Raw genomic sequence first — 144,179 nt, forward strand, 5'->3', positions numbered from 1 at the left:
GGGAATCCAGCGAACCACAGTGAGAGCCATTATCCACAAATGGCGAAGACATGGAACAGTGGTGAACCTTCCCAGGAGTGGCCGGCCGCCCAAAATTACCCCAAGAGCGCAGCGACGACTCATCCAAGAGGTCACAAAAGACCCCACAACAACGTCCAAGGAACTGCAGGCCTCACTTGCCTCAGTTAAGGTCAGCGTTCATGCCTCCACCATCAGGAAAAGACTGGGCAAAAATGGCCTGCATGGCAGAGTTCCAAGGAGAAAACCACTGCTGAGCAAAAAGAACATCAAAGCTCGTCTCACTTTCTCCACAACACATCTTGATGATCCCCAAGACTTTTGGGACAACATTCTGTGGACCGATGAGACAAAAGTGGAACTCTTTGGAAGGTGTGTGTCCAAGTATATCTGGCGTAGAAGGAACACTGCATTTCAGAAAAAGAACATTATACCAACAGTAAAATATGGTGGTGGTAGTGTGATGGTCTGGGGCTGTTTTGCTGCTTCAGGACCTGGAAGACTTGCCGTGATAAAAGGAACTATGAATTCTGCTGTCTACCAAGAGATCCTGAAGGAGAATGTCCGACCATCTGTTCGTGTACTCAAGCTGAAACGAACTTGGGTTCTGCAGCAGGACAATGATCCTAAACACACCAGCAAGTCCACCACTGAATGGCTGAAGAAAAACAAAATGAAGACTTTGGAGTGGCCTAGCCAAAGTCCTGACCTGAATCCTATTGAGATGTTGTGGTATGACCTTAAAAAGGCCGTTCATGCTCGAAAACCCTCTAATGTAACTGAATTAGGACAATTCTGCAAAGATGAGTGGGCCAAAATTCCTCCAGGACGCTGTAAAAGCCTCATTGCACGTTATCGCAAACGCTTGGTTGCAGTTGTTGCTGCTAAGGGTGGCCCAACCAGTTATTAGGTTTAGGGGGCAATCACTTTTTCACACAGGGCCATGATGGTTTGGATTTTTTTTCACCTTTAATAATAAACACCTTCATTTACAAATTGCATTTTGTGTTTACTTGTGTTGTCCTTGACTATTGTTTAAATTGGTTTGATGTTCCGAAACACTTAAGTGTGACAAACATGCAAAGGAACAGGAAATGAGGAAGGGGGCAAACACTTTTTCACACCACTGTATAGGGCTATAGACATATTACCAAGCAACAAATCCCCATGTCCTGATGGGCTGACTGGAGAATATTATAAGATTTTTAAGGCTGTTCTGGGTCCCCATCTCCTTAAGGTCTATGAGAATGCTGCTGCCTCTGCCCTCTTTCCGCCGGAAATGTTGGAAGCAATTATTGTGACTCTGCCTAAGCCGGGCAAAGCCCCGGAGGTTCCTCAAAATTTTAGGCCTATATCCTTGTTGAACAATGACCTAAAGATATACGCTAAAATGCTGGCACTACGCCTGATGCTGATGCTACCTACTATCATAAATGTTGACCAATCGGGATTCACTAAGGGGCGACAGACCTCGGACGCCACGAGGCGTGTTATAAATATAATTGGTTTGGCACGGGCTCGGCGAATGCCTTCTCTGCTCCTTGCTTTGGATGCGGAGAAGGCGTTCGACCGGGTCCATTGGGGGTATCTATCTGGGGTGTTGGGTTCATTTGGTTTTACCGGCCATATCCTATCAGCCATATTGGCTCTCTATACCTCTCCTTCGGCTAGGGTATACTCCTCTGCAATGTTGTCGAAACCCTTCCAAATCACGAATGGCACCCGACAGGGGTGTCCATTATCCCCTTTGATCTTTAATATGCTTATTGAGCCATTGGCTGCGTGCATCAGACAAGACCCTAATGTCTATGGGTTCGAATTCAATAGTCGCAAACACGTAGTCAGCCTTTTCGCGGACGACGTGATTCTAATGCTTACCAGACCAACGACTTCTCTGATGCATGTCGCCAAGATTCTCAAATACTTTAGCAAAGTCTCCTATTATAAAGTGAACTCATCCAAGTCCTATGTTCTTGATCTGGGAATTCCCCTACATGAAAGGAAACTCCTGCAGAACACTTACCCTTTTCTATGGCAAGACTTGGGGATTTTTTATTTAGGGATTACACTAACCCCCCACTCTAACCAACTCTTTAAAGCTAACTATATTCCCCTGGTGGACAAATTAAGATCCGGTCTCCAAATCCTCAGAAAACATATTCTTTCATGGTCAGGACGCCTTGCGGCGTTCAAAATGCAACTATTGCCCCAGTTGCTCTATATCTTTCGCACGGTCCCTGTTCCGGTTACAAACCAATTTTTCAGTAAATTGCAGACTATGCTATCAGGATTTCTCTGGGAAGGTAGGAGAGCTAGAAGCGCGTTTAAAAAATTGAGTAAATCTAGACAAGCTGGGGGTCTAGGCTTGCCTGTGCTGGCGGATTACTACAGAGCAGCTATCTTAGCTCAGCTGAGAGACTGGTTTGCTAATGAACCATCTTCGCTATGGGGGGAAATAGAGCAGCACAGTGTCCCGGGCAATAATTTGAGAAATTTCGCCCTGGCATTCCCTCACCTGGCGCGGACACCGGCAGGTCTTCCGCTCCCGGTGTTGGCATCCCTACGCTCCTGGAAACTATTAGTTTCTACACAACCCCAGAGTGGCCTATCCTCCACAATACAACTACCTATATCAATCTTAACGTTACTAATCCCGGAGCTTTCCCTGCAAAATTGGTACAACTCGGGAATTCATTGGGTTCACGACCTGTTTAGTGAATCTCAGCTTAAACCCTTTGCAAAAGTGCAAGAGGAGTACGGCCTAGCGCACTCGGAATACTTTAATTACTATCGAGTTCAGTCTTATATTACCGGTAAACATATTACACCTTATAAAGTTAATTGGCGAGTTAAACAGTATCTTGGTATAGGGAGCGAGAAGAAGGGTGGAATCTCCTTATTTTATAACACTCTCAATGACAAATCATTATTAGAAAAGACTGGGCCCATGCTGGCTTGGGAGAGAGATCTTGGTTTCCCTATCTCCGAAGAGCAATGGAGCATAGCTATCCACCGCACATATTCTGCCACCAAATGCACCTCCCTTTGGGAATTAGCACACAAAACTACGCAAAGATGGTATCTAACTCCATATCGTTTAGCCAAGTTCAACTCTTCCATCTCTCCACTGTGTTGGCGGAATTGCTCTCAAGTGGGAACTATTTTTCATGTACTGTGGTCATGCAGCAATGAGAATTTTCGCAATATTCCGACAGGTCACAGGCATCATGATGCCCCCTTCCCCTGCCTTGGCTTTGTTTAACGTAGGGATAGAAGATATACCACCTCCACTTAGACAGTTTGTGACTCATTTATTTTTGGCAGCTAGATTAGTACTTCTTAGGATCTGGAAATCCCCTCATCCTCCGGAGGTCCCAGAGGTCATTCGGACTCTTGCTATTCACTATAACTATGAGCTAATCTTGGCATCGGCATCAGGCAAACGTACTGCTTTTCAAAATAACTGGCAACCGTGGTGCGACTGGTACAAGGCTAATGCACCATAGTTAATTGATGGAATTATACCTTTCTTTTCTAAAACTTTTTGGCGAATGACAGTATCCTGCCCTGGAACCTAGTCATGGGTTCCTCCCCGTCCTCCCCCCCCCTTCCCTTTACCTGGTTATGATTTTAGTTATATTTCTTTTCCATTTTCTGACTTTCTTACAGATGTGTAGTAGATATCATGGGGAGTCAGCACTGTTACATTTTGAGTAACTGCTATACCTTCTGAGTAATGGAAGTGCATATTGCTTGATTTTTGCATAACACATGATTGAACAAAGGATCTGTCCGGGCTCTCCCTTGGGGGTGCAGTTAGATCCCGCAAGGGGCACCTGCGGTGGGAGGGTACTACGGTCCTAGTTAATGGCGATAATGTCTGAATAGAAATGTGTTGTGGTAATATATCGCATTCTCTTGTTAATTTTTGTACTTACATTGTCAATGGGACCTGTCTATATTGTCTCCTTCTGAAGCGGATTGTAAAACCTTTATGCACGAAAGTCAGTTTGTATATTTTCTGCCCTGTAAAACTGAAAATTTGAATAAAAATGTATTGTTTAAAAAGAATGCCTACCCGATTCCATTAATTACTGAGTTATTTGACCGCCTCAAGGGAGCAACTGTTTTCACGAAGCTTGACCTGAGAGGGGCATACAATCTCGTGCGCATTAAGGAGGGCGACGAGTGGAAAACTGCGTTTAATACCAGAACAGGCCATTATGAGTACCCGGTAATGCCTTTTGGCCTTTGAAACGCCCCGGAAGTTTTTCAGGAATTTATTAACGATGTCTTCCGAGATTTGTTGCAGTTGTGTGTGGTGGTCTATCTCGTTGATATACTCATATTTTCCAAGTCCCTGGAGAGCCACCACACAGATGTCTGTCGTGTACTTCAGAAACTAAGAGAGAACAATCTCTATTGTAAACTGGAGAAGTGCAAGTTCCATCGTGAACAGGTTACATTCCTGGGCTATGTCATTTCCACTGCTGGTTTTTCAATGGACCCAGAGAAACTTTCGGCAGTCCTACAGTGGCCTCGACCCGTGGGTTTACATCCTCTGCAGCGTTTCCTGGGCTTTGCCAATTACTATCAGAAGTTTATTCGTAACTTCTCGTCTCTGGTCAAGCCTCTGACTGATATGACCAGAAAGAACGGTAACCCACAGAGTTGGTCTCCAGAGTCCATTAAGGCCTTTGAGACTCTCAAGGCTGCCTTTGTTTCTGCTCCTGTGCTGGCACATCCTGATCCTACGTTGCCTTTTATCCTAGAAGTTGATGCTTCTGAGACTGGAGTTGGCGCCCTTCTGTCTCAACGTCCTAATTCTGAGAGCGCTATGCATCTGTGTGCAATTATGAGATTGGTGACAGAGAGCTGTTGGCGATCATTTTGGCCCTGAAAGAATGGAGACATCTCCTTGAAGGTACCACTGTGCTTATTCTTACTGACCATAAGAATCTTACATTCTTGTCTGAGGCTAAGCGACTCTCTCCCAGAAGGGCGCGATGGGCTCTTTTCTTGTCGAGTTTTAATTACATTGTCTCATTCTTACCCGGTACTAAGAATGTAAGGGCGGATGCCTTGTCACGACAATTTTCCTCCACTTCCAAGTCAGTTCCGGCAACACTGTTATCCTTATGGTGGTGGACCGGTTCTCAAAGATGTGTCACTGTATTCCACTTAAGAAGTTGCCCACCTCTAAGGAACTGGCTTCCATTTTTGCTCGGGAGATCTTTCGCTTACAAGGGCTACCCAAGGTGATTGTCTCGGATAGGGGCAGTCAGTTTGTCTCCCGGTTCTGGCGAGCCTTTTGTGCACAGTTGGGAATCCAGCTTGCTTTCTCTTCTGCGTATCACCCGCAGCCTAATGGGGCCGCAGAACGAGCCAATCAGTCCTTGGAGCAATTCCTACGTTGCTATATTTCTGACCATCATAACAACTGGTCTGACCTATTACCTTGGGCAGAGTTTTCTCACAACAGTGCCTTGAATTCTGCCTCCCGATAGTCACCATTTATGGGGAATTATGGTTTCCAGCCTTCCATGTTGCCTGACTCGTTTGTTCCGCAGAGTATTCCTGCGTTAGAAGAGCATCTCTGTGGTCTTCGTTCCACTTGGGTACAAGTTCAGGAGGCTTTGCGTCATGCTAGTGATAGGTACAGACTCCATGCTGACCGCAGACGCCTGCCAGCGCCTTCCTACCAGGTTGGGGACAGGGTCTGGCTTTCATCTCGCAACCTCTGGCTTCGTGTTCCCTCACTGAAGTTTGCACCTCGGTTTATTGGGCCTTTCCGTATCCTTCGCAGGATTAACCCAGTAGCTTACGCGTTGGAAATTCCTCCTAGTATGCGCATCTCTAATGTGTTTCATGTCTTCTTATTGAAACCGTTGGTCTGTAACCGATTTACCACCTCGGTGCCACGTCCTCACCCTATTCAGGTTGAGAACCATGAGGAGTATGAGGTACAATCCATTGTTGACTCCCGTAGGTTCCGTGGGCGCATACAGTACCTGGTGCATTGGAAGGGGTACGGTCCGGAGGAACGCTCCTGGGTTTCATCCTCTGACGTACATGCCCCTGTCCTCCTCCGCAAGTTCCATAGATGGTTTCCCCTCAAGCCCGGTGGCCCTCTGAGGGAGAGGGGTCATTGAGGGGAGGGTACTGTCAGGGCTGGCTTAGCCCTTCCTCCTCTGGGCTGGCCGCTCAGCTGTCGGCTAATTGCCAGCTGTCTTCTCTCTCTTCAGTTACCAGCTGTTCCCGATGATGCTCATCTGGCCTGCCTATATACAAGTCTCCAGCTCATTTCTCCTTTGCCTTCACGTTTGGTCACATCACTAGGAATCATCTCCTGCTGTTGTTTCAAGACTGGCTTGCTAGCATCCATCCGGGCTTCCATCCTGCTTGCACTTGCTCTCCGTGGATCCATGAACTCTGGACTGGCTGATTACCCGATCTGGCTACTGGACCCTGGCTTGCTTGACTACGCTTTTTCCTATTTATCTTTTTATTTTTATTAATAAACAGGTGTGATTAGATTGTACTTCTGTCTCTGTCTGTTTCATGGTTGCTGACAGATTTTCAGTGCTTATTGTCTGCTCATTTCTGGTTTTCAGTTCGTTCTTTCAGGCCTTGCTGTTTATCGGTGCTTTCTGTTGTCCGTTCTGACCAGCCGACTGTTTTCAAGCCATGCTTCATGTATGTACTCGTCGTAGAGTTTGTGCTGTGCAGGGGCTTGGTGTTGGGCTTTTAGCGTTGACACAAGCCCGGTCCATGAACAGGGCGAGGAGGAGTTTGTGGACCAAGAATTGGTTGCGCCAGCGTGACCAGTTCTCGCACATGCCTTTGCTTCGTGAGATCCGGGAGAATAATCCTGATGATTTCAGAAATTATCTCCGGATGACGGACCCTGTTTTTCACCGTCTGCTGGCTTTGCTGTCCCCTTATATCAGCAGGCAGGATACCTGCATGCGGCAAGCCATCACTCCAGAGCAGAGGCTCATCGCCACGTTGCACTACTTGGCGACAGGGAGAAGCCTTCAGGACCTCAAGTTCTCGACAGGCATCTCCCCCAAGCTATGGGAATCATTATTCCGGAGAACTGTTCTGCCATCATTCAGGTCCTGCAGAAGGACTATATGAAGGTAAGTTTTCTCCTTTAACATCACATTCTATGTATTTAATGTTTGCTAATGTGTTGTATTTCTTTCCTCATTCCCTAATTACCATAATTGCAATATGCTCTAATTGATATGCTGTGCCCCTTTGTCCTCATGCATGCTGGAAGCTTTTCAAGTTCCTTTTTTTTCCTTCATGCATATTTGCCTTCACTAACTTCCCCAGCATGCTCTTCTGGGGCCATAAACCTATAGCCTAGTCACTTAGCAATGTATTTTGTCAGCTCCATAGTATTGCTTTCCCCTAAACACCCCCTAAAATGTGTACAAATGTTATGTGTGTGCTTAAATTCATGCAGAGTGCCAGAATTGTTTTTTTGGTTGGGCCAAACTCATTAGGAACCCCCCTCCCCCCAAATGCTAGTTCAGCTGATAGCAATCCTCTATCTGCTGACTTTGCCAAACCCAATACACAATATACCTACCTTTTTCTGGTCAGATTTATGGATGAATTCACCAAAGCATGTAGTGCAAGGGCCTGCCTCAATACTTTCAAATGCTACAGTTTAAAGTTTTTTTTGCTCCTATTATTATCTTGATAGGTAATAGCAGAATGTCAAAATGTGCTTCCATTTGTTCCTTTTTTTTTGTATTATGACACTTCTTACCTGTCCGGCGGGCTGCCAATAGTGTAAGTAAGGAGGGGCTGGCCAAAGTATCACACATTATTTATGCATTCAGCTCTCAATGAAGTGGAGAGGGTTACCTGTCCAAAACATTCCCCCCCCCTCATTTTTGCAATGGGCCATCAGATGGGGGTGGGGGGAGGGTGAGGAATCTGATAAGGGGACCTTATACTTTAGGCTTTAAATACTAATTTCAAAAAATGTTATACTGATATTGTCCAAAAAATGTTTGTGTCTAATCTGCTTGCAATGTTGATGTGCAAAATTACAATTTTTTTTTCTTGTTTCACTCCAGTTTCCTTCAACGCCACAGGAATGACAGACTGTGGCCTCCCACTTTGCCAGCCGTTTGGACTTTCCCAATTGTGGAGGTGCAATTGATGGGAAACACGTCCGTATCATCCCACCCCCCAACTCAGGGTCCTACTATTAAAATTACAAGGGGTATAATAGTATTGTGATGTTGGCGTGGTGTCAGCGACATATGACTTCCTGTATGTGGACGTGGGGAAAAATGGCCGTATGTCGGATAGTGGAGTGTTCGCACGGACGGAATTCTACTGGCGTCTCCAGAGTGGCAGTTTGGGCTTGCCACCTCCAGAGGAGAATGTAGAAGGACTCCCGTTCATTTTCGCGGATGAGGCGTTTGCTCTGGCAAACCATCTGATGCGGCCTTTTCCGATGAGGACCCTCATCCCGGATCAGAGGATGTTTAATGTGCGGCTGGCCAGAGCCAGAAGAGTTGTGGAGAAGACTTTCGGGATAATGGCAAGCCGGTTACGCCTATTTTTGACGCCAATACACATGGCGGAATATAAACTAAATCACATTGTGCTTGCCTGCTGCGTTCTACACAATTTTTTGAAAAAACGTTCAGCAAACTATGTGGCCTCAGTTGACCCTGATGCAGACTTGCCGGAAAATGTCAACCTCAGGGCCCTTGAAGCTGCTTGTCCTGGCGCCAGCGAGGTCAGAAACCAATACATGGAGTACTTTGTGGGTAAGGGGGCGTTGATATGCCAGACAATGTCTGAGAGGCATTTTTTTAATAAATTTTTCTTTGAAACTGCAATAATCTTTATTTTCATTTACTGCTTGGCTTTGTTTTAGGTGTCTCCTAGGTTTTTTTGGTGTTTTTTTTTGTTGGCCCTTTTTCTACAACAGTGCAAACCCAAGTTCTGAGCAAGATGAGGCGATAGTCTCTTCTTCAGATTATCTTATTATGTTGTGGGTCTGCTACACACACACCTTGTTTTTGTTGATAATGTATGTAGTGCATTACTGACAAAAATATTTCTCATTTTCAGCACCATGGCAGAAATATGTGGGGTCATGAAAATGGCGTGATTGGGGAAATTTAAACATCACTGTGGGTGTTATTTACTAAAGGCAAATCCACTATGCACTACAAGTGCACTGCAAAAGTACACCTGAAACTGCACTTGGAGTGCAAAGTGGATTTGCCTTTAGTAAATAACACCCATTGCCACAAAAAACAACAACTTTACTACAAATACTGCTTTTGCACATTGAAAAAGGAAGCCACACATTGTTGATAATTTCACTTTTTACTCAAAGCACATTCACATGTGTGTTTAGAAAAGGGTTTTATAACAAACCAACATATTTGGTGTATATAACATTATTTTGGGTAACATTTTTATAACTTGGCGTTTTTGTGTAAACAGGCATGTATCAAAGCATAACATACAGAACACAGGAACTTAGAAAGTTCAACTTTGAAAAGTGAAGACAGTATCAGACATGAGTATATACAAACAGTGCTGATATTGCCTTCATCAGATGGGGTAACACCCCTGGAAAAGCCAAATTTGGAAGATGCACACAAATTGAGAATCATAAAGTGGCCGGTTTCCTCCTGATCCAATGCCTAATGTCAACATGTGCTATCTCCCATCATGGGGTATCAATGTACATGTTTTGGGGGTGCAACCCCTTCATCTCAGCCACTTTAGTAGCAAGGAACGGGTTGCACCCACAAAACACGTACATTGATCCCTCGTGATGGGAGATAGCACATGTTGACACACTGTGTGCATCTTGCAAATTTGGCTTTTCTAAAAATATAAAAGTGTTTTTGAACATTTAAAAACAGTGCTAGCTAGTTTGGGGTGTTTCAGATTCTCCCCAAAACATAATGATGTTCTTCATTTTTTGTTGAACATCATTGATGTTTTTCTGGATATTTTCTAAATCGCAATTGCACCCCATTATCTCCCCAATGAGGATCTGGGCACTTTCACTGGTAAAATGCGATTCTTCTTCCACATCACCTAAAAAAAAAAAAAGGAAGATAAAAAAAACCCTTTTATTATAAATATGCAGACATACATTGATTAGCTTACCAGAAGCTGTGGTCTCCGACACTCACCTGTTGTGGTGACAATTTTGCCAATTTCAACAATCTCTCCTTCCTCCTCCTGCTCCTCCTCTGCTTCTGGTGTTGGTATTCCCCCTTCTTTGGAAGGTGTGGGGTCCCCGGTGTCCTCAGATGTCCTGAGTCTTCTTTCCCCTATGAGAATGTAAAAAAGGAATACTTAGCATACAGAGGGCCGAAATAGGAATATGAAACATTGCTTGGAAGTGTCGTACAATTGTGTTTTTTGGCAGAGTTCAAAGGTGAAAACATTATTTTTGACACTTTCTAAAACTGGAATACTTACCTGTAGTGTGAACAAATGTAGTCAAGTGCAAGTTGGCAAAACATTGTTTTTGGAGTGGGCTAACGAACGATGTTTATTACGAACGATTGAACCCATGAACATGAAAGTGGCCATTTTAAACTGTACAACATTAAATTAAAGCACATGGAGCAGTATGCAAGCAATATTAATAATGTGAACACACGACAACTACTTGCTTTTTTGAAGAACTCGCTTAATCCTTCTGTACTGATCATGCTCCCTCAGTTTCAGGTCTGACTCAGTTACCCCAGAATTCTTCTGAAGACTCTTCACAACTTTAGTCATGATCTTGGCCTTTCTGATATTTGGGTTTGGGTAAGGTCCATACTTCCCATCATAGTCGTTCCTCTTCAATATGTCCACCATCTCCAACATCTCTCCAAAAGACATATGTGAGGCCTTAAATCTTCTCCTCTGGGATCGGGACGTTTTAGGCTCCGGGCTTTCCTCGTCCTCCTCCTCGTTAGTGTAATTATTATTGCGCACCTGCTGTGTCTCCACCATGTGCTCTCCCCACTGCGCCCAAAAGAGAAGGGGCGGGGAATAGTCTAGAAAGAACGTCAGGGGCGGGCGCAGATTCACGCATGCGCACTGTACATAAAACGCAACACGCGTGTGTCGTACGTAAGATCTGTGAGCAGAGCGAGGAGCTGACGCGCCGATCGATCGTGCAAACGAAGGTACAATTTTTAACTTGGTACATCACTAGCCTATACTGCTACTACATAGGCCTATGTTGGGAAAAGATTAGGAGAGTTTAGCATGGCATTATTATTAGGGTTTGTCTTGTGTTGTGTCTTGGAGACAAGATGGATCCCTTCCAGAAATCGCATTTTATGGGGCAATTCATTGATCTGCTCAGGGAGCTGCCATGCCTGTGGCAGATGAACAACCCCTTTTATAATGACCTAAGAAAGAGGAAGGCAGCGCTGGAGAAACTTCTTGGTTTTGTAAAGACCATGGTCCCCACGGCAGACATGACCTATGTGAAGGCCAAAGTTGGTGCCCTGAGGAGTACATATCTCAGGGAGTGCAAGAAGTACCAGAATTCCTGGAGATCAGGAGATCCAGATGCCATTTATATCCCCAGGATGGTGTACTATGAGAGGCTGCATTTTCTGGCAGACCAGGGGGAACCCAGGCCAGCCACCACTCTACAGTCTTGCTTCAAGGCTTCCTTCTCCCCCAGCTGAGGCTTCCAATGTCCAACCTGGGCCTTCCAGGCAGCAACATGTGGAGGGGTCCAGCTTGAGACATGTATAGCATTGTTGAACATATTTCTTGTCGTACATTTAATGATGTTAACTAGATGTTATTATTGATCAGTAAGTTGTGATTTAACAAAGTGGTTTACATATCAATAGACAGTAGTGACCAAAAATGATTGGGACAAGAATGAAAAATGCTGGGCTCAGAATGATAGTCTGTTCTATTTGGTAACATTCAATTTGCAACAGTCATGAGCACCAAATTGTGTGATTGATGACCAAAAAACTAAAACTATGTCCCATTTTCATACACAGGAAGACCTCAGCCGGGAGGAGGCAGTGGCAAGTGGCAGCCGGGAGGTTGACCATCGCCCTCCTCCTCCTCTTGCCACAACTACAGGAGCCGAGCCACAGCCTGGAAGGAAGTCTGGAGGGAAGTGCCTAAGGAAGACCAGAGAGTGATGGCCAGGGTTCAGTCTGGTCTGCCAGAAGATGCAGCCTATTGTAGGACCACAGCCTGGGGACATAGATGGCATCTGCTCTTCCTGATCTCTTGGACTTCTGGACCAGACTGTTCTCCCTGAGATATGTACTCCTCAGGCCACCAATTTAGAATTTTCAAAATAGTTCATGTCTGCCCTGGGGGCCAAAGGCTTCGCCAAATCGACCAGTTTCTCCAACGCTGCCTTTCTGTTTATTTGTTTGACACCTAAATAAAGTTTTTTTTGGTTGAAGAAATACTTGCCTATGTGTTTTACTTCAAAAAGGACAGTTTTTGTGAGTAGGCAGGTACATTTCAAAAATACAAAGTCAAATTAACCACTTCAGCCCCGGACCAATTGTCAGCCTAAGGACCAGAGGTCTTTTTACAATTTCGCACTGCACTGCTTTAACTGGTAACTGCGCGGTCATGCAATGTTGTATCCAAACTAAATTTGCGTCCTTTGTTTCCCACAAATAGAGATTTCTTTTGATGGTATTTGATTGCCTCTGCGATTTTTACTTTTTGCGATATAAATGGAAACAGACCGAAAATTTCGAGAAAAAAATATATGTTCTACTTTTTGTTATAAGAAAAATCGAAAACTCAATTTTAGTCATACATTTAGGGCAAAAATTATTCAGCCACATGTCTTTAGTAAAAAAAAATGTCAATAAGCGTATATTTATTGGTTTGCGCAAAAGTTATAGCATCTACAAACTAGAGTACATTTTCTGGAATTTACACAGCTTTTAATTTATCACTGCCTATCTAATTTCTTGAGGTGCTAAAATGGCAGGGCAGTACAAACCCCCCCCCCCCCAAATGACCCCATTTTGGAAAGTAGACACCCCATGGAAATTGCTGAGGGGCATGTTGAGCCCATTGAATTTTTTTTTTTGTCCCAAGTGATTGAATAATGACACAAAAAAAAAAGTTTACAAAAAGTTGTCACTAAATGATATATTGCTCACACATGCCAGTGTTATATGTGGAATTGCACCCCAAAATATATTCTGCTGCTTCTCCTGAGTACAGGGATACCACATATGTGGGACTTTTTGGGAGTCTAGCCGAGTACGGCACCCCGAAAACCAATCACTGCCTTCAGGATTTCTAAGGGTGCAAATTTTTGATTTCACTCCTCACTACCTATCACAGTTTCGAAGGCCATAAAATGCCAAAATAGCACAAAACCCCCCCCCCCCCCAAATGACCCCATTTTGGAAAGTAGACACCCCAAGCTATTTACTGAGAGGCATGTTGAGTCCATGAAATATTTTATATTTTGCCACAAGTTGCAGGAATATTAAAATTATTTTTTTTTTTTGCACAAAGTTGTCACTAAATGATATATTGCTCACACATGCTATGGGCATAAGTGAAATTACACCCCAAAATACATTCTGCTGCTTCTCCCGAGTACGGGGATACCACATGTGGGGGACTTTTTGGAAGCCTAGCCACGTACGGGACCCCAAAATCCAAGCACTGCCTTCCGGACTTAAATATAAAACGCTACAAAAAAAACTGTTAGCGATCGCAGGGATCAGGCCTGACTCTGCGAACGCTGCAGTTATTTGTTTAGTGTTTTGTAAGTGACAGTGATCGATCGATACTGCACTTACTACTGCGGGCTGGGCAGAGGCTGGGCTGGGCAGAGGGGCAAAACGCAGGTGCCAGCAGGTATCTGGGCTGATCCCGCTAACAATGCGTTTTTTTGGAACCCTAAACTGCTGGGGACGCTAGTATAGATCTGATCAGATCAGATATCGGGAGGTGTATGCTTTGCACGTGGGTGTTAGCGGTACTGGCACTAACCTAGCGCTGCCTGGGGCGATGCAGACCCTGACCCTAAAACCTAATTGATATCACCCGCCGGGTGATCAGGGGGTTAAACCTTTATTGGGTAATAAATGGTGGGTGCCCTGATGCTATAAAAAGCAAACTAACTAACCAGAGTCACCCGTAACACTTATACGGTGATCACCGGTGAAAGGGTTAACTAGGGGCAATCAGGGGGTTAAAATCTTTATTAGGTAGTATATGGGGGTCCCTGGCGCTATATAAAAACCTGGCGGGGAACCTAAATAACTAACTGGCTAACCAGCATCACCAGTGGCACTTATACGGTGATCGCTGGTGAAAGGGTTAACTAGGGGCAATCGGGGAGTTAAAAACCATTATTGGGTAGTATATGGGGGTACCTAGCACTATAAAAACCTGGCTGTGAACCTAAAAAAATAACTAGCTACCTAGCGACACTAGTGCCACTAATGCAGCGATCAGAAAAATGATCGCTTAGTGACACTGGCAAAAGGGGGTGAAAGGGTTAACTAGGGGCAATCAGGGGGTTAAAACCATTATTGGGTAGTATATCGGGGTACCTAGCGCTATAAAAACCTGGCGGTGAACCTAAAAAAATAACTAGCTACCTAGCGACAGTAGCGACACTAATGCAGCAATCAGAAAAATGATCACTTAGTGACACTGGCAAAAGGGGGTGAAAGGGTTAACTAGGGGCAATCAGGGGGTTAAAACCATTATTGGGTAGTATATCGGGGTACCTAGCGCTATAAAAACCTGGCGGTGAACCTAAAAAAATAACTAGCTACTTAGCGGCACCAGTGACACTAATGCAGCGATCAGAAAAACGATCGCTTAGTGACACTGGCAAAAGGGGATGAAAGGGTTAACTAGGGGCAATCAGGGGGTTAAAACCCTTATTGGGTAGTATATCGGGGTACCTAGCGCTATAAAAACCTGGCGGTGAACCTAAAAAAATAACTAGCTACCTAGCGACAGTAGCGACACTAATGCAGCGATCAGAAAAATGATCGCTTAGTGACACTGGCAAAAGGGGGTGAAAGGGTTAACTAGGGGCAATCAGGGGGTTAAAACCATTATTGGGTAGTATATCGGGGTACCTAGCGCTATAAAAACCTGGCGGTGAACCTAAAAAAATAACTAGCTACTTAGCGGCACCAGTGACACTAATGCAGCGATCAGAAAAACGATCGCTTAGTGACACTGGCAAAAGGGGGTGAAAGGGTTAACTAGGGGCAATCAGGGGGTTAAAACCATTATTGGGTAGTATATCGGGGTACCTAGCGCTATAAAAACCTGGCGGTGAACCTAAAAAAATAACTAGCTACCTAGCGACAGTAGCGACACTAATGCAGCAATCAGAAAAATGATCACTTAGTGACACTGGCAAAAGGGGGTGAAAGGGTTAACTAGGGGCAATCAGGGGGTTAAAACCATTATTGGGTAGTATATCGGGGTACCTAGCGCTATAAAAACCTGGCGGTGAACCTAAAAAAATAACTAGCTACTTAGCGGCACCAGTGACACTAATGCAGCGATCAGAAAAACGATCGCTTAGTGACACTGGCAAAAGGGGATGAAAGGGTTAACTAGGGGCAATCAGGGGGTTAAAACCCTTATTGGGTAGTATATCGGGGTACCTAGCGCTATAAAAACCTGGCGGTGAACCTAAAAAAATAACTAGCTACCTAGCGACAGTAGCGACACTAATGCAGCGATCAGAAAAATGATCGCTTAGTGACACTGGCAAAAGGGGGTGAAAGGGTTAACTAGGGGCAATCAGGGGGTTAAAACCATTATTGGGTAGTATATCGGGGTACCTAGCGCTATAAAAACCTGGCGGTGAACCTAAAAAAATAACTAGCTACCTAGCGACAGTAGCGACACTAATGCAGCGATCAGAAAAATGATCGCTTAGTGACACTGGCAAAAGGGGGTGAAAGGGTTAACTAGGGGCAATCAGGGGGTTAAAACCATTATTGTGTAGTATATCGGCGTACCTAGCGCTATAAAAACCTGGCGGTGAACCTAAAAAAATAACTAGCTACCTAGCGACAGTAGCGACACTAATGCAGCGATCAGAAAAATTATCGCTTAGTGACACTGGCAAAAGGGGGTGAAAGGGTTAACTAGGGGCAATCAGGGGGTTAAAACCATTATTGGGTAGTATATCGGGGTACCTAGCGCTATAAAAACCAGGCTGTGAACCTAAAAAAACAACTAGCTACCTAGCGACACTAATGCAGCGATCAGAAAAATGATCGCTTAGTGACACTGGCAAAAGGGGGTAAAAGGGTTAACTAGGGGCAATCAGGGGGTTAAAACCATTATTGGGTAGTATATTGGGGTACCTAGCGCTATAAAAACCTGGCGGTGAACCTAAAAAAATAAACTAGCTACCTAGCGACACTAATGCAGCGATCAGAAAAATTATCGCTTAGTGACACTGGCAAAAGGGGGTGAAAGGGTTAACTAGGGGCAATCAGGGGGTTAAAACCATTATTGGGTAGTATATCGGGGTACCTAGCCCTATAAAAACCTGGAGGTGAATCTAAAAAAATAACTAGCTACCTAGCGACACTAATGCAGCGATCAGAAAAATGATCGCTTGGTGACACTGGTAAAAGGGGGTGAAAGGGTTAACTCTAGGGGCAATCAGGGGGTTAAACCTTTATTGGGGGGTGGTAGGGGGCTACCCTGGACCTAACACTAACTGCCCTGACAGTTTTTACTTTTACAACTGATACTGAATGCAGTGATCAGTAAATAAATGATCACTGCAATCAGTGACACTGTGACTGGGGGGGGGGGGGGGGGCGGGGGGATCGGGGGGGCTTGTGTACCTATGTGTACCTATGTGTTAGTGTAGTGTTTGGTGCACTTACTTTTAGTCTTCTCCTCGTAGTCCGGTCTAAAAGACCACCCGAGGAGAATGACATCACTTCCTCCCTGCCTGTGTATACAATACACAGTGGGAGGAAGCTTCTCATTGGCCAGGAGCGATCGAGAGGGGATGGCCAGAAGCCAACGGCCATCCCCCTCATCCCGTATCCAGTGGGAGGGGGTCCGATCGGACCCCCCACCCGCTGGAAGGCAGGCACGTACATGTACGTGCTTGTGCCTGCCGGTGCCATTGTAATGACGTACATTGGCAATACGGCGGTCCTTAAGTGGTTAAAGGCACCAGGTGACCCTGCTCTCTCCCCATGCACTTTGCGTCCTGAAATGATGCCGCACCCCCTACCCTGAATTGCCGCCCTTCCTGTGCAGTGCACAGGATGTGGCTGAGAGCTCTTCTCGGCCACCAGAATAATGGCGATTCACCCATACAAAATTGCCTACAGTAGGTGTCTAACATTTAGCGCCCCCCCAACTCAAATCTCCCTTCCCCTGCTTTTATCTCAGCAGTCTGTCCATGACCAGAGCAACCGGAGAAAGGCCGGGGAGTATCCAACCAGAGTGCCCAGAGTTTCTCAAACTTTTCTGGTCGCCCCTCTATGTTGAAAGATATACTTTTCCATCCTAATGGTGTCCCCCATTTGGGCAATCCACTCCCCCAGTGCCGGAGGCTCGGTCGCTTTCCAATGCCTAAAAATCATCTTTTGTGCTTGGAACAGGGCCCTGACCACGGCCTGTCTACTATTGTCCCCCATGGAAACGTCGTCTAGGATCCCGAGTAGACACGGTTTTGGGTCTGTGGGTAGGGTAGTCTGAAACACTCTATTAATAGTGTCCAGTACCCCTGTCCAGAATAAGTGCAGTTTGGGGCATCTCCACAACAGGTGGATCAAATCCCCGTGATCTCTCGCCCACCTGGGCCAGCCTGAGTCCTGTCGCACCCCCATCCTAAACAGTCTGTCAGGTGTGTAGTGTACTCTGAGCACAATATATAATTGAGATAGCTGCTGGGCCACATTTACTGAACAATATTGTACTGCCTGTAGTGCCTCCTCCCATTGCTCATCCTCAAATGTACCGAAATCCCTCTTCCATTTATTTAATGCCGCCTGCGGAAAGCCTCCGAGGCAGGCATTAAGGACCATAGAGTAAGTTCTAGAAATAAAGCCCTGGAACTGTGATACGTTAGCCATAGATCGGGGTCGGTGAAAGAGTCCACGGGGTCCCCCCAGCCTGCGCCTTCACTGCATGTTGCAGTTGAAGGTAGAAGAGCATGGACTGTGGGAGATGAAATCTCTCCCTCAAATCTGGGAAGGGGGTCAGCCTCCCTGCTGTAAAAATTTGTCCCAAATGCGTAACCCCATATCTCTTCCACCGAGCGCCACAATCCAGCAATAACAGCTCCTCATAGTGCCTATTCTCCCATATTGGGCTGTACTCGGTAAAGTCCTCCACCCCCTGCAGTAAGTTTATTCCAGATTTTCAGCATAAGAACATAAGTGGGCAATCATTTGTTTGATTTTGCGTAAGCTAAGGCCTCCATACCCGAGGGTACATCGCCATGGCCGGAAGCAAAGCACATCAGGGCCCTAATTGGTTCCAAACGTATGGTCCCCTCCTCTCCCCCGTCCCTTCTGGCATAGCCCTGACTATATGCTGTGCCTGCGCTGCCAGGTAATAGGCCCAGGGATTGGGGAGGGCAACGCCCCCTGCCTCCTTGGACTTTTGTAGTTGTTCTAGTTTTATCCTTGGGGGTTTATCTAACCAAATGAAACCTCTAAAAATTGAGTTGATAATGCGAAAAAACTTCAGGGGAACAAGGGGTATTGTGCAGTATATATAGAAGTTGGGGCATAAAGATCATCTTTATCAGGTTGACTCTTCCGACCAGAGACCTCTTAAGACGGGACCAAATTTTGGTTTTGTCTCAAATTCTATTTAATAGTGGGGTCAGGTTAAGGGAAATATAGTCAAGTGGTTCTGACGTGACCTGTATACCCAAGTACTTCATACCCCTGGACACCGGCACGTCATGTATTATCCAACCTCCACTGTCCGGATTGGCATCCAGCAGCAGCAGGGAGGATTTGGTCCAATTTATGGTCAGTCCTGAATAAACTCCAAACTTTCCTATTGTTTCCATAGCCTCCCGCAGGGAATCAGATGTGTCTCCCAGGAGTAGCATGGTATCGTCTGCGTATAACATGATTTTTTTCCTGGAACCTCCCACCCTCTGATTTTCTCTAATCAAGACTGCCATGGGTTCGATGGCAACGGCAAAAAGGAGGGGGCGACAGTGGGCACCCTCTCCAAGTGCCCCTATGCAGGGTAAATGGGGCAGAAATGTGTCCCGCCTCTCTGATGGTCGCCCGAGGTGAGCAGTATAGTAGCTTCACCCATGACAGGAACCCTTCACCGAAGCCAAACTTATCCATGACAGCCCATAAGTATTCCCACTCCACACTGTCAAACGCCTTGTGGGCATCCAGAGAGAGCAAGGCCCTGTCGCCCATTCTCCCCCTGTGTTTGAAGGTTTAGGTAAAGTCTACGGAGATTAATGGCTGTGGACTTTTGGGGCATGAAGCCTGCCTGGTCCGAGTGTATAATGGAGGAGATAACCCCATTAAGTCTCAAGGCCAAAACCTTGGCCAGGATTTTGATATCACTCTGTAAGAGTGATATCGGTCTCTATGAGCCCGGGTCTAAGGGGTCTTTACCTGGTTTTAGAAGAACTATATTAGCCCTGGTCATGGAGTCAGGCAGGCTCTGGCACTCCCTTGCATAGTTAAGAACCCTCAACAGGCGAGGCAGAATTGCCTCCCCATATTGTTTGAAGGCTTCCATTGGGAGGCCGTCATCCCCTGGGGCCTTTGAGTTCGGAAAGAGGCTAAGAGCCCCTTGCAGTTCCTCCAGACTAATTGGAGAGTCCAGGAGTGCTCGGTGAGAATTAGACAGTTTAGGCAGCTCAATTCCCTGCAGGTAGTCCCTTAAGTCAGTGGACGAATAAGTCGCCCTGGATTTGTACAAATCAGAGTAAAACCTCACCAGTTCTGCCATAACCTGAGTTTGAGTGTTTACTAGCCTCCCCCCCTCAGTGCGTAATGCTCCAATAGACAGAGACGTCTGGGAGACCTTAACTATTTTGGCCAAAAGGCGGCCCGTTTGCTCTCCCTCCTCATAGAAGGCCTGCTTGTTGAAAAACCTTTTCCTGTCAGCTGCCTCCCTTGTGATCCGGGTAACCGCCTCCTGTGCTGCAAGCCACGCCTCCCTAGCCGTATCAGAGGGGTCGGCAATATAATCTGCCTCTAGTCGGCTTACCACCCGTTCCATCTGCTCCCTGAAAACATGTGATTTAGATTTCATTTCCATAACCTCATTGATCATGAGTCCCCTGAGAAACGCTTTAAATGTCTCCTATGCCAGCCTTAAATCAGGGTGATCCTCATGTCGTCTCCAAAACTCAGAGATCTCCGTAGCCGGCTTGGCAATCAAGGAAACCAATAGGGGCGAATGATCTGATACACCCCTCACCAGATATTTAATGTCCTCCAATAAATGGGCCCAGGGATTGGGGAGGGCAACAGCACAGATCAATTTTTTGACAGGGAGAGGTGGGTTTTCGAAAAAACAAGAAAATTGTTTCTGCAGTGGGTTGCAATTGCGCCACGGATCAGCCCATCCAACCTCCTCCGTAAACTTCCACAGTGCCGTTCGGTAAACTTCCGCAGTCGCCGGAGGTGGATGCTTATCCATAACTGGATCCATGTAGCAACTGAGGTCACCCACAATAATAAAGGGTACATCCGAATGGCCCAATTGATACGTCAGCAGAACCCTCAGTACCTCTGTCGTGAAAGGAGGTGGCACATATATAGCAGCGATTATACAATGCAATTGGTGAATTTTACACAGTAGTATCACATAACATCTCTCATCATCTATCAGTTTGTCCAACATTTGGAAATCTATGGCCCGATGCACCAGCACACTCACCCCCCTGGAGTAAGAGGTGTGAGTGGAATGGAATGCACTTCCCACCCAGGAAAATCCCAGGCAGGAGATTGTCTCCAGTACCAGGTGAGTCTCCTGCAGTGCATAGATGTCGGGGGAGTATTTCTTAAGAATGGTGGTTACCATGGGAGTGTTTTAGAGGATTCTGAATGCCCCTAATGTTCCAGGACAGCAAAGATATAGTACACATTGTAGGGTAAGGCATCGTGTGTACCCTAGGCGCTTTAGGGTGTGCATAAGTGTGTAACAAAATCATAGTACCCGAGTTCCAAATAAGGGAGTCCGCTTTGGCATGGAGGGTGAAGTCGCACATGACACAGTTCCTCCTGTTTGCCTGCCGGTTCCTGCTTGAGTTGAAGCTGTGGCAATAACATAACAAAAAAATGAGAATCATAGCTGCAAAATAAAAAATCTCCTTGTCCCCGTGGGTGTGTGAAGAGTAACATTCCCCAAGTGTTGACAGGAGAAGAGGTATGTTCCATTCGGTTGAGTGGAGAAAAACCGGGAGAAAGTGTATGCAAAAAAACGTGGGTCGATCATAACCAACCAACCCAAAACTCCAAATGCCTCTTTGGTTAAACTAATAAGTATTCCAGTCCAAAATACTACTTAACTGTATTCAAATTAACTTCACTTGCTCTCATCGCTTGTGGAACGACAGTAGGTAACGGCTTCCCAGCCCAATAGTGTAATGTTTTCCGCTATGCGAACATGTTTATATGGAGGTCTGGTCAATCTCCTTCTGCTGCATTTCTTCCCGCTTGTCTGATAATGTGTTCATTGGCATCCAGCCAAGCGGACGCCTCGGCAGCCGCCTCAAAGAAGTGGGACTGGCCCCCTGCCGTAATCCGCAGTTTCGCCGGGAATAACATGGCGTACGTGGCCCTGAGCCTTTGCAATCGTTTTTTTTTACATCAGTGAATCTGGCTCTGCGCTTCTGTATCTCCGCTGAGTAGTCAGGATAGAATGAGATGCGGGCCCCGTTATATTGGACATTACGTCGCTCTCTTGCCTGGCACAGCACTATTTCTTTATAGTTAAGTAACCTGGCTATCATAGTGCGGGGCGGATGCCCTGGTGGAAGGGGCCTGGGCGGTACCCTGTGCGCACGTTCTACCGAGTACAAATCGGGTGAACACATCTTTCCCAAATACCTCCAATAGCCATGGTTCAACAAAGTCCGTGGGAGCCCTACCCTCCGTCTTCTCAGGGAGCCCCACAATACGGATATTGTTCGGTCTCAGACGGTTTTCAATTTCGTCAGATTTAAGTTCATTTGCCCTGGCAATCCTGGCTGTGATTTGCGTATCTCTTAACAGGGGTGTTAGCTTGTCCTCTCACTGATGCGGCCTTCAGCCGCGGTAGCGCGCTCCCTCGTTTTCTGAAGATCATGCCTAATGAACCCCAGTTCTTCCTTCAGGCCACCAAATTGATCCTGCAGAGTGTGAACTGAAGCTGTGCATTTCTGTATTGCCCTTAGTATGTCTGCTAGGGCGGGCTGAACTGCTTCCTCTCCCTCATCCTCCATGTCAGGAAGGCTCTGATTGGGGGAACGCTGCAGGGCCCTGTGCGCGACTCCCCTCCTCTTGCTGAGTGTGGAACACAGCAGCGGTGGCAAGCATGTCCTCCCCACTCCCTTGGGCCGCCTGGGTCACTATTTTCATGTCCCTTGGGGGTCTTTCACTGTACTTTTAGGGGCCTTACCGGCTTCTTTATTCTTCTCGTGCACGCTGTGAGAGAGGTGCCGCGGCGCCATGTTGGAAATCCGGCGTCCTGGCCTCCGCATGTTTTCGGGTCAGCATGATCTCCGCAAACCTTAGCAGTGACTCCAGGCACATCAGCGGGACTCCTGTGCAGGGTTCAACCGGATTTCGGGTGTTGTAGCTGGCTGGGAAGAGGATCGTTGAAGGATCGGTGCGGGAGCGCCGTGATGCCCGTCCTCTCACATGCCGCTCTCGGCCACGCCCAGTAAATTGCTGTTAACAGATGCTCTCCATCCAATTCGACAGGGCTTGAGCTATTTTGCAAAGAAGAATGGGCAAAAATGTAACCCTCTAGATGTGCAAAGCTGGAAGAGACATTCCCATAAAGAGTTGCAGCTGTAATTGCAGCAAAAGGTGGTACTACAAAGTATTGACTCAGGTGTGCTGAATACAAATGCACATCACACTTTTCCCATATTTGTAAAAAAATGTGAAAACCATTTATCATCACTTTCCTTCTACAACAACTATGTGACACTTTGTTGTTGGTCTCGCACATACAATCCCAATAAAATACATTTACATTTTTGGTTGTAACATGACCAAATGTGGAAAATTTCCACGAGGTATGAATACTTTTTCAAGGCACTGTATATATGGCAACCTGTACAAGCGTCGGCTAACTGCCAACTTTAACCACTTCAATACCGGCAACTTAAACACCTTCCTGCCCAGACTAATTTTCAGCTTTCAGCGCTGTCGCACTTTAAATGAAAATTGCTACATGCTACACTGTACCCAAACTAAATTTTTATCATTTTGTTCCCACAAATAGAGCTTTCTTTTGGTGGTACTTGATCACCTCTACGGTTTTTAATTTTTTGCTAAATTAAAAACATTGTAAATAAGTAAGTTTTCTCCTTCACTGATGGGCACTGATAAGGCGGCACTGATGGGCACCAATGAGGTGACATTGATGGGCACTGATAGGTGGCACAAATTGGCACTGATAGGTGGCATGGATAGGCGGCACAGATGGGCACTGATAGGCGGCATCGTATTGTACTAATGGATGTCAATCAGTGCCAAACAATGCATACCAATCAGTCATGCCCATTGTGGGCACTGACTGGCATCCCTGGTGGTCTAGGGTGGCATACCTGGTGCTGGGAATCCCTGGTGGAGTCCCTGGTGGTCCAGTGTGGGCATCCTTGGGGGGGGGCTGCGCTGATAATCAGCACAGACCCCCCGTCAGAGGAGCAGCCGATCAGCTCTCCTCTACTCCCGTCTGACAGACGCAAGTGAGGAAAAGCCGATCAACGGCTCCTCCTACTTACACTGTGATCAGCCGTGATTGGACATGGCTGATCACGTGGTAAAGAGTCTCCGTCTGAGACTCTTTACCGAGATCGTAGTTGCGGGGTTGTAGACTGACACCCCGCAACAACGATCGCCGCTTAATATTCTGAGGACGTCATATGAAGCCCGGTCAGAATTTTGAAACCACTTTGCCGCCATCATTCTGCTATATGGCGGGTGGCAAGTGGATAAAAATATTGAAAAAGATTCAGGTTTTTGAACTTTCAGTCAATTCTAGATGAAGGAAGCAGCAGCATCAGTTTGACGAAAGGTCAGAACTCAAGCTCACACTCCCACCTTTCACATCTATATACAAGACAACATCACTTCCCTGCCATTCATCTCTATAAAATATATTTATTACAGACTCACCATTCACCTCTGTGTACCTCACACTCCTTTCACCTCTATATAAATGACATATAGCCTGCACTGAAACTACAGAGGGTCAAAGGATCACGGGACATATAGTATCAGGACTGGAAAAGGAAGGAACAGGAAGTCAGAGAACTTAGAAATTCAGCCAGTAGGAGTAGTGACACCACAGACACAGAAACCTGCTGTATACAGCTAGGGGAGAGAAGTTACACAGACTGACAGTGTGGCTGGGATTCACTCCCATACACAATGCATCTGTTTTGGGGAGAAAAAACTGGAGTTCTTCTTTAAGTTGCTGAAACCTGGATTAATTATCCAACTTCTAAAAACAACATGCTATTTAACAAATATATGCAATGTATATAATTAACACCAATAGATCAAACTAGTTATTAAAGAACATTTCATAGAAAATGTTTAATTTTCTCAGGTGCAGTTTATCTACCATATGTAGATACAATTACTTGCCTCTCAAAAGCTGGCAAAAAACATTAGCACATCATGATTTCAATGAAAAATTTGAATACTGAGTATTAATGTAACAATCAATGGAGTACTCATTGCTTATGTGATTTTTTTTCCTGTAATTTTAACAAAATTTTGAGGAATATAAATTAAAAAGAAAAATGTCCTTTTCTCGCTGTAAAGGAAACTGACCACTTTTGAATGTTTCCCATCATGCTAGGAAATTACAGCAATAAATGCTATTGAATAAACCTTTCCAAACAGTTTTTCTTGATCATTAGATAATCCCTACATCACCCGATTATCACTAGCAATACTCTCATCTGTTACATCATTAGTAATGGATGGGCGGGCAATGAATGGTTGGCTTTATGGACATCTTAACAACTGAACAAGTTTTCTTTGCAGAAGATATACAGTATCTGACCTAAATTTTAATTAGGTTTGACCATTTATTTTTGTGACATTGGGATTTATGAGAGCTGGAGCAAGAGTACTGCCACCCCGATTGGCCACACTGTGCAATGCAGTAGATTTATTGTTGCTCGAGTTCTAATAAAAGCCACCTCAAAGTATATAAAGCCAAAACTTTGTTTTATTTTTGGACAGAGTAATAAAGTAATAAATTCTATTTACTTTTGCCATCTTTGTCCCATTGGATGGATCCCCCTTTACTGTGTTTCAGTATAATGACAGGAAGTGAGAGGAGTGGATGGATCCCCTTTCATTGGGTTTTGGAATAAGATAGGAAGAGAAAGGAATCCGCTCCTGCAACAAGTATTCCCTTATGAAAGGCCTTCCCTCGACAACTCTAAAATTTTTCCCATCAGTCAATAAGGAAAAATTGGGTCATCCCCACCCAGCAGAAACACAAACAGCAGTAAAACCTGACAGGGTTGCTAAATCTTCCATACACTATACAAAACTTAAAACAGCCATGGCTTTAGATACGTTTTAATGTTTCTCAGCTCCAGTCCACAGATAACACTGGTAGGTCATGTTTTGAGGTTTTCTTCATTCAAACCACTGGCTTAATTGTGGTTATAAATAACTACATTTACTCATATATTAAGGAAACTGTCAAAACTTGACCTGTTTTTCATACCCGAGGAGAAGAGTTGTGAAATTCTGCTACAGAACAATTTTATATCCCATTTAACTGGCACACAGTGTCAGTAGAAATTCCCCTCTTTTCCTTTCCAGTGCTTGTACAAAATTCTGTGTCCTTTCTTCTCTCTCTGTTCTGCACTGTTGCAGCAGTCTCTGATAAGCCTTTGTCTTCTCCTCTTCATCGCTATGCTCTACACCCCACAGTTTCTTATGTACCCAGTCCAGGTCATTTTCCTTCTGAAGCCTTGCTAGCTCCTTGTTGTACAGGTCTCTGGCTTTCTGCAAAAAAAGATAATATAATCAAAAATTAGACACTGTGATCCAAACGAACAAACAGTGCAGCAACAGGTATAAAAGAAGGCATGCTATATATTTTTCACATTGGTAATAAGATTCAATGTGTTCACCTGGATGGAATTGTGATTGTACTGATATCTTAAGATAGCCTCGCAAAGGTTCCAAAAAGTGTACTCAGGCCACAGGATTGACTGGAACACCAAACAGGCATGTGATGTCTGTAGAAGGTAGAAGACGTTGAAGACAGATAAAGATATAAAACATACAGCCATGAATAAAACAACGCGTGCAATAGTTATATTAAACATAATGTGCCCCTTCCAAAATAATTTAAATTCTACATTGTTATAAAACATATCTCTCTGTATCAAGCTATAGATCTATCATAATATATATATATATATATATATATATATATATATATATATATATATATATATATACACACATACATACACACACACACACACAGTGGGGACGGAAAGTATTCAGACCCCTTTTTCACTCTTTGTTATATTGCAGCCATTTGCTAAAATCATTTAAGTTCATTTTTTTTCCTCATTAATCTACACACAGCACCCCATATTGACAGAAAAACACAGAATTGTTGAAATAGCACATGGTCCTAAGTATTCAGACCCTTTGCTCATTATTTAGTAGAAGCACCCTTTTGATCTAATACAGCCATGAGTCTTTTTGGGAAAGAAGTTTTTCACACCTGGATTTGGGGATCCTCTGCCATTCCTCCTTGCAGATACTCTCCAATTCTGTCAGGTTGGATGGTAAACATTGGTGGACAGCCATTTTTAGGTCTCTCCAGAGATGCTCAATTGGGTCCAAGTCAGGGCTCTGGCTGGACCATTCAAGAACAGTCACGGAGTTGTTGTGAAGCCACTCCTTCATTAATTTTAGCTGTGTGCTTAGGGTCATTGTCTTGTTGGAAGGTAAACCTTCGGCCCAGTCTGAGGTCCTGAGCACTCTGGAGAAGGTTTTAGTCCAGGATATCCTTGTACTTGGTCGCATTCATCTTTCCCTTAATTGCAACCAGCCGTCCAGTCCCTGCAGCTGAAAACAACCCCACAGCATGATGCTGCCACCACCATGCTTCACTGGGACTGTATTGGACAGGTGATGAGCAGTGCCTGGTTTTCTCCACACATACCGCTTAGAATTAAGGCCAAAAAGTTCTATCTTGGTGTCATGAGACCAGAGAATCTTATTTCTCACCATCTTGGAGTGCTTCAGGTGTTTTTTTTTTTTTAGCAAACTCCATGTGGGCTTTCATGTGTCTTGCACTGAGGAGAGGCTTTTGTCGGGCCACTCTGCCATAAAGCCCCGACTGGTGGAGGGCTGCAGTGATGGTTGACTTTCTACAACTTTATCCCATCTCCCGACTACATCTTTGTAGCTCAGCCACAGTGATCTTTGGGTTCTTTTTTACCTATCTCACCAAAGATCTTTTACCCACGATAGCTCAGTTTGGCCGGACGGCCAGCTCAAGGAAGGGTTCTGGTCGTCCCAAATGTCTTCCATTTAAGGATTATGGAGGTCACTGTGTTCTTAGGAACCTTAAGTGCAGCAGAATTTTTTTGTAACCTTGGCCAGATCTGTGCCTTGCCACAATTCTGTCTCTGAGCTCTTCAGATAGTTCCTTTGACCTCATGATTCTCATTTGCTCTGACATGCACTGTGAGCTGTAAGGTCTTATATTGACAGGCGAGTGTGGCTTTCCTAATCAAGACCAATCAGTATAATCAAACACAGCTGGACTCAAATGAAGGTGTAGAACCATCTCAAGGATAATGGACAGCACCTGAGTTAAATATATAAGTGTCACAGTAAAGGGTCTGAATACTTAGGACCATGTGATATTTCAGTTTTTCTTTTTTAATAAATTAGCAAAAATGTCAACAATTCTATATTTTTCTCTCAATATGGGGTGCTGTTTGTACATTAATGAGGGGGAAAAAATTAGCTTAAATAATTTTAGCAAATGGCTGCAATATAACAAAGAGTGAAAAATTTAGGGGGTCTGAATGCTTTCCATCCCCACTGTGTGTGTGCGCGTATATATATATATATATATATATATATATATATATATATATATATATATACGCGCACACACACAGTGGGGATGGAAAGCATTCAGACCCCCTATATATATATTATTATTATTAATATATATTACACACACATAAATAAAATATCCAGTAAAAAAAAAAAAATCCTAATAAGTGTATATTTACTGGTATGTGTGAAAGTTATAGCATGTACAAACTATGGTATCTATACACCAGAATTTACATAGACTTTCTGACTGCCCATCACATTTTTTGAGGTGCTAAAATGGCAGGACAGTACAAACTCTCCCAAATTACCCCTTTTTGGAAAGTAGACACCTTAAGGTATTTGCTGAGAGGTATGTTAAGTCCGTGGAAGATTTTATTTTTATTTTTTTACACAATCTTGTCACTTTAATGAGATATTTCGCACACTTGCCATATACATGGAATTACACCCCAAAACACATTCTGCTATTTCTCCTGAGTATAGGGATACCACATGAGGGACTTTTTGGCAGTCTAGCCATGTTCAGAGGCCCAAAATCCAATAATCACCTTCACGCTTTTAAGGAGCATTTCAAATGAGATACAAAATTGTCACTTTAATGAGATGTTTTTCACTCGTGCCATGTGGAATTACACCAAAACCTATTCTGCTACTTCTCCCCAGTATTGGGATACCACATGTGAGAGATTTTTTTAGGGCGCCAACCACATACAAGGGCCCAAAATCCAATGACCTTGTTCAGGCTTTCAAGGGGCATTAAAGTGGTTGTAAAGGCTCAAGGTTTTTTACCTTCTTGCATTCCATACATGAAGGTAGAAAACCGTCTTTGTGCAGAAGCCCCCCCAATACTTACCTAAGACCCACTGCGATGTGGGGACTCATTGGTTGAGTCAGCAGCGGGAGCCATTGGCTTCCACTGCTGTCAATCACAGCTAGTGAGCAAATAAAAAGAGAAGGTGGCGGACCATGTCGAGCCGCAGCCCTCTGTGTGAATGGACACGCAGAGCAGCAGCTCAAATGCGAGCCTGCTTGAATAACCCCATTGCAAGCTGCTTGCTCTGAAGGCACTCGGCAGGAGTGTGTGACCAGTAGCACAGGTGGGGGACCTGAGAAGAGGAGGATCGGGCAGCACTGTGCAAAACCGCTGCACAGAGCAGATAAGTATAACAGGTTTGTTATTTTTTTTTAGAAATAAAATTATTGAAACTACTCCTATGCCACATCCGTAAAATATTCATTAAAATTAGGAAGTAGGAAAAAATCTAGGGGTCAGACTTTAGAGGCAATTTGGACTACATTGTTTGATTAAAATCTCTATTTTAATTATAAACAAAAAATATATAAAAATTGCACATAGAAACATGCCATTTAAAAAGATGTATACACGTACAGTGTATACAGAATACAGCCAACAAGGGCCCAATATTTCGGATATGTTACATGATATCAAGCAAGTGAGCCTCTGTGCATCAAAGCATTTCGCTGATCCGCTTTTCTTTTATTTATTTATTTTTAAATTGGCTTTAATATCACTTTAATTATGCATTGGAATTCCTGACTACCTACCACATTTTAGAGGCCCTAAAATACCAGGATAGTAGAAAAAAAAAAAACACAACCCTACCCCCCCACCCCCCTGCCAAAATGAGCCCTATTTGGAAAGCAGACACACCAAGGTATTTTAAAAGAGACACAGTGAGTATTTTGCAGATCTAATTTTTTTGTCACAAGTTTTTGAAAAATAAATTTTAGTTTTCTTTCTGAAAAAAGTATATGCTGAGCATAGGATCTACCGGCCCGCTGACCATCCCATGCGCCTATAGCTGGGCATACATGTTCTGCCCCTGCAGTGCTGCAGGCTCTGGCATACTGTATGTATTCTGTGAGCAGCACCCTGCTGCTGTTGGAATACACAAATCAGTGCTGCATGTGATATGCATTCCTGCAAAGTAAACAACAGTTAACAATACCCTTATTTTTTTCTACAATTTTTTTTGTAACTTACATTTTCAGAACCATAACTATTCCTATTCCAGCCTTTGATTTTAGGGTCTCTCAAAATGTGATAGACAGTTTCCTATCTAACATCTTTAGAGACCCTTCTTGTGCCATGCTGTTCCCTAGACTAAGTGTGTGGTAGCGACAGAAGCAGTCCAGAGGCCAGGACAGGAAGGACAAAACCCCATTTCACATTTACTACAGACGCTACTTCTTTTTTGGGTCGACCTTTGTGTTGGGGTACCTTGGAGGACATTTAGAAAAAGGTTCTCATGCAGCCAGCTAACTGCATCTGGATTTGGACCACAGTGCCTTCTGGATACAAAAGGGCTGTGATGATCACTTCCTGATATTTTAGGAAGGATCCATTTCTTCCAGTAGCTTTGTAAATAACAAAAGCATTGTATATAGCCAATTGAAATATTTGGATTCTTTTTTTTTTTTTTTTTGGTACCAGTGTAACTCTGCGAGAAACAAAATACTGCAAAATACTGCTTCATTGTTTGGTTATTAAAGTCTACGCCTCCCATATTTGGACGCAGAAAGGCTTTTCAACAACACTAGGTGCTGTGTTAACCACTAGCCGACCAGCCGCCGCAGAATTTCTGTTATGTTATGTCTGTAACATAAATGGCCACTAGGGGGTGCTTGCGCGTCCCCTGCTTGCTCCCCGAGCCGATGCGAGTGGCCGGCGGCCTTGATCACCACCAGGCTCCCGCGATCACTCGGGGCACACGGAGAACCGGGAGCTGTGTATGTAAACATACAGTTTCTGATTCTCTGAGCAGTGAACTGACAGATCGTCTATTCATACAGAGTATGAACAGCGATCTGTTAGTTTCCCTGCACAGTCCCATCCCCCCTTCAGTTAGAGCACTCACTAGGACACATACGAATCCCTTCACTGCCCCCTAGTGTTAACCCCTTCACTGCCAGTGACATTTTTACAGTAATCAATGCAATTTTAATAACACTGATCGCTGTATTAATGCCAATGGTCCCAACAATGTGTCAAAATTGTCCGCCATAATGTCGCAGTTACGATAAAAAACGCTGACCGCCGCCATTACCAATAAAAAAAAAACATTATTAATAAAAATGCCATAAAACTATCCTCTATATTGTAGACGCTATAATTTTTGCGCAAACCAATATACTCTCATTGCGATTTTTTTTTACCAAAAATATGTAGAAGAATACAGATCGGCCTAAACTTATATATTTTTGGGGGATATTTATTATAGCAAAAAGTTAAAAATAATGCATTTTTTCCAAAATTGTCGCTCTTTTTTTGTTTATAGCACAAAAAATAAAAACCACAAATACCACCAAAAGAAAGCTCTATTTGTGGGGAAAAAAGGACGTCAATTTTGTTTGGGAGCTGCGTCGCACGACCGGGAAATTGTCAGTTAAAGCGACGCAGTGCCGAATCGCAAAAAGTGGTCTGGTCTTTAGCCAGCCAAATGGTCTGGGGCTTAAGCGGTTAATTTGGACTGTCAGGTTTGGGTTAATAATAAAGTGACACTCTATTAATGCATCTAAAAACAAAAGTCCATAGATACAAAAAAACAAGTAGAGTTGTCAAGGAAAAGATCCGCTTGTGCAGTGTGCCTTCAATCGAGAAAACAAGTGATGATGTGATTCCTTCACCAATAAGCAAGATGGACTCTCACCTCAAAATATGGACCCCTGATTTAACAGACAGGTCAGAAAACGCATGTTCTCATCATGGGTTAATCACAGCATTCAGTAGATGTAGCGGTAGTGCCCAAAGATTGAATCCTTTTCAGTATCCTCAAGTTAATATGATTCCATATAAAAACATAAAGAACAAAATCTAGTGCGCTCCGTTTAAACGAATTTATTTTAAAACAGAAATGAAAGAGATACACTCACATTCTGGTGCACTGATCTCCAGTGCTGAGTGCTGGGCATGAAAACAAATATAGCACAGCGTCCATGCATGGATCAGTATAGCAGCTTGCGGATGACGTCACGGCTTAGGTCACGTGGTCCGTACGCGTTGCGTCCCCGAAAGTAGGCGGGACTTCATCAGCGGCCGCTGATGAAGTCCCGCCTACTTTCGGGGACGCAACGCGTACGGACCACGTGACCTAAGCCGTGACGTCATCCGCAAGCTGCTATACTGATCCATGCATGGACGCTGTGCTATATTTGTTTTCATGCCCAGCACTCAGCACTGGAGATCAGTGCACCAGAATGTGAGTGTATCTCTTTCATTTCTGTTTTAAAATAAATTCGTTTAAACGGAGAGCACTAGATTTTGTTCTTTATGTTTTTATATGGAATCATATTAACTTGAGGATACTGAAAAGGATTCAATCTTTGAGCACTACCGCTACATCTACTGAATGCTGTGATTAACCCATGATGGGAACATGCGTTTTCTGACCTGTCTGTTAAATCAGGGGTCCATATTTTGAGGTGAGAGTCCATCTTGCTTATTGGTGAAGGAATCACATCATCACTTGTTTTCTCGATTGAAGGCACACTGCACAAGCGGATCTTTTCCTTGACAACTCTACTTGTTTTTTTGTATCTATGGACTTTTGTTTTTAGATGCATTAATAGAGTGTCACTTTATTATTCACTTATATTATTTATCTATGCGCTGTACTGTTACTTTTTTACTTTGTATTGTGGGATTTGGTATTTTGACCTATAGTATTCTAGCTGCATGTTGTTTATTATTTCATTTATTTGTTGTGTTCAGCGCTGATTGATTTTTCGTTTTATAGGTTTGGGTTAATGGAAGACAGGGTGAATTGATTTGTCTTTTAATTTAACGGCTAGTAGTTCTCGTTGCTCAAGCAGGCTCTCTTCCCCCTTTCTAAGTGGGGTGTTAACAAGCCATTGAAGGAAGCCCCTGCAGTTGTTGCACGGTGCCACAACAAGCAATTTCTTCCCACCCGGCCACTGCACATAAACGAACAGGGGGGAGCTTCGCTGTTCTGAGTGGACATAGCGTATGTCCCTTCAGAACATGTGCCATGCAGCGGTGTGATCCTGTGATGGCTTATGCCTCAGACATAGCACATCACAGATCGGGACATGGGCGCTGTGATTGGCCCTTCCAATCACACAATGTAAACAGAGACACGGGTCTCTGTGATGGCTCTCATCGTTGAGCTCAGTGAGAGCTCAGGTCAGGGGGTATGGGAGCAAGGGATGCTGCAGCAGTGACAGTTCTCTGTGTAACTGATGATTTTATGGTTCAGATCACACAGACTGCAGCCATCCCCACACCGTACACCATGGATAGGCAACCCCCAGCATGGGTGCCGCAAGAGGCATGCAAAGCCTCTTTTGACGGCACTCGATTCCCTATTTCAGAATTCCCCACGCCGCACCTGCACTGAGGGGGAGGCACCGTGTTCCTACACATTGTAAAAGATGGGAAATATTGTTTGGTTCTCTGACTTTTCTGTAGCTGCGATCGCCAGCTTTTGTGATGGGGAAGAGTTTGGGTGCAGTTATGCTGGGGGGCGGTCCCCGTTTCATGCAGGAGGAAGACTGTCATTGGCCACTGCTAAAGCCAATCACAGTCCTTCTAGCCCTGTCCATCATCTGGAGGAAGATGACTCGCTTGGTTGACACTACCAATCTGAGAAAGAAGGGATTTCACTGTGATTGAGAAAACCACAAATCAGGTGACAGTTGGGGGAACTTTGTGGAAATGATTCCTGAACCTTTGCATCACTTACTACTGAACTCCTGCACTCTGTGTTCCTTTAAGCCACAGCCAGTATTCATGTAATGAAAATCACACCCAACTTTTGCTACATCGCACTTTTTCTCAGCTACAGGGTCCCAACTTATGATCTTGCACACAGGCCCACTGCTTTCAGAAAATACCCCTGACCTGAACTCATCAAGTCCAACCTGTGTGTGTGGTTTTATGGCAGTATTACATTGTATATCCCTGTATGTTGTGGTCGTTCGGGTGCTTATCTAACAGTTTTTTTAAATTATCGATGCTCCCCGCAGAAACCACTGCCCGTGGAAGAGAATTCCACACCCTAACCGCTCTTACAGTAAAGAGTCCTCTACACAGTTTAAGGTTAAAATGCTTTTCCTCTAATTTATTAAATAGCTGCATGTCTTATTAAAGTGCCTTTCGCGGAAAAGCTTTATCCCTATTGTGGGGTCACCAGTACAGTATTTGTACGTTGAAATCATATCCCTGGTCAAGTGTCTCTTCTTCAGAGAGAACAGGTTCAGTGCTCTTAACCTTTCCTCATAACTAAGGTTCTCGAGTCATTTATTAGTTGTGTTGCCCTTCTCTGGACTCTCTCCAGTTCCAGTACATTCTTCCTGAGAACTGGTGACCAGACCAGAGTCTTGTAGAGTGGGAGAATTATTGTTTTATCTCTGGAGTTAATCCCCTTTTTAATGCATGCCAATATTCGGTTTGCTTTGCTTGCAGCATCTACTAGAACCCCCAGGTCTTTTTCCATTCTAGATTCCCCCAGAGGATCTCCCCCTAGTGAGTAGATTGCGTTCATATTTTTTTCCACCCAAATGCATTGTTTTATATTTTTGTACATGAAACCTTATTTGCCATGTAATTGCCCATCCCATTAATTTGTGCAGGGGGTGATACAGTGGTGGGGCAGACGTGCAGGGGGGGGTTACAGTGGTGGGGCAGACGTGCAGGGGGGGGGTTACAATGGTGGGGCAGACGTGCAGGGGGGGGTTACAATGGTGGGGCAGACGTGCAGGGGGGGGTTACAATGGTGGGGCAGACGTGCAGGGGGGGGGTTACAGTGGTGGGGCAGACGTGCAGGGGGGGGTTACAGTGGTGGGGCAGACGTGCAGGGGGGGTTACAGTGGTGGGGCAGACGTGCAGGGGGGGTTACAGTGGTGGGGCAGACGTGCAGGGGGGGTTACAGTGGTGGGGCAGATGTGCAGGGGGGGTTACAGTGGTGGGGCAGACGTGCAGGGGGGGTTACAGTGGTGGGGCAGACGTGCAGGGGGTGTTACAGTGGTGGAGCAGATGTGCAGGGGGTGTTACAATGGTGGGCAAAATGTGCAGGGGGTAATACAGTGGTGGGGCAGATGTGCAGGGGGTTATAGTGGTGAACTGGGACTGATCTGAGGCGTGAGAGTGCAGGATGGTAATTTCTCATTACTACTCAAATAGATTACAGCATTTACGTTATAAAAAAAAAAATCCTTTTTGTGATTGTGTGAAGTTGAAATTTATTTTGTTATAAAATTGGCATACTCAATTTCTATGAAAACATTTTTTGCCACACTGTGCTCAAAAGGTTGCTTACCCCTGCCATACACCAAGCACCGCTGTCCCTGTCCAAGGGCACCTATTAACCACTTAAGGACCCCCTCACGCGGATGTACTTCGGCAGAATGGCACGGCTGGGCACAAGCACGTACCCAGCCGGCGGCGCGCTCCCAACCCGGTCCTGTGCCCCGTGACCACGGGACCAGCGGACCCGATCGCCGCTGGTGTCCCGCGATCATGTCACAGAGTGGAGGGACGAGGGGAGGTCTGTGTAAACAAACCTCTCCACGTGTTTCCCTATCTGGCTGTCACCGATCGTCTCTTCCCTTTTATAGGGAAGAACGATCAGTGATGTCACATTGCAGGCCATGCCACCTACAATAAAAAAAAAAAAAAAAAAAACACATAACGTCATACATAACACTACACTGCCCCCTAGTGGTTAACTCCTTCACTGCCAGTGTCATTTACACAGGAATCAGTGCATTTAAATAGCAGCTGATTGCTGTATAAATGACAATGGTTCCAAAAATGTGTCAAAAATGTCCGATGTGTCCGCTATCACAATAAAAAAATCGCTGATTGCCGCCATTACTAGTAAAAAAAAAAATATATGAATAAAAATGCTATAAAACTATCCCCTATTTTGTAAGTGCTATAACTTTTGCGCAAACCAATCAATAAATCGCTAATTGTGATTTTTTTTACCAAAAATATGTAGAAGAATATGTATCGGCCTAAACTGAGGAAAAAAAATGTTTTTTTTATATATTTTTGGGGGATATTTATTATAGCAAAAAGTAAAAAATATTGCATTTCTTTCAAAATTGACGCTCTATTTTTGTTTATAGCGCAAAAAATAAAAACCGCAGAGGTGATCAAATACCACCCAAAAGATAGCTCAATTTTGTTTGGGAGCCACGTCGCACGACCGCGCAATTGTCAGTTAAAGCGACGCAGTGCCAAATCGCAAAAAGGGGCTTGGTCCTTTGGCTGCAAATTGGTCTGGGGCTTAAGTGGTTAACATCTATCACAGTGAACCAGTGCACAAAAACATCTGCAATAGCGTCTGTAAACCTAGTGAATCGTCAACATCTGCCTGTGTACACATGCACAAAAACATCTGTTACAGTGTACCAGTGTCCCACCAATAAAATAAAGTTAAAGCACCCCCTGTTCTCGCATGCTAATGCGAATGCACATGTTGGTCCCATACACATAAGTAAACAGCGATCGCACCACACACGAGTTATCGCTGCGAACATTAGAGCAAGAGCAATAATTCTAGCACCAGACCTCCTCTGCAACGCTAAACTGGTAACCTGTAAGAGCTTATAAAGCATCGCCTATATAGATTTTTAAATACCAAAGTTTGACGCCATTTCACACGTGTGCGAAATTTTAAAGCGTGGCATGTTTGGTATCTATTTACTTGGCGCACCGCTATATTTTACCAAAAAGTTGGGTGTAATATTGTGTTTTTGTGCATTAAAATTCATTAAAGTGTATTTTTGCGTTAGTGTGTACATTTGTATGAAAAACTTCTGCGAAAATACCGTGCGTCATAAAAATTAGCAAAACCCACCATTTTATTCTCTAGTGCCTCTGCTAAAAAAAATATGTTTGGGCGGTCTGAGAATTTAACCACTTCAGCCCCGGACCATTTTGCTGGTCAAAGATCAGACCACTTTTTGCGATTTGGCACTGCGTCGCTTTAACTGACAATTTGCGCGGTCATGCGACGTGGCTCCCAAACAAAATTGACGTCCTTTATTTACCCACAAATAGAGCTTTCTTTTGGTGGTATTTGATCACCCCTGCGTTTTTTTTTTTTGCGCTATAAACAAAAATAGAGCGACAATTTTGAAAAAAAAAAAAAAAAAAACATTTTTTACTTTTTATTATAATAAATATCCCCCAAAAATATGTATATATAAAAAAAACATTTTCCCTCAGTTTAGGCCGATACATATTCTTCTACATATTTTTGGTAAAAAAAAAAAAAAAAAAAAATCGCAATAAGCGATTATTGATTGGTTTGCGCAAAAGTTATAGCGCTTACAAATAGGGGATAGTTTTATGGCATTTTTATTAATAATTTTTTATTTATTTTTGCTAGTAATGGCGGCGATCAGCGATTTTTATCGTGACTGCGACATTATGGCGGACACATCGGACATTTTTGACACATTTTTGGGACCATTGTCATTTATACAGCAATCACTGCTATATAAATGCAGCGATTCCTGTGTAAATGACACTGGCAGTGAAGGGGTTAACCAGTGGGTGGCAGTGTAGGGGTTAAGTGTTCCTAGGGGTGTGTTACTAACTGTGGGGGGCTGGGCTTTAAATTAGTGAATGCTGATCTCTGCTCCAATCGCATGGAGCAGAGATCAGCGTCACTAGTTGCTAGGCAGAACGGGGAGATGCTGTTTACACGGCATTTCCTGGTTCAGCTGCCCCGTGAGACGATCGCGGGTATGCCCGTGGCGATAGAGTCCGCGGAACCCACGACCGGACTCATGGGGGTCCCGACCAGCACGCGAGTGCGCCGCCGGTGGCGCGCTCTCGATGGCAGGGCGGCAAATTTAAAGGGACGTACAGGTACGCCCATTTGCCTGCCTGTGCCATTCTGCCGACGTACATCGGTGCGCGCTGGTGGGTAACCGGTTAATAGCAAAAATACTTATTTTTTTACTTAACAAAAAGTGTCTGAAAAAGGCCTATTCTCAAAGTGGATAATGCTTGAAGGTGCTACTTGGATGTTGGTTCTCACTATGTGGGTAGGCTGTGAAAAAGTATTAGACATGTGGTATCACCATACTCGGAGGAGTAGCAGAATGTGTTTTGGGGTATAGTTGCCTATGACATGTGTGAGAAATAACTTAATATGACATTTTTGTGAAAAATAAACTTTTTAGTTAATGTCTTCATTTTCCGAAGAATTGTGGGAAACTTAAAAAAAACTCTTCATGCCTCTTACTAAATACCTAGGAATGTCTACTTTCCAAAAAGGGGGCATTTGTACTGTCTTGGCATGTTAGGATCTCAAGAAATGCGATAGACCGTCGTGATCAGTTTTCTAAGATTGGTACCATAGCTTGCAGACGCTATAACTTTCACACAGATCAAAAAAATATGCAGCGATTTGGGTTATTTTTAGCAAAGAAATGTAGCAGTATAAATGTTGGTCAAAATTTATGAAAAAAAATTACTTATTTGCAAAACTGTATAGCAGAAACAAAGAAAAATGTTTATTTATTTATTTATTTTTTATATTTGGTCTTTTTTCGTTTATAGCGCAGAAAATTAAAACAAAAAATAAATAAATAAATAAATAAACCGGTGATCAAATACCACCAAGCTCCATTTGTCTTAAAAAAAAAAAAAAAAAAAAATGATAAAAATTTCATATGGGTACAGTGTTGCACGACTGAATAATTATAAAAGTGAGACAGCACTGAAAGCTGAAAATTGGCCTGGGCCGGAAGAGGTTGAAAGTGCCCAGTATTGAGGTGCTTAAAGTGGAGTACCGCCTTGGAGGAATTTTTTTTTTAAAGTCAGCAGCTATAAATACTGTAGCTGCTGACATTTATTATATGGCCACTTACCTGTCCAGGGAGGCCACGATGTCGGCACCCCAGCTGATCTTCGGCTCGACTGTCAGGTTTAGCCGCCGCCATTCCAGGTAAAGGAACCCGGCCGCAAAGCTTGGCTTCATGGCCGGTCCCCTACTAAGCATATGTGAAGCGCGCTGCGCTTTCTGATTGGCCTGGTGGAGGAGGGAGAAGGGGGCTGAACCTCCGGGAGATCGGGCTGCGGCTGGAATTGGGGAAGAGGACCTGTCAGTCAAAAGCAGCCCTCCCCCTGAAAGGTGCCAAAATATGACACCGGAGTGGGGGGGGAGCAATTAAGTGGAAGTTCCACTTTTCAGTGGAACTCCTCTTTAAGGAACAAATGTTTAAAGTAACACGCTTGCACAAAAGTTGTCCATGTATAAATGGTAACCCTTATGGAACAAGGGTGACCAGTCCCACACTATTTTTCCGCTGCTCCCCATGTAGTGTGTGCATCCGGTGGACTGCACTTGACTGTCTTTTCCCTCATCATTTCTAAAGCGGTACGTATAGCCTGTGGCTCTTTCTACCCCATATGTGGCATGCTTGCTGGGGAGATATTGCTTAAAGTGTAAGTTCACCTTTACAGAAAAATCTGTAAAGGTGAACTTACACAGGTCCTCCTTCAGTCCCGCTGACCTGGCCCACAGCAATCTCCAGGCTCTAAGCCCCAGTATATCCGCGCCAGGAGCCCGGGGCTTAGAAATCCTCCCTGCAGCCATGTGTCGTCTCCATAGCTGACAGAATGGACTATGTGACTGCTGATTGGTCGGCACCGCCCATATGATGGCACTGACCAATTAGAATGTTCCAAAATGTTCCTGCTGACTAGGGACGTTTTGGACATTCAGCTCAGAGGATTTTTAAGCCCCAGACTCCTGCCGCGGATATACCAGGGCTTAGAACCGGAGATTGCTGTGGTCCAGGTCAGCAGGACGGAGGGGAGTGAGGAGGGGGACCTGTGTGTGTGTTCGCCTTACACAGTTTTAAGGTGAACTTACCCTTTAATTACAAGCCTGCTAGTAAAATGTACAAGGGACTCATCAATGCAGATGTTTCGTTAGGGCACATACACATCAGCGAATTTCTGACAGGTAGTTTATGAGGGGCCGAATTCTGTGGAACTGATTATAGATAGGAACAACAGAGGGCATTATCACTGAAATGCATATTTATTTTCTACCTTTTTTGGGACATTTTGAGCACTAAATTTACAGGTACCTAGTGGCGACTAATATGCCGCCGCTTCCATGTACCCAGCCTCTCCACCGCCTGCTGCGCCCTTCTTTCACCTAAAAAACGACTCAACCCCAATCTCCTTTCCTATCCCCTTCACCCCCCCCCAGCACCGACCTCCTCCCCCAACATCCGATCCCCTGCAGCTACCATCATAAGCTGGTATCCCTCCTCTTCCACTCCCACTGGCTTCAAGGTGCTACATGGGGCTTAGGGGGACATAGATGTGTTTCCCCCGCCAGTCAGATCATCCCCTCATACCGGCCCCCGCACCCCTAATCCATCCCTGCTCTAGCGGCATCCCTCCTGCAGCTGTTGCCTGCACTCTGGCAAGCTGTCAGGCTGGGGAGCAGTGCGGGTGAAGGTGAAGTTGGGGCTTGGTAAACGTGTTCACCAGCCCCCTCCCTGTAGTACTGTGGACAAAGGAAACAATCATTACAGATTGCTCCTATATGTCCACTGACAGCTGATCACAGTAAACTGCGAGTGTTACTGTCATTTTATTAATGAATTAGGAATCTCTATACATATTCCTTACTCATTCATGTAATGCAGAGAAAGGGACTATCGTCCCTTTCTCTGTATCAAAAAAAGAGATATGTTTAGACCTCTGATAGCTCACCAAAGATATATGAAAAAAAAAATGTTTTCCTCAGTTTAGGCCGATATGTATTCTTCTACATATTTTTAGTTAAAAAAAATAAAAATAAAAATCGCAATAAGCGATTATTGATTGGTTTGCGCAAAAGTTATAGCGTTTACAAAATAGAAGATAGTTTTATGGCATTATATATATATATATATATATATATATATATATATATATATATATATATATATATATATATAATTATTATTATTTTTTTTAAATGGCGGCGATCAGCGATTTTTATCATGACTTGGACATTATGGCGGACACATCGGACATTTTTGACACATTTTTGGGACCATTGTCATTTATACAGCAATCAGTGCTATACAAATGCACTGATTTCTGTGTAAATGACACAGGCAGTGAAGGGGTTAACCAGGAGTTGCAGTGTAGGGGTTAAGTGTGTCCTAGGGGCGTGCTGCTAACCATGGGGGGCGTGGCTGTGTCGTGCACATCACTGATCTCTGCTACAATCAGAGATCAGTGTCACTTGTTGCTCGGCAAAACGGGGAGATGCTGTTTACATCGGCATCTCCCCTGTTCTACCTCTCCGTGAGGCGATCGCGGGTATACCCGCGGCGTTCGAGTCCGCAGGGCCCGCGACCAGACTCACAGAGCTTCCCGCGGACGCGCGCCCCCGCCACCTCTTAAAGGGCAACGCATAGGTACGCGATTTTGCCTGTACATGCCTTTCTGCCGACGTATAATGGCGTGAGGCGGTCGGGAAGCGGTTAATTGTACTTGTATTTTCTGACAAGATTATATGCTTGAGATGTGAGCTGTAAAATGTATTTATATGCTTTGTTATCTAATAAACATCTTTGATAATAAAAAAAAATTACAAATATTTGTTATTTATTAATGCAATACAGGTTAAGATTTTAGATTCAGTAGGAATTTTGTAAAATGTGCTGTTAATAAAGATTTTAGTGTATTTTTAACGAAAATATTGCTTTGATAAACATTTGCGCAAATATCATTGTGCACCAAAAATCAGCAGCACATTATTTGTATTCTACTGGTCATGTGCTTTCAGAAAATATATTGTTTGGGGGATCTTTAACAACCTGAAAGCTGTAAAAGGGAAAATTAAAGCAATGAAAAAATTGCAAATAATCTGGCCTGGCCACCCGAGTTTAAAAATGGAGCACAGGGCCTGGCAGCGAAAGGGTTACATGGAGTGCAATCAAAGGGTTGAATGTGCCTAACAGGTGTATGCAAGTGTAAATGTTCTGTTTCTACTCACACAAGGCTGTGACTGGCTACAGCTGATCAGCAGGTTCATGGGCAAAATCATTGGCCGAAACCTGCTGACAAACTCGTGCTGTAAGCCAATCACAGAACGGGTCAACAGGATGTGCACACAAGCTCCCCCAAACCAGGCAGAAGTCTGCGATGTATGGGTAAAACGCGGTGCCTGGCTGTGCCGGCCGCTTGCAGTACATCCTATGAATGGGTCAGCAAGAGATTAAAGAATTAACAGGATTAACAGAGATTATCTTGAAGGAACTCTAGAAAAAAATATATTAAGAATGGTTGAAGGAAACAGACCTGCCATAATAGGAAATCACTGAGACGAACTTCACCAGATGTGCGTATAAGGAGATCAGGATCTGGAGAATGTGAGGTATACAGACAATGGTCCAGAAGATTTTCAGTAACATCACTGAAAAGCATTAAAAAGAATGTCATTTTTATTTTTTTTGCATGTTTTTGTCTGTCCTAGAGTATGTTAGATTTGTTACCATAGCAAGCTCAAATTTGCTAAATTTGCTAAAGTGTTCTAAATTTGCTCACATAGGGCAAAGCAGCAGGTTTACATGAAAGTCAGCCCCTGCAGCATGTTTTTTCCTTTGCTCCCAAATTTAGAGAGCAACATCCCAGTACTTCTTAGTATAGCGATTATGTGATTGTGTGCTACTTGATGACTTGTTTAGAGCTGTCACATGGGAGTGAAAAAGACTCTTCAGCTTTGTGTTAGCACCGACTAGTATAGACTTGGAACTTACACAGAGCACCTTCTCTATGTTCCCGATTGTGGGGAAGCAAATGGAAGATTATCAGTGGATTTGGAGGCTGGCTTTAACCTATTCTCAGCCAGGTCCATGTGGCATATGGACCTACACCACCGCTTTCACCTGGCCAGGTCTGTATGCCTCCTTCTAAGATGAGCTAATGGTCACTTCAGTGTCTCCCAACTCTCAATCTCCTGCTGCTGTTGTTGACAGATAACATTACATCTCCCCCTTATGTATCCTTTCCCTGCCACTTCACCCCCCCCCCCCCAGCAACTTCAATCCCCTGTGGCTACCGTGCAGCTAAGGGGGGTTCTTCTACAAACTCTGAAAGCCGTAAGGGAAAAATAAAGCAATGGTAAAATTGCAGAAATTGTCTGGCCATATGAGTTGAAGTGGAGTAGTGCGGGGCCTGGCAGTGAAAGGATTAAAGTGAACATTCTGATATGCCCTGCATATTTACCCCTTCCTTTTACTCACAATATAGAAATTCCCTGAAAAAGCAAAGATAAGAACCAATACTTCACTAGTAACATTTACAGATTAGATACAATGAAACATTACTCGTAAATACTATATTTCAGGAATATCTAAAGATAAACAGATATATGTGATTGAAAATCTTCTCCTTGACAGATACCTGGGGTCTAGTAGTCCCTCTTGGACCCCCCAGGCTGCCTCTCGGACTGCATTGCTGATCTCATGCCGGGATGTGTAAGCGAAGCAAACATTCAAAAAACACCTAAAAGACCAATAAATAAACAAATACAATTTTCTTAGGGGAAAGACAAATACAAAAATTATGTTAGCCCAGTTTAAGCATAAAATACATATAACATAACTTTAGCTGAACAAATATGAATTTTGTATGCAGCGATAGCATATAAATATATTTTACAAGACTGGTGAATAAAAAAAAAATGCATTCTCCTCAGGATTGCTATTATTGAAGCCATTTTAACCACTTCGCATCCAGGCCAATTCTGACATTTCTTTCCTACATGTAAATTTCATAATCTTTTTGCTAGAAAATTACATAGAACCCCCAAACATTATATATGTTTTTTTTTCGCAAAAACCCTAGAGAATACAATGGCGGTTGTTGCAACTTTTTATCTCGCAAGGTATTTGCGCAGAAATTTTTCGAACGCGTTTTCTTTCCAGAGAAAAAACAGTTTCATGCTTAAAAAAAAAAAAAAAAAAACAGTAAAGTTAGCCTATTTTTTTTTGCATAATGTGATAGATGAAGATACGCGAGTAAATAGATACCCAACATGTCACGCTTCAAAATTGCACGCGCTCGTGGAATGGCGCCAAACTTTGGTATTTAAAAATCCCCATAGACGACGCTTTACAATTTTTTACTGGTTACATGTTTTGCGTTACAGAGGAAATCTAGTTCTAGAATTATTGCTCTTGCTCTAACGTTCGCGGCAATACCTCACATGTGTGGTTTGCACACCGTTTTCATATGTGGGCGGGACTTACGTTTGCTTTCGCTTCTGTGTACGAGCTCACGGGGACAGGGGCACTTTAATTTTTTTTTTTATTATTGTTAATTTTACTTTTATTTTTTTAGTTTGACACTCAAAAAAATAAATAAAAATGATTACTTTTATTCCTATTACAAGGAATGTAAACATCCCTTGTAATAGGAATATGGCACGATCGGACCTATTTACAGTGAGATATGGGGTCAATAAGACCCCACATCTCACTTCTAGGCTGGGAAGCCTAAAATAAAAAAACAAACAAACAAAAAAAAACGATCACGGCTTCCCAGCCAAGGTGGCGCCTTTATTTTGAATGCCGGAAATCTCTATGGTATCATCCAGGGGGCCGGCGGATCCTGTGACCGACTCACCGATGGAAGCGGTGAGTCGGTAGAAGCACCGGAGGGCGGCGCGGGGTCCCCTCCTGCCGCCCTTAAGAACGATCAAGCGGCGGAACAGCCGATACGATCATTCTTATGGTGCAGGGAATCGCCGGCTGAAAATGACGATATCTGAATGATGTCTGTGGCCTCAGGCATCATTCAGATATAACCACCGAAAGTCGAGCCCGTCCCAGGACGTCCACCCGGCGCGAAGTGGTTAAAGCGGTAGTAAACCCGCACATTTTTTTTTTTTTAAACCTGCAAAGCAAAAGGCATAATGAGCTAGTATGCACCGCATACTAGCTCATTATGAAATACTTACCTTAGAACGAGGCCCCGTCATCTGGCCCGATCCACGCCGAGGGAGCTGACATGCTCCCTCTGCGTTTCTTCCAGGTATCGCGGCTCCGGCGCTGTGAGTGGCCGGAGCCGCGATATCGTCACTCCCGTGCATGCGCGAGGGAGATTTCATTCCGGCCGCCGGCCACTGCCGGATTTTCAGGCCGAGAATCCCCTTGTGCGCATGCGCCGCTGCAGTCAGCGGCGCATACCAAGGGGGATATCTCCTAAACCGTACAGGTTTAGGAGATATTTTTTTTACCTACAGGTAAGCCTTATTATAGGCTTTCCTGTAGGTAAAAGTTTAAAAATCGAGTATACAACCACTTTAATAAAGGATAATCTGGGTTTTACAGCAATGAAGGAGGACTATGATTTTGTATGTAACTGAACATTTAGTAAACCAAGTCTTGGAATGATTTGTAAACCAATCCAAATTAAAGTGCGGTAAGAATTCAGTACTGTAAATCTGACTGATACTTTAAAAAGAGAAGTATAGCTCTTTTGGCCATACTTTTCTTGTGGTTCACAGGGGTGCACTTACTTGTGTTCTCCTGTGACCCAGAATCAGCCGACAGCAGGCTAGACCCCACTTTTCAGCTGACATCATAGAGCCACTCTAGGCTCTGGAAGGATACCCTCCTCATATTATTACTACAGGAACGTATATAGCAGACAAATTATGCCACACTTTACATATATACTGTACACTCACATCAGTCCCCGTCCTCAAGGAGCTTACAATCTAAGGACCCTAACACATTCATACTTAGAGATCCAGCCAGATGCCTGATCGGCAGATGGATCATCCTCTGAGCATGCGGCGGAGACGTTTACTCCCATCCTTCCCAGCCTGGTGCTCCAGCGAGTGCTAAAGGGGCAGAATGGAGAGCAGAGTGCAGTGACTGCTCAGAGCTGCCCTAGGACAGAGTGATCAGCGGTTATGCGATAGCTCAGTTCTTGGGCTTAGAGCCAGCAGGGGACAGCTGCAGCATTGGTGAAGTGGAGGCGAGCATGTTTTTTTTTTTTTTTAACAACCGCAAACTTCTCCTTTAAAAATGTGTTGTTTGTTAATCACTGAACAATTTGGACTATATGTAGCCAATCTATAGATAAGCAATTCAAAATGACCTTACACGCTGCACCCACCCTTCAGAAGCAGTGTATGTCAATACCCATTACCCCAATGTTCTTAGAACACAGGATATCCTACTGCCCTTAGTGCTCACTAGCATTAGCATAGTGTTATTCTCTATTCAACCTTGCCACCTATCCTGGTACAGATCAGTTGCCAATCTGACTCACCCCCAATGCAGTATTTGTTTCCCATAATTTTTGGAATTGAAATTGTGCCTCAAGACTTGTTGGGTGCTGCTGCACTGGTGCCCGATTTGTAAAAGGTAAACATACCTCTGTCCGTTACTGCAGTTTACTCTGCTGGGGAGTTGTGTAAACTTCTGTCCATCAGTTTCAATCTTATTTGCCACATTGTTGGCCAAAAAACAAACAGCTAACTTAGACCCCATGCCTCACTATATAACTTTTGTTGTCTAATTTCCTTTAGATTTACCAAAACCATGTAGTGCAAGGGCCTGCCTGAAGGCATACAAATTTAAACTCTGATGCCGCGTACACAAAAGCGGAATGTCCGACGGAAGCTTTCATCGTATATTCCGATCGTGTGTATGCAGACTTTTTTTTTTCCAAAAATTCTGATGGACCTTGAAATAGAACATGTTCTAAATATTTCCGACGGAACCAATGCCTATCGGGAAAACCGCTCCGTCTGTATGCTGTTCGGACGGACCATGAACGACGCATGCTCTGAAGTACGAGACAGAAGCTATTGGCTACTGGCTATTGAACTTTTAGTACCTTTTAGACATTTTAGACATTTTTCTAGTCCCGTCATACGTGCTGTACATCACCACATTCTTGAAGATCGGACTTTGGTGTGATCGTGTGTACGCAAGACAGTTTCAGCGGGAAACCGGTCGTGTGTACAGGGAATTAAGGTTTGACCTTATAAAATTTTAACCATATTATATGGTTTTGGTAAATCTAAAGGAAAAATCTACAGAAATTGTATAGTGTGTAGCCAGCTTTAGGGTGGCATGCATTGTTGGAATGCTGGCATGCATTGTTGGAATTTTGGCAGATTCCTATGAATCAGCTGCAATTCTAACCATAGGTGGCCCTTCTGGCACTGAAGAGTTCAGCAAATTTCAGTAAAATAAATAAATAAAAAATAAATTTGAAGTAGCAGAGTGGAAAATTGTCAGTGGAACAGTGACTGCAGCCAATTAGCTGCAGTCACGTTTTGGTATTCTGACAGCTAGAGTACTGGCTGTCAGAATACAATAGCCAACAGAGATTTGTACATACACGTGGATGGGGGAATAGAGTAATTTCTTCATTCATACCGCAGGGCTGAACAAGAGAACTCTAAGGGCTCGTTCACACAGGTGGCCAAGAGGTGGTAAAAGTAGTCAGTTAGGTTAAATGTGGGACATTTGCTATTTTGCCGTTTTATTTTGTTTTGTTTTTTTTTTTCTTTGTGTTTACTTGGGCTTTTTTTTCTTTCCTTGTCTTGTGTATAATTTTATCCGCAGATGTGCATTGTGCTATAGTGATATTGCAAGGTGGGTGGCGGGTTTAGGGAGCTGTTCCCTGCGCTACCTGCCTGGTTCATTCCCCCCCGTAGGCTGGCGCGTTTTGCTAGAGGGTAGGATGTGCCCTCGACGCATTGTGTGCACATAACTGATTTAGTTTTTACTGGAGACGCAGGGCGTTAGGCCCGGTTTCCGAACACAGTTACCCTTCTTCGCTTTCTTGTCTTTTCTTTCTTTCCTGTCTGTTCCTTCCTTTTCCCCCTCTTCCCCTCGGTCTTTTCCCTGCCCTCACCCTACCTCCCCTCCGTCTCCCTTGCGCCCCCTCCTGCTCCCCTTCCCTAGTTATGGCCCTGTCTCGCCTCCGCCTTTTATCGCTTAACGCGAAAGGCCTCAATACACCCGAAAAGCGACGTATCCTGCTGGCGGACCTGAAGAGGCTGCACACGGACATAGCCTTTATACAAGAAACACATTTTAAGTCCTGTGCGTTACCATACCTCCGTAATAGACACTACCCTTTTTCATACCACTCTATCAATCCGTCGGCCAAGTCCAAAGGGGTCTCCATCCTTCTGTCTCACAAAGTCCCGTGGAAATGCCAGGATTCTCTGATAGACGCTGCCGGCCGTTATGTTTTCCTGAAGGGTCTCGTTGGCACGGTTCAAGTGACCCTGGCATCCATTTATGCACCTAATGAACTTCAGGCCACATTTGTGGAGGGAATTATGGAGAAACTGCAGGGCTTTAGAGCCGGTCAGTTACTGTTGGGTGGGGACTTTAATGTACCCTTATTGCCATCTGTAGACACTTCGGCTGGTCGTACCTCCTTGCCGGTGAGTCAGCTTAAACGGGTTGCGAAGGCGCTACACAATTCCCAACTGATTGATGTCTGGAGACTACAGCACTCTAGCGAGCGGGACTACACTTTTTACTCCTCTGTACATAAGGTTTACACCCGCATTGACTACTTTATGATCCCTCACTCCCAACTACATGCGGTGGAGCACTCCTCCATCGGAACCAGGACTTGGTCGGATCATGCACCGATCTTTTTGACGTATCTTTTATCTGACACCCCGCCTCTGACGACCAGATTTTGGCGCCTCAATGAAAGCTTGCTGCAGACCCCAGAGGTTCTAGAAGATGTGACCGCGACCCTGCGCCACTACCTCCGGGAGAATGATCTTCCGGATTGTGATCCGGGGGTGTTTTGGGAAGCCCATAAGGCTGTGGTTAGAGGGGTTCTTATCAAACATGGGGCACGGCTTAAACGGGAACGCACTGAACTTCTCGACCAACTCTTAGAAAAACTACATATCGCGGAAGCCCGACATAAACATGCCCCTACACACTCCTCTGACAACGATGTGCAATTTCTCCGGAAACAAGTAACAGACATTTTATATTACAGGGCTAAGGCAGCCATGCAATCCTGTCGTAAAATGGCCTACGAATCGGGTGATAAGTGCGGGAAACTGCTGGCGCGACTGATAAGAGACCGTAAACTTTTGACGTATGTTCCCCACGTTGTTGCGCCCGGGGGACGGAGAGCTACTTTGCCTCGAGATATCGCCCGGGAGTTCCGTGGTTTTTATTCCGATCTTTATGGTATCCAGGCCGACTCGCAATCGCGGGCGGCTATGGAGGATTATATTGTGGCATCCCATATGCCCTCTATTTCCTCGGAGGCCAGAGCGGAGCTGGAGTCCCCGATAACCTTGATGGAGATTCATAAGGCTGTGGGGTCCATGAAGCCTGGGAAGGCCCCGGGACCGGACGGCTTTACCCTACAGTACTATAGAACGTTGTTAGATCTGCTGGGTCCGTCTATGCTCACGTTATTTAATGCCATAGGCTCGGGCGGGTGCTTTCCTAGAGACTTCTTGAGTGCCCATATTTCGGTGATACCCAAGGAAGGGAAGGATCCTGCATCCTGTGGTAGTTACCGGCCGATATCCCTTTTAAATATTGATTTAAAAATATATACTAAAATCCTGGCCACTAGGATAGCTGCCCATCTCCAACATTTGATCCACCTGGATCAGGTTGGCTTTATCCCCTCTAGAGAAGCCCGGGATAGCACCACGAAAGTGTTAAACCTGCTTCACGTAGCGACAACCACGAAAACCCCTTGTGTTCTATTGAATACTGACGCCGAGAAAGCCTTTGACCGTGTGAGCTGGTCATTCATGTTTGCAGTGCTCCGACATGTGGGGTTGGGGGAGAGAATGCTCAACTGCATAGCTGGTGTGTACTCCACGCCTACAGCCCAGGTTAAAGTTAATGGGACGCTTTCGACCCCCTTTGCAATAACTAATGGGACGCGGCAGGGATGCCCCTTATCCCCTCTTTTGTTTGCGTTATCCCTGGAACCCTTTCTGGCTACGGTCAGACTTAACCCTGATATCCAAGGGGTACAAGTGGGACGGTCACAGCATAAGATTTCAGCTTATGCTGACGATATGCTTTTTACACTGACCAATCCAGGGATATCGTTACCAAATTTGCTAAGGGAATTTGAGAGATATGGGAAGCTTTCCAATATGAAAATCAATTTCACCAAGTCAGAAGCTATGGGTCTCCTGTTGCCGCCCCGATTGCTGTCTGCTCTACAATCCTCCTTCCAATTTAAGTGGACATCTACCGCCCTGACTTACCTCGGGACTAAAATCCCCTCGGACCTGTCGGACCTCTTTGAAAAGAATTTCCCCCCCCTCCTTGCTGAGGTGAGGCTGCTTCTGGACTCATGGCGGAAGGGGCTCCATTCATGGTTTGGTAGGTGCAATCTATTGAAAATGTGCATTTTGCCCAAATTTTTGTACCTTTTTCAGGCGCTACCGATTAAGATTCCGCCCATGTACTTTAGACAGGTCCAGACCTTGTTTACTCGTTTCGTCTGGGCACAGAAGCGGCCTCGGGTACCTCGAGCCCAACTCTCTCTACCGAAATCCTATGGGGGTTGGCACTTCCTGACGTTAAACAATACTACTCTGCAGTACACTTGGGTAGGATTCTGGATTGGGGTCGTAATCTTGATACTAAACTATGGGCACAAATTGAACAACAACAGTGCCCCTTTCCGCTGAAGACGGCTCTCTGGTGCCTGGAGGCACTACCACGAGCGGTGCGGTCTCACCCCCTCATAGGTACCACGGTCTCTCAAGGCGCAAAGGCGGCGTTGCAATATTCTCTGACGACCACGGTGTCCCCGCTAACTCCGATCTTAGGTAACCCATGTTTTACACCTGGACTATCACGGGCATGTTTTCGACCGCTATGGGATTCCGGTCTTTTACTGGCCTCTCACTTTGTCAGGGGGGATGGCTGGACTTCCATCCTGGATCTTGTGGACCCTTCGGGCCCGTATGGTCTGCATTTTTTGGAGCGCCTGCCGCCTGCATCATTTTCTCCATTCTCTCCCGAACCCTCTAGACTATACCAGACCGCTCACTACTTTTGAAGAATACTGTTCTGACACTGGACCGATCTCCCGAATCCTTTCTAAAATGTATGTGCTACTCAATACACCTACACAACCACCACACATCGCGAGTCTTGCTAAGTGGGAGGCAGACCTGGGCCGCACTTTTACGCAATCACAGGTTAATAACATACTGCGCTTTGCTTTGCGATCCTCGCTCTGTACCAAAATACAAGAGACGAATTATAAAATTCTAGTACGGTGGTACCTGACGCCTAGTCGCCTCCACCTTATTTACCCAGACGCATCAGAGTACTGCTGGCGCTGTCGTGAGGGGCGGGGTACGATTTTTCACGTTTTTTGGTCCTGCCCTAAGCTTTCGGAGTTCTGGGCCGCAGTCCGGACCATATCCCAGAAATTTACCGAATGGCGAATCCCTAATGACCCGGCCTTTTTCTTACTACATGTTTCGGACATACCTCCTAAGGCATACGCACGATCGATTCTACGTCACTTAACGAATGCGGCCAAGTCCTGTATCCCCTTGCTATGGAAACAAGAGACGCCGCCTTCAGCGGCAATGTGGGTAAGGAGGGTGGAGGATATAAACAAAATGGAGGACCTGGTGCTTACAGCTCAGGATCGGCAGGAGACGTATCGTAAGACTTGGTCCCTCTGGAATGTATTTGTGTATTCGGATGAGGGCAAAGCCTTTTTTGGCCGCTAATTTACCGCCCACTGGGGTCTGAAGTACCGCGCAGGCGAGGGCAATCCCGCCCTACCCCCCCCCCTCCCCTCCCCCTTTTTACCTTATTCCTTCCTTCCCCCCCCTCCCTTCCTTTTCTCCCTTTTCTTTGTTATTTTCGCACTTTCCTTTCCATCTTCACTCTCTTTCTTGGCCGCAACTCCAAACATGCTTCCAATGATCTCGTGCCGAAGTGTTAATTCAGACTTCGGCGTAATTGCTTCTTAGGCAGTAGCGGGGACATGTTGGCCGACCCTGGCCAGGGGGGTTTAGTCTCCGAGGCCAGCAGATAAATCATGGTTTCCTGATAGTCTATGGGTTCCCTTGCCATTATTTATACCGCATGTTGATGAGGCTGCAACCTCTTTTGTCTCTTCTGCTATGTTTGCTGTTATTTGTCTTGGGGTTCTCCCATTATATGTCTTTATTGTTCAAAATTCTAATAAACATTATATTTGTAAAAAAAAAAAAAGTAGTCAGTTAAACGCAGTTTTACGCCTACCTAAGCACAGAAATGCAGCTTCACAGAGCTCTACCCATGCCACAGCCAACAGCCTTTGCTTCACCTAATATTAAAAGGGCCTGTTGCATTCGGCAACCAATACCAGCGTTAAAAGTCACCCATTCAAGTGAATATTGAGAGTTGATCAGCAACTTCTGCACCTCCGATTACCACATTCCCTGAACCTAGAGGTTCTCCAAACCACTTCCCCAGCTTAACAGGCTGGCTTTTGTCATCAAGACCTTCCATGTCATTGGAAGGAAGGATTTCCTTGCATTCAGCACCTGCATGGATATCCACCACTCCAGAGATGCTCTAGTCTTGTCAGTTAGATGTACTGGCTGATCCGAGGACTTCCAACACTTGTCTGATATCACTAGGATACTGAGCTGCAGAGCTCTGGAGTGGAATTGTGCATACGAGACCCCCTTGAAGGCGACTACTATCTTCCCCAGCATTCTCATGCTTATTTGGAATGAGGGACCTTTCAACAATCTTTAGAGACTCAATCTGGGCTCAACGAGGCAGGCACTTCTCCTGCAGAAGCAGTATCTTTGCCTGAGACGTACCCAGGATTAAGCCCAGGTATTCCAGATGCTGTGTCTGAACCAAGGCAAAACTTCTGAAGGTTTTGGATGTAGGCGCCCAAGGATGGTCCAAGTAAACATCCACCCTCAAAGGACAGCCTCTTAAAGGAGAAGTACAGCCAAAGCTAATTTCGCTGTACTTCTCCTGTGAGCTACAGGAGTAAAGTTCGTTCTGCACTCCTGTGACCCATTTTGAGCCGACAGTGGGCTGAAGACCGCTGTCGGTTGATATCACAGAGCCGGTTCAGTCTGGGGAAAGATTGCGGCAACATGCTCGGGATCCACTTAAAAGCCTAGATTGGCACCTGGCTCAGCCTCTCAGCAAGCCGATGAGAGCCTGAGTCAGCAGCTCCCATCCCCACCACAGGCCAGCGCTCCAGGGGGGCGTGGGGAAGGGTGGAGAAGCAGACAGCAGTGACTGACAGTCACCAGCTCTCTGCTCGTGGAACACTGAGAACTGAGTGATCAGCTGTGTTTGATCGCTCGGTTCTCAGTTTTAGAGCAGGCTGGGAACTGATGCCATATCCACCTAGTAAGTATGATTTAAAAAAAAAAAAACAACTTCTCTTTTAATGTGCTTCTTATAGAGATGTTTCACCAACCAAAAGGATCCTCCTCATATCTAGATCTTCTGTATAGCCAGACAAAATCTTGATCTATACTATAAAAAAATGGGGCATAATCAATGAATCTGCCAGTCACTTTTCTATGTTTCTTGTGTGGACAGGCATAGTACTCACTTGCGAAAACAGCTTTATAGAATCCTCCAAGACATCTATCGACAGCTCAGGTTGTTGTAGATTTTTTTTTTCAAATTGAGTACTGGTGAGCAAACACCTTCTTTGGGTGAGCCCAATCGGTATACATCACTTCCTGCAAGTGAGGGTGCACTGAAAAGGACTTTCAGGGGAAAGAAGATACAGGTAACAGCAACTTAAAGTGGAAGTAAACCCATCGATTTAAACAGTTAAAAAAAAAAAAAGCATGCCGGGAATGCTAACTGCACATTGGCTGTGCTCTCAGCCAAACTATTAAACCATCCAATGGCTGGTGTCATAACGAATCACATGTGCAGCACCATAGCAGTTGAAGATTAAACAGAGGCAAAGATGGCAGCTTCCTTGGCTGAAAACGATAGGGGAGTTTACTTCCACTTTAAGGTTAGTGCAACCATTTGCCAGGAAGCCTACTATGGCCATCTGTGTCTGAGACAACCCTGGACCTTGTGATTCCTCCTGACAGGACTCATCTACAGAGGATTCCTGAACGGCTTACACTTCATCCAGAAATGGCTGCAGAGATTTTATCCATTGACACAAAAGAAGAGGAGGTGCCCCTGAAACAGTGGAGTTATCAGATAAGGACAGGAATTCTAGCTAATCTGACCTATAGGAGAACCATTGTAGGGTGAAATTTGGATGAAGTTGATGAAGGAATCTGGAAGCCCCATTGTCCTTCTCACCATCTCTCTGCCTGTGAGGAGCCAAAGCTGGCTGAGAAATAATCTGCTGGTAATCCAGCAGGAAGCAGCCACTCAGCAGAGAGGAGTTTAAGCCTATGTCAAACCAGTAAATTGACAGCACCCCTCAAAAACAGACATGTCCCTGTACTTGCTGTGTCCTGATTGACAGAAGACAGCTTGTTGGTTATGGAAGCCAAGATGGCCAAGATATCAGGAGGATGCTGTTGAGAGAAGTGGGCAAGGAATCCTATGGAAGTAAAAAAAGACACAAAATGGCTGATCAGCCCACCCCCTTTTAAACAATGCCACAGTCTATATATCACACCACAATGAGAAAAATACATGTCCTAATGCCAACACTCCACAAACACAGAGGCACTTACCAGTCCATGCAATTGGGCCCAAACTTTGCCCATCATGTTGGGCATGCCCCACAGGACCTTCAAAGACTCGACTCCCCTCCAGGAGGAACACTGCCCTGGACCTGAAGAGCACCCTGCCAGAAAGATCACTAAGTACACTGTACGTCAGAGGTCATTGCCTGCAGGATCCAGTGGCAAACAGCAAACATTACAGGCCACCCCCCACTCTTGTATGCGGGGTCTGGGTAGAGCTGCTCTTGGCCTGCAGATGAGCACCACTTCTGCCTGGATAAGAGTGTTAGGAACAAGTCCAAAGAAAAAGCAACAAATCCAAAAAAAAGTATATCTTTTAGTAATGACTATTAACTGTCCTGTGATGTATTGTTAGGAAAATAAAAGTAAAGAAATAAAATATTGGCACAAACAGGAAGCACAACTGACATACAGCATCTCACAGGCTGTCCCCCCCACCCCTTCAACCTCTGCAACAATGCTGCCAGCACTCATATCTATTTCCATAGACAACTTCTGGATATGAAGCTGAGCATGTGCACTCAATTTCTTTAGTCAACCATGGTGAGGCCTGTTCTGAGTGGAACCTGTCCTGTTAAAACTCTGTATATGGTCTTGGCCACTGTGCTGCAGCTCAGTTTCAGGGTTTTGGCAATCTTCTTAAAGCCTAGGCCATCTTTATAATAATAATAATAATACATTTTATTTATAATGCACTTTCCATCAAAAGACCTCAAAGTGCTACATAATTACAATAAAAACAAACAAACCGCTTAATTTACAAAACATTTGCTAAAAAGAAAAGTCTTCAACCCCTTTTTAAAATTTTCAGTAGACTGAGAAACCCTCAGACTATCAGGCAAAGCATTCCACAGACGTGGGGCAGCAGCACAAAAAGCCCTATCTCCCATGGTTTTCAACCTAGTTTTTGGAACCTCTAAACAATTCAAATTAGTTGAGCGAAGGGAACGCGGTAGATTTTGCAATCTAAGAAGTTCCTTAAGATAAGGTGGAGCTTGTCCATGTATGCATTGATGCACAAGAAGAGAGAACTTATACTCAATCCTTGTAGAGACCGGCAGCCAATGAAGAGATTTTAAAATTGGAGTGATATGCTCATGCTTCCGCACTCTCATTAGGATCCTCGCTGCAGAGTTTTGAACGTATTGCAACCTCTGCATGCTCTTTCTCGGAATCCCAATGAGAAGTGCGTTGCAATAATCCAGCCTGGAGGAGACAAAGGCATGAATCAATCTTTCAGCATCGGAAAAAGAAAGGATAGGACTAAGTTTAGAGATATTACGAAGGTGGTAGAAAGAAGTCTTGCATACTTGATTTATATGAGCTTCAAAAGTGAGTTGGGAATCCATTTTTACACCAAGATTAGTGACAACAGACGAAACTGGAATTTTAGAGCCTGAAAAGGCAATACTTGTTATCAGCGATGATTTAATCTGGTGAGATGTTCCAATCATAATAAACTCAGTTTTGGAGCTATTTAGTTGCAAGAAATGTTGTTCCATCCACTCCTTTATCTCCTCCAGACAGGCGGTAAGGACTGATAGGGGTGACTGCACTGAAGGAGTTTCAGCTGCAGCTTTTACATAAAGCTGTGTATCATCAGCATAACAATGGAAAGAAATATTATAACGATTTATAATATGGCCCAAGGGAGTAAGATATAGAATAAATAAAATCGGGCCAAGCACTGACCCTTGGGGAACTCCGCAGGTAACCATATGCGGTTTAGATTTAAAATGACCCAATGTAGTTTGTTCAATCCTATCTGTAAGATATGACTCGAACCAACTGAAGGCTAAATTTTTTAGTCCAACATTATCACGAAGACTATCTAAAAGAATGCCATGATCGACAGTGTCGAACGCAGCTGACAAATCCAACATAATAAGTAAAGACGGAGAACCGGCATCAGATGACATAAGAATATCATTTGTAACCCGAACAAGAGCGGTCTCCGTACTATGAGCAAAACGAAAGCCTGATTGAAATTTTTCAAAAAGGCTGTTATGCTTGAGATGATCCTGAAGATGACTTGCAACTGCTTTCTCAAGTACCTTAGATAAAAAGGGAAGATTAGAAATAGGCCTATAATTAGAAAGGACTTCCGGATCAAAAGTGGATTTATCTTTATGTAGAACAACAATTTATTTTTTCAGATCCTCAGAGAGTTCTTTGCCATGAGGTGCCATGTTGAACTTCCAGTGACCAGTATGAGAGAGTGAGAGTGATAACACCAAATTTAACCCACCTACCCTCCATTCACACCTGAGACCCTGTAACCCTAACGAGTTACATGACACCGGGGAGGGAAAATAGCTAATTGGGCCCAATTTGGACATTTTCATTTAGGGGTGTACTTACTTTTGCTGCCAGCGGTTTAGACATTAACCACTTAAGGACCGCCGCATGGTATTGTACGTCGGTGCAATGGCACCGACAGGCACAAGCACGTACATGTACGTGCTCGCCTTCCAGTGGGTGGGGGGGTCTGATCGGACCCCCTCCCGCTGGATGCGGCGGTCCGTTTTGCTGCAGGAGCGATCCGGGATGAAGGGATGGCCGTTGGTTTCTGGCCATCCCCTCTCGATCGCTCCTGGCAAATGAGAAGCTTCCCCCGCCTGTGTAGTGTGAACACAGGCAGGGAGGAAGTGATGTCATTCTCCTCGGGGCGGTCTTTTTGACCATACTGCGAGGAGAACAGAAAAAGTAAGTGTGCACCAACACTACACTGACATGTAGGTACACATAGGCACACAAATCCCCCCCCCCCCCCTCCCAGTCACAGTGTCAGTGATTGCAGTGATCATTTATTTACGGATCACTGCATTCAGTGTCAGTTGTGACAGTAAAAACTGTCAGGGTAGTTAGTGTTAGGTCCAGGGTAGCCCCCTACCCCCCCAAATAAAGGTTTAACCCCCTGATTGCCCCTAGAGTTAACCCTTTCACTCCCTTTTGCCAGTGTCACTAAGTAATCGTTTTTCTGATCGCTGCATTAGTGTCACTGGTGCCGCTAAGTAGCTAGTTATTTTTTTAGGTTCACCGCCAGGTTTTTATAGCGCTAGGTACCCAGATATACTACCCAATAATGGTTTTAACCCCCTGATTGCCCCTAGTTAACCCTTTCACCAGCGATCACCGTATAAGTGCCACTGGTGACGCTGGTTAGCCAGTAAGTTATTTAGGTTCCCCCGTCAGGTTTTTATATAGCGCCAGGGACCCCCATATACTACCTAATAAAGATTTTAACCCCCTGATTGCCCCTAGTTAACCCTTTCACCAGTGATCACCGTATAAGTGTTACGGGTAACTCTGGTTAGTTAGTTTGCTTTTATAGCATCAGGGCACCCACCATTTATTACCCAATAAAGGTTTAACCCCCTGATCACCCGGCGGGTGATATCAATTAGGTTTTAGGGTCAGGGTCTGCGTTGCCCCAGGCAGCGCTAGGTTAGTGCCAGTACCGCTAACACCCACGCGCAAAGCATAAACCTCCCGTAGTGGTATAGAATCTGAACAGATCAATATCTGATCAGATCTATACTAGCGTCCCCCGCAGTTTAGGGTTCCAAAAAAACGCATTGTTGGCGGGATCAGCCCAGATACCTGCTGGCACCTGCGTTTTGCCCCTCCGCCCAGCCCACCCAAGTGCAGTATCGATCGATCAGTGTCACTTACAAAACACTAAACACATAACCGCAGCGTTCGCAGAGTCAGGCCTGATCCCTGCGATCGCTAACAGTTTTTTTTGGTAGCGTTTTATATTTAAATCCTGAAGGCAGTGCTTGGTTTTCGGGGTCACGTATGTGGCTAGGCTCCCAAAAAGTCCCCCACATGTGCTATCCCCATACTTGGGAGAAGCAGCAGAATTTATTTTGGGGTGTAATTTCACTTATGCCCATAGCATGTGTGAGCAATATATCATTTAGTGACAACTTTGTGCAAAAAAAATAAAAATTTGTAATATTCCTGCAACTTGTGGCAAAATATAAAATATTTCATGGACTCAACATGCCTCTCAGTAAATAGCTTGGGGTGTCTACTTTCCAAAATGGGGTCATTTGGGGGGTGGTTTTGTGCTATTTTGGCATTTTATGGCCTTCGAAACTGTGATAGGTAGTGAGGAGTGAAATCAAAAATTTGCACCCTTAGAAATCCTGAAGGCAGTGATTGGTTTTCGGGGTGCCGTACTCGGCTAGACTCCCAAAAAGTCCCACATATGTGGTATCCCCGTACTCAGGAGAAGCAGCAGAATATATTTTGGGGTGCAATTCCACATATAACTATGGCATGTGTGAGCAATATATCATTTAGTGACAACTTTTTGTAAACTTTTTTTTTTTTGTGTCATTATTCAATCACTTGGAACAAAAAAAAAAATATTCAATGGGCTCAACATGCCTCTCAGCAATTTTCTTGGGGTGTCTACTTTCCAAAATGGGGTCATTTGGGGGGGGGGGGGTTGTACTGCCCTGCCATTTTTGCACCTCAAGAAATGAGATAGGCAGTCATAAATTAAAAGCTGTATAAATTCCAGAAAATGTACTCTAGTTTGTAGACGCTATAACTTTTGCGCAAACCAATATACGCTTATTGACATTTTTTTTACTAAAGACATGTGGCTGAATACATTTTGCCCTAAATGTATGACTAAAATTGAGTTTATTCGATTTTTCTTATAACAAAAAGTAGAAAATATATTTTTTTCTCGAAATTTTCAGTCTTTTTCCATTTATATCGCAAAAAATAAAAATCGCAGAGGCAATCAAATACCATCAAAAGAAAGCTCTATTTGTGGGAAGAAAAGGACGCAAATTTCGTTTGTGTACAACATTGCATGACCGCCCAATTACCAGTTAAAGCAGTGCAGTGCGAAATTGTAAAAAGACCTCTGGTCCTTAGGCTGACAATTGGTCCGGGGCTGAAGTGGTTAATGGCTGTGTGTTGAGTTATTTTGAGGGAAGGCGAATTTACACTGTTATACAAGCTGTACACACTACTTTACATTGTAGCAAAGTGTAATTTCTTCAGTGTTGTCACATGAAAAAATATAGTAAAATATTGGTAAATTAGTCAAATATTTACAAAAATGTTAAGGGTGTACTCACTTTTGTGAGATACTGTATGTGCAAATTGGGTCTTACCTAGATAGTTAGACAAGTGTGGTACGGGACTCCATGTTATCAATTAAATATTGATCATATTTACAACTCCAAAATGATACTCACTTAGAATAGTTCTTGGTTTCCAGGACAGCTTGAGCAATAAGTTTCTGGATGTCAAGTGGAAGCAAAGTCATGTCTCCTAGTACTCGAATGCAAACTTCATGCTTCTGAAGTTTATCTCTGTGCAAAGAAAGCCAGAATATAAATCAGCACACAAAAAAAAAAATTAGAAAAATACTTTGCATTTCCCATTGCAGTAGTGATGCGCAGTACATTTGAAGATTTCTATTTCCTGTGTAAGCTGGCTATATACTAGTAAAAATTCATTCTAAATGTTTTGTTTTAAAGCGGAGGTCCACCCTAAAGTGGACCTTCCGCTCATTGGAATCCTCCCCCCCTCCAGCGCCACAATTGGCACCTTTCAGCGGGGAGGGGGTGCAGATACCTGTACAGTACAGGTATCTGCACCCACTTCCGGCATAACTATCTGCGGAAAGGGGCGTAGATTCTGCAGAATCTACGCCCCTTTCTGAAAGTCCCCCGCTGCCTGCTGGGAAACACACAGATCCCAGAGGCAGCGAGTCCATCCTTATTGCGCAGTAGGGAACCAGGAAATGAAGCCTGATTCCCATACCCAAGATGGCGGCCGCAGCACCCGAGAGACGATCGAGAGATCGGCTTCGGGTGCTGACATCGCGGGCGCGCTGGGCGGGTAAGTGTCCTTATTTTAAAAGTCAGCAGCTGCAGTATTTGTAGCTGCTGGCTTTTAAAAAAAAAAATAAACGGCGGAACTCCCGGCGGACTCCCGCTTTAAGAATGTTTGTTTGCATTTCTAATCATTAGTGGAGTCAAATGGATGTTTGATTTTGAACATACTGCAATGAGAAGAAAATTCAAAGCAGTATAAAAGATTTTTCTCGAATGAAGAAATTTACAAAAGTGTGTGGTTTTTGCTCGGCATTTATTCCAAAAATCGAATGTTAAAGGAAACAACATTTTGGAGCACTTTTGAACATTCATCAAGCCACTGAATGTACTGAGAATTTACTACTAGTTGCCAATAAGCCATGTGTTCTTTACCTAGGCTTTAGATCACGAGGATGTTGTGAGAAGAGGGTACTAAATAACGTGATTTAGTAGCCACTTATTTATTTTATATATATATATATTATATATATATATATAAATATAAATTGGTGTTTTGAATTGACTGCAATTTAGCAACACAATTTATTTCACTTTTTTTGAGGCACCAAACACAGTGGCTGCTTTTAGCATGGGGTAGACAGTCCCTTTCACTCCCTGCTGGAGTGAAACTCCTTCCTATCCTGACTTCAACAGGTGCCTATCATCTTTCCCTGTGGAAAGCCTTGAAATTCCAGCACTACCTAGCTTCCCTACCAAAACCCGCTGCAGAGCCTTCCCCCTACCTGGAATCAAATCTGTGACTCTAAACTGTTCAGTCCCTTTCTTATACATATTCTCTGCTTCCCCAACCTTGGGAAGACTTTAAGCCACCTTACATTACCAACTGAAAAGTAATCTTGCAACAGGACCTTACTGCTCCCCAAATTTATAAAAAGAATACTCTTCTTCCTGAAGTCCTTCATAGCCACTAGATTCCAAGAGAACAACTTCAAACTTTTATCATTCTTCCGGGTATCGCTGCTCCGGCCACTCACGGCGCCGGAGCAGCGATGATGTCACTCCTGCTCATGCGCACGGGAGCCACCATTAACGGCATATCGCCATGACTAGGCCTGATGGGAATTGTAGTTCCTGAACAACTGGAGGGCCATAGTTTGAAGACCCATGCCCTAGGGCAGTGATGGCAAACCTTGGCACCCCAGATGTTTTGTAACTACATTTCCCATGATGCTCAACTACACTTTAGAGTGCATGAGCATCATGGGATATGTAGTCCCAAAACATCTGGGGTGCCAAAGTTCGCCATCACTGCCCTAGGGTAACACATTTAACCCCTTGATCGCCCCCTAGTGTTAACTTCTTCCCTGCCAGTGACATTTATACAGTAATCAGTGCTTATTTATAGCACTGATCGCTGTATAACTGTCAGTGGTCCCAAAATAGTGTCAAAAGTGTCCGATCTATCCGCCGCAATGTCACAGTCAAAATTGCAGATTGCCGCCATTACTAGTAAAAAATAAATAAATAATAATAATAATAATAATAATAATAATAATAATACAAATGCCATAAATCTATCCCCTATTTTGCTATAACTTTTGAGCAAACCAATCAATATATGATTTTTTAACAAAAATATGTAGAAGAATACATATAGGCCTAAACTGAGGAAACAAATAATTTTTTTTTAACCACATGCCGACCGGACCATAGCCGAAAGATGGCTACAGCGCGGTCGCCTTATTCTGGGAGGGAGTCCATGGACGTCCTCCCAGAATCTTGCTCCCGTTCGCCCCCTGGGGCACGCACCCAGGAAAATCCGTGACCACCGGGTCCAGAGGACCCAGCACATCATGGTAAACGGCCGCTGATCATGGCCGTTTACCAGGTGACCTCTCCGTCAAATGACGGAGCGATCAATTGTAAACAAACCGGCATCACGTCATGATGCCGGTTCCTCCCTCCCCTTTCTTTACCGATCTCCCAGGGGAAAGGGGGAAAGATTGCAGCAGCGCTGTGGGCTGGATGTGAAGTGCCCATACTCTGCAACACTGCGCAATACCCTGCCATAAATTTTAAAAGAAACAAAAGAGTTTTTGTTTTTTTTTACTGAATTTTCAGTCTTTTTTGATTAATAGCGCAAAAAATAAAAAACCCAAACGGTGATTAAATACCAAGCTCTATTTGTGTGAAAAAAAAAGGACAAAAATTGTATTTGGGTCCAGTGCTGCATGACTGAGTAATTGTCATTCAAAGTGTGAGAGCATTGAAAGCTGAAAATTGGTCTGGTTAGGAAGGGGGTTTAAGTGCCCAGTAAGCAAGTGGTTAAATTGGGATATTATAGCAAAAAGTTAAAAATAATGTTTTTTTCAAACTTGTTGCTCTTCTTCTGTTTAATAGCACAAAAATAAAAAAACCACAGAGGTATTCAAATACCACCAAAAGAAAGCTCTATTTGTGGTGGTGGTGGGGGTGGGGGGGAAATGATAAAAATTTTCATTTGGGTACAGTGTTGCATGACCGCACAATTATCATATAAAATGTTACAGCGGTGAAAACTGAAAAATTGGCCTGGGAAGGAAGGGGGTTAAAATGCCCTGTATTGACGTGGTTAAAGGATAAGTTCACTTTAAAAAAAAAAAATTCTATAAATGCACATCTTTTTGCAGGTAAAAAAAAATTGCATTTATATTTTTACTAGGAGCCGCGATCAGCAGATCACATATGCCATGTAGGACTCCTGCAGACTTGTCTGTGTGTCTCTCCTCATACCTCATACAGACAGGCAGATACAAACTGACCGGAAGGTACAATGAACTACCAGAGCGCTCAACAGTGCCTCGATAGTTCATTGAGAACTACAAGCCAATAAGAATGGGCTTGGGCGTGCTCGGATCGCACCTGCTAGGAAGCCGTCACTGCACACTGCCAATCATAGGCAGCATGTGTATGTGCACCTGCCGGTCGGCAAATGCCTCCCTGCCTATGATTGGCGATGTGCAGGGACGGCTTCCTGGCGGGTTCGATCCGAACATCCCCAAGCCTATCACTACCAGCCAAAAGCCATAAAGACTGTCGGTACTGTCAATGAATGATGCAGCCGGATGGGCAGAGCCCCAAACGACTGCTTTTTATTTATTTTTTGAGACAGCAAGCAGAGGAATCCCCCGCTTGTTGTCACTAGATGCAGCAGATCAGGAAGGGCACCCTAAAAACGGATGGAACATGGTCCCAAAGGTGAACTTATCTGCTAATGTGTTAATCAAGTCCATGTAAATTTGCTTGTGCATTTAACATTATCCTTTCCCTAGATTGACAATGCTGCTGTTCAAAAGGCTGATTCTACTACATGCAAAATGGAAAACACCACAAGGGACCTTTCACACAGGCTTCCCCATCACGCCTGCCTGTCAATTTTTCAGGTTGACCCAATTGGAAGCTCCATGCAGCTCTATGGCCATATTGCTGTGTACCTGTTTACACCCCCTACCTCTGAGTCCATCCTTGTCCAGAAAATAAATAAAAAACTAAAAACTGCGTCCTTTTTCATTTTTTGGATCCAAACGCGGCAGATTGGAGGTAGTTGGATGTAAATGGATACAAGGCTGTTTACATGTGGCCATCCACAGAGCTATCACGGGTACGCACATGTCCGCCAGACACAATCTAAACAGACATGGATGTAAAAATAAATCTGATATCTGTCCCGTTTAGCTCAGATTCCGCAGAGGATCCCCTATTGAATGGAGCAGAGCGCCTCTGTCTGAAAGACAGGAAATGCGTTACTGGCCAGATCATCAGGTCAAAGTTGAAAAAAAATAAATAAATAAAAATAAAAAATAAAGACAAATGCAGCCACCCCAGCTGCAATAGTAAATTTTCTTATCCAATCCTCCGTCCTGCTAGACTGGTCTCCTGTAGCTTCTTCTCACTTATGCTCTGGTGGTTTATGGTCATGACATCATCAAGACCAATGCAGGATCCGTAGCCCTGCACTGGGTGTGAGGATGCAGATGGACAGTCTATCACTGGAGCATCGTATTGGGCAAGTAAAATAGCTTTTACCAATCCTCTAGACTAAATGAGCATTTAACCCTTGCAGTGTGACCAAAGTAAGATAAGTCTGTAATGGGGGTAATTAATCCGCTGCAGGAAGACCACTAGCATTGAAAATTACTACTCTTTTGTCCTCTGCTTGCTTTTTTTTTTTTTTTTTTTTTTTAGGCACAGCATCAACACTTCAAGAACTTTTTGAAGCTGAAAGCTTTAAAACAATACAATGTAGAGAATGAGGCAGAAATAGAAAAATACGTGCAGTTAATTTGTTTCAATTACCTCCCCCAGGATTTTTGAATATAATATTTTGTACCCAAATAGCAATTCAGTGTTGCTTAAATCTATACCCAAAACTATTTCCCATCTTTAGCTATCTTCTGTACCACATATAGATACAAAAAGTACTAATCTGTGGTGTTATAAACTTACACTGTTCTGCAACCCTCAAACTTACCTTTCTTCCAAAAGACGGGTAAACTTTTGACGAGCTAGTTCCATCAAGCCTTCGACTTCCTCTTTTGAACGCTTAAAATTCTCGATGCTGAAAGCATAAACTGTCACTTCACAAATGCCGAGGTTTAAACACCAACGTAGTGTCTATGGATAGGGAGATTAATAGAAGATTTGTAACAATCGTTTTTTAAAACTAGATGATTCAAGTGCTCTAGAATACAATACAAATCTGAGTTGTAATCAGATAGCTCCTCTGCAACTAAAGAATATGTGTTATATAAAATTATATGTATACTTTAATGAAGCAGGATTTCTATGACAATAAAAGACATTCTGAGGATCAAATAGGTCATGAATTAGATACAAGTACAGAGTATACAAGAAACTACTATAAAAACGTGAAGAGAAACGATCATTAAAAAAAACAAAAAACTTATTTTTGCGTCTTTAGGATTTCAAAGCCAACCATAGACAGAGCAATTTATTTTCCTGCAAACATGGTAAAGAGAATCTCTTGATTCCCCCATTAACACAGTCAGTGTTGATGGGGGAATGCCTCCTATGGAGCCATTGTGTTCTCCAGGGGGGGGGTTTGAGGGAAGCCATCCCTGCCAGGAGAACACAGTGATTACTGCTAGTGGCCATAACAGCCGCTATCAGTAATCACATTTAAAATTCAACAGAATGGTTGTACTCAAGTTGATCAATCAGTCACTGATGAACCAGCTGAGATTCAAACACTATGGCCAGCTTAATGGACGGAACACATGATCAAAATATCGTATGAAAAATACCGCTTTTTGGGGTCCAGAGGCACAGAATTCTCAGTGGACACACATAAAAACGCTGGAGACACATAGGAGCTCAGCATAGCTGTAGCAACATGATGCTCAAATGGATCGCCTAGCCCTTTAGGGCGGCACCTTTTTACTAGACTTCTCACTGCACTCTGAGTGAAAGCTGAAGTGCTGCTGGTAATGCGCCAGAGATAAGACCCAGTGAGGATCAGAGAGCATGTGCACTGCCTGCACTGCTTACTCGTCATACTATATCTAGGGAGGAGCGGTGTTGTCTCCCTAGGACAGAAAGTGTGTTAGGACTACAGAGCAGAGGGGGTATTTTTTGTGGGCAGGGTTGATACCACTACCTGCAATAACACTGCAGAATGCACAGGAACTTGTACTGGATTTCTGGCAGGATCAACAAGTATCTTCTTGCACTTACTGACCATATAGAATTAATTGCTTTCGATGGTATATTTTTTGATTCAGAATTCATTTTTAGTGTGTTTTGCAATAAGATACAAACAATACAAGAGCAAAAAATAAAAAAATAAAAAATAAAACGATATAAAACAGTTACCTCTTAAAATTACTATTTGTGCCCCACTCCATTGCCTGTTACATTAACCTCTCATGTAATGTAGGCATCAAAACATCCCCAGGAGCAGCAGTTCAAAAAACAAGCATTAAATTGCACCAGGGACAAACACAGTACCCCAGCAGCAGGGGATGTTCTAAGTGGGACCCCAGATAGGTAGAAGTTTACCATCATTATCTCATGTAATTAGAACAAACAACCTCAGTTTGACCAAGAGCATTTATTTAACTTAGAGAAATTGAGCAGTTAAATGCTCATGGCTAAATCTCAGCTCAGTGTTGCCGGGTCCAAGGTTTCAAATCAAGGAGACCAGATCTTCTCAGAATTTGGTTAACCATCACCTGCTGTTGTAGGCAGCCTTGATGCCCATAGGACTGGCTCCAAGATTTGCTGCAGATGGGAAAGATTAGGATTGTTCCACAAGAGAGTACAAGTTGACCATTGATGAGAGGAAGGATTGGAGTTCTAGTCCATGCTCTAATGTTTGTTCTCATGGTGTGGGGAAAGTAGTATGGAGTGCAGAAGCCCCTCATAGGAGCCCAGAGCTGCAGCAACAGCCCCAGGAAGCACTGAGTTAATCAACAGTTTCCTTTTATTCAAAGTAGGGGGAGGGGGCTTGAGCCTTCCACTGCAGCACTATCACCTTCCTGCCATAGAACAAAGACCAAAGAGTGTCCCAAGTGTTATTTTTAAACAGCCAGAGGGTCTAGCAATTCTAGGATAATAACCCAATAACCAGCAATCACCCCACAGGTTCAGAAAATATGAATGAAATCTGCAGATGTGGAAGAAAGTCTCCAGCACACATTGGGACATCAAGGCAATATCTTTCCCAGTCGTGCAGGTGTGAACTAACAGCAGTGGACAATTTTAAATTGGATCAGTCTATCTTTACTCAAAAATTGGTGCTTGGAATGGATAACCCCAAGCATCATCTCAATCATCAGAGTCCAGAATCGTGACATCTTGTGACCATGTCTCTACATTTCTGTATATCAGGATGTGTAGGATGTTGTAACGCCTTATAAATGTTCGAGTGAGGCTTAGACGAGTCAGATAGTAAAAGGTACTCAATTCTAGTAGTGGATAGACCAGATTTAATCAGGTCAAATTGGAAACTACAGGCCTGGTGAAATTGAATGTAGCAAAATAAATACCAGCTCAGGAGACAATGATGCTATTTATGCACAGATAACAGGAGAAGTTTATTAAGGGCAAATACATTTGCCAAAACTTTTATACCCTCTTGATGCCCATAGGACCGGCTCCAGGATCTGCAGCATATGGGAAAGATTAGGATTGTTCCACAAGAGTATGAGGGGACCAGTAATTAGAAAATAAAATGATGGACTTGAGCCCTAGTTCACGCTCTAATCTTTGTTCCCATGGTGTGGGTAAGGTCGTATGGAGCGCAGCAGCCTCTATATAAAAGCAACCAGAACACCTCATAGGAGGCCAGACCTGCAGCCTCCGCCCCGACTGAAGAGTTATCCTGACTACTAATAAGCCAATTATGGGTGTTGAAAAGCTTATCTGCTAAAAAGTATTGGAAAAAAAATAGGTAGGGCTAATCCTCCAAAAGGAAGGGGCTTGTTTGGGATGGTTAAACCGAGCTTAATGGGCTTGTAGTTCCACAGAAAGGAGAAGATTTGTGAATCAAGCTGTTTTGAGAGGGATGGTGGAATCCAAACAGGAGCATTTCTAAGGATATAAAGGGAGAGGGGAAGCAGTTTAACCAGTCCCCGACCAGCACATGCCAATGTACGTCGGCAGAATGGCACGGGCAGGCATATTGGCGTACAGGCATCTTTAATGCCACCGTCGGCGCGCTCGCGTGCTGGTTGGGACCCCCGTGAGTCCGGTCATGGGTCCCGCGGACTCGATCGCCGCGGGCATACCCGCGATCGTCTTACGGGGCGGCTGCACGGCTCCCCGTTCTGCCTAGCAACTAGTGACGCTAATCTTTGCTCCATGTGATTGGAGCAGAGATCAGTGTTCACTAAATGAAAGCCCAGCCCCCAACAGTTAGTAACACACCCGTAGGAACACTTAACCCCTACACTGCCACCCACTGGTTAACCCCTTCACTGACAGTGTCATTTACACAGGAATCACTGCATTTATATAGCAGCAATTGCTGTATAAATGACAATGGTCCCAAAAATGTGTCAAAAATGTCCGATGTGTCCGCCATAATGTCGCAGCCACATAAATAAAAAATAATAATAAATAAATAGCTGATCGCCGCCATTACTAAACTGAGGGAAAAAATGTTTTTTTTTTTTTTTATATATTTTTGGGGGATATTTTTTATAACAAAAAATTCTTCTTTTTCAATTTTCAAAATTGTCGCTCTATTTTTGTTTATAGCGCAAAAAATAAAAACCGCAGGGGTGATCAAATAACACCAAAAGAAAGCTCTATTTGTGGGGGAAAAAAAGGACGTCAATTTTGTTTGGGAACCACGTCGCATGACCGCGCAATTGTCAGTTAAAGCGACACAGTGCCGAAACGCAAAAAGTGGTCTGGTCTTTGGCCAGCAAAATGGTCCGGGGCTGAAGTGGTTAATCTTAATTAAAATGATCATGCCTATGGATGACAAACGGTAAGAACTTCCAGATTACAAATTTGACTTTAGTGAGTTTCAGAAGGAACATAATATTCACCATTGCCAGATACATGTATTGGTTTTCCATAAGCCCTTTCACTTGGGGACCTGATTATATGCTGGGATGGATGCCAAGACCTCATTTTCAATGGTATATTTAACCACTTCAATACAGGGCACTTTCGCCCCCTTCCTTCCCAGCCCAATTTTCAGCTTTCAGCGCTCTAGCGCTTTCAGTGACAATTGCGCGGTCATGCTACACTGTACCCAAATGAAATTTTTATCATTTTGTTCGCACAAATAGAGCTTTATTTTGGTGGTATTTATTCACGACTCCGTTTTTTATTTTTTGCGATATAAGCGCAAAAAAGCGGAAATTTGGAAAAAAAAAAACAATATTTTCTTTTTTCTACTTCAATAAAAATCCAATAAAATCAAATTTTGTCATAAATTTAAGCCAAAATGTATTCTGCTACATGTTTTTGGTAAAAAAAAATCCGTTAAGTGTATAATAATTGGTTTGTGTGATCACGGACATATGTACGCAAATGATCATGTACATATGTGTGCAGGTGATCACGCACATATGTGTGCAGATAATCATTGGGACATGTGATTTTAGTGGGACATATGTGGGGGACATGTTTTTATTATTAGGGACATGTGTTTTTATTATTTGGGGACATGTATGTTTTGGGGACATGTGTGGGGACATTGTGTTTATACTGTGTGATGTGTTTACTGTGTGGTGTGTTTACTGTGTACACTAGACTGGTGATCAGTGAGTAAAAAGCTGTAAAAAGCAGCTCATACTCACTGATCAGCAGCCGGCTGCAGCGATCTGCTCTCCTCTCCACAGCGATGACTTCTGTGTGAGGAGAGGAGGAGCCGATTGCCTAGCAACCGGCTGTTTGTTTACATCACATGACGGCCGTGATTGGACACGGCCGTCATGTGATCAGGAGGGCCAATCACAGAGCCCTCCTGCCGATCTGAGATGCGCCGTGTCCGGGTGACACGGGCGCATCGGGATCGTGCCGCTGCGCGGGCGCGATCCCGCTACTCCTGAATGACGTTCCTGAACGTCATATCAGGAGTAGGCGGCTCCCACCCGGCCGTATATGTGCATTGGCCGGGTGGGAAGTGGTTAAAGTGGTTATTAAGCCACTCTAACCTGTATCAGCACTGCCTCCTAGGAAGATAGCAGGCTTCTAATGACAGAGGCACGTAAACTGACTACGGTGTCAGGGTTCAACAGCCATGATACACCATGGTGAGTTTACAGATGGGTTGGGAGAAACTGGCAGAATCAGCCAGGTTTTTTTTTTTTTTTTTTTTTTTTTTTTTTTAGGTGTTACAGGGGGCCAAATGACACAGGACAAGCACTGTGTCATAACATGCTTTAAAGAAGCAGGATCCATTTTTTTTTTGAGGGGGGGGGGGGGGGGGGAAGAGTTAAACGCTTTAACAGACCAAAAAAAAGCAAATAATGGTTAATTGCTAAGGTTTAAATACGTTTAAAAAAAAAAAAAAATATCTGAAAGACTGCAAAATCCAGAGCATAGGATAGTTTCACATTAGCAACACGTAGATGTTATCCATCCTGCATGTGCTGGGGTTTTCCAGACCATAGATCTAAAATGACAGATTTCCCCTGCAACACTGGCAGCAAATTCTGCCAGTAGGGAGCAACCTAAAACACAATTATTCCCTGTGGGAACCATTTTCTGTTTTTGTTGCTGGACTTCAGTCCGCCAAGCATTTTAAAAATCAGAGTGATACTGTTGGCAATGGATATTGTGAGGCAGAGGCTCTTTGATGTTCCGGCCTTGAGAGACCCCTGTTAAAATAGCAGACTTCCATTTTAGCATTTAATTATTAACATGACATTGGATGTCCTCTCTGACCACACACCTCTAAAATATCAACAAAAATGAAAGGGTATTAGGAACTGTGTGACTTGCCAATAATTAATCGCCAAATACATATCTAACCTCTGCAAGCTTTTCAAACCCCTGAGAATGCCCCTCTTGTCTCTCCACATGGCATTTTTGTGCATATCTGCGATTTCCATCCATTATAAATGCAACATGTTTAGGCATCGGACCAGCCTATTGGAAAAAAAGAGAGAACAATACAAAGTTATATATATATTCTTATTATCCTTTACAAATTAACAATGAAATTATACATTAACAAATGTAATACATAAGCCAATCAACACTGGTAGGATTTATGTGTAACTGCTGTATTAAAGCAACACCAAATGACTAGTTGGTTTATGTATGCTTTATTTTTTATAGTATTCAAGTATGGATATATAAATGTTTTAGGCAACAATACGTATGCATTTCATATGTAGGTGGTAATGTGAGAAGCAAATTTTTCCACTTAGTAACCCAATAGATGAAAACTATAAACAGTATCTGTGCCACGTATCAGCAGGTCAATACATTACACAGCAAAGATATACACTATATTACCAAAAGTATTGGGACACCTGCCTTTACAAGTACATGAACGTTAATGGCATCCCGGTCTTGGTCCGTAAGGGTTCAATATTGAGTTGGTCCACCCTTTGCAGGTATACCAGCTTCAATTCTGCTGGGAAGGCTGTCCACAAGGTTTTGGAGTGTGTCTATGGGAATGTTTGACCATTCTTCCAGAAGCACATTTGGGAGGTCAGGCACTGATGTTGGACGAGAAAGCCTGGCTCGCAGTCTCTGCTTTAATTCATCCCAAAGGTGTTCTATTGGTATAGAGGTCAGGGCTTTCTACAGTCAAGTTTCTCTACCCCAAACTCGCTCATCCATGTCTTTATGGACCTTGCTTTGTGCGCAGTCATGTTGGAACAGGAAAGGACCACCCCCAACCTGTTCCCACAAATTTGGAAGCATAAACTTTTTCAAAATGGCTTGGTATGCTGGGGCCTTAATTGTTTCCTTCACTGGAACTAAGGGGCCCCTGAAAAACAACCCACACCATAATCCCCCCTCCACCAAATGATTTGGACCAGTGCACAAAGCAAGGTCCACAAAGACATGGATGAGCGAGTTTAAGGTGGAGGAACTTGACTAGCCTGCACTGTGTCCCGATCTCAACCTGATGGAACAACTTTGGGATGAATTAGAGCGGAGACTGTGAGCCAGGCCTTCCAACATCAGCTCCTGACCTCACAAATGCGCTTCTGGAAGTATGGTCAAACACTCCCATATACACACTGCTAAACCTTATGAACAGCCTTCCCAGAAGAGTTTAAGCTGTTATAGCTGCAAAGGGTGAGCCAACTCAATATTGAACCCTACAGACTAAGACTGGGATTCCATTAAAGCTCATGTGCACGTAAAGGCAGGCACCCCAATCCTTTTGGTAATATAGTGTATATGCCAATCACCTCAGCTTTTCTACTTGTGTGATACTTTTGCATACATAGTTGTTTATAGTTATTTGTAGAGTGTAACTTTAGATATGCTTTCCTACCTTTAAAATATTTGCACATAGCCTTTCAATCAATGACAGCTCCTTGTCACGAATCCAAGACATGATGTTGCAAACCTTGAAGATAAAATGTGGTAGTTAGTACACCTATAAAGCCTTATATCACAGCTGAAATTGTACTTGTGCTCCAGGAATTTATTTATCTACCTTTTTACCAAAAAGATTCTCCCAGCTTTACTCAATAGTTTTAAGAGATTCAATTAGAAAACTAGCTGAGTGAATCTTGGATGAAACATTGGTAAACTGACCCCACTGATTAAAAAAAAAAAAAAAAAAAAAAAAAAACAGGGCCATAAATTTATCTCAGAATAATATGGCAAGTAACCAGGTAGCAGCATTATACTGCTTAATACTGCTCAAGTATATATGTTCCTATATTTAGCTAATTTCACAGCAGATACAAGCACATGGCTCTGAATTCACTAATCGTTACAGGTGTCCGTTAATGAAATTGTGAACAGCAGTGAATCCATGGATTGCTTCTGATCTCAGCTCATAAACAGTTTATGAAACAGATGATCGGGTGAGAACATGTTCTCTGCTGATTATCTCCGCACACTGAGAATCCGTTGTTGTCTGACACAGAAATTACCAGTTTACGAAGCTGCGATCTCAGCACTTCACCGGCGATCTGTGTCAGAATTCACCCTTCCAGATTCACCAGCTCAGAGGTGGTGAATCGATGGAGTGAAGAGAGAATCTCGGGGGAAGGAGGAAGATTATTAACTTCCTTCTACCTCAATCAGACCCCCCCCCCCCCCACCAGACAGTAAACATGTCCCACTGTCATATTAATATGTAAGGTGATAGCTCGGTTCACGAATGCTTCTGTTCACCAACAATTCGGTTCGCAAAACAGAAGAGTTCACAAAAAAGTGCTACGTCAACTCCGCTTTGGTTCACGAACACAAGCCACGGCCATCTTCCCTTCGCTGAGTAGGACTTCGTAAAGGTTAAGTTCCCCCCCCCCCCAACACGACGCCTCGTCTGCAGCCCATGGGCCAGCAAGTGATCTGCAACTTCAAAAAGCTGTATAAAAAGGCGTTATTCATTAGGTGTTTTAATCTCACTGAAGAAACATCCTCGAGTCTGAAAGAATTCTAGGAGAAACATTTTAACCACTTGCCGACCAGCCGACGCAGTTTTACTGCGGCAGAATGGCACGGCTGGGCAAAAAAACTTTATGTTACGTTGTTATGTCCTGTGGCCACTAGGGGTGCGCGCGCCGCTGCTCTCCCCCGGAGCCAATGCAAGTGTGGTCACGATTACTGCCGGGCTCCCGCGATCACGGCTGACAAACCAAGAACCGGGATCTGTGTGTGTAAACACAGTTTCCGATTTTCTCAGGGGTGAAGAGACAGATCGTCTGTTCATACAGAGTATGAACAGTGATCTGTCATCTCCCCTACACAGTCCCCTCCCCCCTTCAGTTAGAACACACACTAGGGAACACAATTAACCCCACGATCACCACCTAGTGTCAACCACTTCCCTGCCAGTGACATTTTTACAGTAAAAAGTGCATTTTTATAGCATGATCGCTGTATAAATGCCAATGGCCCCAAAAATGTGTCAAAAAAAAGTTTTTTTTTATATTTTTACGGGATATTTATTATAGCAAAAAAGTATAAAAAATTGTGTTTTTGCGCTCATTTTTTGTTTATAACGCAAAAAATAAAAACCGCAGAGGTGATCAAATACCACCAAAACAAAGCTCCATTTGTGGGGGAAATAAATAAGGAGCTCAATTTTGTTTGGGTATAACATCACACGACCGCGTAATTGTCAGTTAAAATGACGCAGTGCCGAATCGCAAAAAGTGCTCTGGTCAGCAAGGGGGTGAAATCTTCCGGGGCTGAAGCGGTTAATGTTCTCCACTGCATTAACCAAGCCTGGGAAGTTGTCACTTACCAAACCTTAAACTCAGCCTGGGGGAAACTGTGGCCAAAATGTTCACCGTGTGACTTTGAAGGATCTGATGCCGAGGTAGTGGAGGAGATTGTGTCCATGGGCAACATTATGGGTCTGGACATCCACAGTGCAGACACAGAGGTGCTTTTTGAGGAACAAAAGGAGGAGTTGACCACGGAAGAACTTTCTGAACTCCACAGTGGGCGCTTATTGAGGAGCATTCCACTGAGGAAAAGAAAGACAGTGAGGAGGTTAGCAGTGATGCCATAAAACCCATTATTGAGAAATGGAATGAGTGCCATGATTTTTTTTTGAGAAGCACCACCCCAAAAAAACTGTAACAAACAGAGTGTTAAACCTGATGAACAATAACATGATCTTTTTTTTCCGGAGGGTTATGCAGCGTAGGAAAAGACAAGTGACAATGGACAGATTTTCCACCAAAACTGAGCCTGCGGCCAAGAGATAAAGAAGAGAGAAAACCCCTGAAGGAGATCTCTCTAATGTCCTTATGGAGGGGGACTTTCCCTCCGAACAATAACCGCCTCCCACACCAGAAGTCGTCTCAGGAAAGGTTAGCGCGCGCGCTCTCTCTCTCTCTTTTTTTTTTTTTGAACCACAAAAATGAGAAAGTTCAGAACAGATTAACCTGATTTACATTGAACCCTATGAGAAAATTTGACTCGGTTTGCGACCAGAGTCGTTTCACGAATTAAGTTTGTGAACAACCGAAGGTATCACTGCTTAATAAATAGACACCTCTGTGTTTTCAGTGAATTTCTGGTACTATAATCTTGTTAAGCGATTATTGATTGGTTGGCGCAAAAGTTCTAGCGTTTACAAAATAGGGGATAGTTTTATGGAATTTTTTTTTTTTACTAGTAATGGCGGCGATCAGCGATTTTTATTATGACTATTGCGACATTATGGTGGACACATCAGACATTTTTGGGACCATTGTCATTTATACAGCAATCAGTGCTATACAAATGCTCTGATTCCTGTGTAAATGATACTGGCAGTGAAGGGGTTAACCAGGAGGTGGCAGTGTAGGGGTAAAGTGTGTCCTAGGGGCGTGTTTCTAACTGTGGGGAGGAGTGGCTGTGTTTTACAGATCCCTCATCTCTGCTCCAATCACAGGGAGCAGAGATCAGTGTCACTTGTTGCTAGGCACAACAGGGAGATGCTGTTTACGTCGGCATTGCCCCATTCTTCCTCCCCGTGAGACGATCGCAGGTATCCCCACGACGATAGAGTCCACGGGACCTGCAGTCGGACTCACCGGGATCCCGACCGGCATGCGCGTGATGGCACAGCGGCAAATTCAAACAGACATACCTGTACGCCCATTTGCCTGTCCGTGCCATTCTGCCAACGTACATCGTGTGCCAGTCGGGAATCGGTTAACAAGTAAAAGCAGCCTCAGCTCACTCTATCTATTCCACCCCTAATGTGTTTCGCTCCATCCCTCTGGACCCTGATGATTATTGACCCCTGGAGGCAGGGCGAAATGCACTGGGCGCGTGGCCTTCTCTGCAACGTCAAGTCTTAAATTGTGCATGCCTGTGGAGTTGGAAAAAAAACGATGGTACCCAAAATTCTCCATAAGTGTTGCTTTAAAAGCCTTAAAGTTAAGTGTAAACCTGATTCATGAAATTTGACACAGGCACATATATCTGTAGTGTTTACTTCTCTCTCTCCAACGCCCCGTGTCTCAAGCGTTTCTGCTGTTTTGTTTCTCTGTTATCAGCATGAAAACTTCTGACAAGTTCTCTAAGATGGGAGATAAAAGCAGCTGGAAATGTGTGTGTCGTGGGAGGGTGCCATAAATAGATTAGCAGAGAGTTTGCCTTGTCACAGCACAGCTCTGAAAGTATCTTCATTCTTCTACCCATGTGGAGTGGGGGTGTGGGCCTTTTCTCCAATCAGCTGTCTCCCAGTGTAAGCCAAGACTACACTCTTAGTGCTGAATGAGGAAGTGAAAATTCTAACACAAAGTAAGAATTCTAAAGAATATAGAAAGGGAAAGACAGCAGATAAGCATACAAAACTTAAGTAGGGAGATTTGTTTCATCCCGGTGTATGATCTGAGGCTGTTCACTTTATTGAGTATATGTGAGGGTTTACATCCACTTTAACAGATCTTCAGTTTAAAGTTAATCCTGAACTATGGCCCTAGAATTACTGCTGTCACTCCAATGATCGCAACAATGTCTCACATGTGTAGTGCAACTGATGTTTACATACATGTGCTCACCCAATGCTTTTTATATGACGTATGTACAGAGGTGATGGGTGCTTAAAAAGAAAAAAAAGAAACAGTTTAAATAATTTTTATTTTATGTAATTTTTTTTTTACTGCCATCATAAGGGGGCTAACAATCCCTCTATGTGATAGCATAGGCAGGTGAAAAGACTGTCTCCACTGCCCTTTCCATGCAGTTATTCAAAAACAGATCACGCTTATAACAGCTGTGACCCTGAAAGTGATATAATACAAGTTGCTTCCAGGGTTCATTAGACACAGGAAGGATCTGGGAATGGATGTTCTGAGTTTCTCCTGCTTTTACCAGGAAAGCCATTTCCTGCAGTCCCAGGCTCCCCAGAGGAATGAGAGAGCAGGGGTACCACTGGCAGGGGGCACCCCTTTGAGAGCCCCAAGAAAGTAATTGGGCATTTTTAAAACTGTCCGATCACTTTTATCGGAAATCCCTTCATTGACTCTTAAAGAGGAAGTAAAGCCTCTTAGGAAAAAATAAACAAAAAGACACCCTGCAAGGCAAAGGCATAATGAGCTAGTATGTATAGCATACTAGCTCGTTATGAATTACTTACCTGAGATCAAAGCCCCTGCAGCGGTCCTCGGTCACCACCTCCGTTGCTGCCATGATACCCGGAGTGACTTCTGGGTAACACGGCTCCGGCACTGTGACTGGCCGAGGCCGGGATGACGTCATTCCCGCGCATGCACGCTGGGGCCGCCACTAACGGCATGATCGCCGTTAGAAACGGCACGCTCAGTGCGCCTGCGCCCGATGTCTACGGCGCATGCGCCATAGACATCAGTACCACTATTCTTGAAAATATCTCCTAAACCTTTTAGGTTTGGGAAATATTTCTTGCACCTACAGGTAAGCCTTAATCTAGGCTTACCTGTAGGTTAAAGTGGTTGTAAGGGGTTTACAATCACTTTAAATCTGGTACCAGCAGCTATAATCTTGATTCAACCACTTGTCTGACATATCGTTTCTAAACATACCTTGGTAGTAGGGTTGCCACCTCATCCCTTTAACCCTGAACACATGACACAGGTTCTGTGGCTAATTAAGGTGGAAGCTAAACTCACTTAGGCCGGGTTCACACTATACTACACTACACAACAGTAGTACGACTTTCATCCTACTTTGCTCTGCAACATCGGTCCTACATCCATCCGACTTTCATGAACAGGATACTACTTTGATCCGACTTTTCAGATAGTACAACTTGTCCTTTGACCAATCAAAACTAACACACAATAGGAGTGGCTACAGCAGGGGTCAGGAAATAACTAGGGATGCACCGAAATTTCGGCTGCCGAAACATATCGGCCGAAAATGCCCTTTTCGGCAATTTGCCGAAAGGAAAAAACAGCCGATAATTGAGCCGAAAATAGAAAATGGGGCGGGGCCTGGGGCGGAACTCCGCCCCCGCCCCTGGTGCCGCCCATGATGGGGGTGAATAGCGCAGGACTGATGCAGCCAGCGATGCCCCTCTGCAGTGAAGAGAGCCGTCTGGTTGAATAGAGCGCCGGGAACATCACATCTTTAATTTCAATAGCTGTGTGTTCCCCGTCACACACAGTACAGCACTAGACTACTATAACCCATTCTTTGATAGCTCATGTGACTGACAAGTGACCCCCATCCATTAAAACAAAATGGTCTTCACTTGCTTCAAGAGTCCCAAAGCAAGATAAGCGGAAGACACAACACTATGATTTATAAATGTGCAAGAGTGTTGTTTTTTTTTGTTGTTTTTAAAGCAGTGGTAAGGCCAAACCATTGCTTTATATATGGGTGGCTAAGTGGATCATACTACTCTTGCATGTAACAAAAGGCGACAGTCATAGTTTTGCGGCAGTTAAGTTGGCCCCTTTTGCATCAATGACCCAGAACTAGTAATGCAGGCGAGCACTTCTGATTTACCTCTTACATTTCTCATTTGCTTATCTGTTCCCGATCAACTACTACAGAAAACAATAAAGTGATCCAATCATAAGAGAAGTAGGGGGCTGCCATTACTGGCCTCCTAAAAATGCTTGTTGCCTGGCTGTGTCTCTTTTTTTACATCAGTGACCAGGAACAAGCAAGCTGAAAATGAATACGAGAATCACATCAGAATATTGTTGGACGTGTCCCGAGTAGAGTTGCCACCTCATCCCTTTAATCCCGAACACACGAATTACACAGGTTCTGAGGCTAATTTAATGCAGATAAGGCACCAATTGAGTTTAATTACCACCTTAATCAGCCACAGAACCTGTGTAATTAATATTTGTTTGGGTTTTAAAAGGGACGCGGTGGCAACTTTAGTCCTGAGTAGGGTTGCCACCTGTCTGGGATTCACCCGGACAGTCTGGGTTTTAAAGCATTAAGGATGAGCTAAGATGTGTTCGCACAGCCCACGTGCAGAGCCAGCCAGGAAGTCGGCACTGCACTGATCACAGGCAGTGAGACATTTCCCGATCTCTGCAGCCGAGCATCGGGACAACGTCTCACTGCCTGTGATTAGCGCAGCGCCGACTTCCTGGTGGGCTCTGAACGTGGGCTGTGCGAACATGCCGGAACTCATCCTTATAAAGCATGTGTTATTCAGACTGGGCTTTGGCTCCCCAAGTAACCAAGATAGTCACACACAAATCTTTTTCCATCTGGGTGCTGTAGGCGTCTGTCTTGCAGCAGGTTCAGTATCACTGGGGGGCGGCAGGGTGATGATGTCAACAAAAGCAATTTGACCACACCCACTGTTCACTGAAGCACGCTATGCGCACCACATTACGACTCTCCTTGGGGGCACCCAAAGGTGTCTCAGGCCGCTAAACTGTTCAGGTTTGGCTTGAAGAAAAAGTGGCAACCCGAGTCAGTGGAAGACATCAAGCAGGGCAGCCAAGCAATTAGCATTTTGGAAGGAATGGCCAGCCGTGACAGCATTCACAATTATCCTGTGACAGGTTTTCCTAATAACCACGGGCTCATCATAACAGCCAGGCAACTAGCATTGCCAGAAATGGCATCCTACTTGAAATCTCTTCTCCCTATGTTTGACCATCAGTAAGAGGCTGAGGCACTATGAACTTCGGAACCTACTGACAAGGCTGGATCTTGGAGAACTGCGATTATGTATTATGTCTACGTTCTATGGGACTGTTTCTGCCTTAGTCCTCTCTTTCTTCTTGCTCGTCTATGACAGTTGGGAGATGGAGATATATATATATTCTAGATTGTAAGCTCTAACAAGCAGGGCCCTCTGATCCCTCCTGTATTGGTTTGTATTGTAAGTGTACTGTCTGCCCTCATACATAATATATATATATATATATATATATATATATATATATATATATATATATATATATATATATATAAATAAATCTCCCAACTGTCATAGATGAGCAAGAAGAAAGATCCCCTACGTGTGTCTGTGCGCTAATGGTGCAGGGTGGCATTGGGACAGAAGGTAGCAGAGGTTTGACTTGATAGTTACTAGGAAAGAGGTGTGTGTATGTATAATATATTTATACAGGTGTGTGTGTATATATATATATATACACATAGAGAGAGAGAGAGAGATCTATCTGTATATATTATACACAGACACACACCTCTTTCCTAGTAATTATCAAGTCAAACCTCTGTCCCAATGCAACCCTGTAACATTAGCGCACAGACACATATAGGGGTCTTTAGTTGACTAAATGGTATCCCTTACCCGACCAGCATCACCTTTAGGTCCTGCAACACTTCCGCATTCGCCGGCAGGATGCGGCGCACCACTCTGACGTCGGTTGTTGATGACGTTGAAGACAAAATGCGAGCTGCTCGTGCTCTAGAATGAATGGGACCCGCTAAGCGGGAGAGCTTTCTAGAGCTGCCTCTAGGGGGAGCGTGTTTCTAGTGATACAGCTCATCATAAGGCTGTAACATGATCCATTGTAATTTTACAACACCGTTTATTCTGAAGGACGATAGAATTGTAACCTCCGACTGTGTTGATGGGGAGGTGTGAACAGGAATAGGGAGAGCTGGGTAAAACGTGGGCGGGCGGTTTATGTATCGAAGTGATGGAGGACTGTGATATATAGAATAACTATATATATATATATATATATATAGATATATATATATATATATATATATAGATATATATATATATATATAGATATATATATATATATATATTTATATATATCCCAATAGAAGGCCATGAGGTGCAATATTCTTATTCCGACTGACCCTCATTTGGAGGGACTGGCCCTCTTTGAGAAGTAAATCCTGCTTGTTTCTCTCTTTTTAGTTGAGATCACCAATTGAGATCACATGATCAGATCACCATGTATTTGAAATGTAACAGTGCCACCTGCAGGCAGTACACGGCAACACTTCTTCCCCTTGCCTACACAGTAACAAACCACCTAGGCCCCATTCGCACATGGCGATTTGGAATCGCAGCGAATCCTAATTGTGTGGTAATCCTTGTGTGCCATTCATTCTAAAGTGGGGTATGCACTATGGAAAAATTCTGTACAAGGCACGATGGTTCAATTTACGTATAGAGTATACACAACATTTGGCATCCTATTCAGACCCTCCAAACAAAAGTTTTTCTTGTACGTGAACAGAACTAACAACGTTTGTTTAACAACTTGACGACCACCCGCCGCAGTTGTACTGTAGCAGGGTACTGCGTGAACCGCTGTTAATTTACGTCATTGTCGGCCCCTGTTCTGGCAAAAACTGTCCCCCCATCGGATAGTGTCCGCCCCGTACTGCGCAACACTTGCGCAGTACGGAGGACAAGGAGACTACAAAAGTCTCCGAAGATGAACGGCGCCTGCGCCGTAAGTCCAGGTTCAAGACCCACCATCCAAGTGGACATACAGTACCACTTAGTAACAGGGCCCCTCGCAGGCTCGCTTCGCTCGCCACGCTTTGGGCACGGCCTCGCTTCGCTCGGCAATTTTTTATTCTAACTCTATGTCTACTTGGATGGTGGGGCTTGAACCTAATCTTTGGAGACTTTCAGCATCTCCTTGTCTTCTGTACTGCGCAACACTGGAGCCGATGCACGTGGCTGGCGGCCTCGATGTCCGCTGGCCACCCGCGATCACTCCACAGAGAGCCAGAATGGGGATCTGTCAATGTAAACAGACAGATCCCCGTTCTGACAGGCGAGGAGAGACAGATCTACCGTTCCTAGTGATTAGGAACAGTGATCTCTCTCCTCCTCCTGTCAGTCCTATCCCCCCACAGTTAGAAACACCTCCCAGGGAACACATTTAACCCCATGATCGCCCCTTCCCTGCCAGTGACATTTATACAGTAATCAGTTCATTTTTATAGCACCGATCGCTGTGTAAATATCAATGTTCCCAAAAAAGTGTCCAATCTGTCCGCCGCAATGTCGCAGTCCTGCTAAAATCACTTTTAAACTATTAGTACCATCCTTGTTTTCAACCTGCTGTGAAACACTGAGGAAAACAAGAAAAACGTTTGTCTGATTTAGGCTGCATTCATACCTGGGCATTTTGAATCATGGGCAGAATCACCTATTACAAATTGCACAATTCAAATTTCAGATGCCATTCATTTTAAAGGCGCCTACAATTAATGGCACCTAAAAATGCAGTGTGGCTCTGCCGTGATTGTCACGCGATAAATGGCACTGCATGGCAAACTGCATCGCGTGAAGCTTGTCAGCCAAAAAAGCTTTAGGAGCTTCTTTCAAGTGACAAACTTCACATGATGTGGTTTGCTGCTATTGCGGCACAATTTATCGCATGACAATTGTGGCAGAACCGCACTGCGTTCTTAGGTGCCAATAAAATTAAGGGCATCTGAAATTTGCAGAGCGTTTTGAAATCGGGGGCAGAATTTAATTCAATAATTCAAAACGCCCAGGTGTGAATGCAGCCTAAATGGAACACGAAATGCAGTGACATTTTGCCATGATTGTCGCACAACAGAATCACGTTGCAATCATGGCAAAACATGTCTTAAAAATAAAAATTGTGTGAAGCTGGTTGCCCAGGAAGAGCAGGAGCTTTTTTGGTTCGGCAAATTAACATAGGGCACCCTATCGACACGCAGAATGGAGTAAAAATCACCCACACAAAATTGCCATTGTGGGAATTTGAGGTATGAATGAAGCCTAAACTCCAAAACTTTTAAGGTTTTCCAATGGAAGTTTATTTCTTCATAAGGGATAAAGACCACACAGATTCTAATGTGTTTCAGCCAAATCCTAGCCTTAGTTATAACTCTGACAAAGGCCAGGATTGCAAGGAATGAATTAGCATCCGTTTGGTTTTTAGGCCTCATTCAAGCTAAGCTAAGATGACCAGATTTTTAAAATGAAATCCGGGGACATATTTATTTTTTTACTAGTAATGGCAGCAATCAGTGACTCATAGCGGGACTGCGATATTGCGGTGGACAAATCGGACACTAATGCCGCGTACACACGACCGGTTTTCCCGTCGGAATAAACTCTTAAGGTGTTTCCAACGGAGTTCTGCTAAATCTGTCTTGCCTACACATGATTACATCAAAGTCCAACTGTTCTAGAACGCGGTGACGTACAACAAGTATGACGGGACTAGGAAAAAGGAAGTTCAATAGCCAGTAATCAATAGCTGCCATCTCTTACTTTTTTGAGAGCATGTGTCTTTTTTTGGTCCCTTGGAACAGCATACAGACGAACAGAGGCCCACACACGATCGGAATATAAGATGAAAATACTTTTTTCTGAGGGACATCCCGCTCGTGTGTACATGGAATTAGTGACACTTTTGACACTTTGTGGGAACCAGTGACACTAATACCGTGATCAGTGTTAAAAATATGCACTGTCACTGTATTAATGACACTGGCTGGGAAGGGGATAACATCTAGGGAAATCAATGGGTTAAATGTGTGCCTAACAAGTGTTTTCTCACTGTGGGGGAGCTCATTTTACTAAGGGAAGACATGGATCCCTGTACTTGCTTTGCAAACTGCCTTGTTTACATAGGCAGACCACTAGGCGAGTCCGCCGGATCCGCTGATTGGCTCTGATACCCAGAAATGCAGGATCACTTATATACATGATCCTGCGCAGTAGCAGTAGCAGTAAATCTGCTATCGGAAACTGATTAAGATCATCATCATTATGATAGATAACTCACAGGCAGCGGGCACTCTATCATGGCTCTATCATGGCTCTGACTGGCTCTGTCACAGTGTGTCACATACCAGTCGTATGTATGCGTTATTGCGGTATAACAATCTGCAGGGAGCTGCAGGAGAAGATTTCTACTTAGTCAAGTGTACACATTCAATCTTCTTGTTGAATAATTTTATTTGATAGATTATAATAAATTAAAATAAGTCACAAGATAAAGTCAAAGCATACAATAAAACTTTTTGTGTAAATAAGAGCTAGTAAAATAACGATAAATTATATTATATAATGAGAGTTTATATAATAAATAATGTATTGTGTTAGAATATTCATATTCAAAATAAAAAATAAAATATACAAAATAGAAATTAAATTACAATTATAATATCAATATTCAGGTATAATTATGGACGCTAAATGCTAAAAAGGGGGTAATGATTAAATAATAATATAAGGTATTATGAAACAATAATGGATTATAAACTACAATCAGGGCCAAGATCTGTCTATATGGTTTGGTATTCCCTGAAAAAGTAAGTGAACATATTTTCTACCCCTATTTGTAATATAAAAAAGGGTAGGGAAAGGGGAAGGTTAGTAATAGGAAAGGGGAGGAAGAAAAAACCTAATTACCTAAAAGTAATATTTTGTGGTATAGTAGAATTCACGTATCAAAGGGTGTGCAGGATTTATCATATTTCTTTGTATCTATATCAATGATTTATTTGTACCTGGTGGAAGATAATGATCTATCCATGGTTTCCATATGAATTCAAATTTGAGGATTTTGTCTAGATAAATCACTTTAGTCTTTGCATTTACCATGGCTTGTGTCACTCTTTGTTTGACAGTTTGTATGCAAAGAGAGTTAGTTTTCCATGCTTTCACTATGGATTGTTTAGCTGCTGTTGTTATAAATAGTAATAGTTTAAATTGGCGAAGGTTCAAGTTTTGGAGTCTAAAGTTTAATAGTGCTACAGTTGGATCAGGCATTAAAGAAATATTAAATATCATAGAAAGAATTTTTAATACTTTCTAGGGATGAGCTTTGTGTTCGAGTCGAACATACGTTCGATTCGAACATCAGCTGTTCGCCCGTTCGGCGAATTCCGAACATTATGGGCCGTTCGCGCCAAATTCGTGTGGCGCTCACGGCCCACAATGTACTGCGTCATCGCAGTGCATTGCTGGCTTATGATTGCCCAAGCATGCACTGTGACCCCGCATGCTTGGCCAATCACAGCGCCAGCAGCGAGGAGAGCCATGATTGGCCACAGGCAGGATGCCTGTGGCCAATCATAGCTCAGGCTGTGTAGTACACGCCCCACACTATATAAGGCCGCCAGCGCGGCGGCCTTGTGTAGTGTGTTGGCGTCTGAAGCAGTTAGTGGGTGTTCTGTGTACCTTCAACACAGTATACACCGATCGTTATCGGCTGATTTTTCGATCTTGCTCTTCTGTAGTGGTTGTTGTCTGCGTGCCCTGACCACAGTATACACCGCTATATTCACCTCACCTATATAGCTAGCGATATATCTATCTTTTATAATAGAGCTTGCAGTCAGTAGTGTTAGGAGCTTGTGCATGCTGTCTGCGTGCTCTGTACCCAGTACACACCGCTATATCCACCTACATAGCTCTTCTCTATTTGAGCCATCTGCCATCTGCAGGAGTTATTGGAAGTTGTGTGTGCCTCCAGCACAGCACAGTATACATCTGTATATACCCATTTATCTCTGGTGTTCTATAATAAAGGCATCTGCAGGAGTTAGTGGGAGTTTTGTGCCTCCAGCACAATATACACCTGTATCTACCCTTTATTGCTGTTCTCTAATAGAGCCATCTGCAGGGCTTAATGGGTGTTGTGTGCCTCCAGTACAGTATACCCCTTTATCTCTGGTGTTCTATAATAAAGGCATCTGCAGGAGTTAGTGGGTGTTGTGTGCCTCCAGCACAATATACACTACCCAACTGCTGTTTTACCCAACTCCCTTCAGGACAAAAAAATTATACAGGGGTGATAACCCTTCCCTATGTTTTCCAAAAAGCTTAAAAATAGTTTTTTTGACTGGAGCTACACTTTAAAAATGTACCAGTTGAAAATTACAAACAGATTCAACTTAACACAACAAACCTACATAGTCCCTGTCTTGTTTGCACCGCCTGTATACTGCTGTTCTGAGTATATAGGGCCTGGGGGCCACACGCATTTCCTTTTTTTAATATGGGTACTGGGTTCCCCTTAATATGCGTACAAGACCCAAAGGGGCTGGTAATGGGCAGGGAGGGCTACCCATGCCATTTTTCTCAATGATTTTCAACCATATTGCAGGAACCAGATATAACATTAAAACAGCAAGCAGTTTTAAATGATGTTATTTCCGTTTAATGTCATTTTGTGCAGGGACTGTTCTAAACACGGGAAAGACGTGGCACTTCACAGGCATACTACAGACACCCCCCAGGCACCATATTTAAAGGAATATTTCACTTTTTTTTTCACTTTAATCGTCATTAAAATCAGTGCTCCCGCCAAAACGGCCATTTTTAAAAACATTTTAGGCATTGACCCATGTCCCCTGGGGCAGGAGCCAGGTCCCCAAACCCTTTTTAGGACAGTATCTTGCATATTAGCCGTTAAAATTAGCACTTTTAATTTCGAACGTTCGAGTACCATAGACTTCAATGGGGTTCTAAAGTTCGTACGAATTTGGGGTCCGTTCGAAAGTTCTGGTGCGAACCGAACCGGGGGGTGTTCGGCTCATCCCTAATACTTTCTTCCAGAATGAGTTGGCTATGGGGGACTCCCACCAAATGTGTGTGTGTGTGCCCAGTGTTGTACATCTTCTGAAACAGTTGGCAGCGTATTGATGGTTGAATTTGGCTAATCGTGCTGGAACTAAATACCATCTAGTAAGGACTTTGTAAATAGTCTCAAGGGCTACAATATTAGGAGTAGCTGATTTGGTTGCTTGCCAATTTAATAGGTGTAGTGGCTGTTGGTTTGTATGGGGTCAGAAATTTCTGTTTGTGGTATATTATGTTAAAAAATTAAATTGGGAAAGGTATTATATTTGAGGATTGAAAGAATTGGTGGATTCGTAGCAGACCTGCTTTAGTCTATGCTTAAAAAGATTTTGGGGAGGACCAGGCAGGATAGAAGAAAGGGTTATGAAGGAAAGAGAGTAGAGGGCTTTGTTTAGATTGGAAACCAAATCGAGTTTTTAACCTGTCCCATATGGAGAGACTATGTTTAGTGTAGGGATTAGTGATAGATTTCCGTTGAGTGGGGGTACGCCAGAGGAGATTTGCAGTGGAAAGGGGATCACAGTCCACTGATTCTAATGCTACCCATAAAGGTATTTCTTTAGTGGCATGGTATTTTTGTCAATTAAGCTAATTGTGCTGCATAATAATATTTCATAAAATCTGGTACCCCAAGTCCTCCTTTTATTTTGGGAGCATATAGAGTTTGTTTAGGTAGGTGTGGTCTAAGTTTATTCCAGATATATTGGATGGTTTTGCGTTGGAGGATGGGTAAGAAGTGTGAGGAAACTGTTATAAGAAGTACTCTGAAGAGGTAAAGAATCTTTGCCAGAAAGGACATTTTGATAACAGTTATCCAACCCATCCATGCTAGAGGTAGGGATGACCATGTGAAAAGTAATTTGGATAGTTGTGTTAACATGGGGGATAGTTAGACATATAAAGATCACTTGGATTAGCTGTGAGATTAATACCTAAATAGGTGATATGAGTCATTGACCAGGTAAATGCGAGAGAGCTGTGTAGTTGTAATTGATGTTCAGGTGGTAATGATATGTTTAGTGCCTTGAATTTTTGTGCATTAACTTTGCATTAACTTTGAGGCCAGATAGGTGTCCAAATTCGGCCAGGATTTTAAGAAAAATCGGTGCTGTTAAAAGGGGATTAGTGAGGAAAATTAGGACATTGTCTGCAAATAGACATATTTTATGATGATTGCTACAAGTTCCAAACCTCTGATATAAGTATTAGATTGGATAAGTTGGGCTAGGGGTTCTATTGCTGAAGCGAAAAGGAGTGGGGATAAGGGACATCCCTGACGTGAATAGTGAAAGAGTCTGAACGTAATCCAGAATAGGATATAAAGGCCTTTGGATCTTGATATAGGGCAGAAATCCATCTTGGGAAGTGTGTACCAAATCCCCATTTATGGAGAATTGAATTTAAATAGGGCCAGGACAAGGAATCAAATGCCTTTTTAATATCTAGTGAGAGGAAGCAAGTTGGGATGTTTTGAGTACGGGCTATGTGGGCTAATATTGCAGCTCGACGTATGTTATCTCCTACTGGTCTGAAAGGAATAAAACCAGTTTGTGTATTAAAGTGTCTATAATAGGATTAAGTCTGGTAGAGATGATTTTAGCCAGTAATTTAATGTCTACATTAAGTATTGATATTGGTCTATAATTGGACCAAGAAGTATCGTCTGCATTTGGTTTTGGTATCATAGAAATTGAGGCCATGAGGGCTTCTGGACGGAAGGAGCGACCAATAAGAAAGGAATTAAAGGCATCAACCATAAGTGGTGACAATAAATTAGTAAATCTTTTATAATAAGTGGCTGAAAAACCATCAATACCTGGGCGTTTGCGTGGTTTTAATGATTTTATTGTGGTTTGTATTTCTATTCCGGTAATAGGTTTATCTAGAGATTCTTGTTGAGAATTAGAAAGTGAAGGCAAGTTAATTGAGGATAGGAGGTTATTTAGTCTAGTTTGATCAAAGTCATGGGAATCCTTATAAAGTTCAGATAGTCTCTTTTGGAATTCATGCAGAATTTTAATGGGGTTACTAGTATAGTTAACTTTGGTCAGATTCAATCTTATTGGTTTTGGACTGTAAGTTTTCTTCCATAATGCAAGGGCTAGGAAAGTATCAGGTTTATTAGCCTTCATATAGAAAGTGTGTTTAGTTTTTCGGAAAATCTTTTGTGCTGATTCTGTCAGAAGTAGATCAAGTTCTAAACACGTTTTGTCATATTGTAACTTTGTTGACGGTGATGGATCAGATTGGAATTTCTCCAAAGCATCTTAGAATGCTGTTTCAAACATTTTGTGAAGCTGTCTCTTTTGTTTATGCAAATTAGATGTTTGACTTATACAAACACCTCTGATACACGGTTAAAGAGCTTCCCAATAAGTTAGAGGATTTGTATCATTAGCATTATTGTTTGCAATATAATCTTTGATAGCTTTTTCAATGATCTGTCTATATGAAGGCTGTGCCAGTAAACCGTCATTTATGTACCATGTTTTATGGTTTGGTCGAGGGATCAATGAGGAAAGGGATGTTAGGACTATATTATGATCAGACCATGTACATGGTAAGATAGTTGAGTCTAGGATATATGCTGAAATATTGACATTAATAAAAAGATGGTCTGAGGCCGCGTACACACGGGCGGACTGTTCGTCCAACTTTGTCCGCTGAACAGTGTTTGGGCGGACAGTCCGCTCGTGTGTGGGCTTTCAGCGGACAATTTCAGCGGACAAGGTTTTTCGGAAATTCCGTAAAACTGTCCGCTGAAACCTTGTTTCAGCGAACAGTCCGCTCGTGTGTAGGCTTGTTCGTCAAACAAAGTTGCGCGCATGCTCAGAAAGGATTTTCACGCCGAAAGCTATAATGCAGTGTATAGGACGTCGTGTTTTTCGTCCCGTCGTACGTGCCGTTCACGTCATCGCGCACGGTTTCAGCAAACTGTTCGTCCGTCGTGTGTGGCCATGTCCGTCCATGCTAAGTTTGAGCGGACTGTTTGCCGAAACTGTTGGACGGACAAAGTTGGGCGAACAGTCCGCGCGTGTGTACGCGGCCTAAGAGAGAGAATTGTTTATGGGGATGGGAATAGTGGGTATATTGCCGCCTTGCTCCATGTATCTAGATTATTGATTAAGTAGTTGAAAGGGACAGCGTTGAGTGCGAATCGAAGTTGGGGATTTATCTAGGTATGGCTATATTACTTGATTAGAGTCTCCACCCAATATAAGTGTGCCTCGTTTATGATTCTCTATGACAGAGAACAAATGGGAGAGGAATGACAGTGGGGTTTTATTTGGGGCATAATATGAAACTATAGTAGTTTCGGTATCTTGTAATAGGCCCGTCAATATTATGTATCGACCTTCAGGGTCTTTAAGTTCTGTGTGAAGTGTTTTCAGGGGTGAGTTTAGACCCTGTTAATTAAGGGTTACAGTATTTAGAGGAGTCATTGTACAATTAGTATATATGTAAAGAATAGGTTATAACTATATCTCTCTTGAAAATAATTGGGGGGGGGGGGGGGTAATGAGAGGGGGTGTAGGAAAATAAAGCAAGGATTAATAAATGGTTAGGTAATATTCTATCTATTGGTATGTATTCAACAAATTAAGAAGCTTTGTTATTTAAAACAGGAAGAAAAATTTTCCTAATAGGAGCAAATATCCAATAGTTGGTAGTAAACACCAACCCCTGGGTACACTTCAAACAGTGTCCAAACAGTCTGTTGGGCACTCGAGGAATTATTGGACGTGCAGTGATTATCTCCAGGACTACGATGGCCATCATATAAAATGAATGAAAATAAACATTTAATAACCAAGTCTTAGCTAGCTAAAAGTTTGAGGTACTAATAAAGAACCTATATTAGAATGGTAACTTTCTTTATAAAGATATAACAGTGTTACATTTAAACTAAATTTGGAACAAAATTGACATTCTAGATATGAGCTTAATACCTAATTCCATAGCATAGTAAATAGAATGGGAATAAGCTACTCCACTTACTATGAAGATAATTTATAATAATCAATAATAATAATAATTTTCGATTTAAATAGGTAGAGAATTAGATCTCTAAATTCATTTATGAAATAATAAAAACATAGATATATATCTTCAAGAGATATTTGATCTCAAATAGTAAAATGATAAGCAGGGTTAGACATATCCAAACTCTGTAGATTCAATTATGGATTTTATGCAAATTCACTTGTCTAAGTGGTATGATTTTTAGGATAGTATTGTTTATATTCATACTATCAAGAGTAAAATAAATTTAGAATAGTACATATATTTATAAGTATAAATATACATATATTAACCACCTCAATACAGTGCAGTTACACCCCCTTCCTGACCAGACCAATTTTCAGCTTTCAGCGCTCTCACAGTTTGAATGACAATTACTCAGTCATCCAACACTGTATCCATATGAAACTTGCATCCTTTTTTCCACACAAATAGAGCTTTCTTTTAGTGGTATTTAATCACTAGTGGGTTTTTTATTTTTTGTGCTATAAATAAAATAAAATGTAAATTTTGTGAAAAAAATTCCTATTTCTTTGTTTCTGTCATAAATTTTTGCTAATTAGTAATTTTTCTTCATAAATTTTGGCCAAAATTTATACGGCTACCTATCTTTGGTAAAAATAACCCACATTAGTATATATTATTTGGTCTTTGTGAAAGTTATAGAGTCTACAAACTATGGTGCCAATCACTGAAAATTGATCACTTCTGATCAGGCCTTCAGTACATCAGGTGTATCTCATTTCTTGAGACACCAACAAGTCAGGAAAGTACAAATACCCCTCAAATGACCCCTTTTTACAAAGTAGACATTCCAAGGTATTAAGTAAGTAGCATGGTGAGTTTTTTTAAGTTGTCATTTTTTCCCACAATTCTTTGCAAAATGAAGATTTTTTTTATTATTTTTTTTTCACAAAATTGTCATATTATCAGGTTATTTCTCACACACAGCATATGCATACAACAAATTACACCCCAAAATACATTCTGTTACTCTTCCCGAGTACGGTGATACCACATGTGTGAGACTTTTACACAGCCTGGCCACATACAGAGCACCAACATTGATGTAGTACCTTCAGACGTTCTACGAGCAAAAATGACGCATCTCATTTCTCATCCACCTATTACACTTTTGAAGGCCCTGGAGTACCAGGACAATGGAATTTCCCATAAAATGACCCCATTTTGGAAAGAAAACACCCCAACGTATAATCTGTGAGGCATAGTGAGTCTTTTGAATGGTTAATTTTTTTCCCGAAGTTTTTGGAATATGTGGGAAAAAATTAAAACACATTTTTTTTTTACACAAAATTGTCAATTTATAAGATATTTCTAACACATAGCATGTATATAGCAAAAATTATACCCCAAAATACATTCTGCTACTCCTCCCGAGTATGGCGATACCACATGTGTAGGACTTTTACACAGCCTGGCCACATAGAGAGGCCGAACATTGAAGTAGTACGTTCAGGCGTTCTAGGAGCATAAATGACACGTCTCATTTCATTCCTACCCATCACACTTTTGAAGGTCCTGGACCACCAGGACAGTGAAATTACCCACAAAATGACCCCATTTTGGAAAGCAAACACCCCAACATATATTCTATGAGACATGGGCTGCAAATAGGTACTGGGGTACTCTGATGGGCTGGTGACAGGTACTCGGGTACTCTGATGGCCTGGTGACAGGTACTCGGGTACTCTGATGGCCTGGTGACAGGTACTCGGGTACTCTGATGGCCTGGTGGCAGGTACTCGGGTACTCTGATGGCCTGGTGACAGGTACTCTGATGGTTTGGTGACTGGTATTTGGGTACTCTGAAGGGTGTGACAGGTACTCATATGGACTGTGACAGGTACTCGGGTACTCAGATGAACTGTGACAGGTACTCGGGTACTCAGATGAACTGTGACAGGTACTCGGGTACTCAGATGGACTGTGACAGGTACTCTGGTACACGGACTGTGACAGGTACTCGGGTACTCAGATGGGCTGTGACAGGTACTCGGGTACCCTGATGGACTGTGACAGGTATTCGGTACTCTAATGGACTGTGACAGGTACTCGGTACTCTAATGGACTGTGACAGGTACTCGGTACTCTAATGGACTGTGACAGGTACTCGGGTACTCAGATGAACCGTGACAGGTACTCGGGTACTCAGATGAACTGTGACAGGTACTCGGGTACTCAGATGGACTGTGACAGGTACTCTGGTACATGGACTGTGACAGGTACTCGGGTACTCAGATGGGCTGTGACAGATACTCGGGTACCCTGATGGACTGTGACAGGTACTCGGTACTCTAATGGACTGTGACAGGTACTCGGTACTCTAATGGACTGTGACAAGTACTCGGGTACCCTGATGGACTGTGACAGGTACTCGGGTACCCTGATGGACCGTGACAGGTACTCGGGTACCCTGATGGACCGTGACAGATACTCGGGTACCCTGATGGGCCGTGACAGGTACTCGGGTACCCTGATGGGCCGTGACAGGTACTCGGGTACCCTGAGGGGCTGTGACAGGTACTCGGGGACCCTGATGGGCCGGGACAGGTACTCGGGTACTCTGATTGGCCGGGACAGGTACTCGGGTACTCTGATGGGCCGTGACAGGTACTCTGATGTGCCGTGACAGGTACTCGGGTACTCTGATGTGCCGTGACAGGTACTTGGGTACTCTGATGGGCTGTGACAGGTACTCGGGTACTCTGATGAACTGTGACAGGTACTCGGGTACTCAGATGGGCTGTGACAGGTACTCGGGTACTCTGATGGGCTGTGACAGGTACTCGGGTACTCTGATGGGCTGTGACAGGTACTCGGGTACTCTGATGGGCTGTGACAGGTACTCGGGTACTCTGATGGGCTGTGACAGGTACTCGGGTACTCTGATGGGCTGGGACAGGTACTCAAATACTCTGATGGACTGTGACAGGTACTCTGATGGACTGTGATTGACAGGTACTATGAGGGGTGGTGACAGGTCCTCTTTATTGGGGGGGGGGGCAGGCAGGCAATCAGTGTGATTGGTGTACACTAGGCGGTAACGAGATGTTACCGGAATCTCCTCCTCACACACGATTGGTGTGTGAGGAGGAGAACAACCCGGTAACATCTCGTTACCGCGGTTTGTTTACATTTTAGTGATCGGCTGTGAAAGGATCACAGCCGATCACGTGGGTAAACAGCCGGCCAATGACTGTTTCCCAGCGTCGGTGACGAGCAGTGCTCCCGGGGAACACGCCGCCACCGATGTGCACGCGCAGCGTGCTCATGATCGCGCTCATGCGCCGTGCACAGTCGGGGTGTGACCATCTGTGATCGGCCGTGATGAAGTCACGTGGTAAACAGCCATAACCAATGGCTGTTCACCCCCTTCGGTGGCGAGCGGTGTCTCCGTGACACGCCGCCACCGAAGAAACAGGGACTTTCCCTGTTTAAACGGGAGGCCGTCATATGACGGCCTCCCGCCACAATAGGTGCGCCGCCTGGCCATCATTTGACGGCCGGCGGTCAGCATCTAGTTAAATCATTGGTTTAATGTCTGAAATAAGTGAAGCAAAATTACTTCACTTATGAGTTTTAAAAGAAGCAAATTGTATATTTAAACAGTGTTAGGGATAATCCATTTCTGGAACAAAATCAATATTTCAGATATGATAAACAATTAAGTACTATGTTCATATCATAGGAAATAGGATGGGAGTAAACCAACCCCCCCCCCCCCCCCCATATGAAAGATATGTGATATCTTATATTAATTAGTTAATGTTCAAAAATATCTGGATTACTAATAACCATATTCCATCTAGCTAAACAAGGATTTAAATCTTTTAGTTCATACATGAGATATTAAAAACAGATATATAATCTTGAGATATTTGATCTCAAATAATTATATATATATATAAAAAAAAAGTAGATTTGGACATATCCATATCCATCAACAAGCATAAAAAAGTGCATAGAGGGCGTGACCAGCACGGATACCAGAAGTGACGTTGTGCGCTCCACCACGTTCTGCCCTCTACCCGGAAGTGCTAAGCGGTGTCTGCAAGGAACAGCACACTTCCAGCATACGGCTGGAGATGGTGACAGCACCCTCTATACACTTTTTTATGCTTGTTGATTGTATTTTAAATGTAAGCAGCTAGGATTAAGGGGGCTTCCACTGTATGGGGATTTTGCATTAAAATAAACAGGATTACGCTATGTACATCTATCCTTGTGTTTTATGATAATTGGAGTACCTATATCAGTGGATCTTCTGGATAAGTGGTGACCCAGCACAGAGCGATTGGTACATATTTACTCAAGGCTTTCTTGATATTGGCATCTAGTGAGTTTGAACCCCCTGGGGGAGTGTGCTTCACGAGGTAGATAATTGTATTCTTACTCTGGTGGAAGGTGCACGCTAAGAGAAAAGTGACTGAATCTTGATAATACTCTGAACTGTCCACATATCCATCTGCTTCATAAAGACTGTTGTCTGTGGTGTTTGCCACAGTCCTATGGTTTCAACACCATTATTTTTTCCATTTAATTTCTAGCGCTGTTTTAGTATTTGTACGATTCAAGGAGTATATTGTTTCTAGATATACTACTCTACTATTGTATTTCATTTTGGTTTAACAGCTGCTTAATATTGTTTTATCTTTTTAGTGTTTGAACGCTTTTTATAGTGTGCAATATTAACACATTATATTCATCATTATTGGCATCAGTTTGCTGCTGCCACTGTGGGATTGATTTGGCGCTGAGTGGGTGATCTATAGGCAGAGTTTTCACCTTTTTTTTATCTATATTTAACATTGAATACAAAGTGTGCCCATGAGAATGGTTTTGCACATCATGTGCTCTACATGTCAGAGGCGATTCTAGGCTTTGTGAGGCAAAACTTAGACATGAGGCCCCACTTACGACCGTAATGAGAAAAATAATTAAAGCAATTAAAATTAACAATATAAATTAAAATACAGTGGGTATAGAAAAGAATCCCCCCCTTTAAAATAATCCAATGTTGTTGCTTTGCAGCCTGAAATTAAGACAAACACTGTTTTTGTTTTATCTAGCTGTATTTACTAGTGCAACTTATAACATCAAATTGAAATATATAACACCAACATGTCAGAAAAAAATTGCCATTGCAAACCCTCATGACAAACCTGCCGACTTATCTCCCCTCCTGTAGCCTGCATCCCTTCCAACAGGATCTCTGAGGCTTGGTAATGCTCTCCCTTTATGCCAGTGCTTGTAAGCAGCAGCCGGCCCAGCATTATAGATGCTCCGCCTCCACTTCGGTTTCTTTTTATTTTTCATTCAGCCAGCACTGCAGAGCCATAGAAGAGAGGGAAGGAATGTTGGAAAGTGCTCGGGGAGATGGCAGCAGTGCTGGAGTGCCAGGGCTTACAAGAAGGGAGCACTGGAGAGTGCTGAGGAGATACAGAGGAAACGCTAGGGCAGGGGTGGCCAACCAGACAAAGACCAAGAGCCACATTTTTTACCAAGTTACCGCAAAGAGCCACATCATACGCATGGGCACACATGAACATCACCCCATCCCTTCCTCATATACACATACTTTTGCTCAGCTGGATTTATTGTAAATGTCACACACTGTTTTAACACTACAAAGACCACAGGCCAGTCATTTTCAACAATGAACACTGTGTGCACTCCCACACAGACAAACTCTGTTTAACCAAATCCATAAACAATAATAGAACAATTTACAATACATACATGAAAAACTGCCCACATGCGCATTTGACGAAAATACTGTAGCGACCCTGCAGTAATGTTAAGTGTTACAATGTTTATGTTAGAGTTCTGTGATTTCCCATGGTCTGTGACTGCGTCTGCCTGGATGTGAGAGCGAGGGGGCGGGGGAGTGAGAGTGAGGGGTGAGTGGAGGTGTGTGTGAGAGTGGATGGCGAATGACTGGAAACAGGGCTGGACTGGGACAAAAATTCGGCCCTGGACTTTATTCAGACTGGTCCACTTTTATTTTGCGAACACGCAAAAAACAGTATATAAACTAGACATGGTACAGGAGATGGTCAGAGACTGCAGACATACTACATGAGATGGTCAGAGACTGCAGACATGGTACAGGAGATGGTCAGAGACTGCAGACATGGTACAGGAGATGGTCAGAGACTGCAGACATGGTACAGGAGATGGTCAGAGACTGCAGACATACTACATGAGATGGTCAGAGACTGCAGACATGGTACAGGAGATGGTCAGAGACTGCAGACATACTACATGAGATGGTCAGAGACTGCAGACATGGTACAGGAGATGGTCAGAGACTGCAGACATACTACATGAGATGGTCAGAGACTGCAGACATGGTACAGGAGATGGTCAGAGATGTCTGAACCCAGTGTAAAAGTGTAATGTGTCACAGGGTTGCTCCACTGTATTTAAAACAGTTCTGCAAGATCAAGTCAGTAATCTTCCTTTGAAAGCACATCCATGTGACAGAAGACAGCAGCTCATCTAATTTCCAAAATACAAATTGTCTTACAAACAGTGAACTGGTCAGGATAACAATAAACAGTTAATGGGTCTTCTAGCCTGAACTAGCAGTAAATTCTTCCAAAAAACATCACAGGAAGCATGCAGCACACACAGAGCTCTGGATAAATAACTGAAAAGAAGCTGAAATGGTTAACAGCCAGCCTGTGTCACACTATCAACAGACAGAGAATGTGCTGAGCAGATCTTATCAGTGTGCAGGTAAAACAGCTATTAAAAAAAAAAAAAAAAAAAAAAAGTACAGAGCAAGACAAGAGGGAGAAGGGAGGACAGATCAATAACCTGCACACTGCCCGAAGCCATTGATTTCTGGAAGACACTGTAGCCAGTGTACATGTGACATTGCTTGATCGTGGGACATCCCTAATCCCACGATCTTGTTCCCATTCAGCTAGCGCTCTGTGTGCTGTAGGACTGGTTTTGCTGTAGTTGTGGCCATACCTTCTTGTATCTCATAGGCTTCAGATACAGTGTGTTTCTCCTTCCTCTGCCCCCCTTCAGCCTCACTCCAGCTCTTATGTATTCAAATGTGGCGGGCTGGGGAGGGTTACACTACCTGCTGATTGGCTGTTGATGTGTGGGAGGAGCGGAGCAGGTCCTTGCTTATACTCTCATAAGCAGAGGAGTGCAGAGACTTGGACTGCCTGTCACTGTAAACCAGCCCACTGAGCCATCGGCCCACCGGGATACTCCCGGTAGTCCCGATGGCCAGTCCATCCCTGAACGTAAGAGCCGCATTGGAACCGGGCAAAGAGCCGCATGCGGCTCGGGAGCCATGGGTTGGCCACCCCTGCGCTAGGGTATTCGGATTTTACCACCTATATGCTGGCACCCTAATGTGGCTGCCTTATGTTGATGCTAGCCCTGGGCATGTTTGTGGAGGAATCGATGTGGCCTTTTACAGGGAACGAGCCGTCTTTAATATTGATTGGACCATGGGAAAGCATTTTCTTGATCTGACTCTATTTTGCCAACATACGGTATAGCTTGTTTTGGAGACTGCACTCCAGTATGTTCATTTTCTGAGATTTTGGGGGCCTCAACTGCAGCCCCTGACACATCAAAGGGTTGTGCATATCTTTTAGTGCTAAACGTACTACAGCAGATGATCAGAGTCTGCACATAATATACAGGAGATGATTGGAGACTGTGCATAGTATACAGGAGATGATCAGAGACTGCACATAGTATTACCCGAGATTAGGACCCTTGTCCCGAATTAATTTTGTCCCGGGAAATGTCCCGGGAAATTCTGTTTGTCCCGTTAATTTCGCCGCCGGCCGCTAGAGGTCTGCGGCCGGCGGAGACAATGTCTCCGCCGGCCGCCATTTTGAAGAAGACCAGAAGCTGGTCTACAATAGAGGTGCTGCGGCGCTGCCCACCCCCGGTGCCAGTGTCTATGGAAGGTGGGCGGCGCCGCAGTTCAAACTGAAAGGCGTGGCAACGGCAGCATCTGGAGGATCTGTTGGGGGTCAGTCTCAGTCTGGAGGATGTCAGAGGGGGCCAGTCTCAGTCTGGAGGATGTCAGAGGGGGCCAGTCTCAGTCTGGAGGATGTCAGAGGGGGCCAGTCTCAGTCTGAAGGATGTCAGAGGGGGCCAGTCTCAGTCTGGAGGATGTTAGAGGGGGCCAGTCTGGAGGATGTCAGAGGGGGCCAGTCTGGAGGATGTCAGAGGGGGCCAGTCTCAGTCTGGAGGATGTCAGAGGGGGCCAGTCTCAGTCTGGAGGATGTCAGAGGGGGCCAGTCTCAGTCTGGAGGATGTCAGAGGGGGCCAGTCTCAGTCTGGAGGATGTCAGAGGGGGCCAGTCTCAGTCTGGAGGATGTCAGAGGGGGCCAGTCTCAGTCGGGAGGATGTTAGAGGGGGCCAGTCTGGATGTCAGAGGGGCACCAGATGTTGAGGACTGATGGGGAGACCAGATATAAGGAGGAATGATGGGGACACCAGATGTAAGGAGGGGCTCCGCTGATGGAGACACAGATGTGAGGAAGGCTGCTCTGATGGGGCACCTGATGGCATCTGGTGGCAGGCAACGTGGCTAGTGACGCGCTCAGGGCTCCCACTGATTCTGCATTATGGTGAGTTGAATGATTTCATTTTATAATACAATGTGATAATAGAAATAATGCGCTTCAATCATCCTGACACCATAACAATCATGGTGCCGGGATGATTGAAGCGCTAACACCAGGTATTTGGAGTATCTTTATCTGCTGATTGTCAAACTCTAGAAAACACATATTGTTATTGTGGTGTAGGATCAGGGGCTGCTGTCTCTCCATCACTCCCCCCTTTCCCTCTCCACCCCCCCCCCCCTTTCCCTCTCCATCCCGCATTCATCTCAGACTCACACCCCTTCGAGCCATGCCCATGGGTATCTCACACCCCTTCGAGCCATGCCCATGGGTATGCCACATGTAAGCCACACCCACTATTTTACGCAAACCACGCCCATATTTAGCTGCGCGCCACATTTTCACCTTTTCCTATGCCACGCCCATATCTGCATGCCCCGCCCCCTAATTATAATACATGGGGGGGTGGCAGAGAGCATAGGGGGGAGGTGGAGAGCATGGGGGTATGGCAGAGAGCATAGGGGGAGGTGGAGAGCATGGGGGGGGGGTGGCAGAGAGCATAGGGGGAGGTGGAGAGCATGGAGTGTGTCAGAGAGCATGAGGGGGAGGTGGAGAGCATGGGGGGTGGCAGAGAGCATGGGGGGGTGGAGAGTATGGGGGTGGCAGAGAGCATGGGGGGGTGGCAGAGAGCATGGGGGGATGCAGAGAGCATGAGGGGGTGGCAGAGAGCATGGGGGGGTGGCGGAGAGTATGGGGGGATGGCAGAGAGCATGGGGGGTTGGCAGAGAGCATGGGGGGGTGGCAGAGAGCATGGGGGGAGGTGGAGAGTATGGGAGGAGGCGGAAAGCATGGGGGGTGGCAGAGAGCATGGGGGGGTGACAGAGAGCATGGGGGGAAAGTGGAGAGCATGGGGGGAGGTGGAAAGTTTGTTGGGGAGCAGCAGGGAGAAGCAGCATAGGAGGAGGGGTGGGGGCGGCTGCATATAGAAGAATAATTCTCTCCATCTTCCTCCTGCAGTCTGTGAATGCCTGCTTCTCCTCTACCCCACGCAGGCATTCCACTACTGCAGGAGGAGGATGGAGAGAATTATTCTTTTATATGCCCCCACCCCTCCTCCTATGCAGTTTACAGTGGGGGCTGAACTCACGTTTTCTTTTCCGGTGAACTGTCATATAGTGTCCCCCATACTTCTCGACAGAAGGTGTCTGCTTTGGCTCCTCCTCCCGGCACTGACGGCTGACCTATACGGGCGGCCGCGCAGAGGCCAAAGGCGTCTCATCTAGCTCCTCCCCCCGGCGCTGATGGCTGAGCTTAACTGGCAGCCGGGCGGCCGAGGAGAGGCTGGATGATCGGTGCAGGCTCAAGCCTTGAGCCCCGCAAGGACTTGCAGCCTGGCGGCCCCGGCGGCTCCGGCGGCCGGGGGCCACTGGGCAAGTGCCGGTTTGCCCTATGGCCAATCCGGGCCTGTACATATCTATATATTTCTCTACATATCTATCTATCTACATATCTATCTATCTGCATATCTATCTATATCTATATATCTATCTATCTGCATATATATCTATCTACATCTATATATCTACATATCTATCTATCTACATATCTATCTATCTACATATATATCTATCTACATATATGTCTGCATATCTATCTATCTATCTATCTATCTATCTATCTATCTATCTACATATATATCTACATCTATATATCTATCTATCTACATATCTATATAAATCAATAATAATAATATCTATCTATCTATCTATCTATCTATCTATCTATCTATCTATCTATCTATCTATCTATCTATCAGCATATATTTCTATATCTATCTATCTATCTATCTATCTATCTATCTATCTATCTATCTATCTGCATATATTTCTATATCTATCTATCTATCTATCTATCTATGACCCCTTTCACACCACACCGCCGATAGCGTGGGCGGTAAAAAAAAATAGCGGTGTTTTACCGGCGGATTTGCAGCGCATTTCGGCCGCTAGTGGGGTGCTTTTACCCCCCGCTAGCGACCGAGAAAGGGTTAAAACCACCGGCAATACGCCACAATAGCGGCGTTTCGCCAGCGGTATTACAGCGGTTCCCCATTGATTTCAATGGGGAGCAGCGGTGGAGGAGCGGTAAACGCACCGCTCCAAAGAAGCTGCTGGCAGGACTTTTCCCTGGCGTGCTGCCAGCACACCGCTGTAGTGTGAAAGCCCTAGGGGATAAAAAAAAAGGGAAAGGGGAAAAGGGGTCTATCTATTGGCCCCATCACGGACGAGTGGCGTTGGGGGGGTTGTTTGTGGTTTTATGTGCGCCTCCCCTAAAAAAATGGCGCGCCAGCCACCACTGACAGTATATCTACATGAAACTGACATAGAAAAGTGAAGTCTAATATCAATGCCTAATTATATCTTGTCATGTTATAATCTGAAAATTAGCATCTATAGTGTAATGCCACGTACACACGATCGGACTTCCTGGCGGACCAGAGTCTGTCGGACAATTTGATCGTGTGTGGGCTCCAGTGGACTTTTACTTCCCAAAAGTCCAGCGGACCTAAAAATAAGACTGGCTTCAAATTTGTCGGCTTTTAGCGGACAATCTGTTCGTCTGTGTGCTAGTCCAACGGGCTAAAACCGACACTAGGGCAGACTTTTGGAGGGATCGTGTGTGGCCAAGTCCGTTCGTTTGAAGGTCCGGCAAACCTCAGCTGAGAAGGCCGTCGGATTGTGTGCCGGACCAAGTCCGTCGAAAAAGTCTGGTCGTGTGTACGTGGCATTAATGTAATTCCAGCAAATAGGACTGTTTGCACTGGACTTTTGGTTTCACCAACCAGTGGGAAGTTGTAAATCGAATAATATGTATTATGTATGAAATTTTGTTTATGCATGGATACTATATCTATCTATCTATCTATCTATCTATCTATCTATCTATCTATATATATATATATATATATATATATATATATGCTAATTTTCAGAATATTAACACGCCAAGATATATTTAGGCATCGATATTCACTTTTCTTTGCCAGTATTTTTTGTTTTATGTTATTAAAACTATATAATTACAATTTGACACAGCAGCGCAGCACATATATTTATACTTATTTTTGGTGGGGAACATAAACTGGGTGTTTGCACCAGCTGAATGTTTTCAATCATGTTTATTTACGTGGCAGCGCATACATTTTGTTTTGTTTAATTTGAATAGAGAGCAGTAGCCAGGATTGTGACTTCCCTCCCCACTTTATCAGCCCTTCTTTTTTTTCTCATCTAGCACATCTTCACCCCAGCCTCACCCAACTCCCCCCAAAACCACCATTTCTAGGTGATAGGTATCGGTAATTGGTATCGGCAAAGTATTGGTACTCGTAGTCAAAAAAATGGTATCGGTGCAACCCTACTGGCAATATCCTTCTAGAGGATTTCTGCCATCAAAATGATGATCCTTCTTAAGGCCCTATATTACTTCTGTACACTACCAGTGTACTACTAGTAGAAGCCCCTTCTTTCTTTGGCTTCTACAATACCAGATACTCCGATTTATTTGGGCCCATAAACACCCTAGAGTCCTTAGATCCACTCTGGCTTCGCCACAAGTTACGCGTCCCCCCCCCCGTTTGAGCCCCATGATGTTACATAATCTGAGAGTGTGGGACTTGATTCGCTACTCCGGCAATTTAATGTCCCCTTTTCTGCCATTACTTCCTATTACCCCTCTTTCCTCAGGCTTATCGGAGCCTTGGGCTTTCTCCTGCTGGCTCTCCCAAGGCTTTATGCGAGTACAGGATTTTCTTTCCTCCCGCTCCTTCCCATCCTGGGAGGCCAACAGGCCCTGCTAAGGAGCACTTTCGTTTTCTTCATCCTAAACATTGGATTGCTGCCCTGTGCCGCATTTCTTCCTACACCATCAGAAAACCTTTTTTGAACACACGTGTCAGCATGCCCCAGGGGCCTCTGGCCTAGTTTCTGCCATTTATGCGTCTTTGAATGGATGCCCGTCATCAGTATCCCTCTCCGACATGTCTCAATGGAAGCGCGACCTCCAGTGCCCAATAGATCTGGCAGACTGGAGCGAGGCTTGGAAAATGGTTGCAAAATGTTCCTTTAATACAAATACACTTGAAGCTGTGTATAAGGTCCTTTTTAGATGGTACTGGGTTCCTGCCCGACTTTCTCATGCCTACCCAGGAAGTGGTGACAGATGCTTTTGCAATTGTTGACAAAGGGGGGATGTGCACCATACCTAGTGGTCCTGTCCCAGACTGGTGTGATTTTGGTCTCGGGTCTTCGGTCTGCTCCAGACCCTGTTCCATCTAACGGTCTGCAGAGACACTAAGTTGGCCCTTTTGCATTGCCCAATACCTGGCTTATATGTGCCGCAGCGGAAGCTGGCCACTTACCTTTTTATCTCTGCCAAACAAACCATGGCACAAGCCTGGAAGACACCACGCATTTCCTTCCAGGGAGTGAAGTCACAAATGGCTGCTCTAATGCTCCATGAGCAGATGTCCAGTATTGTGAATGATTCCCATTCCAAATTTCTCAAGATCTGGAAACCATGGATCTCATATGAATTTCCCTCTCTTCAACCTGCTTGTTCGGGCCTTATCTGACTGTCACTGGCAAAACTCCTGAGTCTGAGTTTTCTTCTTTTCTTACTCTTTCTCTGGATCTTATTTCTCCTCCTTCTCTCTCTTCCACCTTCTTTCTGGCACCTCTCCCTGCTTGTTTATACCAATGTTGTCCTCTGGGATTGTTGGCAGAAGTTGTGCCACCCCAGGGATGACTGTGATTAGGCTGTGAACAATGGTCTTTTTTTTTCTCTTCAGCACTCATTACTCTTTGATACAATCTTCATAGTACAGAATTTATTTTCGATGGTTGCTGTTTGTAATTTTTTTATGGAATCTTTTGTACTTTTTGATCAACCTTTAACCCTTTCCTAGGTGATTTATATGCCAAATGACACAGCACAAGCACTGTGCTGTATAACAGGCTTAAAAGGAACATGATCAATTTTTTTTTTTTTAGGGTTATAAACACTTTAAGACCACCTGATCAGGAAATAAGGTCAAAAAGGGTTCCTGGCTATGAAGCGATGCAATCTCGGACACTCTCTTTGTTGATGTAATGGCCACTAGGAATGTTGACTTAGCGGATACGTCCTTAATAGAAGCCTTCTGACACTGACTCAAGGCAGAAAGTCGAGTAGAAGAGGAAGGTCCCACTTGGGAAACATTGGCTTTCTATTCTGACTGTCTCCTTGAAGAACCGGGCCACCAGTGGATGACTTGCCCACAAAATAATGGTGAAGGCTGAGAGGGCCGAAGTTTGAACTCTGAAGGAACTGACATTCGGACCAAAATCCAGGCCACACTGCAGAAAATCCAGAATGTCATGAATCTTGGGCTTGATGTACGACCCGCCTGAAGCAAATATAAATTTCGTAAACCTTTCCCAGATTCTGCTATAGACCCTATTAGTGCTGGCTCTTCTAGCACTCATCAAGGTGGACACAACTCCAGAGGAACAGCTTAATTTCACTAGCCTTTCCCACTCAAGAACCAGACCATTAGGTGGAGGCATGCTGTACATGAGTTTAGAGAGGTGCTCTGCAAGAGAAGATCTGGTTTGAGAGGAAGAGGAATGTTTGTGGGGATGTGCATTCAACCACTATGTACTAATTGACAGCAATGGGAGTGCCTGCAGGGGGATGCACCTAATCCCTGGCTACACATTGACACCAGACATTGTAACTTTGGTGCAGGTAAACATGGCTGTTAACATGGGGGGTGTGGATTCTTATGCTTAGCTTAGGGTGACCAGATGTCCCCGGTTTCAGGGGACAGTCCCCGGATTGAGGACACTGTCCCCAGACCAAGTCTGTCCCCGGTTTTGTCCCCGGATTTGACTTCAACAGGGGCTGGAGCAATTTTCATAGACAGAATAAAAAAATCTAATTCTGAATTACACACTCCCGCTCCTACTAGCTTAGGGAGATGTATTTTTTCCATTATCTGTGTCCCTTTCTGATGATGATGTGTTAGAGCAGATGGACTATTCCTTCAGTTTCCGGCACATGCCCATTCAGCTCCGCTCACATGTTCTCCTGCCTTGGCTCAAATCCTGGCCAGCCGCCTACCTGATTCTCTCCTTGCCTTCCCCGGCAGAGTCATTTTCCTCCGCTACTCACCCAGTAGTAGCCGGGGCCTGGAGAGTGAGACCTGAGGGGCTGTGAGGCCGGCGGAGGCGACGGGCAGAGAGAGGCAGCTGAGCTCAGCTGATGATGTCCAGCTGCAGGAATAGAGGGGAAGCAGATCCAATCGTCGGGCTGCCAGTGCCTTCAAGGCTTCAACACAGGTGTGCTTTGGGGGTGTCTGTGAATAGACTACATTGCATTGTGTCTGTCTCTCTGGCACAATGGATAGTATCAGAACTCACAGGCAGCAGGCACTTATTGGTCAGAAGTTAACAAAATCAGCACCCAGCAGTCATGTTATGTGACACACTGTGACAGAGCCAGCCAGAGCCATGATGAAGTGCCTGCTACCTGTGAGTTATCATGATACTGGCAGAGCCCGCCAGAGCCATGATAGAGTGCCCACTGCCTGTGAGTTATCATAATGATGATGATCTTAACCAGTTTCCGATCGCCTGATAGCAGATTTACTGCTACAGGGCTGTCGCGCTGCGTAGGATCAGGTATATACGTGATCCTGCATTTCTGGGTATCGGAGCAAATCAGCGGATCCGGCGGACTCGCCTAGTGGTCTGCCTATGTAAACAAGGCAGTTTGCAAAGCAAGTACAGGGATCCATGTCTTCCCTTAGTAAAATCACCTCCCCCACAGTGAGAAAACACTTGTTAGGCACACATTTAACCCATTGATTGCCCTAGATGTTATCCCCTTCCCAGCCATTGTCATTAGTACAGTGACAGTGCATATTTTTAGCACTGATCACTGTATTAGTGTCACTGGTTCCCACAAAGTGTTAAAAGTGTCACTAATTCCACGTACACACGAGCGGGATGCCCGACAGAAAAAAGTATTTTCATCCTATATTCTGATCGTGTGTGGGCCTCATCTGACTTTTTTTCGAAAATTCTGATGAACCTAGAAATGGAACATGTTTTAAATATTTCCGACGGAACCAATTCCCATCGGGAAAACTGTTCGTGTGTATGCTGTTCCAACGGACCAAAAAAGACGCATGCTCTGAAGAAAGTACGAGATGGCAGCTATTGGCTACTGGCTATTGAACTTCCTTTTTCTGGTCCCGTCATACGTGTTGTACATCACCATGTTCTAGACAGTCAGACTTTGATGTGATTGTGTGTAGGCAAGACAGATTCTGCAGAACTCCGTCGGAAACACCTTCGGAGTTTATTCTGACGGGAAAACCGGTCATGTGTACGCGGCATTAGTGTCTGATTTGTCCACCGCAATATTGCAGTCCCACTATGAGTCACTGATTGCTGCCATTACTAGTAAAAAAATAAATATGTCCCTGGATTTCATTTTAAAAATCTGGTCACCTTACATTAGGGTATAACACATCCTCTTCTAATGGGTATGAAGACCTCACTCTGAATAAGTCCCTCTACTGGCTCTGGTGACTCGCTGCTACTAGGCCTGAGGCCTGCAGAACCTCTCCCCAGAGGCCTAGTAGGTTAAAGTCTATCTTCTAGGAAATTAAATACTGCTCCCAGCCAGTCCAACTTGCAAACCATGTGTTCCCCAGCCACACTGGTTTGACACACACATCTCCAGTCTCTTCTCTGGTCCAGGACTCCTCACCATCCACCATGTGCATGATGAAGACTCTGCTAATGACTGTGTAAAAGCAGAGTTCCCTGGCACATCCTCCAGCCATCCACTGTGGTAACACTTGCCGACCTTCCAACATTCAAGCCCTGAGTCCTTAAAGAGGAACTTTCCTGGACCATACGTTCAGACAGCTTCTCCTTCCCCTCTGCTCCAGGAGTTCCAGAGACATTGCCAGTGACCGTGTAAAGGCAATGTTCGCTCACAGTTCTCCCGGGCCTCCTCCATCGATCCCACACCCCCACAGATGGGGGTATGATCCTGCGGCTGCCCAGCACTCCATTCCTCACGTCATCAAGTCCACTACTCCTCCCCAGCAGCATGTGACCTCAACATATATAGGAGGCCCGCCCCCTGCCAATGCCAGTTAGGGATTCGTCAGAGCTCCCACATGTGCTGCCTGCCACTCCAGCTGTAGGCCCAGCCTCCTCTTCCAGAACATTCTCTCTGGAAGCAGGGGAGGAGCCTCAGAGTGGAGTCCAGGTGGTCACACCCACTGCTACTCTAACCACTCCCAGCTCCAGAATCAAAACAGACAGGCCTAGCTTGCAGCATAGGTCTGCCTAAATTTGCCTGTGCTAATTAAACCAAGTAAAACAACCCTTACTAGCACTTACCTTCAGGTAGAGGGTGCTATACTAGCAAGGTGACAGTGTGTGTTAAAGCGGAGTTCCGGCCGAAATATGTCTTTTAGGATAAAAATACCACTAGAATACTCATGTCTTGTGCAATGTAACAAAGCTAAGCTGTAAACTATGCCCAGTTTTCTATCTGTGTAGCATTGTTTTCTTACTTTGTGAAGTTTCTGCACAGGGTATCTGAAGCCACAGTGTCCTCCTTCCTGGATTCTGTGCATGCTGGTGAACCATTTTGCGCATGTGCAGTGCGGTGCAATTTTTGTCAGCTTGACATGGCACAGCCATGCCAAACTGACCAAGATTTTCCATAGATGCCAATGTTAAATGTTACTGGAGCATGTCACTGTTGCACTCGCCAGTTTTAGTAAATCAAGCCTTATTTGTTTCACAGCTCAGTCAGACCACGTTCACATTGGGCTATTTTGACATGCAATCTGACATGTCAAATTGCACGTCAAATCACCACCTATTACCGGCAATTGCACCGTCCGAATCCGTGCAATGCCGACTTTGCTGCGTCGTACCGATTCCCACTTTGGGTATGATTTGAATAGACATCTATGCAGGAACCATGGGCGTCCGCAGCAGGGGGCAAGGGGGGGTCAAGTGCCCCCCCCCTGGAATCCCCAAGGTGTTGCATGCCGTCATGCTGCATTTTTTTTTTTTACTGAGTCCGCTGGCGGCTGCATCCTCGCTCTCTCCTCTGGATCACACAACACTGGCTGACTCTGTGTTCAGCGGCCGCTCTGTAACACAGTCCCGCCCCCCCAGACCTGCTTGCGTGATAGTAGAGAGAATCTTCCGCCTATCACACAAGCCGGTCTGGGGGGGCGGGACTGTGTTACAGAGCGGCCACCGAACACAGAGCCAGCGTTGTGTGGCTCTGTGTTCGGCGGCCACTCTGTAAGGAGGAGGAGATGCCCATCTGTGCCACAGTCCCTGGATAGGAGGATCGAGGGGGGATGGGGGCTGCAGTGCTCTCATCCACCACCACACTCTCCTGCCCCCCGTGCTCTCCTCCACCACCACACTCTCCTGCCCCCCCCAGTGCTCTCCTCCACCACCACACTCTCCTGCCCCCCCAGTGCTCTCCTCCACAACCACACTCTCCTGCCCCCCCCCCCAGTGCTCTCCTCCACCACCACACTCTCCTGCCTCCCCCAGTGCTCTCCTCCACCATCACACTCTACTGCCCCCCCAGTGCTCTCCTCCACCACCACACTCTCCTGCCCCCCCCCAGTGCCCTCCTCCACCACCACACTCTCCACCCCCCCAGTGCTCTCCCCCACCACCACACTCTCCGGCCCCCCCCAGTGCTCTCCTCCACCACCACACTCTCCTGCCCCCCCAGTGCTCTCCTCCACCACCACACTCTCCTGCCCCCCCCCAGTGCTCTCCTCCACCACCACACTCTCTTGCCCCCCCAGTGCCCTCCTCCACCACCACACTCTCCGGCCCCCCCAGTGCTCTCCTCCACCACCACACTCTCCGGCCCCCCCAGTGCTCTCCTCCACCACCACACTCTCCTGCCCCCCCCCCAGTGCTCTCCTCCACCACCACACTCTCTTGCCCCCCCCAGTGCCCTCCTCCACCACCACACTCTCCGGCCCCCCCAGTGCTCTCCTCCACCACCACACTCTCCGGCCCCCCCAGTGCTCTCCTCCACCACCACACTCTCCTGCCCCCCCCAGTGCTCTCCTCCACCACCACACTCTCCTGCTCCCCAGTGCTCTCCTCCACCACCACACTCTCCTGCCCCCCCCTAGTGCTCTCCTCCACCACCACACTCTCCTGCTCCCCCGTGCTCTCCTCCACCACCACACTCTCCTGCCCCCCCAGTGCTCTCCTCCACCACCACACTCTCCTGCCCCCCCCCAGTGCTCTCCTCAACCACCACACTCTCCTGCCCCCCAGTGCTCTCCTCCACCAGCACACTGTCCTGCCCCCCCCCAGTGCTCTCCTCCACCACCACACTCTCCTGCCCCCCCAGTGCTCTCCTCCACCATCACACTCTCCTGCCACCCCCCCCCAGTGCTCTCCTCCACCACCACACTCTCCTGCCCCCCTCCCAGTGCTCTCCTCCACCACCACACTCTCCTGTCCCCCCAGTGCTCTCCTTCACCACCACACTCTCCTGCCTCCCTCCCAGTGCTCTCCTCCACCACCACACTCTCCTGTCCCCCCAGTGCTCTCCTCCACCACCACACTCTCCTGCCTCCCTCCCAGTGCTCTCCTCCACCACCACACTCTCCTGCCCCCTCCCCAGTGCTCTCCTCCACCACCACACTCTCCTGCCCCCCCAGTGCTCTCCTCCACCACCACACTCTCCTGCCCCCCTCCACCACCACACTCTCCTACCACGCCCAGTGTTCTCCTCCCCTACCACACTCTCCTGCCACTCCCCCAGTGCTCTCCTCCACAACCACACTCTCCTGCCCCCCCAGTGCTCTCCTCCACAACCACACTCTCCTGCCCCCCAGTGCTCTCCTCCACCACCACACTCTCCTGCCCCCCCCAGTGCTCTCCTCCACCACCACACTCTCCTGCCCCCCCAGTGCTCTCCTCCACCACCACACTCTCCTGCCCCCCCCCCCAGTGCTCTCTCCTCCCCTGTTTTTGCCGCCCCCCTGCTCTCCAGCTCTCCCCATACTTCTCTAGCCACCATCCCAGTGCTCTCCACCCCCCCGTTCACCCCCCAGTGCTCCCCCTGCCCCCCCAGTGCTTTCCCCCCCTGTTCTCCCCCCAGTGCTCTCCACTCCCCCCAGTGCTCTCCCCCCTGTTCTCGCCTCCCCGTGCTCTCCACTCCCCCCAGTGCTCTCCCCCTTGTCCCCCCCCAGTGCTCTCCTCCACCACACTCTCCTGCCCCCCCGACAGTTTTCTCCTCCCCTGTTCTTGCTGCCCCCCCTGCTCTCCAGCTTTCCCCATCCTTCTCTAGCCACCATCCCAGTGCTGCCCCCCCAGTGCTCTCCACTCCGCCCAGTGCTCCGCCCCCTGTCCCCCCACAGTCCTCTCCGCTCCCCCCAGTCCTCTCCCATCCACGCTCTCCCCCCGTGTTCTCCCCCCTGTTCTTCCCCCCAGTGCTCTCCACTCCCTCCAGTGCTCTCCCCCCTGCTCTCCCCCAAAGTGCCCTGCTCTCCCCCCTGTTCTTTCTCCCCCTGTTCTTCCCCCCCCAGTGCTCTCCCCCCTGTTCTTTCTCCCCCCCCCAGGGCTCTTCAGCTCTCCCCATCACTCTCCAGTTCCCACCCCAGTGCTCTCCAGCCCCCTATTCTCCCCACCCCTGTTCTTTCTGCCCCCCTGGTGCTCTCCAGCCCCCCCCCCAGTGCTTTCTACCCTCCGTGCTCTCCACCCCAGTTCTTTTTGGCTCCCCCCAGCACTCTCCACTCCCCACCCCTGTACTCTCCACTCTCCTTGCATTTTGCCCCCACCCATGTGCTCTCCACCCCCCATAGTGCTCTCCAGTCCCCCATGCTTTCCACCCCTGTTCTTTCTGGCCCCCACTGGTGCTCTCAAGCTCCCCCCCATTGCTCTCCACTCCCCCTGTTTTTCTTCCCCCCCAGCGCTCTTCACCACCCCACACTCTTAGCCCCCCCAGTGCTCTCTGCTCCCCACCCCTGTGATCTCCACTCCCCCTCGCTCTTTGCCCCCACCCATTTGTTCTCCAACCCCACTAGTACTCTTTGCTCCCCCTTCTCTCCTACTCCCACCCAGTGCTCTCCACTTCCCCAGGACCAGAGGGCAGGCTGACTGGGGCCGGAAAATGAGGACCACTCCAACTCACAGCAGACAGATCCTCTGGAAGGAGCACCGTCCCCATCTAAAACGAGAACAGACCCTGCCTGCTGCTGGCCATCATGGATATCCTGCTGGCATGCAAGGTACCGTACCAAGCATCAACAACACACCTTCCCACAGACAGGGCCTGCAGACTGGGACATGGGGCACAGGAGGGGCTGCAATGATGGGCACAGTGAGACTGCATTCACTGCATAGTAAAGCTGCATTTGATGGACACGGTGAGGCTGCATTTGATGGACACGGGTGAGTCTGCATTTGATGGACACGGTGAGGCTGCATTTGATGGACACAGTGAGGCTGCATTTGGTGGGCACAGTGAGGCTGCATTTGGTGGGCACAGTGAGGTTGCATTGGTGGGCACAGTGAGGTTGCATTGGTGGGCACAGTGAGGTTGCATTGGTGGGCACAGTGAGGCTGCATTTGATGGGCACTGATGAGGCTGCATTGAGCTCTTGCATCAAGTCTGCAGTCTCTGACCATCTCCTGTAGCATGTCTGCAGTCTCTGAGGGAGTCTGGAGAGGAGTCAAGAGTGGGAGCACCGCCAGGATGGGGGTCATGGGAGAAGTCAGACTTGTGTGGATTGAGACTATAGGATAAAACCAGAGCCACCAAGCTGGAGCCGACTGACTGAGCCCCACACAGTGCACCTAAGAGGAGGTCAGTGAAAGCACCGCCAGGCCAGTCGGGGGTCACTGATGTAAGGGGGGAGTGAATACGATAATGTAAGGAGCACTGATATAAAGGGTTTCCTCCTTATATTAGTAACCCACCTCCCTTACCTTAGAGTATTCCTTCTGCAGTTTCTGGGGTCCCCCTTGATGATTGATCACTTACCACTATTAAATGAAATTTGTATATATGTGTGTGTGTATATATATGCCCTATGTGATTTCATATCTATATCTAATACTCTCTTCATTAAATGTGCTTTAAAATGTATGGTTTTCCCTTTCATGAACAAGAAAATAATGACGTTATGCTGTTGGGCTGGTATAATAATGCTGTGAGGCTGGTATGAAATTTTTTCCAGGGCTGGTTTTTGAAAGCATGGGCGTCCGCAAGGTTACTCAGGTGGCTGCATACCATGCCCATATAGCCTAGAGAATGTACATCTTTCTACATTGCAATACATCTGTTGTTGCCATATTTTTATCTTGATGAAAACAGCCTATACAGTGACAGTATGAGATCAAAATATGGCCACAACAGATGTATTGCAATGTAAAAAGATGTTCATTCTCTAGGCTATATGGGCATGGAACACAGCCGCCAAAGTAACTTCCAATACAAAGTGAAGATTAATTATCTGTTATATAACACATATGTATTACCAGTGGAAAGATTTTCATGAGATTGTCGAAAAGGGGCGGAGCATGAGAGGCCTTAAAATGATGCCCCCCCTGGAAAAAGTTCTGCGGACGCCCATGGCAGGAACCTGCACAGATGTCTGTCAAATCACCCTGGAAGTTGGACTGTATTGCCGGTTTGAAATCGTGCAAGCTCAGCTGAACTCGCACGATTTCAAACCCACCCTCAGTGTGAACCTGGGCAAATACTGCTTCATCAGGAGACTCGGAGGAGTGATCATAGTATTTGATTTGAATATGAGCTGTGCATTCATCAAAACTCTGTACCAACGCAGGGCCTCCCCACACTTATGGCAGGCACAGAATCATTAAAGTGGTTGAATACCCTAATTATTCATTTTCACCTACAGGTAAGGTTATAATAAGGCTTACCTGTAGGTAAAATTAATATCTCCTAAACCTGTATGGGGATGGCTCCGCGGGTGATCGGGCCATTCCGCGGGTGTCGTTCAGGGTGGGCGGCTCCACGGGTGACAGCCCGCAGGCAGTTCAGTGGGTGTCGTTCCGGGCGGGCAGCTCCACAGGTGACAGCCCGCGGGCGGTTCCGCGGGTGTCGTTCCGGGCGGGCGGCTCAGCGGGTGACAGCGCGGGCAGGTGAGGGGGGGGGGACAGCTGGGCGGCTCAGTGTTTGAGCAAGGGAGCAGAGAGATGACATCATCTCTCACTGCCCTGCATCTCTGCAGTTCCGCCCCCACACTGTGCGGGAAGCAGTGGGCAGCAGAGAGATTACATTATCTCTCTGCTGCTTAATTTCACTCTGGGAACAATCCACAACATGTGGCAGGCGACATGGCAAGTGACAATGCGCAATGTGTGGCAGACTACGTGGCAAGTGACAATCCGCAACGAGTGGCAGGCTACATGGCAAGTGACAATCCGCAATGTGTGGCAGGCTACGTGGCAAGTGACAATCCGCAACGTGTGGCAGGCTATGTGGCAAGTGACAATCTGCAACGTGAGGCAAGTGACAATCCGTAATGTGTGGCAGGTGATGTGGCAAGTGACAATCCGCAATGTGTGGCAGGTGACGTGGCAAGTGACAATCCGCATTTGGTGACAAGGGATGTGGCAAGTGACAATGTGCAGTGTGTGGCAAGTGACAATGCGCAGTGTGTGGCAAGTGACACCCTCATGGCTCCCACTGATTCTGCATTATGGGGAGTTGAACCATTTATTTTTATATTACAGTGTAATAATAGAAATAATGCGCTTCAATCATCCTGACACCATAATAACCATGGTGCCGTGATGATTGAAGCGCCAATAACAGCCATTTCCCCGATAAATTGCTCCAAAAAAAACATATTTTCTAGCAGTGCCCCTCCCGAGACTAGACTTTGGATCCGCCCCTGTGTGAATGCCTGCCTGAAGGTCCTTGCCGGGAAGAAACGTCACCTTGCCAGAGATTGACCTCATCGCAGCTCCGGCCACTCACTGCGTCGGTGCCGTGAGCCCAGAAGACACACCGAGGGCAAAATGTAAGCTCCCTTGGCGTGGACCGGGATTAGATACCAACGCCTCGTTCTAAGGTAAGTATTTCATAATGAGCTAGTATGCGCTGCATACAGTACTAGGTCATTATGCCTTTGCTTTACAGGTCTTTTTTTTTCCTGCGGGTATACAACCACTTTAAAGGGGCAAGAGCCTTCCCCTTATAATCTCCCATAGATAAGTGTGCTGGAATCCAGGGTTCCAGAGGGAAAGTGATAAGCCTGTGCCAGGCACTGTGATGTTATATTGAAGCTAACTATACCTTAGTTTAGTAAAAAAAAAAATCACCACACGGGTCATTACTTCCATCAAAGTGTACCTTTTCAGCAAATTATTTACTATGATTGTGATTTGCTAGGGACACTGCGTACTATGAATGTGATGTGTCCCTTGTGCTGCTGGCTCCTGCTTTAGTTGAAAACGTCATCATCCGATATACTCTACCCATGCTGCCACCCTCTCTGCCCCCCTCCTCCATTCACAGAAGCCGTGCTATAACTTCCATGAATGAAAAATAGTCTATGAATAGAGGAAGAACGGTTGATGGAAATGCCACCTCCTCCTCTCATAGATCCTTTTTCATCCAGAGAAGCTATAATACAACTTTCTATGATTCAGGGCCAGTTCACACTGCTGTGTGGTGCAAAATTGCATGAGATTTGTACCACACTGCAGTGTAAATCACAGGCGATGTCCGTGCAATGCGATTTCAGCCATACAGGTAGTATGGCTGAAATCGTATCGCATTTGGACTAAACTCGCACGGGACACTTTTTTTGGTCCGCACCAGAATCGGATCGCATGGCACCCATGTGATCCGATTCATGTCCAAACTGACACTTCGCAGTGCGACATGCAAGCTGAAATGGGGGTGTCGTTAACATTGTATGACACTCCCCAGCAGTTCGCATATGTCATTGTGAACTGTCGCGCGAGTCTGGTGCGATGCAGGAACCCGTAGCGGAATCGCAGGGTTCCCGCATCGCACAAGTGTGAACTCAGCCTGAAGGAGATGGGCAAAAAGAGCAGGCATAGTGGGCACTCTTGATAAGTCCCTGCCACAGGTCCTTCAGCTCTATTAACCCCAGCACCACCGGAAGATTACAGAGGTGGGGATAGAGGGGGATTGGAGAAGAATAAGTTCAACTAAGGCAGAAACCAGCAGCAGGAGGGACACATCACATTGTATCGATTTTTATTTTTATTTTGACTAAACTTAGACTTTTAATATTTTTTACTAGGTCAAAAAAAAAGTAATGTTGGACTGTATTATTATTTTATTTTCAGGTCAAATGTTAACCCCTTCCCGCCCAACCCTTGCATCCGTTTAACTGAGCTGTTATGCCCAGGGGGTAGGAAGGTCTACCCAATCAAGTGACTACTGTGACTGGCTGTCACAGCAGTCAAATAATCGGGAGCCGGTCCCACCAGCTCCCAATCAATCCTGGAGACCTGGAGCTGCCTTTGATAGCTTGGTCACGTTGCTGGGAGCATGAAGCAAATGTGCTCTTAGAATAGAAATCCTGCCAGTGCCACCCATGGACACATATGCGTGGTGTGTGGGCATTAAAGGCCAACATATTTGCCACCACACATATGCATTATGTGGGCAGCAACGAGCACAAAAGGAGCTTTATTTGGAATTTGAATGCACACTGCAATCTGTAATTGCACTGTACAGATCAAACATTAGTATATTATTTTCTACATACGTTTAGGCATCACATTTCCTATTCCTTTGCACACCTACCTGCTCATGCTATCTCGAAACACAAGCGTGCCAACCTATCCTTCTTGTTCATTTCCAAACAGTAAGTCAGGCTTCATTAGGATCAGAATACAACTAGGTAATTTGGCATCATGCATTTCTTCTGGCATCCACGAGGTGGCAGCAGCCTTTTAAGAAGTAAAACCAACTAACTGACATTTTGTTTGAAAAAGCACCGTGTACCATAAACAACTGTCAATTTTAAAACTAAAAACTTGTTTTCACTTTTTTTCATCTTTTGTTGCATCTCTTGATTTCCTTTAACCTCCATGCTCCCACTTCATGCAAGGCATTTCTGAAGCCAGATTTACTCATACCTCCCAACTTTTTGAGATGGGAATGAGGGACACCTATCAGCAAAAGTATGCAGGCATAGGACACACCCCTTGCCACATTCCCTTAAAGGAGAATTGTACGAAAAAACAAGATTGGTTAAACCCAGAAGTGCTTTAATTTTGAAATTTAAAAATCAGATGAAAGGTTTAGTGCTGGCAAAGTGCATTTTATATACATCTATATAGATCAGACCAAAATGAGGGACAAATGAGGAGGAAAGAGGGACAGTGCTCCAAATCAGGGACAGTTGGGAGCTATGAATTTACTGATGGTGACTACAGCAAACTTGGCCTGCATGCGTGTTACAATTGCCACTTGTAGTCTCCATTGGAAGCCTATGTGACAGGCTGACAATGTAAAAACACATGTAGCATTAACCCCCGAAGGAGCTGCTGGTTATTTTTGGGCTTACTGTTACCTTTCATTCTCCTTTTGACACACCTAGGGGATGTCCCGTGGTAGATGGCCCAGTAACTTGAGACTGATAATAGATCCAGTTGAATGAATTTTATTTGCAAACGTCAACCATTGAACAGTCTTTTAACTTGGGATCAGAGGGTTGGAAAGGAGTTCAGGTACTCTCAATGTCAAAGTCTATAAACGTTAAGGAACTTGCTTACGTTGACTGCATCCAGAGAATAGCCATTCGCAGCTGGATGAGCACTCAGATTGGACAGTCTCTCTCTCACAAGGCCTAGCAGCCAACAAGGTGTTTACTCAGGAACAAAGTCTTTATCACTGACATTGTTGCAGAACACGTAGGGAAACTAAACGGCAGAACACTTGTAGGATACTTAGATCTTTCAGCCCACTTGGCAATATCCCCAAGACCGGATTCTCTTGGTTACTTCAGTCCTTCCAGGCTCTTGTTAAGAAAACCAACCTCACGCATGGTGTTCTTCTAAAGAGTCCTCCCCTGGAATGCTCAAAGTACACTGGGTCTCTCTCGCCCCGGAGACAACACCCATCCACCTTGGAATCCTTCCTTAGTTCCCTTGCCTTGGGCTAGCCAGCCCCGAGGCATCAAAGTCGGGTGGAACCGCACCCCAGGCCATAGCCTTCCCGGGACTGGTCAGGAGGACCAGGACCATATACACGGCACAGCATACTGGACTGGAACCCAGAACCAGGTGACGTCTGTGTCTTAAATACCATCTCCCAGAGGGCACAGCGGGAGGGCCACTCCCACTGACCTGACTCAGAGAGGGAATAATTCAAGCACCTCACCAGACCATAGTTCCACGCCTGCCACCAGAGACAGTGCCCCTTGTGGCCAGGCTGAACATCTCACAGTCCAGTCAGACTGACGCAGAAGCCAAATTTAGTCAAATAGGCCCAAACCAAACTGTAGTTTGGATAAAGCTTTAACTTTGAAAAACATAGTGCATGCTCTTTGGGAGCCCACCGCTACACACAGTTGGGAGACAGGGATAGAGCGTTAGCACCCTGAAGCAGTAAGTGTCTGATCAAGGACCTTTAAGTCAGGATCGCTGAGTAATATTTTAATAAAAGGTGTTTTAATATATTGAAATTTACTTTTAAACTTATGTTAACATGTTAATGCTATATATTTTAAAGTGTATCTATGGTTAAAATGTACAGCCTGTCACCATGGGAAGCAAAAAGCCACCTTTGCATTGGGGATTCCCTCAAACTGCAAGGGTTAAATGCCCATTTGAGTCTAGGGGACCAGGAAAAACAGTTTTACTTTCCCTGCAGCTGGCGCTCGCCACCAGTCTCCTGATCTCTGGCACTGACTGTTCCTTGGCATCCTCAAATGCAGTGCAGAGCTACACTGGCTCTATAAGTACAATACAATACAATAGCCTGTAGCTCTGCATTGGATTTGATGATGCCAAGGAACAGTCACTCCCAGAGATCAGGAAGTCAGAGAACCTGCGACTGCTGGCTTTGGGGACCTGTCCTACAGCCTGAAGGGAATTTGTGAAAGCAGAGGATCAAGTAAGCAAGAGTGCAGCCCTAGGATTTCAAAATCATATATTCATTTCCGCATAATTGTATTTCAATTATTTCTTGACTACTCATTTTATTCTAAATGATCTTGAAGTTTGTAAATATACTTAATGAAGAATTCCCACACATTTGCTTCCTTGAATCTTGTGACACATATTAACTTGCTCTGCTAGTGGGCACTGCTGTGTCACACATTTCACAGAACCTGCCTTCTGATCTACAGATGTGCAAAGAGGAGGGGTTTCAGAAGGCAGAGTCAGTACAGGAATAAGCGCTTGCGGGGAGCAAGGTACTATGGGACATGTAGTCCTTGAACTTGAAAGTAAAAAGCAAAGAAAAAGCCGTAAAGCGTGCAGGGAATCCAGGAAGTTGTGGAAAGTGATGGCCAACAGACAGGCAGAACTCACAACATGAAAGGATATTTTTCAAGTAAGCAAAAATTTTAGGGTTATGGCAAAGTAAGGTCATTTAGTACTTACATGGGCAGAGATAATGGGGTGGAGACACTGGAAATAAAGAAGAAGCACGATTTGCGGCCCCGGAAGGAAGACAAGCGAAGATGGATGCGGCCTGCAGCAGGGATGACGCGGGCTTCGTTTGCAGGTAAGTGTCACATAATGTGCTAGTATGCAATACAAACTAGCACATTATGCCTTTACTTTGCAGGGCAGGGAGGACATTTTATTTTCAAGGGTTTACTTCCATTTTCACCGAAACTTTGGATACACTGTCTGGCAAAACATAAATGTTGTACATAACTCCCAAATGTCCATCATTTGGAGGGACTTTTCCTGTTTGAGACCAAATCCCTCTGTCCATTGTTCATCCTCAGAAGGCCCTCCTTTTGATCTCATGTATACATCTCTATACTAAATGTTCTATTTTACTAAAGAAAACTTTTATCCATCTTCTACTAAACCTTTTATCCATTTTCTTTGTTACTACAATTTTTATTTTGAAAAAGTTAGCATAATGCATCTTTCAGGAATGGCAGTTTCTACCGCCCTGTGAACAGAAATTTGTTGTGATTGCTTTTAAGAGGGTGGCAGAGCAGCGGCTATCAGGCATTCAGGAGGAGATTCTGCCACCACCAAAATGTATTTTTTGGCAGTTTTTTCCAATTTATATATACATACTGTATATATTCTATATTTACATACCTCCTAACTGTCCCTCAATCGGAGGGATGTCCCTGTCCTCTTTTTTCCTCAAGTGCCCGTTTTTTTGGTCTGACATATAGACCTCTTTCAAACTTTCATCAAGTGTTTAACGTGGTTCTAAAGTCAAATTTTTTTTTAGCTTAAGGCATTCCCTGCCTTGACTTAAAAATGTCCCACTACTTGTTTCTTCCCCCTACTCCAAAAGTAGGAAGTCTCGCCGGCGAGATTGACATGTCGCTGGCCCCGTCACCTGGTATGGACTTAAAGAGGAAGCCCTACAGCGAAAAAACGGCGTGGGGGTCCCCCCAAGGTCCATATAAGACCCTTATCCGAGCACACAACCCGGCCGGTCAGGAAAGGGGGTGGGGACGAGTGAGCGGTTGCGTGCTTGGATAAGGGTCTGATATGGACCTTGGGGGGGGACCCCCACGCCGTTTTTTTGGCATAGGGCTTCCCCTTTAAGTCCATACCAGGTGACGGGGCCAGCGAGGTGTCAAACTCGCCGCCGAGACTTCCTTCGATAGTCTTGTCTACCTGGAGCCGCGTCCAAAATAAACTGACTTTTCTCCGTGTGCGGGAAAGTCCGTTCATTTCAAAAGTCCAGCAGACTAGCACACAGACGGCCGGATTGTCCGCCGAGAATTTTTGAGTCAAAACTACTTTCTAAGTCCACCGGACTTTTGGGGGAAAAAGTCTGATCGTGTGTACGCGGCATAAGTGTGACCAGAGGCCTCTCACTAACCGAATTGGCAACATTGAGTTCCTTCGCTAGTCTCGTCTACCTGGAGCCTTGTTCAAAATTAACGGACTTTCCTACGTGTGTGGGCAAGTCCGTTCATTTCAAAAGTCCGTCAGACTCCCGCCATAGTCCGGCGGACCTGTGTGGGCAGGTCCGCTCGTTCGGAAAGTCCGGCGGACTTTCCGGAGGTTTGTCCACCATACTAAGTCTGCCGGATAGTCTGATCGTGTGTACGTGGCATTATACAGTTTCACCTGTTGCCTTTGTGGGGATTTGACTACTACCTACAGCAGTTAGCTTATAGATATGGCTACACCCATTCCATTATGGTAGATTACAAATACTCTCACCCTGGGAGTGAGTGCTCTTGCAAGAGTTAAAGTGGTTGTAATCCCTCACATATACCCAGTAAAGTGAATAGCCTCAGATGATACACAGGGATGAAACAAATCATCCTACATAAGTGTCGGGTCACCTTGAGGCCAGGTGACAGATGCACACCGCAGGGATTAGGAGTGCACCGCAAGGTTGTGGACCCTACGGCTGACTGCTGCGGATGGGGGTCAAGGTGATAGGAAGGCAGGGCCGCCAGAACACCAAGATGGATCCCACCGGGGTTAGAGCGTAAGATTCCCTGGGGCGCGGAGTCTAAGAGCCAGCAGGTGTTCACCAGAGCCTCGAGTGGTGAGGATGGACTTGGCTGCAACTGGCTCAAGGTCGCGACCCCCAGCTCACACCCACAGTAGGCAACAGGAGGATAGGGATGGTGAGGGACAAAGCCAAGGTCGGGGCCACAAGCAGACAGGAAAAGTTGGGGACACGCCAAAAGGTCAGGATCACAGGCAAACAGGGATAGTCAAGGACACGCCAAAGTCGGTAACGGAAAACAATAGAAGAGCACACAGCAGGTAACAGGAAGCTAACACACAAAGGTTGATCAGCAGGGTTGGCTAGCAGTGCACAGGTTAATATAGAGTTCTCTGATAGGAGCTAGGATGGAGCCATGCCAGAGGATGGATTATAAAAGCAGTCAGGTGAGGGTCGGCTGGTCTCTAGAAATGAACACATGGAGACAGGTAAGCAGACGAACTCTATTGAATAACCATGACAATAAGTTTTACATGTATATCCGCTGTCTTCCCCTTTCTACACTCTTTGGAAAGTACAGATCATCAAATTTTTCTTCTTCTTTCAGCAGCACATAGGGGTGGGTGGGGGGGGCTGGACTTACACTGTATGAGAGCTGATTGCAGGAAAGGGACACCCCCTCCCTCACATAGGCAGAGAAATGAAGGAACGTGCAGAGCTCTAGTCTGAATAGACAAGCTCCCTGCTTATCTTCCTCTAAGTTCCCTCTCTGACAAAAAATTTCAGCTACTGTTATTTTATGTGTCGAAGAAATTGTCAGAAGTGACTCATGTTGATAACAGAGGAACGGAGCAAGAGAAAAATGACACTTAGAGCTTTGGAGAGAGATAAGTAAACTCTACAGATATATGTGCTTAGTTCAAATTTCATGACTAGGGTTTACAACCACTTTTTTAAAGTAGTATTGAATCTTCAGCATTTTTTAGCTTAATACATAAAGCAGAATAAAATAAACATTCTCCAGTAAACTATTTTTACCTGAGCACTTGCAGTTTGCAACTTGTAATGCTGCTGGCTTCTGCTTCCCTGAACTTCCAGTTTTCACAGGAAAGCGTTTACAGTGGACAGTGCAGTCTCCAGTCAGTTACTTTGGAGAAGTGGGAGGAGCAGCAGAGTGCTTTGCCATCCTAGGCTTCAGGACTGTGTTTTTATTGATGCACACCATGTAGGGAGACACAGCTCTAGTCCCTATATGCAAGAGTGGCTCCATAGCACACTGTAAGAGAAAGGAGCCACCCTGAAGCAGGAAACCTAGAGCAGTGATCTTGGCACCAGCTTAAACTACAACATAGGCAAGGACTAAATGCTAAGTTCAGCTTTAAAAAATAAATAAAATAAATGCACTCAATTCTGCATAAAAAATGTTTTTGTTTTGTTTTACAAGAGCATGCAAAGCATTGCACCTACTATCAGTGGTTTGCAGGTGCAATGTCAGACTTCTGCATACTTTTCTTCCAGCTCTCTGCCTGTACCTCTGTACAGGTTTTCAGTTAGGCTGCTTTCACACTGGGGCGGTATTCAGGCGTTACATCGCTAAAAATAGCGCCTGTGTAGCGCCTGAAAAAAACCGGCCCCTTTCTCTCCAGTGTGAAAGCCGGAGGGCTTTCACACTGGAGCGATGCGCTGGCAGGACGGGGAAAAAAGTCCTGCTAGCCGCATCTTTGGAGCGGTGAAGGAGCGGTGTATTCACCGCTCCTATACCGCTCCTACCCATTGAAATCAATGGGACACCGCGGCAATACCGCCGGCAAAGCGCCGCTGCAGCGGCGCTTTGCGGGCGGGTTTAACCCTTTTTCGGCCGCTAGCGGGGGTTAAAACCACCCCGCTAGCGCCCGCAGACCGCCGCTAAAACGACGGTAAAGCGCCGCTAAAAATAGCGGCACTTTACCACCGACGCCGCTCCTGCTGCAGTGTGAAAGCAGCCTTAGAGCGTTGGAGGAAGTGTCAGTGCACTATGACTGCACTGATAACAGGCACTCATGTTCCTTTGAAAACTACAAGTAGGGATGAGCTTCGTGTTCGAGTCGAAAATACGTTTGACTCAAACATCGGCTGTTCGCCCGTTCTGCGAATACCGAAAAGTTATGGGCCGTTCACGCCAAATTCGCGTGGCGCTCACGGCCCACAATGCACAGCGCCATCACAGTGCATTGCTGGCTCATGATTGGCCAAGCATGCACTGTGACCCCACATGCTTGGCCAATCACAGCGCCGGCAGCGAGGAGAGCCATGATTGGCCACAGGCAGGATGCCTGTGGCCAATCATAGCTCAGGCTGTGTAGTACACGCCCCACACTATATAAGGCCGCCAGCGCGTTAGGAGTTAGTGGGTGTTCTCTGTGTACCTTCAACACAGTATACACCGCTCATTATCAGCCGATTTTGCGTTCTTGCTCTTCTGTAATTGAGCTGTTAGCAATCTGCAGGAGTTTGTGCCTGTTGTCTGCGTGCCCTGACCGCAGTATACACCGTTATATCCACCTATATAGCTAGCTATATTTCTCTTTTGTAAAAGAGCTTGCAGTCAGTTGTAGGAGATTGTGCCTGTTGTCTGCGTGCCCTGACCGCAGTATACACCGTTATATCCACCTACATAGCTAGCTATAATGTTCTTTTGTAATAGAGCTTGCAGTCAGTTGTAGGAGATTGTGCCTGTTGTCTGCGTGCCCTGACCGCAGTATACACCGTTATATCCACCTACATAGCTAGCTATATTGCTCTTTTGTAATAGAGCTTGCAGTCAGTTGTAGGAGATTGTGCCTGTTGTCTGCGTGCCCTGACCGCAGTATACACCGTTATATCCATCTATATAGCTCTTCTCTAATTGAGCCATCTGCCATCTGCAGGAGTTAGTGGGTGTTGTGTGCCTCCAGCACAATATACACTACCCAATTGCTGGTTTTCCCATCTCCCTTCAGGCCATTACCATGTCTGGAAGGCCAACAAGGAGAGGCAGACAGGCGTGAGCCGATAAAAGAGGGCAAGCAGGCTCTGTGTCTAGAGACAACAGTGCTGGTCGTGGACGCGGTGCTTCGTCATCATCAGCACGTGGCCATGGGACACGCTTGTCCTTCTTTTCGGCAGCTGGACGTGTTGAGCCGCATCATGCCGAAGACTTGGTAGAGTGGATGACCAAGTCCTCTTCATCCTCCTCATCCTCTCTCACCCAGGCTCAGGGTACTAGCAAAGCTGCTGCCAACGCATCGTCTTCCCTCCTCTCAATGTCATCATCAGTGACTCCTTCCCTAGACCCACCACGTCCTCCTGAGGAGTCTCCTGAACTCTTTGAGCACAGTGTTGGGTACATGCTCCAGGAGGGTGCCCAGTGTTTTGTAGGCTCTTATGATGATACTCAGCTAGAGGAAGGCAGTAGCATGAGCGCAGAGAGAGGGGATGTTCAAGAAGGACAGCAATCTGGCAGTCATGTTCCACAAGCTGAAGCATACTGTCAGGTTTGCTCCAGCGATGAAGAGGGAGGGGATGATGAGGGCACTGACTCCACGTGGGTGCCTGGTAGGAGAGAGGAGGAGGAGGCACATATCCAACGAGGCAGGATGCCCTCCGGGGACCAGCTTAGGGGCAGCACACCGACTGAATCACACCGCAGAGCTCTGCCTGTGCAGGACGCTGCCTCGGCGCGTTATTCTAAAAGTTCTTTGCTGTGGGCCTTTTTTGAGACGAGTGCATCAGATCGCACCGCTGCTATTTGCATCATATGTCTCAAGCGTATCTCGCATGGCCAAAACATCAGCCGCTTGCGCACCACATGCTTGACCAGACATATGTTGACCTGCCATGCAGCTCGTTGGCAAGCGCACCTCAAAGACCCACACCAAAGAACAAAGCGGACCTCTCCTTGCTCCTCATCAGCTGGGATCTCCAACCCCACTAGACCTTCAGTCCTCTCTGAAACCTGCTCTGAGAGGAATGAAGGTGTAGAATTAGGTGTGTCACAGCCAAGTGCTTCCGGGCACTCTGCTAGCAGTACACCCACGTCCGATTATAGCAGGCAAATTTCCCTGCCCCAGCTGCTGGACCGTCGAAAGAGGTTCACTCCCAGCCATCCACATGCCCAGCGGTTGAATGCTAGCTTGGCTAAATTGCTAGCACTTCAACTGCTGCCTTTTCTGTTGGTAGACTTGGCCCCCTTCCATGAGTTTTTGTACAATGTGCGGTTCCTCAGTGGCAGGTCAACATAAACGCCATTTTTTCTCACGGAAGGCGATTCCGGCTCTCTACCGGCATGTGGAAGGCAATGTCCTTGCCTCGCTGGACAGGGCGGTCAGCGGTAAGGTGCATATTACCGCTGACTCATGGTCCAGCAGGCATGGACAGGGATGTTACCTGTCTTTCACGGCCCATTGGGTCACTCTTCTGGCAGCTGGGAAGGATGCAGGACAAGGTGCAGTAGTGTTGGAGGTTGTTCCGCCACCACGCCACCAAAATGCTACTACTGGTTGTGACACACCTTTCTCCTCCACCCCCTCCTCTTCTTCTTCCTCCATCGCCTCTTCCAATGCTCTGTCCTCAGAACCAGCGGTGCTCCGTAGGCGTTCCAGGGGCTACGCAAGTACGCAGGCAAAACTATGCCATGCCGTGCTTGCGCTGGTTTGTTTGGGGGACAGGACCCAAACTGGGGCAGATATTTTGTCAGCTCTGCAGGGGCAGGCCGAGAGGTGGTTGACGCCACGCCAGCTTAAGCCAGGAATGGTGGTTTGCGACAATGGCACCAACCTCCTCTCTGCCCTCCGGCAGGGACAACTGACCCATGTGCCCTGTGTGGCTCACGTCCTTAACCTGGTGGTGCAGCGGTTCTTGGGCAGGTACCTGGGCTTACAGGATGTCCTGAAGCAGGCCAGGAAAGTCTGTGTGCATTTCCGCTGATCATTTAATGCCTGTGCTTGGCTGGCTGAGCTCCAAAAGGAGTTGAACCTGCCCAAGAACCGCCTTATATGTGACATGCCCACCAGGTGGAACTCAACGTTGGCCATGCTGCAGCGGCTGCACACGCAGCAGAGGGCCATTAATGAGTACCTGTGCGACTACGGCACCAGGACAGGGCCAGGGGAGCTTGGTTTTTTCTCACCACGCCAGTGGGGAATGATCAGGGATGCATGCACTGTCCTGTCACCGTTTGAGGAGGCCACAAGGATGGTGAGCAGTGACAGTGCATGCATCAGTGACACTGTACCTCTTGTCCACCTGTTGGAGCATACGCTGCGTGGAATAATGGACAGGGCACTTGAGGCAGAACAGAGGCAGGAAGAGGAGGACTTCCTTGCCTCTCAAGGCCTACTTTATCCAGACAGTGTTCCTGCTGTCCGACCCATCACACAGGAAGAGGACGAGGAGGAGGAGGATGATTGTGTCAGCATGGAGGTGGAGGCTGGCACTCAGCATCAGCAGCAGCAGTCTTGTAGGGATGATTTACAGTCCCAAGAAACCTGAGAACTTGTACGTGGCTGGGAGGAGGTAGCTGTGGATCATGTTGTCCTTAGTGACCCAGAGGACTCTGGACCGAATGCCTCAGCTAACCTACGCTGCATGGCCTCCCTGATCCTGCAAAGCCTACGGAAGGATCCTCGTATTCTTTGGATCAAGTAGAGGGACCATTACTGGCTGGCCACTCTCCTTGATCCACGGTACAAGGGTAAGGTTGCCGACCTTATCTTGCCATCGCAGAGGATGAGACATCTCCGGGAGGCCTTGCAGAAAGGTCTGTGCAACGCGTTCCCAGAGACTGGGAGGTTACAAACTCCTGGTCCTGGACAACGTGTTGCTGAGGCATCGGTCTGAAGGAGTGGTGGAGAAGGTGGCTGTCTGACCGATGCTTTCAGACAATTTTTTAGTCCGCAGCCCCAAGGTATGATCAGTTCCAGCAACCATCGCTAGCGTCTGATTTACATGGTGCAGGAATACCTAGGGGCAAGGTCAGACTTGGACACCTTTGCCACCGAAAATCCTCTGGCTTACTGGGTCTTGAGGATGGATCACTGGCCAGTGCTCATTCCTGCACCACAACTAGAGTATATGGGAGAGGTTGCAGTGTCGTGGCACCAGCACCAGTGCCTAAGGCCCAATTTTTCAGCCCCTGTTTAACAGGGGCATGTAATTACAATTCTTGATATAATATTTCACAGCAGGGCCCGTTCCTGTGCCCACCCAGAGTAACTGTGAGCACTTATAGTGTTGTGGCACCAGCACCACAACCACCAAAGGTAAATTTTTCTACCACTGTTCAACAATGGCATGTAATTACAATTCTTGATCTAATCGTTCACAGCAGGGCACTCCAGCGCCCACCAAGAGTCACTTTGAGGGCTTACAGTGTTGTGGCAACACCAACACCTTGTTCTGCCATTTCTGCAGAGCATATAGGGCAGACCCCTACTTTCAAACATCCAACTTACAAACGTCTCCTACTTGCAAACGGAAGGAGACAACAGGAAGTGAGATGAAAAAAGACAGGCGGCAAAACAAATTATACAGGGGTGATAACCCTTCCCTATGTTTTCCAAAAAGCTTAAAAATAGATTTTTTGACTGGAGCTACACTTTAAAAATGTACCAGTTGAAAATTACAAACATATTTTACTTAACACAACAAATCTACACAGTCCCTGTCTTGTTTGCACCGCCTGTATACTGCTGTTCTGAGTATATAGGGCCTGGGGGCCCCACGTCTTTCCTTTTTTTAATATGGGTACTGGGTTCCCCTTAATATCCGTACAAGACCCAAAGGGGCTGATAATGGGCAGGGGGGGGGCTACCCATGCCATTTTTCTCAATGATTTTCATCCATATTGCCGGAATCAGATATTACATTAAAAACGCAAGCAGTTTGAAATAACTTTTTTTCTGTTAAATGTCATTTTGTGCAGGGACTGTTCTAAACACGGGGGAAACACGTGGCACTTTACAGGCATACTATAGACACCCCCCAGGCACGATATTTAAAGGAATATTTCACTTTTTTTTCACTTTAATCGTCATTAAAATCAGTGCTTCCGCCAAAACGGCCATTTTTAAAAACATTTTAGGCATTGACCCATGTCACCTGGGGCAGGAGACAGGTCCCCAAACCCTTTTTAGGACAGTATCTTGCATATTAGCCATTAAAATTAGCATTTTTTATTTCGAACGTTCGAGTCCCATAGACTTCAATGGGGTTCTAAAGTTCGTACGAATTTTCGTTCCGTTCGAAGGTTCTGGTGCGAACCGAACCGGGGGTTGTTCAGCTCATCCCTAACTACAAGTCCATCTGCTTCTGTGGAAGACTGAACATGTAGTTTAGTCATTCAAATATCTCTATGAATGAATGACGCGGCTAAACAGGCGGAGCCCTGCGCAGCCGTGCTAATTTTTTAAGTTACAGTGGCCGTCGGTGAGAAGAACCCCGCAGATGGGGGAGGAATTAGTAAAGTTTTAGATGTTGCCAACGGTGGAGTTAGCCTTTCAAGGATAAAGACGCTGTATAGAAAGTGATTAACCCCCCTGATGGTATTCCCGAGTCTGGCTCGGGGTGGCATTTTTATACCAAAAGCGGTATCCCCAAGCCAGACTCGGGACTGCATCGCTGGATCCAGGAGGATGTTTACTTACCTTCTCCCTCGGATCCAGCGTTGTCTCTCCGCTGTACGAGCGAGCCATGTCTCACTCGATCCATCACGGAGCTGATCTCCGTTCCCTGCGAGCGTTGCGACGCACGGGGACGGAGATCAGCGCCAAATTCAAAAAGTGAAACACACACATTACATACAGTATAATGTAATATTACAGATTACATTGCTGTATGTAAATATTTCACATCCCCTTTGTCCCTAGTGGTCTGCCCAGTGTCCTGCATGCAGTTTTATATAATAAAAACTGTTCTTTCTGCCTGGAAACTGGAGATTGTCCATAGCAACCAAAACTGTCACTTTACATCAAAAATGGTTTTAGACCAGCTAGAAAACAGCGATAATAAATTGGAATCACTCGCAGAATTGAGCGATAGCGATTTGTGGGGAGATCCGTCATCAAATACTGAAAAGTAATGACAGTGACAATTCTGCAACTGAGCAAATTTCAGTGTTTTTGATTTGATTACATTATTGAATAATTTTTATTATTGTTATATTATTATTTGGTACAATTATTTATAGTTATTTATTATATTATATTTTATGATTTCATTTTTCAAACTTTATCATACCTGGGATGTCTGCTAGACTCTGGTTTGGACAGATTTAAGAGAGTTATTCCTAAGAATTACAGGACTACAATATAAAATGCCAAATTTTCATGCAAAATAATGGTACCGCTTTTAGCACCTAAAATCCGAAATAATCGTACCGCCAGGGAGGTTAAATCAGCCTTATAAAGTGCTTAAAAACATGAGTTTAACATCACTATCGGTTGTAAAGGTTGATATGTTTTAAAATTGAAATAATAAACATGTTATATGTATTGCACAAAGCTGCCCCTTGCTGCCTCTTCTGTCCGTCCCCCCGCTGGCACTGTCCACTCCTCTACTCTGAGTGCCCTCATAGCAAGCTGTGTGCTATGGGGGCATTTGTGCTGGCACGCTCCAGAGCCAGGCTGCGTGTGTCCATAGACACACACAGAGTAGCTTGGCCCCACCCCCACTTCTTGCTCACAGGTTTTGATTGACACCAGCAGGAGCCAATGACTCCCGCTGCTGCCTCTGTGTCCTGTGAATACAATAAGAGAGATCAGTGTTGTTGCAGACGAGCACCGTACTGGATTGACACAGGAACCAGATAGTTATTTAACCATAGTGGGTGTTGCAATTTTTTATGTCACACGGTATTTGCGCAGCCGTTTTTCAAACACAATTTTTGGGGGAAAAATATACTTTAATGAATTTTATTGCAAACAGACACTACTAAATACCTAAAATTTAGTTAAAATATAAAAGATGATGGTATGCCAAGTAAATAGATACCTAACATATCACTTTTTAAAATTGCGTATGGAATGTCGCCAAACTACAGTACCTAAAAATCTCCATTCGCCCCCATTCACATTGGTGCGATTTGACATGTCAAATCGCAGCCTGTTTCCGGCAATGGCACTGTCCCAATCGGTGCAATGCCGACTTTGGGGTGCCGCACTGATTTCTAAAGGTAGTTCCTGCTCTATTTTTGGTGGCTTCTGGGCAACTTCAATAGACATCTATGCATAAACCCACACAGATGTCTTTCAAATCACCCCCGAACTCGCACTGAAATGCAGGTTTGAAATCATGCAAGTTCAGCTGAATTTGTACGATTTCAAACCCTTGTTCAGTGTGAACGAGGGCTTTGTGATGCTTTAAAGCAGTAGTAAACCCGCTAATGTTTTTTTTTTTTTACCACCTGCAAAGCAAAAGGCATAATGAGCTAGTATGCACCGCATACTAGCTCATTATGAAATACTTACCTTAGAACGAGGCCCCGACATCTGGCCCGATCCACGCCGAGGGAGCTGACATGCTCCCTCAGCGTTTCTTCCGGGTATCGCGGCTCCGGCGCTGTGAGTGGCGCGGGAGATTTCATCTCGGCCGGTCGGCCACTGCCAGATTTTCAGCCGAGAATCCCCCTTGTGGGCATGTGCCGCTGCAGTCAGCGGAGCATACCGAGGGGAATATCTCCTAAACCTGTACGGGTTTAGGAGATATTTTTTTAACCTACAGGTAAGCCTTATTATAGGCTTTCCTGTAGGTAAAAGTGAAAAAAAAGAGTATACAACCACTTTAAAAGCCTTTACATGTTACCAGTTTAGCATTACACAGGAGGTCTGGAGCTAAAAATTATGCTCTCACTCGTTCATGACCTCACATGTGTGGTGCGATCACCGTTTACATATGCATGTGGAACTTACGTATGCATTCGCATTTAAGTTTAAGCATGTCGGAAGGGGGCACTTTACTTTTATTATTTGCTTTATTTCAAACTTTTTTTTTTTTTTTTACACTCTCTCTGTAATATATTTTTTTTCTTCAACTTTATAGCTTTCACAAGGATTGAACAACATCCTTTGTGAAAGCATGGACCGTGACAGGTCCTCTTTATGAAGTGATCTGGAGTCTATACGGCTACTTTCACATTGGTCCTGCCGAGTGTTAGCACTAAAGCCCCAAAGATGCTGCTTGCAGGACTTTTCCTAAGTGTGAAGCCAGTCTTAGAGAGTTTCTGCACCCACGGTGTGGGTGAAAGCACCCTAATGAATCTGTGTGTTGGTGAGTGTTGGGTTAATTTTGGGGCAGGTCACCAATGGTATTTGCCAGAGTACCCAAAATCTCAGGAGCTTCCTAGGGTGTCAGTGCTACATCAGAAAGTTGGGAGGTATACATTTATGTAGCGCCCTGGGGTTTAGTCAGAGAGCTCCTCACCAAATTCCTTGTCAGGGGTAGCTTCCATAGTTAAATTGTTAGAGAGCCATTGATTTTGCCCGTGTTAGCCTTGTTGTTTGGCCTTGTTGTACTTTTCTCTTCTACCACCAGGTGGCCGGGCACTTGGTAGTACTAGATATGAGAAGGACAACTCAAGGTCAGGTTATGGGTATATGGGGTATCTCAGCCAATGGGCAGGGGTTTTCTTGAATCCCTTGACCTGCTGGGAGAGCCTATATATTTGAGTAGAGTCAGGAAATCTATGCTCAGTGGCACCCGAACTGCCATCTGGGTGGACGTGTGTCGTTTGCTCTGGGCTGCTAGGCCGGAGATTTGGCCTATCCCAGAGGCATCTGGCTGCAAGGCTGTGTGCGGGCCTATCCAGAAGTAAGAGGGCAGCGCAGGGTTGGGACTGTGGCTTGCAGTCCAACCAAAATTGATGGTTCTGATGGCCAGAGAACCTGTCGTGGTCGGAGGTAGAAGGGAAGCTGTCGCCACTAAGGAACCAACCACCTTTAGCAGGGACCACAGTGAGTAAATGAAGCAAGTACCAGAGCAGTATTCTCACTGAACAGGCACAGTGAAGAAATCGGGAAACTTCAGGCGGTGATCCAGTCAGAGACCCAACCAGCGGAGGTGATGCTTGCAGAGCAGCCTTGTGTGTCAAGCTAGGGAACAAGCTGGTCAGCAGAGGTGAAACTTGAAGGTATCCAACAGTGGCAAGCTAGGGACCCAGCAGGGAAGCGTGGGTGAAGCTTGAGGGAGATACCACTGCAAAAGCCATGAGGAGCTCACAGGATTCAGTTCGTGAATGAGAGGGTCCAGTGAGAGACCAGGAGCTTAAGGGGCTGAAGCATTACAAGTAGAAGTTGTAGTAAAGCTGAGAGAACTGTTAAGTTTGAATTAGGATCTGTTAAGTACTGTAGCCATAGGAGACAGAAATCCTGCACATGCAGAAGTGGAACCTCGCTGGGTCCTTTCCCAGTACGGCTGTCCTTCTATTGAAGCCTCCGAGTCTGCCTATGGAAATTGCAACTATCTAAGGGTGTCCTGGACCTAACCCTCTTTCCCTTGCAAAATATAAAAGGACTGTTAAAATAAATAAAACCTCTTTTGCATCCACGAAGTGTCTGGCACCCAATGACTTTTACCACCTTTGCACCCACTATGCCTCACAACCCACCAGATATTGAAGGATGTCAGCGGTCTGTGGACTCAAAGGTTCTCATTAGACTGGAAGACTGGATGTCTCCTATGGCAACAGTCTTTAATAGTTACAAACACAAGGCTTAACAGTTCCTTTACCTACAATCACTCCTTGTAGTTCTTCAATACACTGAGCTCCCGGTCTCTCACTAGACCCACTGATTCACTGCCACTGAATCCCTTGAGCTCTTCCAATCTTCACAGTGGTATCTTCCTCAAGCACCACCCCCGATTCTCTGCTGGGTCCCTAGCTTGGCACTCTCTCAAGCTTCACCCCTGCTGGCCTGCTCGGTCACTGGCTTGATACACAAGGCTGCTCTGCAAGCGTCACCACTGGCTGGGTCCCTGGCTTGATTCCCACTGAAGTTTCCCAATCCTTCACCATCCCCGGTTGATGAAAATACTTCTCCGGTACTTGTTTCAGCTTCTCACTGTGGTCCCTGGTAATAAGGCGGTTAGTCCATTACTGGCGACAGCTTCCCCTCTACCTCCGACCATGACAGGTTCTTTGGTGGACAGAACCGTCACTTTTGGTTGGACTGTAGGCTGCAGTCCCAACCCTGCGCTGCTCTCTTGTTTCTGGATAGGCCCTCAGTCAGCCTAGCAGCCAGATGTGCCTGGGATAGGCCCCATCTCCGGCCTAGCAACCCGGGCAATACAACACACTTCCACCCAGACAGCCGTCCAGGGTGCTACACGTTTTTTCAGGCTTTTTGAAGAACCGCAGGACATTTTTAACATGGGTTTCTATGGAACAAGTTCACATCAATGCATTTTTTGTGCCTCTGCGTTTTTGGAAAGGGTCAGGGTCTTTTTTTTTTAAACACAAAACGCTCCTTTTTGGTTCAATAGACTTGAGAAGGTGCAGAAAAGCATGTAGTGTGTTTTTACTGCATTTTTGCCGCAATTTTGCATTTTTTTAATCTGCCAACAACATGAGCTTCTAATTTCAGCTTTTTTAACCACTAGGCACCCGCACTATAGCCGAAAGATGGCTTCAGCGTGGCGCTCAATTGCCGGGAGGGTGTCCCTGGATATCCTCCTGTTTGCCGCCGTGGGTGCGCATCGGGAAAAATCTGTATTGGCCGTGTCCCTTAGACACAGCCAACCACAGATTGTGCTAAATGGCCAATCACAGCGGCCATTTATCACTCGATCGGCATGTCCAATGGGAGATGATCTCAAGTGTAAACATATGAGATTATCTCTCATTGTCGGCTCTCCCTCCTCACACAGGGACCACGTGTGAGGAGGGAGAGTGACCTGTGCTGCAGCGTGAGTGAACACAAAAAAAAAATGTGTCCACAGTACCTATCAGTGCCACCTGTCCCCAGTGCCCTCTGTCCTCAGTGTCACTGCCATCTGTCCCCAGTGCCACCTGCCAGTGCCATCTGTCCCCAGTAACACCCATCAGTGCCATCTGTCCCCAGTGCCACCTGTCCCTGCCATCTGTCCCCACCTGTCAGTGCCACGTGCCATCTGTTATCAGTGTCACATGTTAATCAGTGCCATGTATCAGTACCATCTGTCATCAGTGCCACATCAGTGTCATATGTCATCAGTGCCGCGTATTAGTGCCATCTGTCATCAGTGCCACATATTAGTGCCATGAGTCATCAGTGCCACATCAGTGTCACATGCCATCAGTGCCACGTATTAGTGCCATCTGTCATCAGTGCCACATCAGTGTCGCGTGTCATTGTCCTGGTGCTCCAGGGCCTTCAAAAGTGTAATAGGTAGTCAACAAGTTAGATGTGTAATTTATGCTCCTAGAACACCTGATGGCGCTCGCTGCATTTTGGGCCTCTCTATGTAACTAGGCTTTGAAAAAGTCCCACATGTGGTATCGCCATACTCAGGAGGAGTAGCAGAATGTATTTTGTGGCATCATTTGTGGTATACACATGCTATGTGAGAGAAATAACCTATTACAATGACAATTTTGTGGGGTAAAAAAATAAATAAAAATCTTAATTTTGCAAAGAATTGTAGGAAAAAATTTAAAGAAAATCTTTAGCCAGCAATCATGAGTGAAAAGTTAATCCAATATTGGGTCAGAAAAAGGAAATCCCATGGGTGGTGGACTTTTAAGGCACAATAGAGTTTCTAAAAAGATTTAAGTATAGTATTTGTGTATTTTCAAATATATTTATTCGAAAAGTATAGAAAACATAAAAAGCAAAATATTTTTACATATCTAAAACTAAAGACCATCATGCACAATATAATACAGTACAGTCTATGCTTCTTGCACCCGATGCTTTTCAGAGTACTGGGTTGTTTCCTTTTTCAGGCGTATTTAGCAAGAAGAAGTTATATTTAAATGCTGTGATGGTATAAATGACATTCCAATAATGTTTTTTTTTAAACCATACAAGGTCACAAGTATTTTCAAGTTCTCCTTCAAGAAATCCTTGATAGTATAAGTGTATAAGGGTATCAATATCAGACCCGAAAAGGGTGAAGTGATTGAAAAGTTCACCATTACCCAAAAATCCCTCCTTCACAAAACAAGGGGGGGGGGGGATGTCAAGGGGTAGAAGAGCCTGAGGACCCACTGGGGCCTGAGAAATAAATATCCCTGTAGATGGTGAATATTGTTCCCAAAGTGTAGGAACAGATATGTTGTGGAGAGATGTTAAGCCACAGCTTGGACAATAGGAGCTTGTGACCACTCGTCCCGATATCCAGCATACAAATAAGAAGGATGTGGGAAAAAATTACAGCATTAAAAGCCTCACCATGCATCTTACTAAATACCTTAGAATGGGTCATTGGGTCATTTGGGGGTTATTTGTACTTTCCTGGCTTGTTTGGGTCACAAGAAATGAGATAGGCCACCAGTACATCAGGTGTGATCAATTTTTTATGATTTGCACCACAGCTTGTAGACTCTCTAACTTTCACACAGACCAAATAATATCCACTAATTTGGGTTATTTTTACCAAAGATATGTAGCAGTGTAAATTGTGGCCAAAATTTATGAAGACAAATGACTTATTTTATTAACCACTTTCAGACCGGACCATTTTGCTGGTAAATGACCAGAGGTCTTTTTACACTTTGGCACTGCGCTGCTTTAACTGGTAATTGCGCGGTCATGCAATGTTGTACCCAAACAAAATTTGCGTCCTTTTCTTCCCACAAATAGAGCTTTCTTTTGATGGTATTTGATTGCCTCTGCGATTTTTATTTTTTGCGATATAAACGTAAAAAGACCGCAAATTTTGAAAAAAAATGATATTTTCTACTTTTTGTTATTAGAAAAATCCAATAAACTCAATTTTAGTCATACATTTAGGCCAAAATGTATTCAGCCACATGTCTTTGGTAAAAAAAAAGTCAATAATTGTATATTTATTGGTTTGCGCAAAAGTTGTCACATCTACAAACTAAGGTACGTTTTCTGGAATTTACGCAGCTTTTAGTTTACGACTGCCTATCTCATTTCTTGAGGTGCTAAAATGGCAGGGCAGTACAAAACCCCCCCAAATGACCCCATTTTGGAAAGTAGACCCCCTAAGGAAATTGATAAGAGGCATGTTGAGCCCATTGAATATTTTATTTTTTTGCCTCAAGCGATTGAATAATGACAAAAAAAAAATTTTTTTTTTTTTTTTACACAAAGTTGTCACTAAATGATATATTGCTCACACATGCTATGGGCGTATGTGAAATGACACCCCAAAATAAATTCTGCTGCTTCTCCTGAGTACGGGGATACCACATATGTGGGACTTTTTGGGAGCCTAGCCGCGTACGGGGCCCCGAAAACCAAGCACCGCCTTCAGGCTTTCTAAGGGCGTAAATTTTTGAGTTCACTTCTCACTACCTATTACAGTTTTGAAGGCCATAAAATGCCAAGATGGCACAAAACCCCCACAAATGACCCCATTTTAGAAAGTAGACACCCCAAGCTATTTGCTGAGAGGCATGTTGAGTTCATGGAATATTTTATATTTTGCCACAAGTTGCGGGAAAATTACAAACTTTTTTTTTTTTTTTTTTTTTTTCACAAAGTTGTCACTAAATGATATATTGCTCACACATGCCATGGGCATATGTGAAATGACACCCCAAAATAAATTCTGCTGCTTCTCCTGAGTACGGGGATACCACATATGTGGGACTTTTTGGGAGCCTAGCCGCGTACGGGGCCCCGAAAACCAAGCACCGCCTTCAGGCTTTCTAAGGGCGTAAATTTTTGAGTTCACTTCTCACTACCTATTACAGTTTTGAAGGCCATAAAATGCCAAGATGGCACAAAACACCCACAAATGACCCCATTTTAGAAAGTAGACACCCCAAGCTATTTGCTGAGAGGCATGTTGAGTCCATGGAATATTTTATATTTTGCCACAAGTTGCGGGAAAATTACAAACTTTTTATTTTTTTATTTTTTTTTCACAAAGTTGTCACTAAATGATATATTGCTCACGCATGCCATGGGCATATGTGAAATGACACCCCAAAATAAATTCTGCTGCTTCTCCTGAGTACGGGGATACCACATATGTGGGACTTTTTGGGAGCCTAGCCGCGTACGGGGCCCCGAAAACCAAGCACCGCCTTCAGGCTTTCTAAGGGCGTTACAGTTTTGAAGGCCATAAAATGCCAAGATGGCACAAACCCCCCCCAAATGACCCCATTTTGGAAAGTAGACACCCCTAAATTTAGGGGTACACTAGTGAGACTAGGTAATAAATGGCGGGTGCCCTGAAACTATAAAAAAATAACTAACCAACCAGCGTCACCTGTAACAGTTATATGGTGATCACTGGTGAAAGGGTTAACTAGGGGGCAATCAGGGGGCTTTATGCGGTAGTATATGGGGGTCCCTGGCGCTATAAAAAGCTGCGGCGAACCTAAATACCTACCTGCCTAACTAGCGTCACCTGTGACACTAATACAGCGATCAGAAAAAAACGATCGCTTATTAGGCTGGGTTCACACTGGAGCGATGCGGGAACGCCACAAATGCGCGGCGGGTTCCCGCATCGCATGCCTCCCGGCGGCAGTTCACACTGCCCTATGCGAACTGCTGGGAGTGTCAGTGAAATGTTACTGACACCCCCAGATCAGTTCGCATATCGCAGTGCGATCTGCAAACTCGGATCGCATGGTGTGAACACCCATGCGATCCGATTCTGCTGCGGGCCAAAAAAAGGGTCCCGTGCGAATTTGCGGCGGGTGCGGCGGGTGTGGCGAATGGCTGAACTCGAATCGCACAGAGATCGGATGTGATTTGCACTGCAGTGCGGTGCGAATCACATCCGTTCTCAAACCGCTGCAATGTGAACCCAGCCTTAGTGACACTGGCGACGGGGGGTGATCACGGGGTTAAACCTTTATTGGGGGGGTTAGGGGGGTACCTTAGAACTAAAGGGGGCTAACCCTAACTGCCCTAACAGTTATTAGTCACAAATGACACCCGCCGGGTGATCAGGGGGTTAAACCTTTATTAGGTAATAAATGGCGGGTGCCCTGAAACTATAAAAAAATAACTAACCAACCAGCGTCACCTGTAACAGTTATATGGTGATCACAGGTGAAAGGGTTAACTAGGGGGCAATCAGGGGGCTTTATGCGGTAGTATATGGGGGTCCCTGGCGCTATAAAAAGCTGCGGCGAACCTAAATACCTACCTGCCTAACTAGCGTCACCTGTGACACTAATACGGCGATCAGAAAAATGATCGCTTATTAGGCTGGGTTCACACTGGAGCGATGCGGAAACGCCGCGAATCCGCGGCGGGTTCCCGCATCGCATGCCTCCCGGCGGCAGTTCACACTGCCCTATGCGAACTGCTGGGAGTGTCAGTGAAATGTTACTGACACCCCCAGATCAGTTCGCATATCGCAGTGCGATCTGCAAACTCGGATCGCATGGTGTGAACACCCATGCGATCCGATTCTGCTGCGGGCCAAAAAAAGGGTCCCGTGCGAATTTGCGGCGGGTGCGGCGGGTGCGGCGGGTGCGTCGGGTGCGGCGAATGGCTGAACTCGAATCGCACAGAGATCGGATGTGATTTGCACTGCAGTGCGGTGCGAATCACATTCGTTCTCATAAACCGCTGCAATGTGAACCCAGCCTTAGTGACACTGGTGACGGGGGGTGATCACGGGGTTAAACCTTTATTGGGGGGGGTTAGGGGGGCACATTAGAACTAAAGGGGGCTAACTCTAACTGCCCTAACAGTTATTACAGTCACAAATGACACCAATGCAAAAAAAAAAAAAAAAAAAAAAAAATGACATTGGTGTCACTGTGACTGGGGGGCAGGGGTAATTGGGGGGGTGATCGGGGGGTAAAGGGGGGGTGTGAGTGTGCCTGGCATGTTCTACTGTGTGTGTAGAGTGTTGGTGCAACTCACCGATCCGCTCTCCTCCGTGTCGGAACGAAAAATACCGACACGGAGGAGAGAATACATCACTTCCTCTCCTGTGTTTACATTACAGGAGAGGAAGTGATGTCACCGGGGATTTCCATTCGTCGAGAGCGATCGCGAGGGGGTGGCCATGAATGAATGGCCGCCCCCTCATCCCGGATCGCTCTCGAAGGAATGCCGACCGCCGCAGGCACCGGGGGGGGGGCCCGATCGGGCCCCCCACCCGCGGGCAGGCAGGGACTTATATATACGCCCATATGCCTGCCCGTGCCATTCTGCCGACGTATATCGTCGTGCGGCGGTCGGCAAGTGGTTAATTTGCAAATTTTTTTTTTTCTAAATTGTCGGCATTTTTTAATTTATAGAGCAACAAATAAAAAACCCAGGAGGGGATCAAATACCACCAAAAAAAAGCTCTATTTGTATGAAAAAAAGGACAAAAAAAAGAATTTGGGTACAGTATTACATGACTTTTCATTCAAAGTGTGAGAGCACTGAAAGCTGAAAATTGGTCTGGGCAGGAGGGGGGTTTAAGTGCCCTGTAGGCAAGTGGTTAATTAAGCTTTGGCAATAAAACCTGGATGCTGATTGCTTTCTATGCAGAGTTGCACTAGATTTTGCACGCTCTAGTATTAGTGAATAAACCATTAGAGTCACACTTTCTTCTGGAAATTTTTTGATTGGATATGCTTAAAGCATCATTAACCCCAAAAGCAAAATGTAATATATTTCAGTTTACCGTCCCTTTAATGTGGTGGCTGCATTCGTTTCTTTTTTTTTCACCCCTTTATTTTTTACAGTTTTTCTGCACAGTAACACACTTCCTATCATAGGGGGGTCTCCACTCCCCTGAAAGATCAATGGAGCCACCTTTAGACAGCTACATTTTCATCCTGTGTGAGGGTAGCATTACATGCACTAGCAAACTTGGTTCGATCTAAATAACAAATTAAAGCCAAACTCAGCTACAGAAATAGTTTTTTAAATGTGCACTCCGCGATGTGCTTGGAGGTCTGCGTAGACGGCCGCCTGTCAATGATTTGAACATGCAGCTTGCACACCCCTGCAAGGAATAACCTTTGCATCCCATGCAGCTAAAGACGGCCCTTCACACACATGGGCGTACGGCACAGCAGACCTGTATGAATGAGGCCTAAAAGAACAAATGCCTAAAAATGAAAACGAATGCAGACAACACATCTAAGGATTGTTAAGCTGCAATATATTACATCTTTGCTTTTGTGTTTAATACTGCTTTCATTTTTAGAAAGTATGTATATCTTTTTCTACTTCTAAATTTTGGATTAGAAGATACATATGTTAAAATATCTGTTTGATATATTCTTCAATACAGCGACCGCCTATATTGCCATCTATTCCATAATTTTGTTGGATAATTCATGCCATTTTTGGTGCATTATATTATATTTAATATTTGAAATATGCCTTTGCATGTCAACAGTAGGAATGAGCAAGTGACATGAAATATACTCTATGGACTGTTTAACCCTATGATCCAGCTATCAGTGTGATTATCGCCCTATATGCAAATTTTGTTACTATGAGCCTTGAAAGAGGTAATTGTTTTTTATGCAAATATGTTGAGTTCCTATATGTGTTACCTCTTTTGTGTCTCAATCCACATTTTTCAATGAGTTAGCTTGACTCAAAATGTCTGCTACCAAACGGTGGAGCAGAACGTTAAAGACCGAACAACCGTTTTGAAGAATTTACAATGGGTATGCTAAAAACGTAGAGAACTTTTGTTTCCAATAGTTTTTATTGATAAATTTCAAGTGATTGTAAGGCCCCTTTCACACTGGGGGGGGCCATCAGCAGTAAAGCGGCGCTATTTTTAGCGTCGCTTTAGCGGCGCTATATGGCTGCTAGCAGGGCGGTTTTAACCCTGGCTAGCGGCCGCAAAAGGGTTAAAACCGCCCGCAAATTGCCGCTGCAGCGGTGGTATAGCTGCGCTATCCCATTGATTTCAAAGGATAGGAGCGGTTTAGGAATGGTGAATACACCGCTCCAAAATGCTGCTAGCAGGACTTTTTTTTGCCGTCCTGCTGGGCGCACCGCTCCAGCGTGAAAGCCCTCCGGCTTTCACACTGGAGTGAAAGGAGCCGCTTTTTTCAGGCGCTATTTTTAGCACTGTAGCACCTGAAAAACGCCTTAGTGTGAAAGGGGCCTTAAAGAGGAAGTAAACCCTGATGGGTTTACTTCCCCTTTGATTCCCTGCAAAGGTAAAGCATAATGGATACTATGCATGCGCCATAGACAGCGGTGCCTGTGTTTTGGCAAATATCTCCTAAACCGTGTAGGTTTAGGAGATATTTCTTGGACCTACAGGTAAGCCTTAATCTAGGCTTACCTGTAGGTCAAAGTGGTTTGTAAAGGTTTACAACCACTTTATAACATGTTTGTTATTTAAAAAATAAAAATGAGCCTTACTTACCTTCTCTGTGCAGTTGATTTTGCACAGAGCATCCCAGACCCTCCCATTCTTGGGTCCCACTTTGCTGCTCCTAGCCCCTCCCTCCTTTAAGTGCCCCTTAGCCAGCTGCTTGCTACAGGGGGCACCCAAGCTGAGTCAGAGCTCCATGTATCCAGTCAGACAGGGAGCCCCAACCCGGCCCCGTCTCCTCTCAGCCCGATTGGCTGACTGAATTTGACAGCTGCGGGAGCCAATGGCGCCGCTGCTCTGTTTTAGCCAATCAGGAGGAGTGTTCTGGATAACTGGGGGGATTGCGGACAGCGCTGGAGAGAGAAGAGGCTCAGGTAGGTAACCAGGTGGGTGCTGGGGGGCTGCTACATACAGAAGTTTTTTTTTATCTTAATGCATCAAATGCATTGCGATAAAAAACCTTTACAACCCCTTTCAGGTAATGCATATCAAGCTGGATTCACACTAGTCCGGTGCGAAGTGCAGCTCTGGTTTCCCTGTGAAGATAAAAATAGATTCATTTAGCCGTTCCTCTCTGGTGTAGCTTCGGATCAGCTGGCCTGGGAGAGGGGGGGGGAGGTGTAGTGAGGAGGGGGAGAGCATTCATGTTCAGAATGGAACACAGCTGCGAATCAGATGTGATTGAAGATTATGTGCCTGCAATTCGCACCGGACTGCCTATAAAACGCAAACAATTTTTGCGCAATGCGGAGTGCTGATGCAACGCAAATATGTTTACCATAGTGTGAATCCAGCCTCAAGCAAATACAAATGTTTAATAGAGAATGATTATCCATCTAGATCAACCAATGATAACATATAAAGCCCATAGAGATAAGTTAACAGTGCCTTAAGAAAATATTCATACCCCCTTGAAATTTTCCAATTTTTTTTTTATTATAACCAAAAATGTAAATGTATTTTATATGATAGACCAACACAAAGTGGCAAATAATTGTGAAGTGGAAGGAAAAAGATAAATGGTTTTCAAAATCTTTTAAATGTGAAAAGTAAAGCCCCATACACACTATCAGTTTTTCCGCTGAGTTTTTCCTTCAGATTTACCAAAATCATATAATATGAGGTCAAACCTTAGGAGTTTAAATTTGTATGCAATCAGGCAGGCCCTTCTACTACATGGTTTTGGTAAACCTGAAGGAAAAACTCAGCAGAAAAACTGAAAACTGAGTGTGTATGGGGCTTAAGGCATGCATTTATATTCAGTCCCCTTTAGGCTGGATTCACACCTATGCATTTTCAGTGCTTTTTACACTACAGTCTATTTATCATGGTTTCCTATGGAACACGTTCTGTACTGCAAATTTGCAAAATGCAAAAAGCACTAAAAATGCATAGGTGAGAATCCAGCATTATACCCCTAACTAAAATCTACTGGAACCAATTGCCTTCAGAAGTCCCCTAATTAGTAAATAGAGTCCACCTGTGTGCAATTTAATCTCGGTATAAATACAGCTGTTCGGTGAAGCCCTTAGAGGTTTGTTAGAGAACCTTAGTGAACAAACAGCATCATGAAGGCCAAGGAACACACCAGACAGGTCAGGGATAACATTGTGAAGAAGTTTAAAGCAGGGTTAGGTTATGAAAAAATATATCCCAAGCTTTGAACATCTCATGGAGCACCATTCAATCCATCATCCGAAAATGAAGAGTATGGCACAACTGCAAACTTACCAAGACCTGGCCGTCCACCTAAACTGACAGGCCAGGTAAAGAGAACATTAATCAGAGAAGCAGCCAAGAGGCCCATGGTAACTCGAGGAGCTGCAGAGATCCACAGCTCAGGTGGGAGAATCTGTCCACAGGACAACCATTAGTCACGCACTCCACAAATCTGGCCTTTATGGAAGAGTGGCAAGAAGAAAGCCACTATTGAAAGCAAGCCATAGGAAGTCCTGTTTGCAGTTTGCGATAAGCCATGTGGGAGACACAAACATGTGGAAGAGGGTGCTGTGGTCTGATGAGACCTAAATAGCATTTTGCTTTTAGGCCAAAAAGGTCAATGTGTGGTGGAAAACTAACATTGCACATCACCCTGAACATACCATCCCCACTGTAAAACATGGTGGTGGCAGCATCATGTTGTGGGGATGCTTTTCTTCAGCAGGGACAGGGAAGCTGGTCAGAGTTCATGGGAAAATGGATGGAGCCAAATACAGGGCAATCTTAGAAGAAAACCTGTTTGTGTCTGTAAGACTTGAGACTGGGGTCTTCCAAAAAAAAAGACTTGAGACTCTTCATCTTCCAGCAGGACAACAACCTTAAACTGAAACTAAAAATACTTGGAGCTGCAATTGCAGTGAATTGTGGTTCTACAAAGTATTGACTCAGGGGGG

General features: G+C 45.1%; 1 protein-coding gene across 2 annotated transcripts; it reads right to left on the reverse strand.

Annotated features, from left to right (window-relative positions):
* Positions 1-24,778: 24,778 nt before the first annotated feature.
* On the reverse strand, positions 24,779-80,874 carry DHDDS (dehydrodolichyl diphosphate synthase subunit). 2 transcript variants are annotated; one of them, XM_077481045.1, is made up of 9 exons: positions 80,755-80,874; positions 72,842-72,916; positions 71,356-71,472; positions 65,375-65,517; positions 60,280-60,396; positions 43,756-43,857; positions 42,652-42,766; positions 26,372-26,479; positions 24,779-26,243 (listed from the first exon to the last, which is right to left on the reverse strand). In XM_077481045.1, exons 2-9 carry the CDS (start codon positions 72,902-72,904, stop codon positions 26,010-26,012), a joined length of 999 nt encoding a protein of 332 aa, XP_077337171.1. In that variant the 5' UTR covers positions 72,905-72,916; positions 80,755-80,874; the 3' UTR covers positions 24,779-26,009. The 2 variants fall into 2 exon arrangements, with proteins under 2 accessions (XP_077337171.1, XP_077337172.1); XM_077481046.1 differs by having other exon boundaries at positions 80,741-80,843.
* Positions 80,875-144,179: the final 63,305 nt, after the last annotated feature.

This window comes from Lithobates pipiens, unplaced genomic scaffold (assembly GCF_037356315.1).
Source record: "Lithobates pipiens isolate NorthernLeopardFrog02 unplaced genomic scaffold, aLitPip1_a1.2 Scaffold_16, whole genome shotgun sequence".
Taxonomy (NCBI): domain Eukaryota; kingdom Metazoa; phylum Chordata; class Amphibia; order Anura; family Ranidae; genus Lithobates; species Lithobates pipiens.

What these genes read in the sequence shown, in the direction of transcription:
- DHDDS (XM_077481045.1), bottom strand. Translation starts at nt 72,904, where the DNA reads ATGTCTTGGATTCGTGACAAGGAGCTGTCATTGATTGAAAGGCTATGT. An exon ending in GGTTTGAAAAGCTTGCAGAG is followed by an intron (nt 65,518 to 71,355) that starts GTTAGATATGTA and finishes CCCTATCCATAG; the next exon opens with ACACTACGTTGGTGTTTAAA. An exon ending in GAAACCAAGAACTATTCTAA is followed by an intron (nt 43,858 to 60,279) that starts GTGAGTATCATT and finishes TTGGTCTTTTAG; the next exon opens with GTGTTTTTTGAATGTTTGCT.